This window comes from Amphiura filiformis, chromosome 10 (genome assembly GCF_039555335.1).
Source record: "Amphiura filiformis chromosome 10, Afil_fr2py, whole genome shotgun sequence".
NCBI classification, from domain to species: Eukaryota; Metazoa; Echinodermata; class Ophiuroidea; order Amphilepidida; family Amphiuridae; genus Amphiura; species Amphiura filiformis.
In genome coordinates, this window is record NC_092637.1 from 37,346,776 (window position 1) to 37,476,148 (window position 129,373).

Here is a 129,373-nt window from a genome sequence, read left to right on the forward strand (position 1 = left end):
TCATCATGTATTTAATAGATTCAGATAGCATTGCCTATGATCAAGCCTTGAAATAAGCGGGCGCAGGGAGCAAATTTACCCTCGTAAAGCCACCGAGTGCCCCTGGTCCTTGTCAAATTTACATTGAACCTATCATGAATTTGTGTATGAACCAGGAGCAATTTTCTGAAACAAATTGCTCCTGGTTCCAGTTTTGCACTTGATGCAGTAGTATTGGTATGCTGTATTGCATATCAGTGCAGAAAAGTATTTGAAATTGCCTGTTTCTTCAGAAATTGCTTCAGGTTCTTGTAAAATCCCAGTGAACCAGGAGCAATGTTCAAAACCAAATTGCTCCTGGGTTTTAATAGCCTGCTTATTTCAAGGCTTGCCTATATGATGCAAACCAATTTGTACAAACCAACTGATACAAACTAACCAAGTCTTGGTCTCGGAATTTGCAACTTCTTTTATTGGCCTGGCTTGATACATAAACTTTTGATTTAGCTTGTGTCAGCTCAGGTCATGTCCTGGATCATCATTATCAATCACAGTGATTGGGATGCACAATCCAATTGCACAAACATTAGGCCTACTTTTATCCACTTCACTAAAGACAGCTAAACTGCTCCTACTTTGCACAGCTAACTCAAGAACCACAGTACCAATACTAGGCATATTAGGAGTTGAACAATAATTGTAATGATAGTCATTCAAAAAATAAGGTTCTGGAAATGTTCATTGATCTATTTTTTCCTCCAAATTTTGCACCTCTGACCTGCAAGGTTGTATACATGGCATATAAAATGCGCATGTATTGGGTTAAGGGAGGATCCTGGGACTTTGCATCTATCACCAACTGGGGTTTTATACATGTGTCCTTGCCCGGTATCACCCCTAGGGTCAAACCAGGGTTAAATGCAACACTAGTGGACTCATACCAAGATCTTGATGCAGAAAAAAATACTGGATGTGCATTGGCGAAACTTGGTGTGCAGATGAAGGCAGTGAGAGATTGGGATGCCAAGTTCAAATAGGGTAGATCATGAGGGTTACATAGGAATTATGAAGGCTGCAATGTAGTCTTTAGAATGGATTGAAATGTCTTTAATGTAACTTTTTCAAATGAAGCATAGTTCTGTCACTGCATGATGAAAATTTAATGCAGTCGATGTCAAAATGCGCGGTAATAATGAGGATAATTTTGGTCCGAAACAATCCAACAGAAAAGTACATGATACCGATGCATATTGTGGATTTTGGTCAAATATTTGAGTTGGGAGGGGAAACTTTGGAGCCACAAAGCTAAGCCATGAGCAAAGAAATTACTTAACTGTTTTTAGAGTTTTAGGAAAAAGCATAGGCCTAGGCCTATATTGATCAATTCATGGGGCAGATACAGAAATAATTTTTTATCATGCAAAATGTACTTGCCACTTGGCGCTGCGTTGCTGATGTTAGAAGACTTGCTTATTGCTTGTTAAACAAAGTTTAGCATAGACGTAAGATTTTATAATAATGTCATGAATATGCGCATATCCAGGGGTGTAGCATCCAGGGTCTCTTCAATTTTAAGGTTGCATAATGTTGATGCCCTGCAATCTTGGCACATCACAGTGCAGAGCTCAGACTGACCAGTGCAGTAGTAGCATGGACAGGATTTTTTCAGAGGGAGGGGCCAGGGGGGGCAAAGGGCAAGGCAATTTTCAGTGGGAGGGATTAAAATTTGACTAATCAAAATTTTGATGCAAACACAAATTTATGGGTAAAATATGAACAAAAGTACATGATGATGTAGCATGTAGTATTGTTGCCGAGGTTGAGTGGTGATATGTGTGTTAGCAATGGTAGCAGGAAGCTGCAAACACGCCACCAAGAACGTTTTTGTGTGTGGAAAATAGGTAGTGTAGGTATTTATGCATATTTTGGTGAAATGCAGTTACATTTAGGCCTAGCTATGTGTAACACATCTAATTCATTGTGACTTTAAGACATTGTTGGGCTCTCGGATATTGAAAACAATGACATGTATTTAAGAAACCTTAAAAAGCAAGTATAAGAAAGGCCTATAAGAAACCTTAAAAAGCAAGTACCACTATGGACCACAATGGCCTCATCTCAATGGCATAGTTCAATAACTTCAATCATACACTCATAGTGCAAAATTTGACCTCAAGTTGCAGAGTATGAGTTTTTGTACCCACATTTTCAAAGGTCATTCAATGAATGTACAAATGTATTGGGGTTAAAGACTGTACCCTGATAGGTGAGCATGTTCTGGATCCTAGTGTACAGGCTCAAGGAAATTAAAAGCTGAGCTATATCATGTAGATCTGATACTACAATGTACATGAAAAGAACTTGAACCACCTGATGAACTTTAGGTTTGGAGAAGAATTCAAGAATGACAGTTCAGCAGCTCTACAATGATTATAAATAAACAAACCGGCCGAGGTAAATATTTCTGGCTCTTTCCAAAAGGTACTCGATATGTATAAATAAAACCCGTACCAAATTTCTGAGAAAGAAATCGCATAAAGCTTAAAACCGGAGTGGCTCAGCATGCATTTGTAAAGCATCAAACATAATAACTAGAATAGAGTAGCTGAAATCCATGCATATGGACACATGGCATGGGGTATACATATGAACTTGATCTCACAGCTAGTATTATACCTCACCAAAAGTGCCCCGAGCAAATTATCTGGTTGCAATCAAAGTTTCCAACCAGGACTTGGGACAAGTCTAAATGCCTGCTAGTATACCCTGACATGAGTGACACCAGAGAAGCAATTGCCAAGTCTTTTGGTGTACAAGTGAATTTTGGTAGGGAGTTGAACTACAGGATCCAGTGAGCTCACACATGTGTGTAGTGAGCTCTGGGTGTATGCGACCTTATTCTGTGCGTGTTACTACGTTGACTCTAAAACCAACCTGCGCTTCAAACGCCTGTAGTGATACATTGTAAAGCATCTCCCATTGAAGCACATGCATGGATATAGCTTTCTTTTACACCATCCAATTTGTGAAAACATAATTTTTGCCGCATTTGACCTCCAGTGATCGAGTTTTTAGCTGTTTGTCTGTTGTGTTCTTTTTTGGAATTATACCTGGAAATATTTGTGGATTTATACCGGTACCACTGACAGTATGATATAGAAGAGCAGGGACACATTTGGGTATCATGTAAGTAAGTATGCCACATGCATGACATGGAGAGTGTGTGTCTTTTAATCACTAGTGTCAGTAGTGACTATACAAAATTTCATTTTGTAGCATTGGGCCCCCGGCCGGGGCCCCCGGGATTAGGCCTTGAAGAAAAGTCAAAATTGAGTCCTCCCCCATCTCATTATATTGGTGAGATGAGGTGACTATTTCATCATTCGTTATTCAAAAATGAGATGAATTTTCATCTTGCTCATTTTTGAGGTAGTGTGCATTTAGGCTTTATCGTGGAATATATTTAAATACGAAGTGAGAATTCTGCATGCTTTGAACATATGTTTTATTATCATGAAACAGATCAAGAAATACCAGATAATTATGATTGTTTTATTCATGAATATTAATTATAAACCCTAGCTAACCATATAATAATAGTGGTGGATATTATTGCTGGTGGATACTCATGTATAACAACATTGGTGTGTATTTTCTGAGCTACATTTATTTTTGCGTTTTCCTCATTCCCAACAGCTACCGTGAAAATAGCAACAAGTGCGAATATATTTCTTGAGGCTTTTTGTGTATAGTTCAATCATGGAATCTTAGAATCATGAATTTAAAGGAGGATTTTGTGATCCTAGCATCCACTTTTTATGACATTTGTCAGTAGATATTCACGAAAAAAGCTTATTTCCAAAATTTCTTTTGATTTTGCATTTGCGAGTTATGCTTGATTATGTGTATTACAGTGCTCCATAGGCCACTGTTGTAATTTCGTTTTGGTATACCAGAACGAAATTCAAATTTGATGATATTTTTTCTAAACAAATTAATCTGCAAGAAATTTTTGGTACATAGGCCTAAACATTTAGTAGCCAGAGGCTTCCAGTGGTATAAAAATCTCAACTTTTTTTGAAAAAAGAGGGGGGGATGAGGCTGTGGATCACAAAATGCCCTTTTAAAGAAGTGAAACATTTCAAAATTGGCAAAGTATGGAAATTTCTACTTATACAATAGATTGAAACCAGGTGCAGAACAATAATGTTATGATGTTGGCAATGGTCTTGTCTAATGCATTCAATACATAGGTGACACTTACATGACTACTCTCTGTGGGCATCAACATGGGAAGAAACCAACTTGTGGTATATGGGTACATCCAAGTTTGCTGGAAGCAAAAATGGGATGGAAAAGTACAGGAAGTATCATCTTGATGAGTTTACCCTACCATTATGAACTTTGTTTACCATTTAATAGTAGTACATAGCTCAATGAGCTGCTACAGGAAGTTCATCACTGAAGACTGAAAAATACTAACATAGGCCCTACATTATGAATGTTAGCCTTCTAGCACATTTTGTAAAAGATCCCAAATAACTTATGTTCGTCGCTAATTGGCTAGTTAGTAAAATGCTAAATTGATTGAATGTGGATGGTTTCCGAAATTTGAATACCTCGCCACGTTGCCTGCATGAGAGTAAATTCAATGCATATACATGTATATATGAAATTTTTACACTGAAAATCACACTGATATCTGTAATGAACACTGAAAATTTAACACAAGTAATTACTTTCATGATTGCCTGTTGCTAGGTTGATTAAATTCAAAAAATGCCTAAATCTAGATCAATTTCAGGACATTCTCAGGGGCGGATCCAGGAATTTTCAATAGAGGGGGCGCCGAGCAACCGCCACTGCCGCCGTGACTCGGCGCCCACACAAAGTGCTTGGCGCCGCTCTGTAAAAATACATGAAGTCAGGCGCCGCTCTGCAAAAAATAGAGGGGGCTCGCGCCGGGTGCGCCTCTAAATCCGCCCCTGTTTCCAAAAATATTGAAATTGTGCTTTAAATTTCCACCATCCACTCACTCAAATTAGGAGCTAGCTTTCCCAGCCTCCACACAAGCAATTTATAGCTTGTCTTGAACTACTTTGATGAGGGCCTACATGTTCATGAACCCAATTCTTCAATTCTGTCCCATGTGTATATGTAGGCCTAGTAAATCATGGTTCAATTGTAGGCCTATATGCCCACCTCTATGACATACATGTGTGCTGTACGTGAGAAAGTTTGCGTATGTTTGAATTCATGCAAGTCTTCGGCTCTCGAAAGGAAAAAATATGTAGTATCTGTAATTTGTAAAAGAATAACATAGCATATGTAATTATATATTGTGTTTAACCAGGCCCGTGCGCAGGAGGGTGCAGGGGTGCAGCCTACCAGATCCTCCACCCCACAAATTTGCAGAAGTATAAAATAAATGTCCCAATCTTAGGTTTGTTATTTTTTGGTCAAAAAAGGTCCCAAATTTTGGGAAGAAGGTCTACTTTATGCAAAATTGCCCCCTTAGGGACGCACCATTAGATTCTCAGGGTGGGGGCGAAAAAAATATCTTCCCCCGACCCCAACTTCCTACCCCCCCTCTGAGTATCAAATGGTGCGTCCCTTAGTGTCCTGGAAAAAATACCCCCCCCCAAAAAAAAAAGAAGATTCAACAAGATGTTCATGCCATATATCATGCAGAGGGGCGGTGATATATCATGAAATAATGTCAAATTGAGAACTTTTGTATGCTTTGCCAAATTTGAACTGGATGTAGGACTACGTGTCTGCCAAAAAAATGTTGGTGCTGTAATATCTGTAATAAAAGTGGGAATGGTTGAAAGCTTTAAAAAAACTTAGAAATTTGCACAGATCCTGGAAAGGCTTGAAAATTAAAGCAGCAACATTATAGTTGAAATTGCTGCAGTGCAAAAAAATGCCAAATTGACCACGTTTACTAGTAGTAGTAGGCCTATACAGTTGTGAAGAAAGCCAGAAATCACTCAATACATACAATAGGCAAGACCTTTTATTTTTAAGTATTATTGACCTGAATTGTTTGGCTTTTCTTGCAAATTAATTGTCAATTAAATTAAATTCAATACAATCACCTTGAAATGACTTGATGACATGGTGAATTTGTTCATGTCACTTCAAATCATGTTCTGCATATTCAGGGTTTCAATTGAGGGGGTAATTTGACTTCACATTTTCATGTTTGTACAATTTAAGTATCATGATGGTTAAGAATATATAAAACACAGGCTCTGTACTGGGCTGCTGGTTCTTAGTGCAAATACTGGGCTGCTGGTTCTTAGTGCAAATGGGGGTACTCGGAACATATGATCATGTATACGGGTATGCAACACATGTTATCAATTTTGATATGGATGGGTCCTTTTTTCCCGAAATTTTCTGCTTTTTTGTTACGAAAATATCCCAATAATGCCTCAATCTTGACTTGATGGGTCCAAATTTCTGGAAAAATTGGTATTTAATGAGGGATGCACTTTCAACACATCTACAACCAAACAAACAGGGCTAGGTCTAGGCTTTAAAGAGAAGATCAGGCCCGTGCGCAGGGGTGTGAGACGACACCCCCCAAAAAAATCAGGTGTTTTCGCTTTTTTGGATAAAAAAGGTCCAAATTTTGGGAAAAAATTCCACTTTTCACAAAACTGCACCCCTCCCCCTTGGAAAAAAAGTCCACTTTTTCAAAATCATCACCCCGCAAATGAAATCCTGCGTACGGGCCTGGAGAAGATCAATATCAGCTCTTCTCCAACAACTCAATATTTTTGAAACATTTGGACAGAGTCCTCTTGTTTTTGATAAATGTTAAAAATTATCCGAAGTCAAAGTTGTGAGGAGTTTAATGTCCACTTTTGATATGCAAATGCCCGTGTTTTATAGGACGTCCTGCACCCAAAAAAGTGTATAAATTTACACTGACATGCCCATGCCATTGTGCAAAATGTGAATGCTTTTTCAGGCTAGAGTAACAAGATCCTGAGTAACAAGATATGGTCCAACACTAAGAGAGTGTTCAAGGAGAAAGTGCAAAGCTAACAAATGACTCCATTAATGATAAAATGCCACTAAGTGTGAACTATATAGGCCTAGGTGCTACCAGTATTGCACTGACCAGAACACAACTAATTCTTCTCAAGGGGTTCTAGCTATAGGGCGAGCCTTTTAAGACAAAAGTGCAGTGTGTTTTAAAGGTCATTTTTTGCTTCATCTACTGGAGAAAGAACATGCTGTTTTCAATGCCAATGTTCCAGGAATTAGCAGAGAAACTGGGGAAAACGTAGGAGGGATGCTGAACAGCACTTGGTATTTACAAACTTGAAGATTCCGTACTTTTTGTGGGTGGAAAAAAATATGCACTTTTGGAATTTAAGGAAGAAAAAATCCCTTTTGCCCATAGATTGAAAAACATGTAGGCCCTAAAGTCACAGATTTTGCATTTGAAGTGAGATTTTGCTTTCCCAAATAAAAAAATGTCCAATTTAAGAAATTGCAGCCAATGTCCCTCTTCGCGAGAAATTTGGTTTTAACTTCCTTGGAGATGAGATAGCGATGTCTCATACATAGTAAAACAGATCACATGAGTAATTTGTAAATTTTCAATTTGATCATGATATTGAAATAGACACCACCATGCAATTAATAATGCATTGCCATTAGTAAAATTGTGATACATCTTACATGGAGTAAAATTTCAATAAAGCGATGCAGTGATAGTATCATTAGATAAAGTTACCTAGTTCTAGGGGCTTCAGGCAGGAGGCCATTATCACCATTAGTCTTGCACCAGTAGCGGATCCAGGGTTTGAAAAATAGTAAAATTACGGAAGGAGGGGGGGGGGGGTTTCATTATTTGCTGAGGGGGCATTGCTGGTGCCCTCTCCTTCCTGGAGGCTCTGAAACAAAAGGTTCTTGATTTTTTTTCTTCAAGTTAAACGTTTCGAAGGGGAATCTCCTTCTTAAAAAGGTACTAAATGACTTTCAGAGAATCAAATAAGGTTCCTTTGCTCTCCTTTTACTTCAACATTTCTTCTGTGGACTATGGTTCCTTTTGGAAAGTTCTTTACTATAAAGAGTGCGGGGTGTTATGGATTGGGATTTCCTAGAGATAAAAAGGTACATCTGTGGGGTTAATGCATTCTGTTCTCACATCATCATAGTTTTGGCACAATCACCTCTCCAATAAATTCAACAGGTTGCTGTAGGGACTCTGCCAGTTTGTAGCCAAAAAATACATTGATGGCGTTAAAATAACCAAGTACAAATTGCATACTAGTTCAACTTTACCCTCAATCATTATTACCCAAATATTGTAGCAGTACACTTCCAAATCCATGACCCTTAACCTGTAATTCAACAGCACTCTAATCACTCAATTCTTGACACAGCTTTGCTAAATACACCAGAGTGCTGCTCTTGGGGGCACACCACTAAATAATCCTCCCATGAATTATGCCTACACATAAAAATACAATAAAGTAAGTTCATTTTTCTAACCCATGTGACAATGTTGTGAAAGTTTTGGTATCCTTCGTAAGAGAGCACGAAACAAATCCCAACTCTAATCCTAACCCTAACCCTAACCTTTATCCTAACCCTAACCATTACCCTAACCCTAAATCTTAACCTAAATCCCTAACCCTAACCTTAACTCTAATCCCATTAGTATTTTGTGCTCTCTTACACTAAGGATAAACCAAATTTTCGACTATATTTCCTTATATTATAAACGGTGAAATTTAATAAAAAAATTTATAGGGCCTACATATTTAGATTTTTAGATATTAGGCCAAGGAAAGTTGATTTTGAGTTTCCCGTCACCCGCCCTCACTTCATTTTCTGACCCTCACTTGAATTCATTATTGTGATTTTCCATAAAATACCAATGAAAACTGGTTATTATTTGCACAAAAAAAATTATGAATATCCCTTTATTTTTTGTGGAAAAATCAAAATCAAAACATACATTTTGCTGTCAACCTTGCAGACTCTTTGTAATATACTTTTGAATCTCATTTGGGCTAAACATCCATCTTCAAGTGAGTGAGCGGCAAATAACAACACATTTTACATGCGTGTTGGTCATATAATGAAAGGCAGACAAATAATGAATAATTCAATAATGAATATTGAAAAAGTTACCTCACTTGTTTTCAGAAATTATGTGACGGGAAACTCAAAATTGACTATTCAGGGTCCAAGTGCACCTTTTTAGATATGATCACCTTCGCATCAAGAGGTGTTATTTTTTTTTACCTGAGGACTCTTTATATTATAGATACAAGGTTAAACACCAAATGCAGTTCATGATTTAGTGTTGTGCTCCCTGCATGCCAACATCAAGGAGGACTATGTTTTATTTTAAGGTCAATGTTTGTATGTTTTTGGTTGCCAAAAATGCACCCTAGCTATGTGTAGAACTTTTCAATCATCAGCCGCAAGCCTAGTCTAACATGTGAGCCTAAATTTCACCCCTTAGGCGACAAAAAACCCAACCCTGTTCTTGGACTTGACCGACCCAGATTTTGCATTAATTTTTGTCAGCATCAGTGTGGTTTTTTTAAGGCATCTGTAGTATACATGGTATAGGCATATAAAAACCATTTTATTTATGGGAAAAGAGGAGCCTGATTTTGACTGAAAAAAAAACATAAAAGAGAGTAAAAAAAAAAATCTTATTTTGATTTCAGATTTTGTGGGTTTTTTGCCTAAAAATAAACAATAACAAAACACCTCATGTGTAGGCCTACTTGAAAGGTCCGTCCACATGTAAGGATAGGGATTTTGTTTTTCCTTTTTCATCACCTTATTATCCAAGTCTTGGAACTGAAAAGCGCAGAGGATACTAGCATAGACGCTGTGGAACTTACACCTGTAGATAAATGGAACATTGATTGAAATTAAGTCAAATTTAATTTTAACTTGACCATATTCTTTCTGCTTTTATTGCAAGTTGCATCATCTCCCTAGCCAGCTGCATGGCTGATACAGACATGATCTTGAACTCAAACCTTTGCCTGCCAGCCAACCATAGCTCCTTGAATCTATAGAGACCTGGAATTATTGATTACTTTTTCCAGGAAATTTAGTATCAGGGTACCATCCATTTCCATAATGATCTGAATATGTACACAGCTGAGTACTTTACATCAAATGCATTTTCTGAAGACCTTTTTTTTACAATGCAAGTTGCTCATGGCGGGAAGCAAAAAATTCACCCAAAATTTGGTATTCGTTTCCGAGTTCAAATAACTTTTTTTTTAAATGTGCTAGTATTCTATTGTAACATGCATTGCTTTAGGCTTAAAATTAATTATTGAGAACTAAATTTGTATATCTTTTTCACATTTTCACATTAATAATAGAAATGTTATACTTCCGCTGTGCGGAAGTTTATTGTTCACTGCTGCTGTAAATAGCATCCGCCAGGCACTTCCGCCCATAGAAAGCAGAGTATTCCTTGTAATTTGATTTCGGCGTCTAGTTGCAACTGAGAATAAAACGTTGCTGTATTGATGAATATTGATTACCAATATGCAGAAATTTGATTTAGTCTTTTAATTTAATGTGTAACATGGAGATGAAATAAATTGAAATTGAAGAAGTATGTGTAGTAGGATATGCTCTTTTTGAAATGTAAGCTATACCATACTACAATGGATGTAAACATCTCAAAAAAAGTAACTAACCCCCCTTAAATAATGACCATTATTCAAAAACGGGTGATTGTATTACTAATCTGTAAAATGCGTTGGAAGCAGAATTTATTTCTGCACATTTTGACACCTCATTTGTTGCAATTGACTAAATATTGACGTCACAGCATACATTTAAATCAATGTAGCCCTAGATTTGAAAGTTGCAGTAAATTTTATTGATTTTGTATTCAGTACAATGGAAGGAAATCTGTGTAATGATATCTGAGTGTTTTTGTATTGTATGCATGTGCTACATTATATTGACTGGTGTTTTATTGTTTTCTGGGCTATCGTATCAAATGAGGTGTCAAAATGTGCAGAAATAAATTCTGCTTCCAACGCATTTTACAGATTTGTAATACAATTGCCCGTTTTTGAATAATGGTCATTATTTAAGGGGGTTAGTTACTTTTTTTTGAGGTGTTTATCTTCTTCTCACAGGTTTCCCATATCCCTGTATACAGTAGAAGCATGTTCTTATATTATACGGAGGAGCACCTGGGCATGTTTCTAAATAAAAAACAATAGATAAATAAATAAATTTTGGATTTATATAGCACATTTTTCTAGAGGGTTCAAATTGCTGTAATATTGCTGCCATGGTGAATCATCACAATCAGATTGCATCAAAAAGGGTGGTTGCAGCCAAAACCCGGCACAAACCTATCCGCACTTAGATTGTAACATCCACCATTTATCTGTGCAGCTCCCCAAATTTCATTGGATGAAGGAAGTTTTTGATAACCAAACAACTAGTCACAGATTTTGAAAGTAGGAGGAAACACAAAATCCCAGAGAAAACCTGCGAGAGCAAGCATGGATCGGGATAACCAAGTGCACATACAGTCCTTGGGCACGGCTGGGGCTTGAACTGGGGACTCCTGTGGTGCAAGACGAGGGAACAACCGCCGCACCAACTCGCTTTCCCCAACACACCCCCAGTCACCCACATATGCCCCCCTATACAGTATAGTTTAGGCCTCACACACAGTTGAAGCTACAGTTATAACTGGGGTAAATCTCCTTCTGCTCACAACTGAAGATTTAATGTTAATAATCTTAATTTTTCTTTAAAAAAGCAGTGTCCATCACTGAAATTTTTTCATATATTTTAAGGTGGAACTTTTTTTGTCCAAATTTGCAGGCTTTTTGTGCTCACCAACTCAAAGCAAATACAACTGAGTTTTTAATAAAGTCAGACAAAACTGTTTGCTTACATATAGGACCCCAAGTCAGAAAAATGAGGGAAGTTAAAAATACCAAAAAAGAATTGGTGCAGCCAAATATGATGTGCAAAAATGATAAATTTTCAGTTTAAATGCATCCATTTGTTTCTTTTCGCCAGCCCATTCGGGCTGGTACCTGTTTCAGGTTTGGGGTCAGTTTACTCAAGAGATTATATTTTAGTGGTATTGGAATGATTTTTTTTTTTACTTTTGTGGTTAAATTTTTTTAAATATTTTAATTGATTTGTTAGGAAAAGTAAGTATGTTTTGCCGCTTTCAACGAATCTAAAACGATTGAGTATTACCAAAGTTATGTTTGAACTAATTAATTATGACTTTAAAAGTTTAAAGGCCTAAATGTAACAATAATAGTTAATATATATAGCATCATATGGTCAGCAGAAGAAAATCTGACATCACCTATGATGTCATATCAGTGTCCTTGACCGGGCGTCCTTACTCCTTGACCACTGAACAGAGTGATATCATGTTGATAACAGATCTATAGAATCAAAATCTTCATCATATCCTCGGATCATATCACAGATTCTCAACAATCTGTGATCATATGGACCATATTGATGTGAAAGTAGTTATCTATCATATCCTGTGTCGCTTTTATGGATAAAAATGACTCAAAATGTTATTGATGAAATGGTTGCTATCATAAACATCAGTTTTGTCTTTTCAACGGAAAAATCCGATGCAAAATAAAGTTTTTAGGGCCTAGCTATAATATGGGCATAATTTATGCATATAGTATTGAACAATGTACCCCATTTGACATGCACTTATAGATAAATAAATTGTCTTACTTTATTAATTTAATAACTTCTTTATTATAAATAAAATGACACATAACTATTTGATTCATAAAATTACATTCAACAAAAATGATTGAAGAGAAAAGACACAAGGCACTAGGCAGACTGTTATAGAATGGAGTATGTAAGATGCCATGTCCATAGCTTCGCAGGGAGTTTCCGACTAGCAATCAACATGATCAGCACATTCAGAAAAACACAGTTTAAGAGTGAAGATTGTAGTGAGTAACCAGTCCTTTATAAATGTGCTGGCCACTATCTATTATAATATAGTAGGCTTAAACTATACATTGCGAATTAATTAAGTTATTTTAAAATAAAATGTACATGTAAGTTAACTCAAACCGGCAGTGTATATATCGAAAGCAGTGAAATCGGACATTCCTAAGCGAAGATATTGAGTTCGTAAGTTCTGGTATTACAAAATTGGAAATTGAGATATCGTGGGTAAAAAGTTGAAAAGACAAAAAAAACCAACGACAACAACAACAACAACAACAACAAAACAAACAGACCAGAACAATTTGGAGTACATGTAATGAATTAAAAGAGTTGACATGAGATTAGGAATTAATGTTTTCTGCTGTTTCAGTGTGCATGTTCTCATCGTTGATGGTTTGGTGGACTGTCATGTAGATGTAAGCGTGATCCTAAAAATGCCTTTCACATTGACCAAAACTAATTACAAGACCTCTTCTACATTGAGGCTGGCTTTCCTTTTAAAGGGAATTTTTATCAAACAATAACCAAAAATAAAATCAATTTGTAAGAATAATGTGTCATTTATCATATGGTAAAGTCATTTAAAGCTAATAAGAGGGACCCATGGGAAATCACCAGGCAATCCCAGCCTCATCCCTCTGGGATCATTAGTGAGAAAATGGACCCTAGATTGCATGGCTGGCTTATTGTTGAATCAACAGTTTATGAGAAAATTAAAGGGACATTCAGGCCATATAAAATTAAATGTTTTGGTTCATGTCCCGTCCAGTCTCAATTTCTGAGATTTGTGAGTTGTTGTCCCCCCCCCCCAAAAAAAAAACCCCAAGACTTTGGAATGCTTTAGAAGATCTTATACAGGGAACAAGGAACACTTCCCAGCCCTTTTGTGGTATAATACTAATAGAGGATAAGAGGATTATCCATCAGAATCTCACATTTGGAAAAAAGGAAACAGACCTCCTCCTTTTCCTCAAGCACTTTTGAAAAACACCGAAAACTACTAACAATGGTAAATTGACATTGAAGGGAAAAAACACCTCTTTCCCTCATCAATTCATAAAAATTCTCCAGACAAGAACCAAAACAATAATTTTATATGGCCTAATGTTCATAGAGAATTAAATGCTTGTATAATGATGATGATGACTGATGATGAAGATGATGGCAATGATGATAACACATTTTGTAATGAAGGATGATGGTGATACTGAATTGTTGATGATGACAACAGGTTACTCATGTCAAACATTCTTTGCACTGAGTAAAATCCCTTTTTCATAAAGATAGGCTACATAACTTAAATTGTGGACTGCAATTTTGCTACATGTTAGAAAATCATTATTAATCTTGACTCATCACATTCTTTTCTAGAATTGATAAGTTGTGGTTTTAAATCTTCTTATACATTTATACATGCATGTAGTTTCATCAATACAAACACGTCAACGGATTTCATATGATGCATTTGCTCTTAAAAAGAGGTGGGACTTCATAAGCAAAATCAGATATATATCCAAAAAGGCTGCCTTATGTTATGTATGTATTTTTTGTATTGATTATTACTATTTCTATGCAATGAGGTACTTTAATTGTTAATTATAGGCTAATTGTTAATTAGGCTAATTACACTCTTAGAAAAAAGGCTTCCTCCAGGGGAAACCTTTAAAGCTCTCCTCCAGGAGGAACCTTTGAAGATTACCCAACGATAAACATTGGGCTAATTCTTAGAAAAAAAGGCTTCCTCCAGGGGAAACCTTTAAAGCTCTCCTCCAGGAGAAACCTAATTGAAGGTTGCCCAAAGCATAGCTCACCTAGGCTAAAGTCCGGTTCTTACTCCACATCGCAGCGTGATGCGATGCTATAAAAACTGAAATATGAGCCAGGTTTTTACGAGCTCGGCGGTAAAAAATCTCATCGCGCAGTGGAAATTTTGGTCCGCGATGGAGTTGGATTTTGTTCAACTTTATAGCATCGCGATGTGATATCGCAGCCGTGCACGCTTGTGATTGGCTGCTGGATAATCAAGGTCGGCAGAATGACCATAAAAGGAGATGCAGACCCACATGCTTTTAAAACCTCAGCAGCATCGCGATGAAATTAAAATGTATATTTTGATTTCATCGCTCGATGCTGCGAGGTTTTAAAAGCATCGCAACATCGCATCGCGCTGCGATGTGGAGTAAGAATCGGACTTAACACACTCTTAGATAACACACTCTTAGAAAAAAGGCTTCCTCCAGGGGAAACCTTTAAAGCTGTCCTCCAGGAGGGACCTTTGAAGGTTGCCCAAAGAACCCAAAGGTTGTTCCATTAATTTTTAATTAAAGGTTTTCCAACAGTGGTCAGATTTAGAACCCATAGAATGTGTGTGGGTGAACATAGAGAACTCTGATTTCCTGAGGGTACTCCCTTCCAGGACAATAAGGCTGAAGTTTCACCTCCTTTCCCCTAGAGCCTATGGGCCAATGATTATTGGGTGTGTGTATCCTTCGTGTGAGAGAATACCAAACAAATCCCAACTCTAATCCTAACCCTAATCCTACCCTAACCCTAATGCCCATACACGTTCAATTTTATTGATCAATATCAAAGACCCTAGATACAAGAGTGGACCCAAAATCTACCATTGAACATGCACAATGGTAGATTTTGTATCCACTCCTGCATCGAGGGTCCCCAGCAATATTGATAACCCTTACCCTAACCCTAATTTCTAACCCTAACCCTAACCCGACCTCGAATCCTATTAGTATTTCGTGCTCTCTTACACTAAGGATAAACTGATTATTATGTGATCATTATAAAAAAAATGGGGTCGAAATAAGATCGTCTGAAGTGTAAGGGGCAACTTTGTAAATTGCCCCTTGTTAATGTGTCTTTGTCTCCAGGTGCAATTTCACATCAACCTGAGGCAATTCGGCAAATGCAGACAAATGAATGTTTAATGTGCTGTTCTTTATGACCCTGTTCATATTAGAAAATTTTCTTTTTTAACGAACCTCGAACGAAGATTAAAAATCATTTTTTCCTAATGTATACACACTTTTCTTCCTTTGACGAAGATTAAAATTGCTTCGTTCAACGAAGCTAAAAAGGTTCTTTCTGTAACGTGTATGCTCGCTTTGTTAATTCGTTTGAGCTTTGTTAATTTTCATGAAATGTGTATAGTGCAATGTCTTTGTTTGATCTTCGTTCAGCGTAATGTGTACACATGCTTAATTAGTTAATCAAGATTAACTTATCTTCATCAAAAAATTTTCTAATGTGAACAGGGTCTATGATACCAATAAATGGTAACCTGTTTCAGCAGGACCAAAATTGCCCCTGGCTCCTGCTTATTTCGAACCCTGATAAAAAAAAGATTTAAACACTAAAATATAAACAAGGCAGCCATGGCAATATATCATGTTCTGCACTTTAATATAAACTAGTTAGGCCTATGTATTAGCTGTGAAAATGATGTGGTCAGGTCGTCATCACTGCTCATTTGTTGGGTTTATGGAGCGCAACCGGTTCTCTCTTTGCTATTGATTTTATTGTTAAAGTGTTTTTAATCAGAGTAATAAAAAGCAAAGTGATTGGAGCTCAATTATATCATTAAATATGCATGAGAAATCGATACTTATCGTCCCGGGTAAGTCAATTTTATTCAACAAAGTGGCTATTTTTAGCAATGTAAAGTAACATGATTTGAATGCCGTGTGTGTGCAGTTTTTAGAGGCTTTTCATTTCTAGGGTTAGATTGTTTTGCGTGTTTGTGTGTTTATCTGCGTGGTCTGCATGCAAGGGCTAAGGACACGCTTGCAGATGTTTGTGAATCTGTTGATGAGATGAACAAGGAAAGATGCATGAAATGAGGTGAAGGAATGGACAGCACTGTGGTTCATGATCGATTCTAAGCATTTTTTGTTAACTCTGAAGAAACTTGACTGAGAGAAAATACTTGTGAATGAATGTAAGTAACTCACTTGCTAAATTTTCTCAATTGATGTAGATTGGGGGGAAGATTGTTTCCCATATAGCACTTCCACGTTTCATCTTTGGACTTGATAGTTCCATCGCCTGCCTGCATCACCTTGTTTATGCCACATCAGAATGTCATTTTGCAAAAATAATTCAATATTATGCCATTTTATAGAAAATTTTAACAGTTTCCAATCAGAGCAATAAAAAGCTCAATTATATCATTAAATATGTATGAGAAATCGATACTTATCGTCCCGGGTAAGTCAATTTTATTCAACAAAGTGGCTATTTTTAGCAATCTAAATCAACATGATTTGAATGCCATGTTTGCGCAGGTTTTAGAGGCTTTTCATTTCTAGGGTTAGATTGTTTTGCGTGTTTGTGTGTTTATCTGCGTGGTCTGCATGCAAGGGCTAAGGACACACTTGCAGATGTTTGTGAATCTGTTGATGAGACAAACAAGGAAATATGCATGAAATGAGGTGAGCTAGGGAGTGGACTGCACGGATTAGTGATTCTAAGCATTTTTGGTATATTCTGAAGAAACTTGACTGGGAGTACTTGTGAATGAATGTAAGTAACTCACTTGCTAAAATTTTTGAATTGCTGTAAATTGGGAGAAAGAATTTTTATTGTAATTTTTTGTATGTCAAGCATATCTAGGCATTTAATCAAGGAGATAACACCAGACAAAACTTTGCAACATAGGGCTCGTATATTTTGCCTTGGTCTTTAGTAATAAATTAATAATATATTCATGCATAAATATTTCATCAAACTAGTTGTATTTTATTGAGGTGATTAAAATCAAATTTCATTTTTCTAAAAACCTAACTTTTGTGTATCTTTGCCATAAATGTTTTTCATGTTCATTTTCATTTGACAATGTAATTTTGCCTTTGGCTCAATATAGTCTTCAGATCTGTGCAAATCTCATTTTGTGAAAAGCACCAGTTAATTTCTTTTGAAAGGGCTGCAAATGTTTGAAAGACTGCATTTTATGCCCTTTAAAACTTTTATTTTCTGGTTCTCATCCGTTGCCCCCTCAATTTCTGGGATTAGTCAAGATTTTTCAAATTTTTTTAGATTTTTTAAAAATTTGAAGACTTTGGATCACTTCAAGTCTTTTTTTAGTACTCTAGGGGATTTATCCCTCAGAATCTCACACTTGAAGAAAAAACAGGCCTCCTGGTTTTCCTCAAGCACTGTTGCAAAAGACAAGAAACCTATATCAATGCTGATTTTACATTGAAGAAAAACAAAACAAGAAAAAAAGTTCCCTCTCTCATTAATTCTTAGGATGGAGAACCAAAATTTAATTTTATGTGGCCTTCAAAAATGAAAGTTAATAATGACTGGTCAATATGCAAACTGGATGTGTTTTTTTAATTTCAAAAGTTTTTAATTTCTTTGTGTGAAATCTTGTTAGGAATTCATGATGAAGCTGCTCATTGAGGGGTCATTGACCTTTATATAAAATCAATGGTCACTATTTCATGCATTTATAAAAGTTCCAGAAATTCCATTTGACCATAGGCCAGTCCTGGCAAAGCAAAGAATGCCATTGTCCATTCACTCCATTGCAGTAACTGGACACACACAATTTAGTTGTGTTAGGAGATCTCTAAATGGAAGATTGATGGGTCTTCCCTTCAGGCATATCAAGGTCTAGGATTGATGAAAACCCTTTCTTATGATACCTGTCAAATGGTATGTTCAGTACCATTTTTTGATTAAAAATGTTGAAACTTTAATGTTTAACATTTGTGTGGAAATTTGCCCTAAACTGAGCACAAATGGGTGTAATTTTGGTATGTGATACTTGGATAGGCTGTGTAATTCTCTGAACAAATCAAGTAAAGATGGTTACTTTGGAGTCACTGAAATCAGTAACCAGTGTGTTAATGCTGCCAGGGTACTTTGAAAGTGGTATTTTTTTGCATGATTAAATTTTCACGCTGCAACAAGTTTGAATATTTTTACTTTTTATCACTTTTCATTTTGCTGATTTAAAGTTTACTACTTTGGACTAATCCTACACCACCTAGTCCGACGAGTAGGACCTTTTTTTTCTAAGTTACCAGACTATGTAGCCTATACACATTTCACACTATGATCACTATCTCACATGGCGCAAGAAAGACGAATCGCGAAAGTCCAGTGACCGCGCCGCCCAAACCCTTCGGGAGGGGCGGTTAGTGGATTTTTGTGGTTAATCTTTCTTGATCGATCAGAGTTAGAGTATAGTTGGTATAAACTAAGAAAAATGGTACAGCTTTTCTCTAATTTTGAGCATGCCTTGAAGAGCACCAATGTGTGAAAATTAAAATAACACAAACATTTCCAGCTTATAGTATTTGGCTGTGAACTTGTAAAGGCTTATGGAATGAAGGATATGAAGGTCAAGTTTACAAAGCTAAAGGCATGGCCAAAATGAACTAAGCAGAATTTGAAAACTAATACATGTAGGCTGTATGTAAGACATGAGTGAAACAAGGTTTGGAAGAAGATAGTACAATCTGTCAGTTTAATGAAATTTAAAGGTAACATATGTGATATCCCAAATCGTGAATGCCCAAGAAAGTTGTAGGCCCTATATTTTCCCATTTTCTTTAGATTAAGGAATAAAAATAGTATTTACTTGACCAGGATTTGAACCAGGACCTCTGGGATTCAAGGTAGTTCAAGTTTGAGCAAAGAAATTTTATTGGATCATGATTTTTGTCAAAAAATTTCTGTCAACAAAAGTTTTCACTAGTTTGCATTAACAGTTAATAGCATTCTTTATTAAAAGCAGCAGAACTGTAAGATTATGAGAAATTTTTGTCCAAAAGCTTGACATTTTTATCAAAAAACATGAGATTTTGATGGCTAAGGGAAGACATGAGATTCACAGTTAATGTTTTTATACTCTGAGGTCGGTATGCACAAAAGAGTTAGACCAGGTCTAAAGTTAGACCTGGTCTATTAAAGTGGCATTTAGTACCAGGAGAAAGGACATTTTCCTTACATTTTCTTAAGTTAATTTGTATTATTTTTTTACTTTGCATCTAAATCTTTAGAATTTACTAGCTACTCTAGGAAGGAAATAAGAGTTAAGGACCATTCTTGATGGAATTAAAATCCACTTAGACCAGGTCTAACTCTTTTGTGCATGCGGACCTGAGTCTTTCGACTTGTGCTCGTCGTTTACCTGTTGGGCTAACAAGGGAGCTATTGCAAAGGTATCATGTAAAGATAAGGTGCAAGTTTAGTACATGTAGGCCTAAGATTCCAAAATATTGTGAAGCCTAACCTAGAAATTTGTGAACCGATAACCTAGACCTATATGCTCTAAAAGGTTTTGTCATACTATCATACATCAACACCCATGTAGCTTAACTATTATAATATTATAGAGTCAAAGGTGTTGGATCATCTGAAAGATGATATTTCACAAATTAGCTGCTGATGTATTACTTGTGTCACTTATGCGTTCCATCATCATTGTTCTGTGGGAAGGGGCACAGGAACTATGACTTCCTATAAAGGAGCCGTCTTGTTGTGCGTTATTATTATTTTCTATGACGGAAAAATGTGATACCATCATTGCAAGGAGTCATTTTAATGTGCATTATAAATTTTAAATTTTAATCTTATCTATACCACTTAAAGCAATAATGTGTGATTTGCATAAAGAATAGATTCCTATTTAAATTTTTGTTTTCACTGATCACATTATCCTCTTTTAATTTCAGTCCAAACAAATTAGGTATAACGAAGAAAATTGCGATTTCATTCCAGCGCCTACAATGCGTGTACTACGCTCGCCGATCGTAACATGTAATACTGCACGGAGCATCACGTTCGACGCGTGTACACATAAAAGCGGACATCCACGCGAGATGTTAGCAAGCAGTCGATCGATGAACTCTGAATAAAACCAGGTCGACCCAGTTTTAATATAAAATGTTAAACTTTACTGTTATTAAAGCACTTCAGGCTTAGTCTTTTTACACCACTGGGCATTATAATTATGCAAAAAGTAGAAATCTGAGTAAAATTGAGGGCGTCGCTGTGAAGCAAATCACACATTATGGCTTTAAAGAGGCAAATATATGCTAAAACTTACATCCTAAGATGTAAACAACAAAGGAATACATTTTCTCAACCAAATCTAAAAATGAATACAAAGGACTCATCTTGATTGTCACAAATGTAGGCAGCACTACTAAAAATGACTATAAATGAAAAGAACATTTTTTCTAGCAATAAACTTTGTAGTGTAGATTAAGACTGAAACTAGAGAGCCTGGGAAAATAATCTAGTCAATATTGATATTAAATAGTAATAGTAGAAATATGAGGCGCACAATACTATTTTGAGTTGAAAGTTTAAAAAACTGGCAAGTTGCTTGAAATCGAAATACTTAAAGATAAAATGTTTTATTTTTGTTTTTATTTTGATTTGGGGTTAACTTACCCGTATGTCACTGATAGTTCTAAAAGTGATACATATTTGATCTTAATGTTGTGATTTTTGATCAAGATGGATGAGTTGGTGTCATCGTGATGACACTTTGGCAACTAATAGAGCTAAAGATGATAAGAGAAATATCTTAAAAACTCCAAATTGGGGATGTCTTTTTTAAAGGTAGTTCTTGTTGTAGGCTATACTCATGGCACCATTTGTTCTATAGTGATACATACTTGACCCTAATGAGGTGATTTGTGATCAAGACAGATGAGTTGATGTCATCTTGATGAAACTTTGCCAAGCTAATAGAGCTTAGGATGATAAGAACTTTGAATATCTTAAAAACTACAATTGGATATGTCTTTTTAAAGACAATTCTTGTTTGTAGGCTACACTCATGTCAGCATTTGTTCTATAGTGATACATACTTGACCCTAATGAGGCGATTTGTGATCAAGACAGATGAGTTGATGTCATCTTGATGAAACTTTGCCAAGCTAATAGAGCTTAGGATGATAAGAACTTTGAATATCTTAAAAACTTCAAATTGGATATGTCTTTTTTTAAAGGTAGTTCTTGTTGTAGGCTATACTCATGTCAACATTTGTTCTATAGTGATACATACTTGACCCTAATGAGGCGATTTGTGATCAAGACAGATGAGTTGATGTCATCTTGATGAAACTTTGCCAAGCTAGAGCTTAGGATGATAAGAACTTTGAATATCTTAAAAACTACAAATTGGATATGTCTTTTTTAAAGACAATTCTTGTTTGTAGGCTACACTCATGTCAGCATTTGTTCTATAGTGATACATACTTGACCCTAATGAGGCGATTTGTGATCAAGACAGATGAGTTGATGTCATCGTGATGAAACTTTGCCAAGCTAATAGAACTAAGGATGATAAGAGCTTTGAATATCTTAAAAACTACAAATTGGATGTCTTTTTTAAAGACAGTTCTTGTTTGTAGGCTATACTCATGTCAGCATTTGTTCTATAGTGATACATACTTGACCCTAATGAGGTGATTCGTGATCAAGACAGATGAGTTGATGTCATCGTGATGAAAATTTGCCAAGCTAATAGAGCTTAGGATGATAAGAGCTTTGAATATCTTAAAAACTACAAATTGGGGATGTCTTTTTTAAAGGTAGTTCTTGTTGTAGGCTATACTCATGTCAGCATTTGTTCTATAGTGATATATACTTGACCCTAATGAGGTGATTCGTGATCAAGACAGATGAGTTGGTGTCATCGTGATGAAAATTTGCCAAGCTAATAGAGCTTAGGATGATAAGAGCTTTGAATATCTTAAAAACTACAAATTGGGGATGTCTTTTTTAAAGGTAGTTCTTGTTGTAGGCTATACTCATGTCAGCATTTGTTCTATAGTGATACATATTTGACCCTAATGAGGTGATTCGTGATCAAGACAGATGAGTTGATGTCATCTTGATGAAACTTTGCCAAGCTAATAGAGCTTAGGATGATAAGAGCTTTGAATATCTTAAAAACTACAAATTGGGGATGTCTTTTTTAAAGACAATTCTTGTTTGTAGGCTACACTCATGTCAGCATTTGTTCTATAGTGATACATACTTGACCCTAATGAGGCGATTTGTGATCAAGACAGATGAGTTGATGTCATGTGATGAAACTTTGCCAAGCTAATAGAGCTAAAGATGATAACAGAAATATCTTAAAAACTCAAAATTGGGGATGTTTTTTTTCAAGACAGTTCTTGTTTGTAGGCTATACTCATGTCAGCATTTGTTCTATAGTGATATATACTTGACCCTAATGAGGTGATTCGTGATCAAGACAGATGAGTTGATGTAAACTTGATGAAACTTTGCCAAGCTAATAGAGCTTAGGATGATAAGAGCTTTGAATATCTTAAAAACTACAAATTGGATATGTCTTTTTTAAAGACAATTCTTATTTGTAGGCTACACTCATGTCAGCATTTGTTCTATAGTGATACATACTTGACCCTAATGAGGTGATTCGTGATCAAGACAGATGAGTTGGTGTCATCGTGATGAAACTTTGCCAACTAATAGAGCTAAAGAAGATAAGAGAAATATCTTAAAAACTCCAAATGGGGGATGTCTTTTTAAAGACAATTCTTGTTTGTAGACTACACTCATGTCACCATTTGTTCTATAGTGATACGTACTTGACCCAAATGAGGTGATTCGTGATCAAGACAGATGAGTTGATGTCATCTTGATGAAACTTTGCCAAGCCAATAGAACTAAAAATGATAAGAGCTTTGAATATCTTAAAAACTCCAAATTGGGGATGTCTTTTTTAAAGGTAGTTCTTGTTGTAGGCTATACTCATGTCAGCATTTGTTCTATAGTGATACATATTTGACCCTAATGAGGTGATTGGTGATCAAGACAGATGAGTTGGTGTCATCTTGATGAAACTTTGCCAAGCTAATAGAGCTAAGGGTTTATGCTGACAGGATGTTAAAGAAGTTTTTCTTTTAAAGGCCCACAAAGGTTATTTGCTTCCATGAAAATGAATTCACCTTATTCCCGGTTCAGTTGTAAGAAGATACAAGGTCCTATAGGCCTACATGCGGATGCGGATAACCTAGCCTAATTCTCTGTGTCTATATAATCTAAATAGATTGCCTTCTTGATGAAACCATTTATTAATGGGTTCCATTATGCAACTCAGATTTGGAAATGTAATGGTGTTTGGGCAGCTGCAATTCGAGTCCAAGTTTCCACACACGTTGGAGTTTTTCCTCCCACATATTCAATATTTCACATTGATCCGCCAATCTGTGCCGAGTGCTAACACGTCGTCTGTAATGACTTGAATCTATCAAGTGGATAAAGGGCAAAGACATTTTGCTGTGTTCAATTTCATTGAAGACATACAATGGCTGCCCTGTGAAATATAACATATTTCTGGGCATATAACAGAAAATATTCAAAAAGTAGTAAAATTACCAATAGTGTGAGGGAGAGGGATGAATTTATGCCTTGGCTGCAAAATACCAGGACTAATTACCCTCCAATAGCTCCCTGTTATACCTGGGTGGAATGAGGCAAGCAAGGTAAAGCATCATGCCCAAGTGTACAATGCATTGCTGCTGCTGCGGGGATTGGAACCCATGACTACAAGCTACAATGTACATGAGTCGAACCATTGCCAGTTATGCCACCCTGCCTGCCCTTTAATTGCCAAGTTTTGCCAAATTGTTCAGCCAAATTAAAACACAATTGATCTGCAATGGAGTAACAATCATCAGTCCAATATCATTGGACCCCTATATCATTGGACCCCTCCCCCCCCCCCATCGGAACTCTTGCTGCCCCCTATTAAAAACTTGCGCAAAACTTGATATCCCCACCCAAAAAAAGTTCCCGACACTCCCACTGATCATTGGCTAATTCTGAACATTGCCATGAATAATTTTGCACTTTGCACTGGCAATTTGTAGCTTTGTGATCCGAGGGAACTGGGTCGGTTCCAGCAAAATCTTTGATTACATCTATAGATGATACAAGTCATCATGTTAAGTGCATAGATGCACGTCATCTAAACCCAGATAAAAAGTATGTTTTCAGGTGTTTGGTCACATACTGCATGTGTTTCAGGTTATTTTGTAATATTAGATGCATGATAAGCATAGTATCAAATTCACTGGCATAAGGGCTCATATTGAAATACCCTACCACGTTTTCACACAGAAAGAAGGCAGGATTCCCCTCGCTAAGCGCACGCCTCAGGAAAGCTCGGTCATAAAACGGATGGATTATATGCATCAGTGATACACCCTGCCCAGGATTTTAACAAAGAAGGCTAGCACAGGAAAGCTGCAGGATGGCGCACACCTTCCTGTGTAAGGGAATTTCAATATGAGCCCTAAGATAATATGCCTAGATTTATAAGGCCTACCATTTGTAAACCATTCATTCATGTTTGTGGAAATGTTCTATCAACCACAAAGTATAGCTATATACCTAATTGAAGACGGAATTAAAAAGACTAGTTGGCGAATGACGTCCAGACCAAAAATGCCATACTGCACAGGCTAGCAACCAATCACGCCACGCCTTTGTCCTGACGTGACGCAAACTAGTCTTTTTTATTTGGTCTTCAATTATAAAGACTAAATACACTGAACATACAGGAGTCGGAACCAGGAGCCATTGCAGATTTCAGATGAACCAGGAGCTACTTGCATTCATTTTTCTTCTGTGAGCTGTTCCTGCTCACATTAATATTAGCTCTAGTGAATCTACAAGCAATCAACTGTCTATGCTGAGGGTCTATGCTGAGGTAGTGTCGGCCGAAGGCAACGATGTTGGCGCTATGCGCCTCTTTATTTTGAATCTGATCAATCCAATAAAAGAGTGCAAAGACAGAGCGCACAAATGTAGTGCGAAAATGTCCACTTTTTGAGTATGTTTGAAACTTGACTTAACCTATAGGTCATTGTGAGGGTTCCCTTCAAGGGAATCCCCAATATCGTTCATGTATCCTGCTGGTGTACATGGAAAACCTGAAATTCTTGAAACGTGTAGTGCATGGATTACTCAGCGTGGGATATGCTGATATAAACATATGGTGTGTAAGGTAGGCCTTCTGGTATCAAAAAGGAATTTAATTTTTCAACCTTGTCAACAATAAGCACATTTTTGAGGCAAAATTGTTGAGATTGTTCATCATCATGCAGTGGCATTTTACATAGAAGTAGACATTGCTTTATCCTAGGCATAATGTGTTGCATTAAAATCACAACTTTGGCAGCTCATTCGTCGCTGGTCTAGTGATAAGGAGACTTGCTTTTTAATGTGATGGCGGTATTGTGTTCGATTCCTTGTCTCATCCCATTCTGCATGTTCTGTAAACTAGTCTAATTTGCTTTTTTTTAGAATGACTATTAAAAATAAATAAATGTTGGTGATTTAACGTGCGCTTCAGCAAGACATGACCTAATTATCAGCACACTTCAACAATTATTCCACTGCCATTAGGATACATCAGAATCATTTCCACTTCACCAAGTCCGCAACTGACGCTCAGGTATTCTCAGCGACTTAGATTGTAATTTAACCCCCAGCAGCTCCCCATTTTACACCTAGGTGGAGTGAAGCAATTGGGAATTAAGCTATCTTGCTCAAGGACGTAACGCAACACACTGTCCGTGGTGGGGTTTGAACCCGCAACCTTTCGATTATGAAGCTCACACCATAATCATTGAGCCACTGTCCTTTCGGTGGTATTTCGAGCTATTGGCAAATATGATAGAATATTATTTTCATAGTGACAAATCAGGACTGGAACATGGAAGTGGGTACTTTAGCATTGTTGATTCATACCTAGTATCAAGACTAGTATTTCATTTGAAAGTGAATTAACTGTTAGCATTGTACTCGGATGAATGTTTTTGCCAGGTTTATTCTATGTCCTTTTTTTTGGTCCTTTTCTATACTGTCATTCTTGTACAGAATAATTGATCATGGGAAGTTCAAGGTCTGTTGTCACTCTTATCATGTATAGTGTTTAATTTCCATATCTAAAGTATGTTATGAAAAAAGATTGAGGAAATGTGCATTCTGGGTCAAAATTTCAGTGGGGAGAAGCAAAATTCCAAAGATATCACAGTACACATCCTGTCTAAAAGCTTCTAAATTTATGATTTGTTTGTTGTAGATGATACAAAATAGATGATAAATGTGGTTTATTTTGGGCATAGACTCCCCAGAAACTGCAATTTATTTTATTTTTATACATATGTAATTTAGTTACACCAGCTTTTTCGGCATGGACCTGTTCAACCAAAATAAACCACATTTTGACCCATTTTTTCATAAAACTGTCAACATTTAGAGCCAAATTTTTGGAAGGTCATTTTGGGGTTACCATCATATGGGCATGAAACTTGGTGAGTACAGTCAACATTTAGAGCCACATTTTTGGGAGGTCATCCGGTGTCACCCAGGAGTCATTGGAAGGTTGTTTTGGGGTCATCCAGTTGTCATCTAAGGTCATATTCAGTCTCCTCTTTTAGGCTTGAAGCTTTGTATCAACTTGTGAGTGCCACATCGCTCCCTTGACATCGAACCGTGACATCCAAGAACCGCAGTCCATCTAGTTGTTACTGCGCTCGTCAATAAAGTCCAAACTCACGCTTACATAAATTCACATACGCATGCGCCATGTCATGCATTGCCCAACTGTGTGCACGCCATTTCTATATCAATACACAGATGTTATGAGTCTAATTTTGCCGAAGAAACTTTACCTCTCACTTTCTTTCTTCAGGATTTAGGGCCTACATGTTATCCTTTGTGTATTAAGGTGGTATTGGATGCATTTTCTAGAAATAAGGAAATGCTTTGAGCATGTTTTAAACAGATTAATTGAGTAGGTTTAAGTACACTGATCAATATGCCTTTTGTTTGAAGCAAATCGGACATACGGTTTCTATACTACATCAAATTATATTTTCTTTGTATCTTATTGTTTTTATCAATAATCAATATAGTTAATGAGCTAAAAGGACTGTAAAGGCTCATTAATATGTAATTTTTGCCAATATTTTGCTAAAAATCAATGCATAAATGTTCATGGTACTTTTATTTTGCATACTTTTGCCCTGAAACTTGGTCAAAGTGTTTCTAATATGTTCTAATGTATTATATAGTGAAGCCGCCCCCTCATTGCATATTTGCATAATTAATGAGCTAATTTGCATAAATGCTAATTAATTATGCAAATGAGGGCGGCTAGCTCATTAATTATGCGTAAATTATCTGGAAGTCATTAGGAACACTTTGACCAAGTTTGAAACCAATATTCTGTTAAATAAAAATGTTATGAACATTTATGCATTGGATTTTAGCAAAATATTAACAAAATTACATATTAATGAGCACTTTCAAGTCATATTAGCTCATTAACTGTATTGATTATTGATAAAAACAATACAATACAAAGACATTTAAAATGTATGTATTATGAAAACCGTATGTCCGATTAGCTTCAAACAAAAGGCATATGGATCAGTGTTCTCTGCCCTACTCAATTAATATGTTTAAAACATAAATAGAGCACTTCCAAAATGGGTCCAGAACCACCTTAATCATGGACTGAAAATGCATAGAATTTTATACAACTTACGAAAAAAAAGTACTGCAAACATTTAGGATTGAAAGTTGCTATCAATTGCCTGTTGGTAGCAATTTGTAACTTTGCATTATTATTCAACTTTTCCATCAGCTATAGGGCAATAGGGTCATGTCCATTGCTCCTGCTTCATAGTTCATTTCAAGTTCAACCAAATTGGTCTACATTTTACTGACATTGTGTGTGCCAAAATGGACTCCGTTGCAATGGCACAGTTCCATAAACCTCTATTTTAATAATAAAATACTTAACATTTGACCCCAAAATGTTAAGTATGAGTTTTTGTACCCAGCACATTCAGAGGTCATTTTATGAATGTACAAACATAATTGGGGTCAAATAACTGTGTATGTTGGATGAGCATGTTAAAGATACTCGTGTGACTGCGGTGGAATAATTAATATCAAATCTAAACCTCTTTTGTAGTCATCATCTAGATGAATATGAATCATATTGTAGCACAGATTTATAGCATGCTATGTTTCAGAGAATTGAAAGCAGGAATTTCTTGCCATCTGTCAGGAGTAGTCAAACTTCAAAGGAGAGCAGCAATCATTTTGTGTTTTCTCTGCCTGAAGTATCTAAGACTCTGTTCACATTAGAAAATTTTCTTCTTTCGACGAACCTCGAACGAAGACTAAAAATGTTTCGACGAAGGAATACTTCGTTTGACGAAGCTAATTTTATAATGTGTACGCTCGCTTCGTTCGACGAAGGAAAGTGATCATGTGACAAGTGACCTTCGCCAGCTTAATTAAATAATAGCCGGGCGTTAATAGCTTCGTTCGAGCTTCGTTAATTTTCATGAAATGTGTACAGTGCAATGTCTTTGTTCGATCTTCATCCAGCGCAATATGTACACATGCTTAATTAGTTAATGCAAGATTAACTTATCTTCGTAGAATGAAGAAATCTTCTAATGTGAACAGGGTCATAGAGATGTATTTGAAGATTTTTAATTAATATTTTCTCCTCAACTTTCCTACCAAAATGAGCTCAGACCATGCGCAATCTGTTATAAGCATGATATAAATGGGAGGGTGAAATTGGAGTAGGGATAGACTTTTGTAGCAGGCCAAAAAAGCAGACAATTTTTGGCACTATTTTAGTAATAGTTTTAACAAGCAACATTAAAGCATCTATGTCATGTCTAAAACTATAAAAAGAGCGTATTTAATGTGGGTCTTCAGGTACATGTACAGATGTCCTTAATGCATCAAGACCAATTTTAAAATGCAATTGACCAACCATCATAAGTTTCTTGCAATATTTTTGACAATCCATTAACTAGCTTTATTTTGAGCAAATTTATTTGCGCTCATCCGTCTACTTGGGGAGATGAAAGCCTGTAAGACAAACTTGTACAGAAAATTGAATATGGACTTGTGCTCAAAGTCATCATCCCTGGCTTCATCCAAGCTGACTTGCCAGGGAACAAAGTAGGTCATGCTACATGTAATATAGTGCAACAAGTACAGGTTCATTGACTGCCCTCAAAAATAAAATAGCAGTATCTAAATAAAGTTACCATATAGATACTGTCTATTTACTGAGAAAACAGATGTGATCTGCTCAGTGGCAGTGCCAGGAAATTTTTTGGAGGGGGCATTGAATTTCGGGGGGCAAAATAAATAACATGTGTAAATTGCTACAAAAAGTGGACATTTTTATAATTTTGGATTTTGCTATTGGGGCAAAAGTTATGACTGGGGGCATTTGCCCCCCCCCCTTCCCGCACTGGTGCAGGGGAGCGTTTCAAAATGCTGTATCGGCAAGTGACAGCACATAGCAGATACTGTGTGGTTATCTGGTAGGCAGATATGGTGTATCAATAGGGTATATTGCTGATCCATTAATTATCCTTTTCTGGTGCATTGTGGGATAGAAAAGGGAGCAAATTAGCGATCGATTTGCCCCCTTTTCAATCCCACAATGCACCAGAAAAGGATAATTAATGGATCAGCAATATACCCTATAGGGGTGTTCAGATGGTCAAATTTGGGACAGACTTAGGGTTAAGAATCCCCAAGACAGTTCACAGGGCAGATTTCCACAAGCTTTGCTCGGGAAATGCATTGCTTAAGCATAAAGCCCTCCATATGAGCATTATGCTTTCACCAGGGAAGTGCCACTAGCACAGTGATACATGTAAGAATTTTCTGCTATTAGGCCAAAAAAAAAGAAAAGGTTTGTCTCAAAGCTTGCGCGTGCATTTGTAAAATCACATGATTTGACAAAAAAGAAATGCGGAAATTATTTTTATTTAAAAAAAAATGTTTTTTTAGTTTTTTCCATAAAAAATCAGCGAAAATCAGACTTTTTTCCTCAAAATACCATGAAAAAAGTCGGGAATAAAAAAGAAAAGAAAAGAAAATCGCATTTCGCATTTGTTTTTAAATTTCTTGTGAGCTTTGAGACAAACCCTTTTTTTTTTGCCTTATTAAAACAATTGATAGGAGCAGATGTTGCATTTGACTAGAGAGGTGCAAATTGTGGTTCAGTGTATAAAAGGTGATCATGATTAGAGGAAAAAATAGGTCATATGAAGTAGGACTAAAGTAACTGTCAAATAGGGTATAAGCAGTAAATCACATCTGACATGGCCCCTGACTTGGCATCTATTACTCTGCCTACTGTATGCTGTAGATTCTACTGGGGCAACAATGCAGATATCATCGCTATCCCATGGTGCATTGCAATAAATGGCTATATAGCAGTCAAGCTAGCTCAACCAATTAGCATTCGACTCCCGGGATTCGACTATGGTGCGAGAGGTTGCGGGTACAAACCCTGGCAGGGGTTAGTATGCTCTTGTGGAAAAATTGAGTTAGCTTGAAATTACCCTGGACAAGGCTTCCTGCTAATTGTCTTGTTGTAACCTGTACAAAACTCAGGGAGCTGATCCTGGTTGCGATGGTCAATTGTGGTATATCTAGGGTGACACCTCATTTGATACGATAGCCCAGAAAACAATAAAACACCGGTCAATTTAATGTAGTGAGGTCCAGATTTGAAAGTTGCACTTACATACAAATTTTTACAATACAAAAAACACTCAGGCAAAGATATCATTACACAGATTTCCTTCCATTTAATACACTGAATACAAAATAAATACAATTTTCTGCAACTTTCAAATCTTGGGTTACATTGATTTAAATGTATGCTGTGACGTCAATATTTAGTCAATTGCTGCAAATGAGGTGTCAAAATGTACAGAAATAAATTCTGCTTCCAACGCATTTTACAGATTTGTAATACAATCACCCGCTTTTTGAATAATGGTCATTATTTAAGGGGGTTAGTTACATTTTTGAGATGTTTATTATATTATATATATATTATATTTTTTTAATATATATTATATTTTTTATATTAAAATATATAATAGTAGTAATAGATCCTGTGGTAGACTTCATACTTACTTTAGTAACTACAGAATCAAATTTGTGGGTATTTTGAAATCGATAAAGAGGGATCTTTCAATGTATAAGATACCCCCATCCCCCTATAAACTGCTATCTTCACAACTTTGATATAGACCATAGAGCTCATACACGTAGATGACCTACAATGAACATCATCAACATCCATACATGCACAAAGCATCCTGGGTACAGATAAAATCATCATGTAGGAGAGATGTTTCAACTGCAAAGACATATGGGGCCAACTTCATAGCAGGCATAGTGGTGGGTTGCCAAATTCTTCTCCAATAGACATGACATTGACAGCTATGATAGACATCAATCAGAAGTAGGGAGCTGTCACCATTGCACATCAGCAGGGAAAACATCAGGCATCATCTATAGCTAGGTGATGCATGGCAATATTTTGAAGACTGTCAACCTCTTAAAGGCCCATAAAATTATTTTTTCCGTTCGTGTCAGGCTGGAGGATGTTCATGAATTGATGAGGGAGGAAGGGTTTTCCCCCTGCAATAAGTTTATAGCACATTCTACGTTTAGAATGGCACATTTTCACTTGCATCGCATATAATGACTTGCATACTCAGTGGCAGCACCAGGTAATTTTTTTTTCGGGGGCATTAGGGGGGGCAAAATCAACAAATTTTGCACAAAATTACCGCATAAAGTGGGAATTTTTCGTAATTCGGGTTTTTTTTTCGGGGGCACAGGGGGGCAAGAGTTCTGACTGGGGTCATTTCCCCCATGGCACCGCCACTGTGCATTCTTACGAAGGCAGTAGAACAGGTTTGCAGGTTTGTCATTTTGTCCACATTGTAAATTGCATGGTACACCACTGATCATATAATAATGCTATATTGATGTATGCTGTGTACTGATTGCAGAGGTCTAGGCAGATACCAGTTGATTTGACAAGGCGAGGGACTGATACAGAGCTACACAGCTGGTAAAATTGAGATGGGCTATTTTAGGCTCATCATAATAACCTTTACCATACTATCACTAACTTTTGCTAATGTGGAACTATTTTTGTGGTTATAATGTTTATTTTTATGCTTCAAGTGAGGCATGCCGAGTGCAGAGCAATGACGTAGATACACGTATAATGACAATATGCCCGGATAATCAACCCTGATGCGTTGGACTTGAGGTCTCTGCTTTGCAACATTTCTCAAACTTTCGGCTTGGCCATCACAACCATACACTTTTGACCAAAATCTCGCCAAAATGCCACAAACTGTCATGTTGTGACCAAAGATACTGTGACTGTACAAATTTACAGCAATGGTTATTAACCTACAGGCAACTTTATTGGTCAGGTTCTTATTCCAGGTATTGCTGAAGCAAGATTGCAGATCACATGATTATCTTCATAGGTATTTTCATTTCTTTATTAAGGGTGTATGGTGCAGTATATAGGCCTACTCCAGTTTTCTTCCCCCATTCTATAATCAGAATCGGACTTCTTCCCATTTATCCTGAATCTGAATAATCATCTGGGGAATAATTCTGGTACACCCTGCGCACAAGTATAACCCTAATCCTAACCCTAAACCTAACCCTAACCCTAAAAAATAGGGTGCGCAGGGTAAACAAGAATTGTATTGAAAACACAGGGTGTGCAGGGGAAACCATTGTAAGGTGGAAGTATGGCAATTGGTAGCCAAGATTGTTTTTGTGGGGGGGGGGGTAGATTTTCCAAATGCAGACTTTTCAGAGAAATCTTCATTCTGGTCAAAAGCAAACCTTTACCTCCTTTACAAATGGTTTTTGAAGCCTAGATAAACAGCGGCGTAGCTAGGGCTTGTGGCACCCATGGCTAAGGATACATAATGATGCCCCCCCATTCTTGAAACAGTTGAAACGGAGCGCGTGAAAATTTGCACAAATAGGGCCTACCATTAATTAATTTTGGTTATAATGAAGTTGAATATCGGTCTTAAATTGATTTTTCAAATGATTTTGTGCTGAAATGCGCATGAAAATTTTGACTTTCATCGCTTGGAGGGGTGCAGAATCGATGCTGAATTGGTCAATTTGGCCCCCCCAAGAATGGCGCCCAGGGCATGTGCCTGCCCCCCCTGCTAGTCGCCACTGTAGATAAATTTAACAGAAAGTTCAGGATTTCAAAACTGTTGACATTTTTGGCCCAACTGTGCTATTTTTTACAGACAAAACAGACCTTCGCCGATTTATGGGGAGTGCAATGCATCCCACGGTTGGTCTGTTGAGTTGCCAGTTTATCTACGGGTCCGATTTAGGGTTAGGGTTTAGAATTGAGGTTAAGGTTATGGCTGTAAGTAAGGTTATGATCAGTGTTAGAATGCAGAATAAGGTTTCAGGCAGGGCTTGGGGAGTAAAAACCTTTGGGAGAAGATAAAGTGGCCATTGCAGGTTGAATTGAGTGTGATTTGTCGTCATCGGTACATGATTGACAGACTGCCACAAGTGGAGTCTGGCACCCCTTGCAGCGTTCCCGCGGTCATGTCTTGGCCCACGCGGCCAATTATACTCGCTCCTGCCATTGCCAGCTCGCATTATAGGACATCGATGTGACATTCGTCAAGCCATGGGACTCTTGTTTAACTCTTACGATTACGAAACCAAAACTCACGCCTACAAGGCTGACATGGACGAATCGGTGACTTGATGTACATATTTTACGATCGACTAATTGATTGGTAACATATTTTGCGGTTGGAATATGGTAAACATTATCATACAAATATCAACGTAGAGATATCACTTTTGATGTTAACATGAGTGTAGAGTTATGTCTATCAAGATGTTGCGGTTAGATGCATCTATCGTTTGCCTCGTTTGCGTGTGTAAAGGGTTTGTAGTTCAGCAGGGTTCCCATTAAGTTAGTTAGCAAGCATTGTTGGAGATGTATCTGGCCTGTGAACTCTGGTTGTGATGTACTGTATACACTATGGACCACAATGGCCTCATCCCGATGGCATAGTTCAATAACCTCAATCAAACAATCATAGCACAAAATTTGACCTCAAGTTGCAGAGTATGAGTTTTTGTACCCAAATTTTCAACGGTCATGCAATGAATGTGCAAATGTATTGGGGTTAAAGAACTGTGCCCATGATAGATGAGCATGTTGTGGATCCTAGGCTAGTGATACATCGGAGGAAATATTCGCAAGGTTATTATTTTTGCGTGTTTCACAGTTTATTTCAGAACTGGGAATTTAAAAGCCTTCAAAAATATCTTTAATCCATAATCTTTAATATGTAGCTGTCTGAAATGGATAAATGAAACCGCAAACCGTTCAGAATGTCAGTTAAAATTGTAAAAAATTAAACCCAGAAATGAAAGTACTACAGGCCTTTGACAGCTTGCAATGATACTATTGATAGCTATGTTGCTAATAATATTATATACTCTGATGGACGTGACAGCAAAAGTTTCATATTTAGCATGATTCAATGAAATTATAATGGAATTTGCTATCAATAATAATTTAACGTGATAATCAAATCTTTGTTCTTCGTATAACATAATGAAGGGATACAATGAGAGAAAATTTTTGAAAAAATATAGTAAATGTGTTGTATTTTTTCACAACTTTGTTTGAAATTTTGATGAGTTATACCAGTCCTTGAAATTTCGGAATGAAAACTTTTTTTATATAAAAACAATTCAACCAACATTTTATACTCGGATATGTAACCACATATATTGAAGTTGTTTAAAAATATAAACTAAAGGACAATTGAAAAACAAAACATATGCCATTGATTAACTTAAAGAGTCGACCGACTTCATGGGTAGCACGCGACCATTGGGTTTTCTTGCTAAATTTACATTGTCCATTGTGTTGGTTGGAGAAGTAAGGGTTACAGAAATTAATTAGGCTCTTTTTTGATCAAGGTTTTATTTTGGCCGAGTAATTGGTGCCCTGTAGTGGTCATTTCCATGAAAAATCACAGCAAAACATGGATTGTCATTTCCATTTAAATATTTGTACTGTGAAACACTGGTCTGTACAGGGTGTCACAAATTAAAGCTGTTCTAACATTATTGTTCTTTTTGCTGAACATGACATTAGATGTGTGATTCAAAACCACACCCAAGAAAAAAAGTTTTCTCTTCATCTTTCTTTCTTCTTTCCTTCCCCTCACTAAAGCCCTGGTTGGGTTAGGGTTAAGTACATATAGTACTTTTTTCAAGCTTTCTTGTTAGATTGCTTGCAGAGTCAATGGCACTGAATGTCCCTTTCAGAATGGTGACTGCAGATCCGTCGGATAACACTGTTTCAATGGGAAATGAACTTTGCTGCTTGGATGATGTCACGATGAGGTTAGCATTTATTCCATATTGAAAAGCTTGTTCTAACGGATCTGCACTCGACCGCCTCCTTTTAATGTACTTGTCAAATTCTCACATTTAATGCATTTGTCTACCGTCTGTACAACTCACTTCAATGTGTGTGAAGAAGAAATTGTAGAAATTCACTGTAAGTTGAAGTGGCTTCAGAAGTACCAATTTTCCAGCGGAACCATGGTGGACTGCAATCAATATGAAGAAAAGAACTTGCTGAAAACACCTTGACATTTTATTGCAGTTTGTGCACAATTTAAAGGAAGATTGTGTTTAGTTTTTAACTTGATTATCAACTTCCATGGGATTTTTTATTATCTTTTTGAAATGTCACAGTAGCAGTATAAAAACATAATGAATATTGCACATTTTTAAGCTCAACAGGTGTTATAGGTCTTGAAGTATACAGAATTTTTGAGACTTTTTATATAAAATGTTTACAAAAATGGTTAACATAATTATTAAAAGACTTGTTTCAAAATATCTTCTTAACCAATTTGTTGTTGTTGTCATCAGTGGCAATAAAAACCTGTTGAATTGTGATTTGTATTTTATATTCCTAGATGTAACCAGCGGCGTAGCTGGGATTTTTTCCAGGGGGGCAAGCCTGTATGGGCGGGGGCCCAAATCCACCAAATTTCCCTGTACTTGTGGGGGGGAGGCCCAAATAGACAATTTTTGCCAGGCTTATTGATAATAATCGTATGGTATTGCATATCGTATATGGATTCTCCATCTGACCTCTCTCCTCTCTTTTTTCCTCTTTCTCCCTCTTTTTTCCTTGCGCTAGGGGGCGGGGGCCCAAATAGGCAATTTTTGCCAGGGGGCAATTGCCCCCCTACCCCCCGGCAGCTACGCCACTGGATGTAACTGCAACCTCTCAGCATAACTAAAAGTAATCTTTGTTTTCAAGTTTGTCTCTGGGATAAAATTGCAAGTCCAGTGGTGTACAATACACCCGATGTAGCTTGAACTTGAAGTAAAGTGCGCTTTGCAATCTGCAGGGTTATTTTGGCAATTGATTTTTCCTTAACAATACATTTTTCAAACAATATACTTGTAACTGTATTAAAATTGTACAAGTTCATATGGTGTAATTATCACAAAAATGTCAAGATCTTCAGTGTTATGTACGAGACTGTGATTGAGGAGAATTGGGAAGCCCCTATGGCATAAAATATTAAGAAAATCCGATTAAGGGATTCTGCAAAGGTGGGCAATGTATTGGGGTTATCGGAAGTAGCACAGATTAGGCAATTCTAGTTGAAATCCACACAGCCTCTATGGAAGACATGACCTTAATGAGGACTTTTCAAGTGGTTACATGAATGGGTGACTCTATTTAAAATCTACACACCCTCATTGGGAGATTAAGGGCATAATTTTCCAAAGGGGTATGTGGAATTCAACTGGAATAGCCCAAGAAGTGAAAAGCGTGGGCAGTGAGTAAAGGGTTTAGAGTTCTTGGACTGAAGAGAAGAAGGACCTAAGCTTGGGATTGCAGAATAGTCCAAATCCGATTAGGCGATTCTACAAAGGTGGGCGAAGTATAAGGGTTTAATATCGGAAGTAAAACAGGATTTTAGGAATGACATCTTTAAGGTGTTAGGGTTCTTGGACTAAGGAGAAGAAGTACCAAAGCTTGGATGGCAATATATAGCACAAAATACATTAATCCGATTAGGGGATTATGTGAACTTGTGGAAGGTTACGGTATAAGGGTTATCAGAAGTTACACAGACTTAGCACTCGGGCCGGTGTCATTTCTAGTAAAAAAGGTCTTAGGGCTTCTGGACTAAAGAGAAAAAGTACCTAAGCTTGGTTGCATGGTGATATAATTATCAGAGTAACCAATCAGAATAGAGCTTTTAGAACTTTCCCTTCAGCCGTACCTGACTATATTTAACCATATCTCTGATTGGTTCAATACATGATGTGGCTCTCTATGTAACCAATCAAAATAGGTTTAGATGCTGAATTTGCTGATAAATCGTTTGGTAGTGCCCACGGGGTTTTAAACGTATCCGCTGATGTCAATAGCTTAGTTTTGATCCTCGGGATTTCTATAAATATCGTAAATATATATCAATAATCCTGATTGTGAATTTCATCTAAAGTTTATAATTGCCCAGCGGCTTATAGCCCCAATAGTCTGTAGGCGTATAGCACAAAGCAGGATCATCATCATCTCAGACATATCACCCACATAAAAATATGTTTGTGACTTTCACAAGCTTTAATTAAGGACTACAATAATTGCACTAAAAATAGTGGAAATCTTGGCCTTTTTAATTAAAAACTACAATTGTTTGGTATGATTACCAAGGAAGCCTGAGCATGAAGCCTCATCTGCACTGATTCACTATACAGCAACCTTGCCATTTGTATAATAATGTGGGTGTTCCAGCCATATGACAGTGGCAAGGTTTCATGGCTGTGACAGCGCACTGCCGCACCCTAGCAAAGATATTGGTAAATGGCTGGGTCAGTCACCTTGCTGGCTGTATAATAAAGTGTTTGTATTGGTTAGTGTGTCAAGGTCACCTGAGGTCATCCAGGGGTCATCTGAGGTCAAATTAGCAAAAACTGTTGTATGACCATGAAACTTGGTGGGTACAGTCAATTAGAGCCAAATTTTTGGAAGGTCATTTTCGGGTCATCTGGGGTCACCAGGGGTCATCTGAGGTCAAATTATTAAAAAAATAGTGGAAATCTTGGCCTTTTTAATTAAAAACTATAATTGTTTGGTATAATGATTACCAAGGAAGCCTGAAGCCTCACCTGCAGTGATTCACTATACAGCCACCTTGCCATTAGTATAATAATGTGGGCGTTCTCCCCAGCCATATGACAGTGGCAAGGTTTCATGGCTGTGACAGCGCCGCCACACCCTAGCAAGGATATTGGTAAATGGCTAGGCCAGTCACCTTGCTGGCTGTATAATAAAGTGTTTGTATTGGTTAGTGTGTCAAGGTCACCTGAGGTCATCCAGGGGTCATCTGAGGTCAAATCAGCAAAAACTGTTGTATGGCCATGAAACTTGGTGGGTACAGTCAATTGGAGCCAAATTTTTGGAAGGTCATTTTCGGGTCATCTGGGGTCACCAGGGGTCATCTGAGGTCAAATTATTTAAAAAAATAGTGGAAATCTTGGCCTTTTTAATTAAAAACTATAATTGTTTGGTATAATGATTACCAAGGAAGCCTGAAGCCTCACCTGCACTGATTCACTATATACAGCCACCTTGCCATTTGTATAATAATGTGGGCGTTCTCCCCAGCCATATGACAGTGGCAAGGTTTCATGGCTGTGACAGCGCACGCCACACCCCAGCAAGGATATTGGTAAATGGCTGGGTCAGTCACCTTGCTGGCTGTATAAGAAAGTGGGTGTGAATCGTGTGATCCCCGGCTGTACTGCAGCAAGGTGCCATGGCTGTAACCAGCGCACCCTAATAAAGATAGTGTTTGCTCGGGTAATTTTTTTTATGTCTCTGAACTATGCAAGGCATTAACAGCTGCTATCAGTATGATAGCGCTGATGGGTTGGCGCCAAGATAGTTGTTAACCTCCCGTTTGAAGCTCAGCCGTTTCTGGTTAGAGGTAATTAGACCAGGTAGAGCATTCCATAGGTGAGCTGAGGATGGAAGGAATGACCTCTGGTGGCTGACCAGGTTGGATCTTGAGATTTTGACAGTTTGGTCGTGGGATCTGACAGAGCGCCGCAGACGAGGATCAATAATCATACGATCTGGTAACAGATGTTGAAGAAGTTCTGGAGCTTCACCATAGAACATCCGATGAAATAGAGTTATTGTTAGTAACTATTGAAGATATTGCATAACAGCAACATTACGGTCGACAACAACAGCACATTTAATTTTTGGCCCCCACACATGTGTGGCATGTTATCATCCAGATGGTTGCCTCATAATGTTTACCTGCCTGGTTGTTTGTTTGGGTGGCTAGCTGTCCGGGCGGAAGCAAATTCATTAATCCACTGTGCAGCTCCAATGCAATACCCAATCAACTTCAAACTTGGTACAGTGATTGGATATGGTGCCTGGATGTGCTGTATAGTTTTGTGTTGTGTTATTAGCATATTTCTGAATATTAATGGGCTTTTTTGCATATTTTGCCTACATTTTTACTCAACTTATCCTAGCAAAAATCATAATAATATGATAAGAGCACTGTGCTCACAAAGCAGAGGTCACTGGTACTAATCTCATTTCAGCCAACTGTCTGTGCCTTTTTTTTAGGTTTGTAAAACAATCAGCCTACATTGGACTGAAAATTTGCTTTGAACACTTTTATGCTGAAGACAAAATACCACACGTATTGCAAAACTTGTCCTAGCAACAGGTGACTCGATTTTCTTGATCACGTAAGACACGCAAATGTGACTAGGCGTCATCCTCTAAATCTCTGTTTAATTGAGATGGTGTCCTCTAGAGAATCTTGGTGCAATTACTAAGGATTCAGATTACATCAGTGATATCGTCAAAGTCGGCCCACTCGCCCGGGCCCACTCGATACCGATGATTAACTGTATTACACTTCACACGTGTTGTACAGCCTTTCTAAGGTCTCGTTTATGACGCAAATGAAGCCAGGTTTGATTAAAGGTAGGATTCTCTCTACGTAAAATGTTGTATGCAGAGGACAAGCTTCATCGTTTTTTGAAAATTTCAGAATTGCACATTTTTATGACCATATTTGGAATCAGGGCAAAAAAAAAAATGTTTGCTTTTCCTCAACTGACCGACCCTAATTTTGGAAATTTGAAAAAGTTTTTTTTCTATTTACTGTACAAAAGAATACCGACCCTATTTTTGGAAATTCCTGAAAATTCTTTTTTTTCTTTTCAAATTTTTGCATTCTGAAAATGTAAATAAAAATGTATTTTAGAGCTTGTGTTCAACATTTTAGTTATTTTGTAATGTTAGTTGATCATTTTGACACCAAAATTGTCTGATTTTTCATATTTTGAGCTTTAATTAATACAAACAATAGAGTTTGCTAGTATTAAAAAAGAAAAAGAAAAAAAATAGAAAAAAGAAATCCCGACCGACCGACCCAATTGTTAAAATTCATTTGAGGGCAAGCAAACAATTTTTTTTCTTGGCCTCAGCATGATGCATTAAATTGAGTACAGACAAGCCTAGTATTGGTTCATTGGTTCTTAAGATAGCTTTTGAATTTTTGAGAAAATATATCAAAATTTGGACTTTTTATGTTGAAGCCTATGGCTAACACGCAGAGCATTAAAGGAGATTAGTGAATGTGTGGTAAACTTAAATTGCTTGATTGTTTTGTTGCATGGGTTCGGGAGCTTAGGAGGGGACTTATTAAATAAGCGCTGTGAGTATGTGCATGTATTAAGGGGCATCAACCCGAATGTAACCAGGCAAAGATGGGGGGGGGGGGCTACATTTTTGGAAGTGAATATTGATCACCAATTAGGATTTCGACATGACACAATACAAGGCAGCCATTGTATTCTTTGCAACCAAGTTGCTTTCATTTGACGAAATATAGCACCTTTGATGTTATCACTCACGCAAAAAAAAGTAAAAAATAGGGAAAAAAGATGCAGGTATACCACCTGATTGTCAAGGATGTGATGGATCCATTCTGAGTGGGAGTCATCCTTGCCATCACCTTTCAGTAATTTTTGATTGGAAGATTTCACTGCCACCTAAATAAGCCCAATCGCCATTCTAACTTCCGGTTTTTGAGAGCAGTTTTGGGACACTTTGACCTCTGACATATCAGGGAAATTGACGTATTTATTATTAATGTGCTAATTTGAATAATTTGGCTATTTCTTGGCAGTGGTAAGGTGTATTATAGTGATGGGACTTGGTGAAAAGGTGTATTTGGGGCCAGGAGATTGTATGCTTTTTGAAAGGCCATTTTGGAGTCATCCAGGGGTCATCTGAGGTCAAATTCATAATATTTGTCCTATGGGAATGAAACTTGGTGGCTATATTGTCACCATTTACAGCCAATATTTTTGAAGGTCATTCTGGGGTCATCCAGGGGTCATTTGAGGTCAAATTTGTAATATTTGTTCTATGGGCAAGAAACTTAGTGGGTATTGTTACCATGTATAGGCAAATTCTTTAAAGGTCATTCTTGGGTCATCCAGGGTCATCCAGGAGTCATTGGAAAGGTTTTGGGGTCATCCAGGGGTCATCTGAGGTCAAATTCAGTCTGCCCTTGAGGCTTGAAACTTTGTACCAACCTTTGTGTGCCACATCACTCCCTTTTTGGTGGAGGCATCATGATCGACGCTGTGCGTCGAAAACCGCGACATCCGAGAACCGCCGTCCATCTTGTTGGCCTTGTTTCAAAAACCAAAAAACCAAGTTATAACTTATGTTATAGAAATGTCTATTTTAAGCCATGCTGATTTTCCTGTAAAATAGAAAGCTCAAATTCTCATTTTGTTCACCTCAACTAAGTGGTTTTATTTTAGATGCTAAGTGCTGGGCAAGGGACTCCCTCACAGAAATAGAAACAGATTCCTGCAATCACTATGGACCACAATGGCCTCATCCCAATGGCATAGTTCAATAACCTCAATTAAACAATCATAGTGCAAAATTTGACCTCAAGTTTCAGAGTATGAGTTTTTGTACCCAAAGTTTCAAAAGTCATTCAATGCAAAGATTTAAAAACGAACATTTTCCGTTCAATACGGGTATTTGCAGCATTGTCGTCAGGGCATTTCTGTTTTGCTTTCAATATTGGCTATTGCCATTATGCCATAATTTATACACAAAAATCTATCATGAACGATATAAAGACGAACATGAAAAAACTGGTTGTGGGGATTGGTATATGAAAACTAATGTCAGAACTTTATAGTATCGGAACATGCACATGGTGGAGCTTGGTTGTCAGTGCAACCACGCACGCATGCACGGCACATGACAAACGGGAATTACTGCACATGTTGGTACTTGCCTGCCCAGAATGCAGTTCACGCATACCAAGGTATTGGATTGCAAATTTTGCTATTTGTTCACATTTACGCCGAAAATGCTCTCGTGTTTTCACAAAGCTGCATAAAGACGATATTTGATATTATATGTAATTTTAAAGACAATCCATATCCAAAACCAATAGGGTTACCCCCTTTAAGTGATTCTATTTTAGATGCTATTAGTGCTTCTCAAGCAACATCCTCTGAAGGACTTCGTCACAGAAATAGTTAAATTGGCATTAAAATAGAAACAAATTCTTGCAGTAACCCTAACAGTTTCATTGTCAAACGTCTTCTGTTTTCAGCTCTAGCAACATTTATGGATATCAAACAATGAGTTTAGAAGCCCGACTGGTTCCTCCCAATTCTAATTTTATTCATCCCAAATAAGTGATTCTATTTAAGATGCTATTAGTAAAAACAAGTAAAAAGGTCTTTTTTTATTAGGCAAGGCAAGTTACGCACGTGACGCATTTAGGGTCTAAAAAACACTTATTTTGAAGAATAAGGGTAGTTTTCTGAAACAGAACAACTTGTTTAGGGTACCTTTTCAAATTTGTCGTAAATTACCAGTCCACAAAGGGTACATTTGTTGCATTTTTACTAGCCAAAAACTCATTAGGGGGTAAATTCTATATTTTATCTCGTAACTTTGTTCGAGATTCTGAGAGATCCTGTTTGCGCATGTGTGATCAGAACGTTTGTGCAACGTGTGTGTGTGAAGCTGGTAGGGTAAAACTCGTTTAGGGGGTGTTTGAAAACAATTTGGTCACGCATGCGTACAATGTCATATTTGAGTGATCCCCCCGGGATGTCATTCTGAATGCTTCAGTGCAAGAGATAAAGTTGTCAAAGCAATAGAAACATGTTTTTTTTTTGTAGAATTCACACATCCGAATAACAGAAAGATCCAGATAAACGAGGTCCAGATAAGGGAGGTTGGACTGTGTGAATAGTGTATGCGGGGGGACAGGGTGGACGAAGTCCATGGGCCCCGAGCACAAAAGCGAGAATTAAATAAGGGCTGATAATGGAGAGCAGGGCCGGATTTTTATACCATTGGGCCAGATGGGCCCGGGTCCAGGGGCCCCAAAATTGCCCTATGCATCTTTCTTTTTACCCCAATAACAACATGTTTTTTTTGTCAAAATAGGGCAAAATTGTAAAATTTTCCGCGCTTCGCGTAAATTCAAGTACCAGTGTTCATGTTGATCTGCGGCCAAAATAGTCTGAAATTGAATTGAACAAAGTATGTTAGTCTCCCTTAGTCCCACTTTAGTTAAACCAAAACTTGGCCACTGACATGAGTGCATGTGCCTTCTTCAGCACGTGAGTTCGAGGCCTCCAAATTTTGGCCTGTCCTGGTTAAAAGGGCCCGTACTGCTCCTTGTCCATGGGCCCCTGATGCTCTTGCTACGCCCCTGAGTGTATGAATTAGTTGTAAAATCTTTGCACTTCAACAGGTAAACCATCTACCCTTTCTCTAGTTCCTTCTTCATAATCAGCTGATTATAGTATTACACACACCAGCAGGCTGTACATGTAGGTTCTTTGGTAGGTTGTACAGGAGTAGTAAATTACTTGGAATAACCTTCATTCTTGGTTATTAATCACTGGCATTGAACTTTGTGAAAGTGATCAATGCCATAGTTATGAAGTGACCTTTAGACAAAGTGCATTCCAGAGGGTTGATGGGTATGATGAGTGGCCAGAAGATGAATCTCTGTCACCATTGAAGCCTGCAGGTTAATTCCATCATCATCATCTCAAAATATGCTCATCTATTTAGCCACAGTTCTTTAACCCCTATATGTTTGTACATTCACAGATTGACCTTTGGATTTATTAGGTACTAAAACTCACACTCCACAACTTTAGGTCAAATTTTCAGCTATGGGTGTTCGGTGAAGGCTATTGAACTGAGCCATGGAATGAGACTAATTTGACATAATTTTATAAGAGATGTACCAAGAATGCTGATAAAAGATGGTACCGTACTAGTATTTCTTCTGGATTCTGTTCTCATGGTTCCCCCATCTGCATCATTGGTCTTCAAAATTATCACAAAAATTATTTCTTCCCTTCTTTCATTCTTTTTATTTGATCTATTTTCTTCCTCTTTTTTGTGTGTGCTCCTCACTTGATTTATCTTTAGGCCAATTACAATTGATTCTTAGTTTCCTGTTTCCCGCCCGCGTCCAAAGTAGAGAATTGCAAAATATTTAATTATTTTATTTATATTTTGGATTTTCTCTTTAAAAATAACTTTTAATGACTACCATTTGCTACTTTCTGACTTTGATCATATCTTACTATAAATAGGGGAATGTTGTATCTATGTGAGTCCATTAAAGGCTCCGTCATTTTCGATCCAAATGTCGCCGTATTCATACGGGATATCGAGGAATATACCGAGACTCAAGGGAAGTTTATTTGGTTGAAAACGGTCAAGAATTGGCCTCAAAATTGGTAAAAAAGTGAGTTTTTTGGGGCAAATAATAGCCCCCCCCCCCCCGCAACCGACGCATCTAGAAAGCGAGCCGTCTTTAGCGCGTCGGCGCACACGCCACTTGACACGCACGCACAGGCGCATAGGCAAAGTTAGCGTACCAGTGGACGCATATATCACGGGGAAAAATAAAAGGATAAGGAAAGGGAAAACAAAAAATATATAGATGAGGATTTTAATACGGGTAAGGGGCCTGGCCGGGTTATGGTTTAAGGTACGGGATGGGATTAAGGCATAACGAAGACTATGAGAACAGAATTAAATAAATAACATGGACACAGGAAATCAAAAAGCAGGAAATATAAAACGGGGTAAAATAAATAAATAACATGGAAACGGGAAATAAAATAAATGGGAACGAATTATGCAGAGGAAAAAAGAACTTGAAGAAAGAAGCATTTAAAATTAAGAAGGGACGTGACATATTTAGATAAATAAAACCTTTTCAATGATTCTACCTTTTCAGAAATTCATCCTGTTTTAGTGAACGCTCCCATTTACTCATCTAGCGGGGACCCGCGCGAAGCGCGGGTGTCCCGCTAGTCATCTATAATGATGAATAAACATAGAACCTAATTGTACCATTACTTATGTATAAAATGAAACATAGTAGTAAAATAATTAAATGCATGCTCCTTGTCAAAATGGCTTGATGTAGGTTGTGACCACTTATTTTAAAATAAAGAAAATAAAAGATAATTAATAATTAATAATTAAAAGTCGCCTCATCCCTGGTTTTCAACCATGAAACAGGAAACTAAGAATTAATTGTGAAGGGCCTTATCTCGCTAGTAATTTCCCTTTTTTTCGCTTTATTTTCATTCTTTCTCTCCTTTTTTCCCTTATTTCTCTCCTTCCTTTTGTACTTTTTTATCATTCTTTCTTTCCCTTTTTCTTTCTCTATCATTTTTTTTTCCTTTTCCTTTTTTGGTTTTTTTGTGTAGCTGTAGGCTTTCATGCGGCATGTTACCTAAAGTACTGATCATTGTAATTGACAATTTATTTCCTGCATTTTTTGTTTTAAAACATGTAGTACATATCCAAATTGTCAGTGACCATTGACCAAGCATTAGTATTATCAATCTTAATACATCATTTGAAGTGTTGTTACACTAAAATGATGGCTCAGCGGAACAAAGACGTATCTCCATAAGCTGCTGTATGTGATTTTGACATGTGTGATTTCACTTGAAGCACTGTGCATGTTGGAGCACACTTATGCATGTGAGGTGCAGACACTTGTAGTACATAGAGCAGCTAATGCTGTCTCTGCCACTTACTGACAGAAATATGGCATCTGGCCTCTGACCAGCTCTGGCCTGTGATAATATTTGCACTGGATGGAATGACATCCAGATGAAATACTTCAAAATATCATTTGTTGCTAAATTAATTTCAATAAATTAAACACCTGAGAAAGTTCCTGCAATCTTAATGGTTCTTAATCTTAGTCATGTGATATGACATGATATAATCACACACTTTAGCATGTGCGTGTATACTTGTATGCGCTATTTGAATCAATCGGAGATGCATAGCAACATCGATTCTAAGTCTAGAGGTAATTCCTTGTCAAATGTAGGATTTAATTGGATTAAAATTTGGTATAGGCCTACTTACGGTTAATATTTTTATTTGAAAGTGTTTAAGAATGAGAATAAAGGTAATTTTGTGCCTTTTAGACTAAAAAACATGTAACAATTGGGAAAATAAAGGGAAATTATCATGGAATGATGGCAGCAGCTATACATTGATGATAGTCCATTGCAAGGCATTGGAACTTATTACAGACAAGCTAATTGAAAATATGACACAACCCTGGTAGTAATATTTGCACTGGAATGACAAAGAATTGCCAAAAACTTTCATCCCAAATTGCGGACTAAGTCATCAAGAAATCACCAAATAATTGTAACCATTGGGTCTATGCAGAATAGGAATCGAAAGTGTAAAAAAAGGTTGCCTCAATATTTTGTAAAATGTTGGTTTTTCTGAAGTGAAAGTCTTCAAAAATGGCACAATTGGACTACCAAATTCAGGGCTTGGCAACATTTGAATGACAATTGTCTATTTATTCCAGTCTCATTTTATTACCAAGCAATCAAATAATCTGTTTCTAACCTCAATCAATATCAACATCACTAGAAAACACAGTTCATATGTATATTGACAAGTTTACCTCATAGTAGTCACTGGGTGTTATGTTTGGTCCCCAAGATGCAAAGTCCCATGTTATAGGATGATGTGTAGTGCTTGGACTTAGGGTTCTACAGTGATAAAGATGAGTTTAGTAATGCAGAGTTAGTGGGATCATAACTGGTGGGATGGAGTCTGTATATCCAGGGTCCTGACTTTGTATACTTAAAAATAATATTTTCATGGACAATTATTTTCATGAAAAATAAAATTGAAATATAGAAAGTCTCATTTTTAGTGTAAGATACATTTTGCATATTTTTAATTTTTTTTTGTGTAAATTTTTTTTAAGTAGGTATTCTCTATGAAGAAAAAAAAACAATATGAAATTTAAAATATACAAATGTAAAATTTAAAAATTAAAATTGGTAGCAAAAATGATTGATCTACAGCAAATGCTGCACACACATAAGATTTTATCTATTATGAATATCATTTAGGTCTAAGCAGTTTTTAGCAGGTTGCCAAATTATCCAAATCATTTAATTGGGCTACTTAGAACTTTCCTACAGTTTTTTTAAAATAAATCACATACATTTCCATGAAAGGGGAGGGGGGGTAACTTAATCGGGGGTTAAAGCCCTAACCCTATCAGAAACTCTAGCTCTTTATAATAAACCAAATTCTAATCCTAACCATATTACCCCAAATCCTAACCCTAAAAAGATAAATGACTTCACTCAGCACTCAGCAGTTGCATAAAAGCTTACAAAGCAATAAGGCCAAGTAAAATAAAAAACATGTTTCACGTCCGGGTTTTTGAAAAAAAGGAGGAAGAGGGGGCTTTTTATTTTTTATCGCAAAATCAGTGTAAATGCCCATAATTAGAGCTGTTTTAGCGTATACAATAATGTCTGGAAAAAGGAGGAGGCCTCTTTTTATTTGTTGTTCTGAGAGATAGGCCCCCTCTAACTATCACAAAACCTTATAAAAGTGTTTCTTGTATATTAGCAAGGCTATATAGAAAGCATCTCTACTTCTTAGACATATTTTTTAAAAGTTATAACTGAATTTCAAAAAATAAAATAAAATTGAAGAAACTTCAAAAAAGGAAGCGGGAGGGGACGTGAAACATGTTTTATTTTTTATTCGGCCTAAACATTCAATGCATATTAAAATGTACCATAGTTCTGTGTGGAACATAGAAAATTGGGCTGTTTGCAAGTCATTTGCTGCACTTGTTACCAGGTGGTAGCTGTACTTTGGGCTGAAAAGATTGTGGCAACTTTGATGACAAAGTCCAGAGATGGTTAATTTTGCAGGTATCAGGAAAAGAGCAGTCTTGAAAGAGTGCTCATGCATAATAATTGATTGAACATGGTACTCACTGATAACAGTATATTGTTTGAATAGTTATGAGTTGAAATGAGCAATTCCATTGGTCTTCCGCTCTGGACGCGGCAGTTGTATTTATGTTGTAATTCTGCCACAAGGTAAGAGAAATTGCATAGGCCTAGGATTTTAGCAAATAACCACAGTCTGTGGCCCCCAGGCTGTGACCCTTCATGGACCAGGACCCAGTGCAAAACATGAGGCCGGCCCAGATAGATGGTGCATGGAGCAAGTGCAGGGTCTTCCTTCCCTAGATCAGTACACTACTGAGCATTAGATAGACCTAATTTAGCAACTACCAAATCTGCTGTTTCTATCCTTACACAGTCTTATATATAGCTTTATAATTTATACCCAGAGAGGTGGATCTTCCACCAATGTGAGTGAATCGACTACTTGTCTCTTGTCTTGGACTGAGTGACTGAAATGGTTTTGTGAAATGAATGTCTTTTTACACATCAGTCCGTTTTTGAGAACAGTTATTTTTACCACATCAACCCTTCCCTAGCACAGAGCCGTGCTGATGATCTAAAGATATAACACTTCGCTCGCTAAAGGTATGTCACAGTTAGCGAAAAGGGCTAGTTCTACCCTTTCTCAGTAAACAGATACACAGAAGGCCTTACAACTTGTAGATGTTGACTATTACAATTAACCATGACATTTTCTTTTCTTCTCTTATTTTGCACAGAACGATGATGTATGTGTTAAAAGATAACCACACCTGAAACATCACCACCCAAGAGCCTGGAGATCAACCAGCAGAGTGCAAAGTTCAATTTTTCAACCTCTTCTGTTGTTGCCGTGTACCAGAGCGTATTTTTCTATAAAGCGCCAACAACCCACCATTCTTGATGCCACAAGTGGCCATGGAATTACCGACCAATCCCATGCACAATGGCTATCATCACCAAGCCATGATTGGTCACCTCAATATGTCCCCGACAGGGTCAAAGGTCAATGGTCATCATCCAGAGTCTCCATCAGGTATGAGATTTTTTGGTAGATGTTTGAAATGTATTGTAATTGCTGCTGTTTTTGTTGTTGTTGTTATTGTTATTGTTGTCGTCATAGTAACTGTCATCGTTGAAGATGAAATAGTTAATAGAACTAACTTGAGTACAAACTTGGAGAATGCATGCAACATCCCAAGTTGTTTACAACCAATTGTGCCCATGGGATATAGGCTATATATTTAACTCTAATGCTAAAAGTGTTTTTGGGAAAGGGAAAAAGAAACAAAATAGTAGAAAGAAGATGTGGTTCTCCCCCAGATTTTGACCCCACAACTCCTCTTGCACCAAGCACTCTATGGGCGACCGGTAGCCATGGATGTTTCACTGGGTCAGCCAATGAAAACTAAGGCCGGCGTCGACAGGTCCTCTGTCGGAATCCTGTCGACAAAGTGAATTATGTCAACATATCGACAGAACTTTGTCCATGGCGACATAGTGCTCAGGCAATGGCCCAGTAAAACTTCGTCAGGGAAGCTCATTTTCACTCTTATCTTTTACCTACTATTTTGCCAACTTTTCATGTTATTTGCCTTCAGGGGTCATACTTTTGGCAGTATTTACCTAGCTGGGGGGTTTACACCCCCCAGCTAGGTACTGTAATGCTCTCCGATTCTTCTTTCTTCTTCTTCTGGCAACAAACTTGAAATGCTTCTCCTCCTACATGTTACACCCTACAATTCACGTAACTTGCACATATGTACCGCCTATATCCAGTGCCCATATGGTGCAAACAGAATTGGGATCAAAGGTCATTAAAGGGGCATTTTCGGTATATAACCAAATATCTTCAAAATGCTTCTTCTGCCACATATTACATAGCAAAATGATGTCACTTACACATGTGCATCGGCTTTACCCAGTGCCCATACCTTGCACACAGAATTGGGGTCAAAGGTCATTAAGGGGGTAAAATCTTACAATTGCATTATCTGAACATCTGCAAGGAGTATGGGGCTCAAACTCGATACCATGAATCTCATGACCAGGGGAACATTTTGCGGGGGTCAGGTCAAAGGTCATGCAGAGGTCAAATTTTAGAAACGCATTTCCTGGACATCTGTATGGGGTACGGGGCTCAAACTTGGTGACAACAAACGTAATGATCAGGGGAACATGTTGGAACACTTTGCAGGGGTCAGGTCAAAGGTTATCTGGGGTCAAATCTTTATAACTTCATTTTCTGGATATCTGCAAGGGGTATGGGGCTCAAACTCAGTGACAACAAATCTCACGACCAGGGGAACATTTTGCAGGGGTCAGGTCAAAGGTCATGTAGAGGTCAAATTTTCTAAATGCATTTTCTGGACATCTGTTAGGGGTACGGGGCTCAAACTCCACAACAACAAACTTACTGACCTGGGGAACATTTTGGAACACGGTGCAAGGGTCATGTCAAAGGTCATCTGGGGTCAAATCGTAGAATTTCATTTTCTGGATATCTGTAAGAGGTACGGGGCTCAAACATGGTGACAACAAACCTCAAGACCAGGGGAACATTATGGAACATCATGCATAGGTCAGGTCAAAGGTCATCTGGGGTCAAATCTTAGAATTGAATTTTTTGGACATCTGTTAGGAGTATGGGACTCAAACTCGGTGAAAACAAACCCCATGACCAGGGGAGCATTTTTGGAACATTTTGTAGGGGTCAGATACCTCCACAACACCAACATGCCCCAGCTAGGTTTGTGGTCTATGACCACCATTTGCCACTAGTTTGCCTTGTTTTCCGGTGTAAATTGTACACTTTATCGCTATGTGCTCCCTATGAAGCCGGCCATCTTGAATTATGCTGAAATTGCCGATGGTGTTTCTAGATATTTTTAGGTTACAATTTTTAAAATATTCCTAAAATCATTAAAGAAAAAAAAAGTCCTAGTATTTTTTCGGAACCCAAATGTATGTCGACACACTGTCTACGTCCAGATACTATGTTGACAATAAAAAATGGTGCCGACGGCGGCCCTAACGAAAACATACATAAATATGAGTTATGGTGATTCCGTCACGTGGGAAGCATGTGGGCAATGCTTTGCTTTGTAAGATTTTGTAAGATTTTTTAGAATTAAATGTGAACAAACAAGATGCATGTTATTATCTTGATGCAGCAGTGAAAGAAAACGCATAATTGTGGTGATGTTGTCCAATCTTGTCCATAAAAAGTTAATTTAATGTAGTAAATTTATGATGATTTTGCATAAAACGCTTAGATCTCTATGTGACCTCACGGCTAATTCTTGAATGTTTTGGTTTGTTTAAGTAATCAAGCCAACTCCGTGAAATTATTGACTCTTGTTCGATTGAAAGCCCACAATTGAAAGATACGAAAACACTTCAAAAAACCATGTTGTGACATCGTTTGAAATCTGTAAACAAGCTCACCGCTATGTTACGATCATTGACTAAATTTAAAATAACCCTTGAAAGCTAGTTTGCGGACATCAACAACGATGATGTCAAAATAAATGTGATCGTTGTTATGGTGACAAATATATATATGTACTGAATCTTTGTTTTTTTATGACGAATATAGGGCTATTATTATTATTTTTCGACAAAACTAACTAAAATTAGCTTAGAAAGTACTTGTCTTTAATTATGTTGTTTGGATATTTGCTGTGGAGGTAGGTTGTTCTTAGGAAGATAAAAAGTATTTGGATGTACATGTACTTGGTGTACTGGCTTAGTACTGCACTTTGTGAGGAAGTTGAACTACTGCATGTTGGTTGAACAAACCAAAAGATCGATGACGTCCTATAAACGTAACTAGTTTTGTTTCTCAGCCGACCCCCTCCCTCCCTGCCAGAAACGTAATAATGAAATGTTGAAAATTTTGACATAATAATAATAATGACACATTCTTCAGACCGATGTTTTTGTACAAACGTAATCGAGTATTTTTACGCCCAACCCCCCTAAACGAAACTAGTTTCGTTTATAGGACGTCATCGATCTTTTGGTTTGTTCCCTTAGTACCTGTTCTGCACCTGAAGTTTGCTCATAGTTATGAAGAATTGTGTTACATAACATTAAGGACTGTTTCATTGATTCTACTAAAGAATGATTTTGCTGTTTGGATGGAGAATGTGTAATATATTATTCAAGATTGTTCAATCTGTTGTTTTAAGTGGAAATGCGTCTTTGGTAATAATCACTCAGGAACACTTATTACATGTAGTTCCTTTCAGATATCTTGATAACTCTAGTGTTTCTAGAATGTTAGAATTAAAATATTTGGTAATACACCTTTTCGGCTTATCCCAAAATCCTTTGTAAATAAAACCGAGAGTTTGTCATCACCGATGTGCACTTCATCACCCTTGACCATTCAAATGTGCGCACTAACAATGATAATCGACAATGACATATTCTCAGGTTTTTTCCCTTTTATTGAGTTTAAAAGGCTGTTGTGAATTATCAAAATGTTTTATCTATGATATATGATGACATACTCATTTTTCATAACACACAACCACAATTTCATCAAACTATAGTGAATTGATCAAATCAAGTTCTCAGAAATACTACATCAGAGTGGCCAAGATTTGGAAAGGGAGGTGAATTTTGTTTTAACCCCATGAGAACTACCTGCCGATTGGTCAAAAAGAAGTTTTCATTATCAATGCGACCAATCAGCAACATTGTTAGAATAATTTCATCGCACAAACAAATTGGGGTGAACTATTTGCAAAGCTCCATTTTGATTGGTGATTAAAGTTCAGATATCATGTAACTGACCAATCAGAGGCAATGTTACATCGGCAGGTAGTGCTCAGGGGGTTAAAGTGGAACTGTGGAAGACAAGATAAGAACTGATCCGGTTCAATGTAGTTGTTTCCAGTGCTTTGACAACAATGATGAGTTCATTGATAAAGTGTGACTTGATAGAACTTCTCAACAGTTTTGGATAAATGCCATCACAGCATTCATAGTAATCAAGAGCATCAAGAAAGAAAGCAAAGATGACGTACGTCTACTATCCAACTGACACACTTTGTCGAAATTGCTCATTATCGGAAACAAGCTCAACTTGAAATATGCCAGGATAAGAGGCTGGAGAGATTTTTTGAAAAGCTATAAGTATTTCCAAAGTGGATATCAGGATGTAGAGCAAGATTTGGCCTGAGTGTGCCCTGAATATGAAAGCTTGATTTGTTTGATTTGTTGTCAAAACTCTACTGAAAAAGTTTTGAATAAGATTCAACAGGTTTGGTAAGTTTAGGCTATTTTGACGGGAAGTTATCAAACCAATCGAAAACTTTTTTTGCTGACAGTTTTCTCAGTGTACCAATGATTTTCTCAAATCTTTGAAGTTATTATTCCACCACTCAGTTGATGGATGAGCACAGCAATATCAGTAAGATTTATTTAAAGGGGGTACTACACCCCTGGCCGATGTTGTGCCTATTTTTGCATTTTTCTCAAAAATTATAGCACATTGGTGACAAGTAAGATATGTATATTATAGGGGCAAGGACTATAACTGCTGCACTGAAAATTCAGCAACTCAAGGCAAGTAGTTATTGATTTATTGATCAAATATTGGTTTTCCCTCATTTTTGACTGTAACTCCACAACTGTTGTCATTGCTGAAATAAAATTTCCAGTACAGTAGTTGTAGTCCTTGCCCCTATAATATACATATCTTACTTGTCCTCAATGCGCTATAATTTTGAGTAAAAGGCAAAAACGGGCACAAAATTGGGCAGGGGTGTAGTAACCCCTTAACAAACAGCATTCAAATATTCTGCCGGTAAAGCTTGAATTTCTCAACCAACTATAACCAGTAATTTGTTTTTTATTTGATTTCAGATGATGTTGACCTGGATGCATTAGTGAATGGGATGAGTTCGTTTCCCTCGTATAACGATGAGCGCCCTCTATTAGAGAGCATGGAGAATCTTTCCAACATGCCCTCTCTGACAGACATTAAGAACACTTCAACGTGCAACTGCGGCACTGGGAAACGAACCAGTGACGGTAGCCATATTGGAAGAATGATACCAAAACCAAGACTAGATTGGGCGTGGCGGAGTAAATCGCTCTCTGTTGAGAAATCAGAGGATGATTCATCAAACTCTTCTTCTAGTGATTTAACGTTAAGTTCATCGTATCCTGAAAGGGGTTTTGGTGATAAATCAGTGGAAGACGTACCAGATCCGTTTCCAGACCTCGGTGGGAGCCCACCTGGTATTAAATGCGTAAGTTGACCTGTGAAAATTGTCTGTATTTGTGTGACCCATTCTGATCCACTTAGGCCAAAGTCGGAAATTTTGGAAATTGAGTTACTGCCATTACTAACTTGCTCAGTACCTACTTATGTTAATGTTTAATCCCCAGGTCTTTTGAATACTTGGTTGCAAAGTTATGAACCTTTTATATTTCCATATTCTTATGTTTTTTATTGTTTTTACTTCTCCCTTTTGCCCATATATCAGTTTATTGCTGACTTTAGCCTGATTGGATCAGATCTGGTCACTTTCTCTGTCTTTACTCTAGTCTCTTGTGCTGTTAAGTTGTGAAAGTCAATTTCACTTTTCTTTTGAAGTCGACTACCGCTCTCATCTTGGTAGTGTATATGATGTAAAAACCGTCAAAAATGTGCTAATCCTTAGTCGCAATCTGCATTTGATGTTGCAATTGAAGTTGACTTCTCTCCGTGTAAACAAGGTCTAATTTACACAAGTTTTGATTGGCAGGTTAGCTGTTGTGCTTTTTAAGGTACAAGTGTGAGTAAACTTGTAGAACCTATGCGTAAAGAATTGATCACGAATACCTGTCCAGTAAAGCGGCATTTTATGATTAAATCTTCACATACTTGAGTATCACACCCGGGGGGGGGGCACTCACATGTTCAGGTGGTACGGGTATGTGCGGCGGTCAAGGGTTCCTGTTTCAGGCTCTCCAGCAGTTCCTTAAGCCCCACATTTGGATCTGCTCCAGTTCTTTAAGCCTCAAACTCTGACAATTGTAGCCCTTTAAGCTCAAATTTGGAATTAATTTAGAAATTTTTAGCTCAACAGCCTATAATTTGGCCTTAATTTCAGTTCTTCAAGCCCCTATTTTGCCCGAAAATCAGTTCTTAGTTCCCAAGTTGAGTGCCCCCGGGTATCACACTCAATATGCAAGTTTAACAGATCTACATAATTACATCGACTGCTCAGTGGCAGAAGTGGGTAAGTGCAATAGCTGACATGTGTAGCTGCCACTGCCATGTGTAGATGAGTACAATATACTGTGTGTAAGTTCACAGGGCAGCTATTGTACTTACCCACTTACTTGCTCATCAAAACCAAAGTTGATTCCACTTGCAATTTTGATATTCTAAAGTGAATTGTAAAAATGAACCAGTTGGTTTTGACTAAAAAATATTTTAGAATTGTATATGATTAGCAAACTGATGTGGGTAAGTGCAATAGCTGACATGTGTAGCTGCCACTGCCATGTGTAGATGAGTACAATATACTGTGTGTAAGTTCACAGGGCAGCTATTGTACTTACCCACTTACTTGCTCATCAAAACCAAAGTTGATTCCACTTGCAATTTTGATATTCTAAAGTGAATTGTAAAAATGAACCAGTTGGTTTTGACTAAAAAATATTTTAGAATTGTATATGATTAGCAAACTGATGGAACTATTCACCCATGTATTTTGTCTTTTTAGGAGGATTCTTTCATTCGGCAGAAATTCAGAGATTTCAAGAAATTACATTTTGAAATTAATAGTAGTGATCATGGGGACATGAATTTAAAGCAGGTAAGCGAAGAAGATTATATACAATATAAGCAAGCCTTGAAATAAGCAGGCGCTGGGAGCAAATTTGCTCTTGTAAAGCTACCAAATGCTCCTGGTCTTTGTAAAATTTACATGAACCAGGAGCAATTTTCTAAAACAAATTGCTCCTGGTTTCAGTATTGCACTTGATGCAGCTGTGATGCTGTATTGTATTTGCAGAAAATGATTTACTTTTTGAAAATTGCTCCTGTTTTTTCAGAAATTGCTCCTGGTTCTTGTAAAAAACAGTGAACCAGGAGCAATGTTCAAAAGCAAATTGCTCCTGGTTCCAGTCCGCTTATTTCAAGGCTTGAATAGAAGAAATAAAAATTGCTGAAGTAAAATGTAGTATGTGCTAAATTTTATGCCAAATATATGAAAATTCAATTATGAAAAAAAAAAAAAAGCAACCCAATTATTTCAAATTTTTCGGTTTGTCGGAAAGGGCAATACAATATTTATAGGCCTACGATAGCAGATACTGATATGTTACTTTGGAGGGCAGAATGAAGCACCCACATTGGATTGGATTGGATTTGGGGAATTTCCGCCTATTATACAGGCGCACCACTGCTCAACAGTGTACTTTGAACATCTATCTATATCACCATTGAACATCTATCTATATCACCATTTCACAACATTACATTAACACAACTAATATACTACCAACACTGTATACACAACTACTACTGGTACTGCCCTGGGACCTAGGGAGGTGCAGGTAACAAGCCCGGGTTAAATCGAGCTGGGATGGAAAAGAACATGGGGGATCAGCGAAATTTACTGTCAGGGGCCTGAAATTACCAACTGTACTTTGAGTTCTTTGGGAGTGCCTAAAAGTAAAAGGCAGTAGCCGCTAACACTAAGCAAAGCAGGTACTGTCATTTCACTTTGGATGGCAGAAATACAGACTTTTGTTTTGCAATGTGGGGTGTATTATGCATTCTTGCTAACAAGACGTTCATTTAGATTTCAATGCGTGTGCAGGGGAAGGGCAGGAAGTTGTTTTAATTTCTTGCCCTTCGATGTAATTAGGCCTATGGCTTCAGCTTCAATAAGGATTCTGTGCGTAATCAAAAAACTAATTGAATAAATGTTTTCGGCAAAAACTAATGCCACAAAATGCTGTGTCATCGAGATGGGTACAAAATTCATCTAAGACAACATAATTTTGTCTTCACGGTAGGGACCCAGTTCTTAGCAACAACTATATGGTCAGAATCAGATTTTTGCCTGATCTTTCTGACTAGGAAAAACAATAGATTGACCATTAGCTCCAATTGGGCTCGAAATGTGGGGGGGGGGCAATCAACCTAAATTGTCAAAAAGTGACTGAAAATAACAAGAACCATGAGGTTAGCTCGAGATACTCTAGCTAAAATACAGGTTTACATTTACTATCTTACATTATCTTGCTGTATTTCAGCTAGAGCTCCAAACGACAAGCTTCCGGGTTTTTTGGAGAACAATACTGTTACGTAAGATGAAGAAGAAACCCGCCTCGAGCCCGCCCTACTCATTATTTCATTGTACTTATTGCAATTTGCCTCCACACATTACGTAATCAACACAAAGCTTTTGTGAGGATTAGTGATAAGAAATTGACAGTGGAGGATACGAAGGACACGCCGATTGTTAGTTGTCAATCATGAATTGCCGCAACGTATTAATATTTTACTGCATGGCATTCCGCAAAACACCAAGACAAATTATGCCGTATTTTTCCAAAGATCATCTCATATGAAGTAAGCTGAATGCGATCTGTACTTTTGTAACATTCCGATCGCTTTTGATCACCTATTATCGGCGAATTTGCTTGAAAACACGTGAGTTCATGTTGTGTAAACATAATTAGCATAGACACAAATGAAATTACGATGCAATACAATGCAATTTGAATGCGCAGCAGATCTATAGAAATAACGTTGCCCGGTTTTATGCAGAATTAGACCCTGTCTGCATGAGGTTGACAGATACTTTTGTACAACTAGAGATCAAAGTCTAAAATGTCTCAGCCTCAGATAGTGTCAGAGCCCTTTATGCTTGTGTGTAGCACACTGTGAATCACTATATGTTTTTTTTTTTTTACCTCTTTGTTTACTGGAAGAAAACAGAAGAAAAGGGGTCTGTTGGTCTGATCTTTCCATAAAGCAAACACTCATTTCTTCAGACAAGGCTTGACCAGATTTCTATTTTATGGTGTGAGATATGATGGGCAGATTTAATAAAGTTCTGAAATATTAACACCCTATGCCAGGTAGCGGTTCCCAACTTTTTTACAAGCATCCCAATTTGTGCCTGACTAATTTGTCACCTGAACTTTCTGCAGATATTCAGGTGTGGAGGATGGGTTAGACCAAAGTTAGCTACAAATGCAAGCAAATCACACACACTATGCATTGTTGCCTTATAAAATAAGATTAAACAGTATCTATAACAGTATCTATCTATAGTATTTATAATTGTATGAGGGCCTGCTTGGAAAGCAGTGCTTGACACTGAAGTGGAATTACCCTCAATAAAGAAAGATTATTATTATTATTATATAATAACTTGACCTGAAATTACTTCAACATGTTCAAAAGGTTTTACTGCTAAATTGCGCTTAGTCTGAGAAAATCTTGAATTCAGGTACACAATGCAGCTTTAGAAAATGTGATTCTTAGTTTGGGTTGTTAAATTTTCGTTAACCCTAACCCTACCTATGGTTTTTTTGCTATCGGAAGAAGAAACAAAAAAGTAGGGAAGGTGAAGAAAGAAGTCACTTGGTACCCCCGGGATTCGAACCCGGGACCCCTCGCATGCCACGCACATGATCACCGACATGTAGCTACCGAGGTTTGGCTGCCCCGGGCAGCAATTCCCTGGGTATATATGACTTAGGCTGATTGCGTCATCAAGTCACGTGGAATGCATGCACGCAGAGTGGTTTTAATAGTGTGCTTTAGTGAGACTCATTTGGGTTAGGGTTAATATCTACTATTATAATACTAGAGCATGATTTCATTGGTAAGTGTGTTTGCTCACGGAGCCTCACAACTCGTTTTCAAATGGCACATGACCCCCAAAAGGGTCACCACCCATAGTTTGGGAATCACTGTCTTTGGCCAAAGGAAAAAACAAGGGTCTGCACTTGATACCATCAAAGTCTCGCCCAAAACTCAGTATTTCGGTTGGTAAAATACGACAGCAAGTATATACTCAGTTCAATTCGATAGTCATGACAATTTGTTACTATATTTTTTTTTTTACAGGCTTCTATTAAAGTATACAGTGATGATGGCACTTGTAAACTATGTCCTATAGATCTGAGTCACACTGTACAAAATGTATGTAGTATGATGGTCAACAAAAACCACACCACGGACGATAAAAGCTGGGCTCTTGTCGAACAACTTCCAGATTTAGAATTAGGTAAGTGTAGACCGCTTCCTGATAGACGGTCTGTTTATCGCATTAAAAGAACTAGCTCACGCCAGAATCATGGGAGCTATATAGCTTCCGGCACGGGGGGACTCAAGTTTGGTTTTGGTAGGGACGTGCCGCTGAGAATTTGAAAGTGGACCCATAAATATACCAATTTTTCAAGAAATTTGGACCCATATAGCAAAAGTCAAAATTTTTGGCCGAATTTAACCCAAATTGTCTTAGTTTTTACAAATTTTCCCAAAATTTTGGGAAAATTTTGACAATTTTGGCTAGATTAAAGAAAAATTGGGCTATTTTCCGAAAAAATTGAGAAAATTTTGAAAAAAGGACCCATTCATATACCAAAATAGGCTTTGAAAAAGGAGTCATTGATATACCAAAAGGCTGAAAATGCTACCCATATTTTCGGCACGTCCCCGTATGGTCATTTGTACTGAGTACCCCCCCGGACCGCTTCCTGTATAGACGGTCTGTTTATCGCACTAAAAGAACTAGCTCACACCAGAATCATGGGAGCTTCCGGCAGGTGGGGGGACTCAAGTTTGGTTTGGGTAAGGATCGATGTGCCGCTGAGAATATGCCAATTTGCCAAGAAATTTTGACCCATCGCTATACCAAAAGTCGAAATTTTGGGCCAAATTTAATGCAAATTGCCAAAAGTTTTCACAACTTTTTCACAAATGTTTGGCAATATTTCTACAAATTTGGTTACAGTGAGGCAAAACTGGGCTATTTTTTGAAGGATAAAAAAAGACCTATCCATATACCAAAATTGGTCTAGAAGAAGAGTCATTGATAAGTCAAATGGCCGAAAATGCAACCAATGTTTGCGGCACATTCCCAAAATTCTAGGCACATGTATTTTCATGTGCATTGTTTTGTAACTGTAAGACAATCGTCTTACAGTTACACATTAAAAAATTTTAAAATATGATTCTCCAAGAAAACTAGTTTAAATGAAGTGAAACCTGTTTAAGAGTCTATTTTAAGGTTTCCTCTGTAATGAAGCAATTTACTACATATGTAGTCACCAACATAAAATCCACAGCCATGGAAATTATATTGTTTGTTTGCCGTAACATACATAAAAATATGATTGTCCGCCAACTGCAGCGGTAAAGGCTTAAACTCGTAATCTAGCTTGTAGTCATGGGTTCGAGTACTTGCAGCGTCATAGTATTATCATTAAAGATTATGCACTTAGCTAAGATTGCTTGTCTCACCCTACCCAGATGTAATGAGGAGCTGATGGGGATAATTACAATCTAAAGGTCCATTCATATTATGCTACAATTACTTTGCGGTGCATTGCGTTGCTGCACTGCATCGTACTGCATTGCGGTATCGCAATAAAGTTGAATACATTTTAATAAATAAATGCAACCAAGTTGCTTTGAGTTGCGGGAAAAGTAATTGATATATCGGGAATGCAATGCATCGCAACGCAAAGTGCAGCGTAGTACAAACGGACCTTAAGTGCTAAGAGGAGCTGCACTACGGTTGTGAGGCAAACATAAATCTAATGCAGGGCTGTGTTAACTCTCACAAATTTAGGCACTTTCTCACGCCAAGGTAGTAAAAGGTAGTAAAAACTCATGCATCTTCAAAATATTCTTGTTAGTCGTGTTTTTTGTCCCTATCCCCCTTTAACTTTGTCTCGCCAAGGAAGTAAAATATCACACATCATCTAAATATTATTGGTTGTGGTATTTTGTAGTCCCCATCTCCCCCCCCCCCACCCCCAGGCAGATCAACGATTAAAAGCTTTAGTTATTTCCATCTTGGTATGTTCGACAATATCTCACTCCAACCAATTCTAAAAAATTGATAGCCCTGTTCTAATGTATCACAGTGGCGGAGGAATACATCATTGAAGTGTGCTGGTACTGGGGGACTCTATTTGAAATCTACACCCCCTGTGTGGGAGATTAAGGCCATGTTTTCCACAGGGGGTGTATAGATTTCAACTGGAATAACCCATTACAATCGGGTAGAGGAAGTCCCGCTTTACCAGTTCGCCACAGAAGAACTGACGTACACCTATTACTTTGATGTCAGACAGAACAGAATTTACATGGATAAATTTTAACATTGACTAAACTTGAAGCAAAAGCAGGGCTTCCTCTTTAACATTGGAAAAATGAGTGGGTTTGTAGGCCTTTTAGTTGAGTTGACCAGGTTACAGCAAACAAGACCTTTTTATGACATAAGCAGGACGTCAGGTTGACCAAGAACCGATGCTATAAAGCAAGTCAAGTAGAAGCTCCCGTACACATTACATCTCGCAGACTCACACTGCTTATGGTCATTATTGTAATTGTCTGTTAAATATTGAACTTTTTACAGAACGGAGTATGGAGGATCATGAAGGAATACTGGGGGTGTTCAAGAGATGGCCCCTGTCGACCAGTAACAGATTTCATTTTAGGAAAGATTTTCGAAAGTATGAAATCTTTCAAAATCCAGGGGTGAGTAGAATTGTTTCAGCTTTTATCGACTTGAACAACAAACTGTTATACACACATTTTTTAGTATTTGTTGTTTAATGCTGTATGTGCTCAAAAACCACTGAACCAATACTAGGCTTCTTTGTACTCATTTTAATACATTTTTCATGCTGATTCCATGTTATTGAAAGTGTACAATTCTGAATTTTTTTGAATTTTAAAAGAAAATTCAAATTTATCGTCTGCAGTCGACACCTGCATGGAGGGTGTTAATCATGAAATGTTTTGTTTCATATTAAGTAAGGTGATGTACATGTACCAATAGATTCAAAATTGGATATTTTGTTTTGGTCAGTTTTTCAATTTGGGAAACACCTGTTTGAGAGACAACCTGAATTCAGGTTTTGATTTTTCTTCATATTTTGAGTACATCTGTCTGGTCTCTATTCTGGTTATAAGTGTACTTTTAACATCATTTCTAAATTCAATGCATGTATTTTAGTGAGATTGCCTCTTATAGTACCAAGGGTATGAAGGGACATATCATAATAATGTAAATAATAGATGTTAATTTGTGCTTCATCATTATAACACTACCACTATATCATGGGTAGTATTTCAGTATGGTGTGTTTTGGATTCCCCCGACCACTTGCATATTGTTATTTTAAATTGCTCAACACTAATCCTGAGTGAACAGACAACCACCTTTTGAATGCTAGCTTTGTTTTAATTTTGTTTTTTGTAATTTTGCAAGTTTTATTGCATATGCTATGGTATATTACAAAGACTAGGCAGCATCTTGGAATAAGTTGCCTGTTCTGTCTGCAAGCAAAAGAAATGAAATTCATGTTATGCATCTAAGCAAGCTGCTCATGAAATTGCCCTTTTGTTGAATGCTTGTTTTACATGTATACAATTTGTACTTGACATTTAAATCTTATCTTTGGCTAAATGAAGTAAAATCTTCCTGGAATTGAACGGTACGATAATATGTATCTCTTTCTGTTTGTGTATGCCACGAGAGAAATGGGCTAGTCATTCTAAAATCCATACAACCCCTATGGAAGACACAACCTTAATCCTCCATGCAGGGAGTGTGAATTTCAAACAGGGTTACCTGAATGGGTGACTCCATTTGAAATCTACACCCGTCTGTGTTGGAGATTAAGGTCATGTCTTCCATAGGGGGGTGATGGATCTCAACGGAATACCCAAATATAATAAAATTCATGTGATTCATCTCATGCGATTGCCCTTTTGTTTTGTGCTTGTGTAAGAAATATACATTTATGGAAGCGATACTTGACATTTATCACATCTTTGACAAGGGAAGTGAAGTCTTACTTGTACTGTTTTTATATTTGCGAGAAATGAATGAAATTCATGTTATTCATCTCGGCAAGCGGATGGTGAAATTGCCGTTTTATGCTGTGCTTGTTTTATGTAATCTATCTATGCTCGACATTTAAATCACAAATTTGGAAAACGGAAGGTTGGATTTTGTTTAATGCAAAGGTACAATATTGCATTTTTATAACTCTAGGCCTGCATCTTTTATTTGTCATCTGAGAGACAAAACTAAATGATCAATGTAAATTTATATTTGTCATCTGATCTGAGGGACAAAACTAAATGATCAAAGTCCTATGAATAAAACTTAGATTTGTTAGGGAAGGAGAGGTTAAAAATGCTGATTACGCTTCTGCTAAAGTGTGCTCTTAAAAAACAAGCAATTTTTGACAGGCTGAGAGGAGGATTCAATGTTTGACTTGCTGTTTGGAAATTATAATTATTGCACAGCCCCTAACCCTAAAACCTAAAATTTATATTCAATAACCCGAAAACCTACCCCACATCGTGACATATTGGGGTTGGTGACAGTTCACAAATCTTGCCAATTTCAGGTTTATCTCATATTTCTTCTCTTTCAGGTTGGATTTCACACTGATATTTCATACTGTGGCACCGCTCTTTCAATTCACTAATGAAAGTATTGCATTTTTTGCCTCATTCATTTCAGCAATTTTTTCCAGCCAGTATGACGGGAGATCAAGTGATGATGAAGGAGATAGCACAGCTAAGAAACCAAAACCACCATCATTAGTAAGTTGTTGGGGTGTGTGTGTGTAGGGGGTGGGGGTGGGGGAGTGTGTTTGTTTTCAACCTAGACATTTCACTCATAAAGTGCAGGTATGGGTTCCCTGTTGTAGGTGTAATACCAGGTTCACAATTTGGCTGTTATATATCGTATCTTATCACAATTTGTCAGTTAACAATTTTGAAAATGCGGAAGGGTTCAAAATTGGTAAATCGCAATAATGTGTGCAAAATGTGCAGGTTTTCAGTAGCTCTTTAACATAGATTCAGATCCAGATTGCCTTATTTAGGTTTATGGTTGTTTGCATTGTTAGTTATATTTTCTTTCTCTTGTTTATACTTCTTGCAGAACTTATTAGCCTCAACAGAAAGAATACCAGAGATTCAAGGATACCTGTATGCCAAAGAAGGACACAAACGCTCATGGAAGAAAATGTACTTTATATTACGAGAATCAGGCCTTTATTATTCAACTAAGGGCACTTCTAAGGTACGTGTTTCTGTGTGTCATCAGTTTTTGAAATGGCCAGTAAAAATTTGAAAGTGGACCGATAAATATACCACTTTTTCAAGAAATTTGGACCCATTGATATACCAAAATTCAAAATTTTCAGCCGAATTTAACCATTATTATGTTTTGATGGATCCAAGTTGTGATAATATTGGATCCAAAACATAATAATGATAAAATTGATGCTTTTACGCTAATATTTATTGGTCTCGCTATGAGTTTTAAAATATTGGACTCGACTACGCCTCGTCCAATATTTTAAAACTCATAGCTTCAACTTCAATAAATATGGGCTCAACCGATCCAATTTTATATCAAAATTGTCTTAGTTTTTACAAATTTTCCCCCAAATTAGGCAAAATTGGGCTATTTTCCGAAAAAATTTTGAAAAAAAGGACCCATTCATATACCAAAATTGGCGTAGAAAAAGGGGTCATTGATATACCAAAAGGCTGAAAATGATACCCATATTTGCGGCACGTCCCCGTATGGTCATTTGTACTAAGTACCCCCCTGGGGTGGCGATGGAAGTTCAAAACAATCCTGGATTGTGATTCTGTAGAATTGTAGATAGGGGAGGCTATTTACCTTTGATGGATACTTGTGTAATACCAGCATGGCACTTATGAAACAGGGGCTTAGAGAGCTGCCAACTAGCATTGATTTTTAAAAATGTGAAAATACCGTAAAAATGTTTTAGAAGGTATCTACTCGTTTTCTATATACTCAAACCTTTGCATCACATAATGGACCAGTGTTCTGTGTCGAAATGTGATGTGATCAAGCAAAATCAGTCGGAAGTCGGAAATATTGATTTTGAAATATAGCCAAATATAGGAAGTATTTCCTTTGGTTTCCTATTGTTTTGGAAACTCTTTAACTGCTCATATCTTTTAAATTGGATGTCCAAATTCAATGGGGTTTCCTGCAAAATGTAGCTTTGCAAATACGCTTTACAATCATTTAAGAAACTCAAAATTGAATATGTCTGACTTCAGACTGATTTGGTTTGATCACAGCTTACTTGATCATGTTTAACCCCCTGGACATCTAACAGCATTTCTGATTGGTGATAACTGGAAATGCTAATTCCAATTGCCAATGACTAGACTTGTAACTATTTATGGTCAAACTTGCATTTACAGATGATCTTATTAAGACCCTCCTTGATTGGTTCAAAATTGGACACAATATTCATTTTGACCAATCGGCAGGTAGTTCTCATTAATGACATTTATTTTTGTATTTGATGTGTCCATTAGGATCCCAGACATCTCCAGTTTTATGTGCAATTTAGTGACGTAAATATCTACCAAGCAACAAATGGAAAGAAAAAATATCACTCACCAACGGACTTCACATTCTGTACAAAGGTAAGATATATCATGCACCATTCACTAGGATACTCAATATGCTCATCTATCAAGGCACAGTTCTTTAACCCCAATACATTTGTACATTCATTGAATGACCTTTGAAAAGTTGTAATTTCGTAATTGACCACTTTGTTGCAGTTGGCGTCATTTGGCTCTGCTAACTCCAATTAAGCCGAAGTTAGCAAAGCGGAAAACTGAAAGCGAGGCTAAAAATGTTAATTACATACACACAATATGTTTCCATATTTTGAGTTGTATTGCTCCAGCAGTTTTGATATGAGAAGCAAAAACATGTATAACAATATCTCCTATGGTAGTACACACTTTCTGTTGTGGTTACTACAAATTGCCACATTTTTGTTAACACCATCTAAATGAAACATATCTTGGGTATCAACTGGGGGTATGAGAAAAATATAAGCTTTCTTTTGATACCAAAATCTTAGTTTTGATGCTAAAAATGGGGGATGAGGCTGTCGAACGGACACACCCCATAATCCTGGATAAATTATTTGAGTGTTGAAACAATGCTCTGCCATCATGCCCAGGGACCAGGGTGAACAAAAAGCCAGGTATGAATACCCTGATTGAAACAGTCACAAAATATGCTACAAAAATCTAAATTGATCTGGACCAGAAGTACAATATTCTACATTGATGTGGATTCAGTATCCTGTATGGACTGCCCAGTAATGCATAAACCCTATTAGCAAAACAAGGAAATGATATGATATTTTATTAGTGAGAAATGGACAAATTAAATCTACATAAATCTGGACCAGAAGTACAATATTCTACATTGATGTGGATTCAGTATCCTGTATGGACTGCCCAGTAATGCATAAACCCTATTAGCAAGACAAGGAAATGATATATTTTATTAGTGACAAATGGACAAATTAAATCTACATTAATCTGGACCAGAAGTACAATATTCCACATTGATGTGGATTCAGTATCTCGTATAGACTGGCCCATAGTAATGCATAAAACCTATTAGTAAGACAAGGAAATGATTTAGATTCTATTATTGAGAAATGGACAAATAAAATGAATGCGACATGATCTGATACACGAGAGCAATGCACTCAGGCCAGGTCAGAATTTTGAATTTTAAATGAAAACAAACAAGTTTATGGATTTCATTGTTTTTACTAAATAATAATTGATGGTAAAATTTTCCCACAGAGGCCACTTTTGTGATGTGCGCTCCAGATGGGATCGAGAATTAGATATTTTGGGCTTAGATGATCTAGAATTGGATATTTTGATTATAATAGTGTTATTGGTAGTTTTATGGTATATTTGTATATTTGTACTTTACTGGGCGTATTTCTTTTTTTATTGGCTATCAGCTTTTAATACAGGGTGGTCCAAAAAGAACTTTACCTTTACCCAATTTCAAAGGTTAATTTCATGGAGTTTAGAACAGCAATTAACAGCAATATTCTAAGTGTATGTCCAAAGTCACTCCCTAGTATGACACCAGTTTAATTTAGCTGGCTTTTTTCCCCTTTTTTTCACCACATTATTAAAAAATATATATTTGGAATATGGAACAATAATGGTAATAGCTGTTCTAAACTCTGAGAAATAAACCTTTGAAATTGGGTAAAGTTCTTTTTGGACCATACTGTACAGCATTTACTGTAGTTGGTACCCTTAGCCATTGCAAAGAAATTACACACGGCAGCCATTTGATATATCTTGCTTGAATGGATATGATTTAATACAGCATATACTGTACTTGGTGCTCTCCCTAATTAGCCATTACAAACCAAATACACACGGGAGCTATTAGAGATTTGCATTTTACATCGAAAATATCCTCCATGACATGACAGCTGAGAATATTAATTACAGTCCGTGAAAACTATTAATTAATTACACACGGGTCAATAGTCTTATGTATGTAAGACTAATAGGGCATTATTGATTGATTTTGAATGGCATATACCTAGCTGACCACAGTACCTGTATGGCGAGTGTGTGACTGGTGCGTGTCAATGTAACTGAGCAAAAGCTGGGACTTTACGCACAATTTAGTCAAAACTGAAATAATGTTTTGCGCATTATTAGTTGAACAAACTGAAACTGCCGTTGCATGGATCACAGATCCTGAAAAAATGGATTCAGCCGTAAGTAGTAATTTTTGTTTTATTTTGATATTTTCTCGTACTAGCCAAGTGAAGGTAAATCAGACCTAAAGGATATGAAGTGCTTCTGTGCGGAAGACGAGAAGTCGCGACAATGTTGGCTCATGACGATGAGACTTGTTAAATCGGGAAACAGCTTCAACAGAACTACCAAACGGCCATGGAAAGGACACTCAGGAGTAAGGAAGCTTATAGTCAGATAGCACTTAATGTAAGTTATATCTTTCCTTCCAAGAAAAAATGCAATATCAGTAAATAAGTCCTGGGGGATACTCAGTACCCCGGGGGTTCTTTAAAAAAAAAAAATTACGGGATGTGCCATGCAGACTTTCGGATGCTGACTTTCTCTATACCTACTTTTTGCTGTTTTTGCTACCCATCAATATACCAATTTTCAACAAAAAGCACCAAAAAATCATCCAAATTTGCCTTAATTGGGCGCTTTTAAGTACACTTTTACCAAAATGCGCCGCATTGGTCTCCACTGAAAACCCACCCATCGATATACCAAAATCGCTGAAAAGGTACCCCCAAACCGTGGCACATCCCCGTATACCTTCAACCAGGGAGAACCCCCTCCGGGCTCAGTACAAATGACCGTACGGGAATGCGTCGCAAACATGGGCCTTCTGGTATATTATCAATGACCACTTTTTCTGGGCCAATTTTGGTATATGGATGGGGCCTTTTTCAAAATTTGTTTGGAAAATTGTCTCACTGTAGCCAAAATTTGGGAAAAACTAAGACAATTTGTATTAAATTTGACAGAATATTTTGACTTTTGGTATATCAATGGGTGCAAATTTCTTGAAAGATTGGTGTATTTATTTATTATTTATTTAATTAATATTTCTTTAACCAGGGTAGCTCCTTCAGTAATTATTCATACCACCGGAAACCATGGCTATGTAATGTTTGTGTGCGAAATATTTCTTGCAGATTGTTTTTCTTGGGAAATATCATCAAATTTGTATTTATGTCTTGTTAACAGAGCAAAATTACAGCACAGTGGCCTATGGAGCAATGTAAATACACATAGTAATCGCACATAACTTGCAAACGCAAAATTGGAATCAACTGAAATTTTGGGAATACGTGAAATATATCATAAAAAAGTATTCTAGGATCACGAAATACTCTTTTAAATTTATTTATTTATTTGAGCTTTCATTATACAGGGTAGCCCTTTCAGTGCAAGAGGCATTGTTATCATTTATATAATTTACATAACAAAAAGTTTTGAGTTCATACTTTTTATCCATCAAATGAAGTGGAGTATATAAATTTTAACATTTTGTCAAATTTTCTCTCTTTTTTTCTAGAATGTTAAGAATTGTACAGAGAGAGCAGCCATTGATTTCTCAGGCAACCAAGGCCGAGTCATAGAGAACCCCTCAGAAGCATTGTCAATAGCAAGGCAAGAGGGATACACATGGAGGGTAAGTTGCATAATACCACCAGACACTGGACCACAATGGCCTCATCCCAATGACATAGTTCAATAACCTCAATTAAACAATCATAGAGCAAAATTTGACCTCAAGTTACAGAGTATGAGTTTTTGTACCCAAATTTTCAAATGTCATTCAATGAATGTACAAATGTATGGGGGTTAAAGAACTGTGCCCTGTGGATCCTAGTGAGGGATATACTCTGAAGAGAGCTTGATGATTTGATAAACCAGAATAATTTACAATCCAGATTTGCTATTTTGGAACAAAATAAAATGAGTATTAAATCCGTTCATCTGGACTTACTATTTTAGATAGCGACAGTAAATAGTAAGTCCAGATGAGCAGATTTAATACTTATTTTATTATGTTTATCTTCTTGGATGACTTACTATACTGGATATTTGCAGGGGTAGCGCTAACTTGCGCCTTGGGGTCATAGGCGCATTGTTTTAGCTTTTGGCGCACAAAATTACCATTTTGAGGTTGCTAAAGGGTCATTTTCACCCTTTATTTCTATTGTTTTGGATCCATAGCTTCACAAAATTCAAAATTGTTGACCCCTTGTTTGAAAATCTAGCGCTACGCCTGGATATTTGGTCTAGCATTTCAGCGGCTTCTATTCAATTAACCTATGATGAAAGTTAATTACAAATTCAATTATAGGGATTGTAATTTAAAAGTTTCAATGACATCAAGAATCCTTTAAAATTACTTTACATTTCCTATTCACCCCCGGTTCACCCTATGTTAATTTATACATGAAACACTATTTATTTTGGAACAAGCATGTGCAAATGATACACGTGCAGACATTTTGCGTTTGTGTGGGGGATGAAAACATATTGACGGGGTGCCCTGGTTTCAAAATCATTCTTCATTTCTAGGGGTAATTTGTAGTGAAAACAAAATAATAATAAATATTTCAAATAATTATTTTGATGAGAATAGTTCATTTATCCAGCGATGTGGCAAATACAAGTAACAAAATGATGTAATAATCTCATAAAGCTATATGTGACCCACTCTAACAAAACCCGAACAAGTCGATAGACATGTTTTTTGAATTATAGGTTTCTAAAGATGACATTCCCATAAAAAAATTATTTTGAAAATCTTAATTTCATGGTTCTTGACTGTGGGACTAAGTGGACTTTCAAATCCTTGAAAGTACCAATTAAAAAAGGTATATTTAATCTGTAAAACATGCAAACATGAAGAGCCCCATCCACAAAAGTGTTAAGGGTTTTGAGCAAATCATCGATACACATAGTTATATACGAACAAGTAAACCTGCAAAAGTGTGTCTCAGCCCCATTAGCTCAGTTGGTAAAGCGCCGGACTTTGGTACAATTTCATGTTTTCAAAAGCGCTCGATAGTAAGCACATCTGCTAACTAACGGGTTTTAACGGTAGTAAATAGTAAGTCCAGATGAACAGATTTAATATTCATTTTATTATGTTTATCTACCTGGATGACTGAGAATATTCACAATTTACTATAATGGATATCTGGTCTAGCATTTTAGAGGCTTCTTTTCAATTAGTCTATCATAACAAATTAAATCATACTTACCTTGGAATTGGAATTTAAAGGTTTCAATGACATCAAGAAACCTTTAAAATTACTTTTCATTTCCCTAATCACCCTACCATAATTAATTTATACATGAAACACTATTTGTTTGGAACAAGCATGTGCAAATGATACACGTGCAGACGTTTCATGTTTGTGCGGGTGTTGAAAACATATTGACGGGGTGTTCTGCCCTTGTTTCAAAAATCATACCTCATTTCTAGGGGCAATTTTTACTGAAAATAAAATAATAATAAATATTTGAAATAACTATCTTGATGAAAATAGTCAATTTGTCCAGGGATGGGGCAAATAAATGATGTAAAATTTTCAGAAAGCTTTTATAGAACAAGAGATCAATAACCACCTACCACTTACCATATTTTTTACAGAAACGAGGAGGCCAGAGGTCATTCGACTCAGCCCTTAGTAGTCCCAGAGCTCAGCAGACTAGCAGTCCACGGTTTATTTTCAATTCACATAGCTCGGGTCACCATGGCAGCAGTGGCAATGTGCACAGCTCAAGTGGCCACAGTAGTCCAAGGAGCACTGGTGGCCACAGTAGTCCAAGGAGCACTGGCGGCCACGGTAGTCCAAGACATAGCGGTGGTAGTCCAAGGCATAGCCCACGGAGTGGTGGTTGTAGAATGGGAGGCTTCAGTTCAGGTATGGATGCATCTTATAACATTAGGCAAAAAAAAGTTGTTTGCTTGTCCTCGTCCAACCGTCCGTTTCGGCAGTCCCGACCATAAAAGTTTTTTTGTTGTTGAAAAAAGTTGGGTTTTTTTTACAATTTTCCAAAAAAAGTGAACTTTTCATCTGAAAAAATGAAGATATAAAAGAAATGTTGTAATATACTATTTCCTGCATGTATCCCTCTGTCCGGTTGCCCCTGGATAGGGTTCCGATATTTCATATTATCATCCTTAGCGTCTACACAAGTAAAATATTGCTGAGCTTAAAAATGCAGTATTTTAAGTCTGCCAGGCATGTACAATGTACATATCAAATAAAGTATGGTTTCCCTTGAATTTGTCTTTGGTGGAAATTCTGTGGTCAGTGAATGTTTTACACACAAACAAGTATTTCACATTATACTTTTGGTACTGGGGAAAAAATATTTTAAAAAAAATCTTTTCCCGAACGACCGACCCAATTTCTGAAGTGATCTATGGACAAACAAACAATTTTTTGGCCTTATTATCACACTTTCAGTGAGGGTGTGACAAAGTAAATTTAAAAAAATGACTCAATGGAAAACAAAGCAGAAGACAGTGTAATTAATTCACAAAGTACAGTGACCTTGCAATCAGGTTGATTTTAAAACATGTGTGACAAAAACATACGGTTTTCAGCCAAAATAGTGATCACGCCTGAGCAAGTTAATGGAGAAATTTCCAGTGTTGCATTCTATTCATAACATAATAAAAAGCCCATTTTAAGCCTTCTCATTTTTAGTCATTAATTTATTTGAAAGAAGACTTCCAGCATGACAGTAATCAGAATTCAATGGGGAACCAAAGAAGATATCTTCCCATGATGCATTTCTTCTATTTTCAATTTTCTGTACTGATTTGTTATGTAATGCATCATGGGTTGATATCACAAAAAGTACTTCAATAAACAGAGCACATCCAGATCTTGCAATTATATCTTGACTATCAACCCATGTTTATCTAGTCTATTGTCAACATGAAAACAATGGGAACCTATCACAGAATTAAAACCAGAGAACCAGGACTCGACCGCCATCTTGATACAGGCATGGAGCAAAAATTGGGGTATTCGGTTTCCCTCGGAATGCGCTTCGAGGCATTCGTTGTCATGCAAGCGACATGGATGATGGACGATTTGAGAGACGCACTTGATGCGACCAGCACGCGCAGTACGACAACGCTTCAGATGAGAGGCGATATTAAACCATTTTTCAAACTCTTCAACCAATATCTCGAAAAAAGTACTAATTTTCATTGTTTTGAACCACAGCAGCTGATAGGTGTATCCCATCATGCTCTGCGGTACCATAGTAGAACTACACATGCCATAGAAAGTGTACACAAAATCCCTCACTTCAACGTTCAATACTCATTTATATCAGAGGAGCTTAGACTTTTGTTTGAAAAAATATGATCTCTAAAGTATTGTGAAACTATCCATGATAGCTCTCAATATTTAAGCGGCTCTTACTTGTATTTTGTATGTAATTTGCTATGGAGCAAGCAGATAGACTGCAATGCATGATGGGATACTCCCTCCAGCTGCTGTGGTTTTGAACAGAGAGCATGAGCTGGAGTATCTTTTTTTCTCAAATTTGGTACATATTTCAGGGACAGTTTTCAGAATACCAGCCCCCCAGGTTTGACCTGGTATTGCTCATTTGCATATTATGACCTTTAACCTCTGATTTAATTCCTTGCAGGTATTCATATGACACAGCCGTGGTTTTATAGCGGTCTTACCCGAGAAGAAACACACGAGTTGGTAGGGAAACAAGGCCTGGTAGATGGCTTGTTTCTGGTGCGGGAAAGTCAACGTATACCGGGAGCTTACGTACTGTCTTTCTGTCACAACAAGAAAGTGAGACATTATCAAATTAACACGGTAAGTGTGATTGCATTTACTCTTATAACACTATGGACCACAATGACCTCATCTTAACTCCATAGTTCAATAACCCCAATTAAACAATCATAGAGCAAAATTTGACCTCAAGTTGCAGAGTATGAGTTTGTGTACCCAAATTTTCAAAGGGCATTCAATGAATGTGCAACCAGTGTTCGAAATAAGCACTTATCCTCTTGTCCGCTTGTCCAAATATCACTGGGGACAACCATATTGAGCTATGTACTTATCCCCTGGACAACCACTATATTTTACCTCCAAAAGTATGACACATTTTGGGGACAACCAAAATGTTGTGAAGACAAGCAGAATTTATGCTTTAGTTATCCTCGGGATAACCTCCATATTTTCCTTATTTCGGACACTGTGTGCAACTGTATTGGGGTTAAAGAAATGTGCCCTCATAGATGAGCATGTTGTGGATCCTAGTGTAATCAGAGCCAGATATAAAAAGACTAGTTAGCGTCTGACATTCAACTCCCCACAGCCCATGATTGGTTAGTAGTATGTAAAAGGAAGGTTGTTCTGGTGCCTTCATCAGAAAAAAGGAATCACAGAAAATAACGAAAATAACGAAAAATGTCAATCCTTTTCTATGCATTCTTGACATGGTGGCATCAGCAAAGAAAATTTGCTATTACAAAGACCTAACTTTTGAGATGGTTTGTATGGTTGAAGGTGCAAAATCAACGGCATGCTGTTTACCACTACCTTCAAAAATAATCACAACAAATCGTACGCATATCGTTTCCGATTTCACAGATTACGTCTTTTTAATTCAGTCTCGGATTATAAAGTCGGAATCATGCTAGATCATATTTAGCCTTAATACGCTCTTGGAGCGGGGGGGCACATCATAAATTTTTGGTGGGTATGTTCCCCCCGGAATTTTGAGGTGGTGGGTCTTTGGGAGCTGACGTCATGCCAGTAAAAGGGGGTCTATTGGAGCTGCAAACAGGTAAAAGGGGCTGTTTTGGAGCTGCAAATAGTCAAAATAAAGGGTCTTTCTTGGCTTTTTGGTTGAAAATCACCTGAAAAAGAACCAGAAATGTGAGGAATCAACAATTTATGGTCTTTACGAGCTGGAACTTTTGGAGCTCTATTTTGGTCAATTTTAGATGGTCTTTCAGAGCTGTGAAATCCAAAAAGGGGGGTCTTTCCAGGGGAACATACCCATATGGTCATTTGTGTTAAGTTCCCCATACCACCCCCACCCCAACCACCCCCACCCATGGGTTTTGGAACCTTGTTCAAAGTGATATGTGTGGAAACATTAAACATTTATATACATTGACCTGAACTATTCTGTCAGGCCTTTTACTCCGTCTATTATTTTTTAGGTTTCCCTATGATTGAAATGTATCTTGATAAATTTTTAATTAAAAAGACCTATATTATTTGATAGGTTTCTTGACGTATATTGTGTTTAACGTATGAATTGACATTTAGGGTAGGGTGATTAGGGAAATGAAAAGTTTTAAAGGTTTCTTGAAACCTTTAAATTCAATCCTAATTAGGAAACTGTAATTGAATTTGTAATTAAGTTTCATTGTAGCTACTAATTGAATAGAAGCCTGACGAGAGGATACGTCCGCAATGTTGACAAGTACGGTTAGGGTTAAACTTTTCAAAAAACAATAGAAAACAAAGGAATTTTGAATTCTTTTACTGATTTATTGTAAGGGAACAACCCAAAAGTTTGATGAAGCCCTATAAATGAAAGTCCTTTCATTAAAAGGCTAACCCCCTCCCCTCTAACGTAAGTGTCAAATATAGAAAATTCCAACCCGTATTCATTGGGCACAGGCCCGTTGCTATGGTCGATGGGGTTGTGGAGGGGTGCGACATTGCTAAGATATTGATCACGTTTAAGAAACAATAATTCTATTTCATTTTGAAATATTTTTCTTCATACAAAATTAGGACTTGATGGATTTTCAAATAAAAAAGAATCAAAGTGCGGTACAGCTGCTTTAAAAAATGAACTTACAAGTTGCAGGTTGCGAGTACTGCACTCTATAATTAATTTTGAAGCAACCACTGTAAAATGAATTATCGTACTTCAGAAAACTAAAATTTTACAATTATATTAAATCCTGAAAAAAAGATCAACTTTGACCGATGTTTTAAGTACTTCTTTACAAACGTAATCGGACTTTTTGACACCCGTTCGTTTATAGGACTTCATCGAACTTTTGGTTTGTTCCCTAAAGCTTAGTTTGAGGAGAGTTTTTCAAAAAATGAAAATGACGATATACAGTTCATTTGTGGTGGATGGTCACATTATGTTTAACAATGTTCTTAATGTTTGTCTACAATGTTCTTTATGTTTGTTTGCAGGTTTATGAAAGTAGTCAAACATTCTACACATTGGATGAAGGAAACACAAAGTTCAACGACCTCGTACAGCTGGTGGAATTTTATCAAGTCAATGCAGGAGGCTTGCCGACTCGGCTCTTACATGTCTGCAGTAGTGTATAAAGGTGGTGGGAATAGACATTAGTGTTGCCAGTTCTGCCATGTGTTTGGGCTCTGTTCTTTACTGTGCTATATGGTGCATCTCGCTAGTTGTGGGCACAATTGCAGGCTATTGAATGACTTTTAGCTGCTCCAGTGGATAATTATCATTCTGTGTTGGTGATCCAAATTGATTGGGCTTGTTGTCTGCAACATGGAAACATTGTTGGTAGTCACCTCAACTAGCAACTTTGCTTGAGAGCTAAATGCACTGAAAGTAGATGAATTCTGCTCAGACCACAGTCGTCAGCAGTGTTGCTATACTTCATACACAATAGCCCCATTTTCAAACTGCCTGCTGCACCTTGGGGGTGTTGGGGAAGTTGTAGTGCTAAAAAAAAGCCTGCTGCTAATTGCTTGGTACATGCTGCATCTTTGCGGTGAACAATTGTGTCAGCTCAGGTTGTGAGAATTATCAAAGAAATTGTTAGAAAGAAAAATTAATAATTTGAATTTAACAATGAGCCTCAGTGTTGTTGATGCTCTGATGTCTAACTTATGGGTGACTGGTGTAGAAATAGATGTTGGGTTTTGACAAAACAAGAAAGCTTGCTGGATGGAGAGCTTCAGCGTTGTTGATGCTCTAATGATTAGCTAATGGGTACCTGGTGTAGTAATAGATGTTGGGTTTTGACAAAACAGGAAAGCTTGCTGGATGGAGAGTGGTGTGTAAAGTGATTGTTGTGAGCAGTGTTAGCTATCCACCTGTCAGCATTTGGACAGAAAGATTGCTCCTGAGGTGGTCAAAATTAATGCCCTTGACAGATGCTATTTAAATTAACTTTGAAGTTGATCAGGTTTACCAAACTATCATATCAACACATATTTGAATGCCAAATTAGATTGAGCAACTTTGTTCATAATGGACAAACATAAATTTCTAGTTCAGACACTGGTTGTGAAGTAGATATCATCATATCAGACATCCCAGTTATAGGTGGGTTGATAACCTGTGCAGGTTTAGGTGGGTTGATAATCTTGTTTTAGGTTGGTTGATAATCCAGTTTTAAGTGGGTTGATAATCCAGTTTTAGGTGGGTTGATAATCCAGTTTTAGGTGGGTTGATAATCCAGTTTTAGGTGGGTTGATAATCCAGTTTTTGGTGGGTTGATAACCCGGTCCCCGCACTCCGTGCATCCGCGGGTATTCATGCTTGTCGGTGAACTTTAAAAACACCCCCTTTTGCATCTCATTTCACGAAGTTTTTAGGGGGAAAAGACCCCTTTTTTTAGCGATTTCGCGAATTATTTGCCCTTCGACAATACCCCTATTTTTGCTAAAACGCGAAATATATTTCTAATATAGGGCCCCTACCTTTTTCTGGCAGAAACGAGTAGGCTGCTCGATGAAAATACCCTTTTTTTTCAATTTCGCGAACACGTGGTTTGAAAAAACACCCCTTTTTTGTGTGTTTCGCGGATCGCGTTTCTTCATCTGAAGACACCCCTTATTTCGCGAAATTTTCGACGAGCATGAATACCCGCGGATGCACGGAGTGCGGGGACTGGGGTTGATAATCCAGTTTTAGGTGGGTTGATAATCAAGTTTTAGGTGGGTTGATAATCTAGTTTTAGGTGAGTTGATAATTTCATACTTGACAGTTCACTTACATACCACCTATCAGATTGGTATTATTAAAGATCCCTTGCAATGAAAAAAGCTTCTAATGTCAGGTTGATAAATGTGCTGTGTTGTTTGACCTTTGACCTGTCACATTTTGATGACAGTAATTAGTGATGAAATTGATAAGATTGTGACAAGGATAAACGATATATACCAACTGGTATAATTTATCAGTCCCTTAATGATGGGAAATGCTTCTTAAATCAGGTAGATCTATAATATAAAAAAAAGTATCCAGTGCAGTGTTATTTGACCTTTGACCTGTCACATCTGTATTACAATGATGGTGATGTATGATTGGATTGTGACAATGATAAGAGAAATATAGCTAGAGGTGAACAATGTCAATGTCAAGATCCATCTGATTCAGATTCAGTCCAAGTCCAATGCAGATCCAGTTTTAATTTCACCTGGTGCCAAAACTTTTTTGAGTACATGATATTCTGCCATTTTGGGTGGAGGGGAAATTGATCAATAATACTATGCCATTTTCTTGTATCTTTGTGAAGATTCTATCCTGAATCTTAATTTACATGAAAATAACAAGAATTGATTGGTTCGGTTTCTCTCTAAAATGTGACACAAAAATGATTCTGGACTGGTTTTGACTTGATATTCTTTATCACGCTTTCTTTTCATCCCGTCAGAGAATTATTAATTGGTTTTGTGACAAACATGCCATAATGTTGTACGGGTAGTGGTCAGTTAACTGATGTTTTTCACTCTTGGAAAACAAATTGAACTTTGTAGTACATAAGAATTTTGATTGAAATATCTAGAAAATTGGTATAAATTCTTTTCTAGAAAATTGGTACAACTGCTTTTCTAGGAAATTTGTAATTTTCTTCATGGTACATGTAATGTATTGATGTGATTGTCAACATCAATTCAATTAGATTGATAGAGAGTTGATTTTGTGACAACATTCACTCCAATGTTGAATGAGATGTACAATGTTAATAATGGGTCATTCCAGTTAGGGAACAAACCAAAAGATCGATGACATCCTTTAAACGTAACTGGTTTCGTTTCTCAGCCGACCCCATCCCTCCCTGCCAGAAACGTAATAATAAAATGTTGAAAATTTTGACATAATAATAATAATAATGACACATTTTTTCAAACCGATGTTTTTGTGCAAACGTAATCGAGTATTTTTACTCCCTCCCCCTAAACGAAACCAGTTACGTTTATAGGACGTCATCGATCTTTTGTTTTGTTTCCTTATAACTCATAACATATACACTCAAGATATGACCTTTTTTTCCACACAGGGAGTGTGAAATTCAAATGGGGTTACCTGAATGGGTGACTCCATTTGAAATCTACAACCCCTGTGTGGGAGATTAAGGTCATGTCTTGCATACAGGGTATATGGATATGAACTGGAATAGCCCAGTGATATCCAGCTAGTGGCCTAGTTTGTTATATGGGGGGATCACATCTAATTGACAGGCTGTATCAAAATTGTCATTTTTCATCTCTTCCCCTTCTCTTTGTGGTGTTTTTGAAATGCATGCCTCTTCTTTAGTGGGAATTACAATTGAATGAACGCAGCTTTCAATAGCATGACGATTTTTTGCGTACACTGCGCAATGTACGCCAGCGTGTGCGACTGTGCGTGAGTCATGCGGAAGTGAATCCAACCATGCTAACGCACTCGTGATTGGTTAGCATTCAAGGTCGTGCGTTCGTGTTGTAATTTGAAATATACGATCGCGGTTGGATCGAGTACAGCTGCTGAAAGCTGCGTTCATTCAATTGGAATTCTTACTATAAATGCATGGATCCACTTCAAGTGACCAGACATTTTAAGTCTGGTCATTTCAAGTAGATCCAGTGGTTCCTTCGGAAGAGGCAGGCTTTTCAAAAACACAAAACGGATGGAGAACAATCTTTTTGATACAGCCTGTATGAAATTTGGCATGTGATATGTTCACATTAGACAATACCTTTGTTAAGCAGGTTATTTAAGCATTATGGGATAATTAAACCCTGTTTAAAGTTAAATAAGAGGTCGAGATGTTTTCTAGAACTAATGAGTATCAGCATGTTTCTACTGGGCTCTTTTGTATCACTTCATTAACCTTGCTTACCAATTTTATTTAATATTGTAACTAAAATTTGCAAGTCACTTTGCTATGTTGCAAAGTGAATGGCAAAATTCCAGTATTGGAGTAATTAAAAAAATATTGTTCTTACTTACTAGATGAATAATCCACACCAAGATACAATATACAATCTGTTTAACTATAAAACTAGCAGGTTTTTTGGCGAAGCTCAAAGCATGCCATACTCCTTACTCATATGTCGGAAACATTGAAATTTCTGTCAACACCTGCTAGCTATTTTTAACAGGTACCTTGTAAGAGTTCAACTTCTGGTTAAATTAAAGCCACGATTTCTCCGCGATACGGAAAAACAGAAAAATTAACGGAATTCGGGGTTTGCTCACGGAAATTTGAAAATGCCACAAAATATTGAAAAGTTGTGTAAAATGTCTTAACTGGTGTGTTGATTTGCAAAATAAGACAAAAAAAAGTGATTATTTAGCAGTAACCAACCATTAAACAATCCATTCTAGCATTCTAGGCCTACGAGGCCATACTACAGTAAAAGGTAAGGCAGAATACACTTTTAAAACATTTTTGTTTTAACTTTTCAGTGCTTTATAGTGGAAAACAGAAAATCACGGAAATCGTCCAATTTGTAACAGGGAATTTAAATTTTGTAACACAGAGAAATCGTGGCTTTTAGGTTAAATGGTATACAAGGTGTGTCTTTGGCCACAATGGTCAGTAAAAATTTGTAAAGTGTGCAGAGGCCTGTGAATTGGCATGTTGCACTATAAATCCCTAAATTTATTAGTATTATTAAACTACATATCCTGGCAACCTTTCCCCTGTGGAAACATGCTATGCTCTATCAAAGAATACTCTTTAGATGGAGTAGTTGTGTCTATGGAAGGTTAGTAGCATTTTATGTGAAAACCTATCGTCATGGATAAACAGTAAGTGTTGAAAGATTTAATATTGAAGTCTTTGGGTATTACGTCTCTAAAATACTTTTTTATATAATCAAAGTTTTGTGAAAGAACAATTTGATATTGTGATTCCGTAACACATGTTTGAGATACTTTTTTATACAAATGTTAAATTGACAAACTTGTGTAAATGTGTTAACTGTAATGAATACTGTGGCTTTGAAATTGACTGTTATCATTGTGTCTACATCAATCAATGTATTGCTCAATGGGAATTTACAAAATTCAGTTCTGGGTGGCTGTGAAAAGAGCTGTTTGATTTGATGGTGCTGAATGTATTGCTCAATGGGAATTTACAAAATTAATACCTCAATTAATTCAAGGTAAACTAAGGTGTTATGTCTTGAACAGCACATGTAAATTGTTGTGATATGCTATTGAAAGATACATGGCTTACGCAGCACAACAAATGCGCAATAAATGCTTTACACTGCTATATGATGACAGTCTGTACAATCTCTGCCATGAAAATATCTCGGTACAATGAATTTCTGGTAATTGCAAAGTTCAAATTTACAAAAATAAGCAAAAATGTACAAAGAAGAGGTTTTATTGTTGATGTTATATGCCAGCGATACACAAGAATATGGATTGTATTGTTGACTTTTACTTGCCACGCAAGCAAGTAGATTTTGAAATTGTAACTGCTTAATGACACAATTATGCATTGCTGCTCTTCCAGTCCTGGGTGGCTCTGAAAAGAGCTGTTTGATTTGATGGTGCTGATAATGATTTGTTGATTAAGATGACTGGATGGGAGAACGTTTTAATTATATCACATGTGGCAGCAAGTAGGGGGATTTTAAGTGGTCACACCATATGGTGTCTTTTTATTGAGCCTAAATTATGACATAAGCTAAGCTTGAGTCTATGCTCATTAAGGGTTAGTAAGCATAATGAATATTTTGGATGCACTAGGATCCACAACATGCTCATCTATCAGGGGCACAGTTCTTTAACCACAATGCATTTGTACATTTATTGAATGACCTTTGAAAATTTGGGTACAAAAACTCATACTCTGCAACTTGAGGTCAAATTTTGCACTATGATTGTTTAATTGAGGTTAAAGAACTATGCCATTGTGATGAGGCCATTGTGGACTAGCCATGTGAATAGAGAGTACATTATCTTGGCTCTGAACAGGGACAGGCTTTTTATGTGAATCAATACTGTCCCGGTCCATCCCTTTTTAAAGGGATTTTTATTATGTGCTTCATCCTCCTATGATGTTGATTTGTTTATGATGGAACAGTTTGATTTAAAAAAATGTTGACAGAAATTCTTTCCTAGTTCTTGAATGGAGCTTGTTAAGTACAAGTGCATGTTGATATTTATGGTGATATGTTTCTTAAGCGGCTTCAGACTCCGAGTATTATGACGTACAATATTGTATGTACAATATATACGTTATTTAATCTATTGCCATTCTATTTCCAGTAATGTTTAAGTTCTAACGAATGTTTGATGCGAAAAATCGATAATATGTTACATACAATATCTAGCAGAAATATATTATCGATTTTACGTCATCAAACATTCGTTAGAACTTAAATATTACTGGAAATAGAATGGCAATAGATTAAATAACGTACATATTGTACATACAATATTGTATGTACAATAAAAAGTCTGTATACTGCTTAATGATTATTAGTAATGATTTGCATATTTATATACTAAAAAGTGGTATATGACATACATAATCTGATGTTATTGTAAAATCAATGTATATTTATATTTGAAAACAACAGATGATATGGATGATATTAAAAACGGGAGTACTTTAGCATGTTAATTATAATCTTTTAACTTTGTACATGTGATGAATTACTGCGGATTTGAATTGTTGATGATAATTATGGGGTTCTATTGTTTTGTATTGTAACATAATTGTCCTAATCATTGTGTCAAATGATGAGAAAATATTATACAACATGTTTGCATATATCAAATAGTATTTATTCAAATTAAAACTTACAATAATTGATTGTACAGAAGTTCCTGTGTATACGCATCTCTTACTCCTTTTGTTTTATTTTGTTTTGCTGTTTTTTTTATATATATAGAACTTTTTTAATGCAAATTGTATTCATTTTGTTATTTAATCAAGTAGTGCTGTTATTAGTAATGTTTCTTGCGTTGTCTACAAATTAAGACCTGCTCCCACGTAGCCCACATAAAGTCAGGAAATTATGATTTAGAGATATGTCCAAATTTAAAATGCCCAGATGGCAGATTGTCAGCTTTAAAATGATATACCACATGTGACATGATCAAGGAGAATGAGATATTGCCATAAAACAGTATTCAAATTCTTTTGTTCTATATTGTTTTCAGCCGTTGATAAATTGCTCATAACTCGGTAACCAGATGTCCAATTTTGATGGGGTTTGCATCAAATTGTAGCATTCATAAACTGCCAGAAAATGATGTAAAAATTTGTAATTGAAAATTGCAGACATGCGACTCATTTCCCTTGTCATGTCACATAATATTATGATCACAATTTATGTGGTCCTTCAAAAATACTGGCTTCAAAATTTCTTTTTGATTTTTGGCACATTTATTTTTTATTGGAATGCATCTCAAATAAAGCCTTGGCGACTTTGTCTGGCTTTTGTGGGAGCAAGTCTCAAAAGTTAAAGAAAGGGGGACAAATATCTGTCAATAAAATATATATTTAACCTAAAAGTGGCAAGACGCATAACATGATTGATATTTTAATGGTGTGCACATACAGGCTTGTTGCCAGAATTTATGCACACAGTTGGGCACAAATAACACGTATATGCGTTCACACACTTTGCGTACCCCTTCAAAGTCCCAAGTCCAATACGTACAAAATCATAAAAACGTACACGTTCAAATATGTCATGATATAGAAAGAGCAGATATTTAAGAAAAAAAGATGAATTGCCAGAGGGGGTAAGACAGTAGTTACTAATAGCTAATGAAAAAAAAAAGGACAAAGAAAATTTATGGTCCCTGACAGCCACCCACACACACTCTTCAGATTCTTGAGGGCCTTGGCAGAAAAAAAAAATGAGTCTACAATTCAGTGATAAATTAAGACACACAGTGTTAAAAAAGTCTTCCAAAATAAAATATTACCCCCTGGATATAATGTGTTATACCCCTTCAGAGGAGAAAAATTCACAATTTTAAGGGTATAAAAAATTGAATATACCCCTTCAGCAAAATGCTTAAAGAAATCCCTGTGCATTACAGCCATTTTATGGACAATAGTTACGCAGAAGTGCTATGTTCACCATTAAGCATGTTCAGAAAGCCACCAATAGGGCCGTAGACATTAAGGTCTGATTTCTCGAAACTTGGTCAGTGGTCAGGGTTCCTAAGCCCTACCAATGTGGATCCATTTTATTGATTTAACTTTTTAGGTGATGTACGATGCGAAATGGTAAGCACTGGTATAGGACTAATTGGGCTTTAGCCTGATGGCTTAGGAAGTCTGACCACTAGCCATGCTTCGAGAAACTGGTCCGAAAGGTTTATTTGTAGGCAATTGCATAGAAATGCTTACTAATAACAACACTAATTGCAAAATGTTGATTCACCAGATTTGGTATTCATGTAATTTTTTTTTTTTTTTCGCATTAATGCACCATCTTATTACAAAGGACTTCAATTTTGCACTATTTAATTTTGTGAATCCAAGTTGTTTGTAACATTGAAATGCATTTGAAATAGTTGTGTTCACCAATACGAGGTTCTTTTGGGTCTTGTTCCCATGACCAGTGTTGCAAAAAATTTCAGCCCAAATCGCTGGTCAAATAATCAAAAAGTCGCCCAAGTTTTCTCTTAACCATTGGTTTCTATGGGACAGGATACGTAATAGTTATTCCACGAATGGCCTTCAGGCCACGAGTGGAATAAGTTACTTGTACCAGCCCAGAGTGATACATGGCAAAAGAGACCACTGTCTGGCCAACACATGTTATTTATTACACTAAATGCTGTATGTTGACAGTCTATGTTTACAAACATGCTGAGGTCATGGTTGTGTCCTAAAAGTATACACTGACATGGAACCCTTGTTGTGAGGTTACATAATGTTGTCTGGAATATTTTAATTGAAAAAAGGACCACTCTATGGGCACACCTGTTATGAGGATGGTACAAGTAGTCTACCATGTCATGTGTTATGTCTGGAGCAGGTCATCTCTTTGGGTGGGTCTGTTTACTTTTTGAAGTATATACTAGAGGGTGGGACAAGTAATCTCCCATGTGACTAGTTATGTCTGGAGGGGGACATGGGAGTGGTACATGGGTTTTGACTCCACTCCAGACAGAGTGGTACTAGGCAGTAAAATCACCAAGTATGGTACAATACCTGAAGTCGTGGGAACCAATGTTGAAAAATTGCCTTCAATTTTTCCTTAACCATTGGTTTCTGTGGAAAAAATACCACACCCAGTCACATGCTGGCTACACACAAAATTTGATACCCTTTTCAATCTTAAATCTCTTCACGCGGGTGTCAACTGCAGATGACATGTTCCAATTTATTTTAATTTGAAAATTTCAGAATTGTAAATTTTCATGACCATATTTGGAATCAGCATGAAAAATGCATTAAAATGAGTACAAACAAGCCTTGTAGTCGTTCAGAAAATATCACACAACTGGGGTATTTTTATGTTGAAGCCTATGGCTAGCACACAGAGCATTAAGTTGCTGTTTTAATATTCTATCAGGTATGGTTTTTTTTTCTGAAACGCCAGCTTTAGTCCCACATGAAAATGGGAACCTGACTAAAAGATGTAACAATTGTATTGCAATTTTTGCCTAGTTTTATCAGGGTCAAAGTTCACCTTCTGTCGATAACTTGATGCAGTTAAATATTTGACAACATTCAACTACAGGTAAGGACTATCGATGTCAGGATTTAAAAAAAATTGATGCATTGGTGACTCGATATCGATAAAAATCAATAAATCAATTTTCCTCCCAATTTTAGTCATATCTTCTACATGCCTATGTAACAGGATGCATCATGCCATTTGGACTCACAAATGCACCAGCCACCTTCCAACGACTTATGGAGCTCAATGTCAGTTTTTTCCCCGATTTTTCGAATTGTGTTTCATTATCAGCAACTTGGATATGTTGATTTTCTTCAAATGTGATATCAGTAATATTAATATTATTGGATAGTTGATTTATTGATTATTATCGATATATATCGATGGTCATTAACTACAGGTATATTGTGCTTTTGTGTATAAACCCTGTTGGTTGTAACAGATCCCTATCACATCAAAATAACCTATTGTTGTTCTATCTCCATTTATACATTGTAACAGTTTTGTGATAAGAAAAAAACAACTGCATTTTATGTTAAGTGAAATAATTAACCAGTCAGAGACAGGCAATTTATAAATTTCAATTTACAAATTTAAGTGTCAATCGGTCGAATGCTATTTCACATGTGTGGAAGTTGATTGTATGATGCTGTGAAAGTCTGTTATGGGAAAAAATTTGAAGGGGTTCAAGTACTTGCCGATGGTACGAGGAAATGATCGAATGAAAACAATTCTGTGTAATAATCGCTAATGTTTTGCGTCGCCATGATGCGTGTTTAGTATCCAACAAGCACCACTTAGTTTTTTGGCTGCATTTTGAGCAAAACACAAATATCTCAATTTGGGTGCATGTTTTAACTATTTTAAATAGTTGGGTCAAGAAAATCAAGACAAAATTTGATCCTTTTACCAACTGTTTGGTTGTGGGTTACAGAGAGCAACACAAGTTTGTGTTATTGGTCTATTCCAGTTGAAATCCATACACCCCCTGTGGAAAACATGACTTTAATCTTCAACACAGGGAGTGTGAATTTCAAATGAGGATACTTGAATAGGTGACTCCATTTGAAAGTCACACACTCCCTGTGTGGATATAGATTTCATCATTTGTCCTAAATTGTTAGTTATCAATCAAGTATTTTGTAACCTGCTTCCATGAAATGAGCGTGAAGTCGTAAGTTGGTAGTTTCAAGACCTCATGGCTGCTGAATTGATGTTCTTTGTTTGACGCGCACCTGTACATGCCAGAAGTATGTCTTTTTTTCAGTGGGGATGTGCATTTCAATTGGATTAGCCTATTGTGATAAATCATCTAAAATGAAAGAATTGTTAATGGATTTCAAACAATAAAATACTTAAATTGATGTTAAATCATGAAACAATGAAAGAAAATCAATAAATATATACCTGCTTGTTGTATGTTCCTGTCCATGGAACTGCTAATGAAAAGAAATGAGTTATGTGTATGTTATTTTAATCTGTCTTAAATTGGTGTGGATAAAAAAGTAAAATGCAAATATTGTGTAACTTTCCCCCAGAACTTTTCCAAGAAAGCAATTGTTTATTTTATGGCTAATTCCTGTTTCTTTCCATCATAAATTTTAAATTTTGATAACTTTTAATTGTCCAATACCACCTCTATATCTCTTAATGTTATTACTACAACCCTATTATTGAAAATCGGCACTCTACTACTCGTACAGAATGATCAATGCGTTCCGTATATTCTCTAATAACCCCCCCCCCCATAAATTCCCCCATGGTTTTTGTGATGAAAAGAACCCTAAACCACCCTGACCAGTTTTATAGAAATTTCCATGCCATAGTATGAATGGTTAAAGCTTAGAACTGGCATGTCATGATCACAAAATTGCATGGACAAACCCTATTCTCAAAATGTCCATGCAATCCATGCCACGTTATAGTAAAATCTTCATATATTTAACTAAAGAAATCACATTCTTGCATATAAATGCACTTACAGATCTAATTTTGTATAGTAGCCTATTTTTTATCGATAACGTGGCACTGCGTGTGCACCACCATATGGTATTTGAAATTGGAAGTCATATTTTGCTGCAATTTTGCCTGAGGTGTTTTCATCGAATATTCCTGGAAAATTCACTTGTAATATAGGTTTTCCCGTCCAATTTCAAACTTTGGTCGTTCAGTTTAATAAAACTGTCATTCGTTTTCGCGCAAGATTGAATGATCGCAACGAATCCCGATGTATGTTTCGCGTTGTGAGCAATCGATTTCATTTTAGTTCAATCAAATTAATGTATGATCAGAACAATTCATTATTGTGAGTTCAATTTCGTTCTCGAATGTTTCAATTTCACCATTAGACGTCTAATTTAAAGAAATAGGCAATCAATTTCGCCAAAGATGCACGGGGATTGCGAAACGTTGTTAATCCTATTTTCAATTTCATGCATTGACAATCTAATTAGCGAAAAGGAATTCAATTTGAAATTATGTGCATTTTCAAGTATACTGACATAGGCCTATAGGCCCTACGTCTACGTTGCAACAGAAAAAAAAGTGAGTAGCCCTATGTAACACAGAATAATAATGGGTAATGCTTGTAATGAGAAGTTTACTTTAGGTACAGTGTTCATTTATAAACACATTAATGCTTGCAAATATACGAATACGAATGTAACATGTTAATATTGTTTTAAACACACGAACGCATTAAAATATATTTAAAACGTCGTTTAACACGTTCGGGTGTTAGCAATATTAACACTTTAACATGTCAGTTAATCCAGTGGCGTAGCGTCATAGGGGCACGGGGGGCACGTTCCCCCAATCGATCTGAAAATCGAAAATCCCACAGGAAAATGGCCGAAAACGGCTTGTGCCCCAATCAATCATGGTCGGTTCCCCCACCCCCGAATCAAAAATTTATAAAATGTTATACTATAGGCCTATATATAGTTCAGATTTTCACACAATGAAATGGACACGAAATGGGTCTAATTAAAAAGGTTGTGATGTAAAGGATATGTTAATAAGTCGACTGCAAAATGTGCTAAGCTATTTAATTTCTGGATGTTGTTTTGACTGTGTTCATTCAGTTTTTATTCTTATACTATACATATATTATAAAATTAAAAATACGAAGATTTAAAAAAGACCTATCGTAAGAAGAAGTAGCATTAACTTAAAGGAAGAGTTTCATTATATTTTTATAATTTATATGATTAACCAGACTGAGCTTGATTGAACTATGGAACATATACATCACTTTATGGTTTCTGAACTAAACCGGGAAAAATATTATAATTAGTTATAATTCATTTTCTTTTTTACTATAGGTCTATGCATACGGCAATTTTAAACATGACTTAAAATGTTTTCCCTTCACATTTAATATAGCAACGTGCTTGTTTGAACAATGTTGACGATACATGTATCTAATGTGTAATATAAATAGCATTTTTAGATTTAAAACATTGTAAAAAATTTAAGAACTTCTGGATTTGATTCTGCACTTTGCGAATTCGATTGAACATTTTTCCATTTTGTTTCCGCATATATGAATTTGTATTTCTAAATAGGCTCTGAATTCAAGGCCACGTGAATTTGGCTGCACAATTTGCGAAATTTGCTGCACAATGTGCGAAATTGGGTGCACTGTTTAGAATTTTGAATGCGTATTAAACGAAATAGATTGCACATTCGCTAAATTGAAATCGAGAATGTAAGCGTTCATTCAATTTCGCGCGAAAAGGAATGACACTTATACTAAACTGAACGACCAAAGTTTGAAATTGGACGGGAAAACCTATAAATGCCCCCTTTTAGAAAATGTTACACCCTGGGGGTCTTTATTAGAGAATAGTATGGTACTCTACAACACAATGCATTGAGGTACAAATGCTCTCAGGGGTCGATAGTAAAACACACTTGACTTGACCATGTATAGGCTGCCTGAGCTGCCACACTGTACCATGCATATTATGTATGCTATCAGGAGTAGATAGCAGCACACACTACCATGCATACTTTTCTGGCATCCTGTGCTATCAGGTGTGTCAGGTAGCTAGCAACGCACTATACCATGCATTCTGTGCTATCAGGGGTAGATAGCAACACACTGTACCATGCATTCTGTGCTATCAGGGGTAGATAGCAACACACTGTACCATGCATTCTGTGCTATCAGGGGTAGATAGCAACACACTGTACCATTCATTCTGTGCTATCAGGGGTAGACAGCAACACACTGTACCATTCATTCTGTGCTATCAGGGGTAGATAGCAACACACTATACCATGCATTCTGTGCTATCAGGGGTAGAGAGCAACACACTGTACCATTCATTCTGTGCTATCAGGGGTAGACAGCAACACACTGTACCATTCATTTGTATCCATGATATTGTTATTTCATTTCATTTCATTCATTTCATATTTATTGAAAATAACATCTTTGCAAATAGCCAAATTGCGTTACTTTTTACAATATTAAAACATCAACAAATTATTTACTATTATTACACATAAAAGTTATTAAAATACATATTACAAGAAATAAGCATAAGAAAAACATATAATATTTAGAATTATATTGCACATAATTATAAAAGCTTATAACCCCATCACACCACACTCACCCCCCCCCCCCCCCCCGACACCTAAGCACACCTCTTACTCCCAAACACAGTGACCACAAATAATCGCACACACCAAATCAAATAAGCATCAAAAAGCATAAGAGAAACACAAAATCATATTGCACATAATTATGAAAGCAAACCCCTTAACTAATCTTATCTCCACACTTATCCTCACAAACACTTTCATTCTGTGCTATCAGGGGTAGATAGCAACACACTGTACCAGGCATTCTGTGCTATCAGGAGTAGACAGCAACACACTGTACCATGCATTCTGTGCTATCAGGGGTAGACAGCAACACACTGTACCATGCATTCTGTGCTATCAGGGGTAGATAGCAACACACTGTTAGTGTCATGCATTCTGTGCTATCAGGGTAGATAGCAACACACTGTACCATTCATTCTGTGCTATCAGGGGTAGACAGCAACACACTGTACCATGCATACTGTGCTATCAGGGGTAGACACTAACACACTGTACCATACATTCTGTGCTATCAGGGGTAAGCAACACACTATGTACCATGCATACTGTGCTATCAGGGGTAGATAGCAACACACTGTTCCATGCATGCTGTGCTATCATGGGTAAGCAACACACTATGTACTATGCATTCTGTGCTATCAGGGGTAGACAGCAACACACACTGTACCATGCATTCTGTGCTATCAGGGGTAGATAGCAACACACTGTACCAGGCATTCTGTGCTATCAGGGTAGATAGCAACACACTGTACCATGCATTCTGTGCTATCAGGGTAGACAGCAACACACTGTACCATTCATTCTGTGCTATCAGGGGTAGACAGCAACACACTGTACCAGGCATTCTGTGCTATCAGGGGTAGACAGCAACACACTGTACCATGCATACTGTGCTATCAGGGGTAGACAGCAACACACTGTACCATTCATTCTGTGCTATCAGGGGTAGACAGCAACACACTGTACCATTCATTCTGTGCTATCAGGGGTAGACAGCAACACACTGTACCAGGCATTGTGTGCTATCTGGGGTAAGATAGCAACACACTCTACCATGCATTCTGTGCTATCAGGGGTAGACAGCAACACACTGTACCATTCAGTCTGTGCTATCAGGGGTAGACAGCAACACAGTGTACCATTTACCAGCAACACACTGTACCATGCATACTGTGCTATCTGGGGTAGACAGCAACACACTGTACCATGCATACTGTGCTATCAGGGGTAGACAGCAACACACTGTACCATTCATTCTGCGCTATCAGGGGTAGACAGCAACACACTGTACCATGCATACTGTGCTATCAGGTGTAGACAGCAACACACTGTACCATGCATACTGTGCTATCAGGGGTAGACAGCAACACACTGTACCATTCATTCTGTGCTATCAGGGGTAGACAGCAACACACTGTACCATGCATTCTGTGCTATCAGGGGTAGACAGCAACACACTGTACCATTCATTCTGTACCAGCAACACACTGCCATGCATACTGTGCTATCAGGGGTAGACAGCAACACACTGTACCATTCATTCTGTGCTATCAGGGGTAGACAGCAACACACTGTACCATTCATTCTGTGCTATCAGGGGTAGATAGCAACACACTGTACCATGCATTCTGTGCTATCAGGGGTAGACAGCAACACACTGTACCATGCATTCTGTGATATCAGGGGTAGACAGCAACACACTGTACCATGCATTCTGTGCTATCAGGGGTAGACAGCAACACACTGTACCATTCATTCTGTGCTATCAGGGGTAGACAGCAACACACTGTACCGTTCATTCTGTGCTATCAGGGGTAGACAGCAACACACTGTACCATGCATACTGTGCTATCAGGGGTAGACAGCAACACACTGTACCATGCATTCTGTGCTATCAGGGGTAGACAGCAACACACTGTACCATGCATTCTGTGCTATCAGGGGTAGACAGCAACACACTGTACCATGCATACTGTGCTATCATGGGTAGACAGCAACACACTGTACCATTCATTCTGTGCTATCAGGGGTAGAAAGCAACACACTGTACCATGCATACTGTGCTATCAGGGGTAGACAGCAACACACTGTACCAGGCATTCCGTGCTATCAGGGGAAGACAGCAACACACTGTACCATGCATACTGTGCTATCAGGGGTAGACAGCAACACACTGTACCACACATACTGTGCTATCAGGGGTAGACAGCAACACACTGTACCATGCATACTGTGCTATCAGGGGTAGACAGCAACACACTGTACCAGGCATTCTGTGCTATCAGGGGAAGACAGCAACACACTGTACCATGCATACTGTGCTATCAGGGGTAGACAGCAACACACTGTACCACACATACTGTGCTATCAGGGGTAGATAGCAACACACTGTACCATTCATTCTGTGCTATCAGGGGTAGATAGCAACATACTACCATGCATACTGTGCTATCAGGGGTAGATAGCAACACACTACCATGCATACTGTGCTATCAGGGGTAGATAGCAACACACTGTACCATTCATTATGTGCTATCAGGGGTAGACAGCAACACACTGTACCATGCATTCTGTGCTATCAGGGGTAGACAGCAACACACTGTACCATGCATTCTGTGCTATCAGGGGAAGACAGCAACACACTGTACCATGCATTCTGTGCTATCAGGGGAAGACAGCAACACACTGTACCGTGCATTCTGTGCTATCACAGCAACACACTGTACCATGCATACTGTGCTATCAGGGGAAGACAGCAACACACTGTACCATGCATACTGTGCTATCAGGGGTAGATAGCAACACACTGTGCCATTCAAACCATGCTAGCAACACACTGTAAAATTTGACATATAGGCAGCAAACTTCATTTCCCATTTATAATATAACTTTGACATACTATGTTCAGAATGACTCATTGGTAACAAATTTAATCAGACAAAAGGCCAAAAATTATGAGAAGCAAATTTTTATTTATTAATCAAATTCTATAACAACTATATCCCTTTTCAGAAAACGTACAAAAATATAATTTCTAAGAATATATTTTTTGTACAGTTGCAGATATTGCACTTTAATATAATTCATCGCTGCAAACAAAATGTATTATCCTAATCGTATGTTACATAAATTATTATAATCCAATTACCATGATAGTAGAAACTGTTAAAAATAAGACATTCCTGTTTACCAAATGTCCAGTATCAACCAATATGATTGGTTAATAATATCCCATTATAGATGACAAGAGTGTATGGATGTTTAAAAACAACATGCACCCCTGTTTTTAAAATGTTCCACTCCTAATGTCCAATATCAAGCAATCTGATTGGTTAATGACAGTCTGGAAGGTACCATTTCAGACAACTAGAGGAGTGTTGAAAAACACCAATAACAAAATATCCCAATCAAAATTCCACTATAAAAGCAATTCAATTTATTGATAACAAATTATCTGGTAGATACCATAATTACAAGAATGTTCAAAAAAGCATATCCCCTTGATTATCAATGTTCAAACCCAAATTTACCCTATCAAACAATTTGATTGGTTGATGGTATCAGGTTGATACCATTATATCTGACTACTAGGGATGATCTGTGGGATTTTACGTTGCTGCAACCACTGAGAGAAATATTCTGGTGGCGCTAGGATGATGTTGTCCATGACAAACTGAATGGCCTGCTGCATGGGGATGGTAAGGAGTTGACTGGCTGGCATTGACATCATCAGTAAACAGAGCTTCTCCTAAAAGAAAGAAAGATACCAAAATAAGAAAAGGAGTTGTCAGAGAGAGGAGTTACAAAGATGTTAGAACAGATTACCAGCCTCTTCAGTAATTTGTCATCATATTTTGAAGTAGTGTTGCGAATAATATGACACCTTCATCTATTTCTTGATCATATCAAAGAAGAAAAAAGCTCATTAAAACCTCCCAGTCAGTGACATAGGTGCTTTTTCCAGAGGTAGAATTGACTCGTAAAAAAATATGCTTGCTCCAAATGCTGCAAATTTTAACTCATGCAATATAGTTGCAATGATAATAGTGTTGGGTCTCCCCGGCAGTCCGAAACAGTGTCAGTCCGAACCACCGTCAGTCCGAATTTTTAGGGTTAGGGTTAGGTTTAGGGTTAGTGTTAGGGTTAGCATTAGGGATACTAACCCTAACCCTAAAAATATGGACTGATGGTGTTTCGGACTAAAGGGGTGTACCCATAGTGTTGATATCACTCTCTGGAAAACTAAGCTGAAAAACTATAGGAATGTCTCAGTTTCTTGAATTGAATCAATTATCCAGTGTGCCTAATACTTGTGCTCAACAATCAACTTGAGATTTGACCACCCTCTGGTTTGAGATTTGACCACCCTTTGGTTTCGTTGTTTCAATCGCAAGAAGAATACCTTTGAATTTGGTATAGATCTAGAGTCCTCCAGGTAGAATCTAGCGACTTTCTGTAGCAATTCTGACACTTCTGGGTCGTCTTTACCCACAGCAGACTCGGCTTCTGCTTTCATGTCTACGTACCTGTTACAACATAAAATTAATATAAAAAGGCGCTGAATTTTTGTACTCATGAGCTGTAATTTTTTGTGGGGGATGGCTTCAGAACTCAACCAACAGTCGACTGCTGGCATTCTGGCAGAACCGGTGTTTGAATCTGTTTTCTATTTTTCACAACAATAGTTTCTATTGTTCTGAATTGTAGAGAGATACCATAAGTGGGGTAAATTCGGTTGGTAAAATCCTTTTTTTTTTTAACAGCAATATTGTTTTTAGTTATTGGTGTCAATTTGTCAAGAAATAATCAAAGTTATTATATTTGGAAGAAATAATAGTCTCCCAGGTCCAATTTCCTCAATAATTGACAAACTAATTGGGATTTTTGACCAAAAATTGGCATTTTTTACATTTTTTTTTAAGAAAAAATAAATCGATCTATGTGAACAAAGATGTGTGCTTGGTTAATTTTGCAAGGGGTCAAATATCGCAACAAAAAAAAAACTTGCCCATATGCAGCAAAGATCAATTAAAAAAGTTTTAACATAGGCTTCAATCTGGGAAAATATATGTTATCTAAATGATAAAGGAGATATTAAAAGGGCCATGCACTGCTCCTTGTCCATGGGCCCGCCGCTCTTGCTACACCACTGACATCATGGCTTATTTTCAAGAGATGAGTATTTAAAGCCATATTATAACATTTCTGTAAAAATAGATTAGTACTTATTTTCCATAAAATGTTAGCTTTTACTGTCAGATATGTCCCCTTTTCAATTTTGAGCCGAACAAGCGAGGTAAAGCATAGAAAATTGGAATTTACTACTAGCGCCCATGCATGTTACTCCCAGCGTTGTAATACTGGTGCGATCTTCAGGGTGTGTGTGTATGTGTATCCCGCAGTCCCGCACGCCGTGTACGTACTGTGCATACGTGTTCGACTAATATTTCCATCGTAATAATAAAACGCCTGTTCCATCGTTTTATTCAAAATCTCAGATTTTGACAAAACTACAGCACCTAAAGTCTTGAATTTTGCAGGGTATCTTTATTGACTAAAGTACATTACAATCGTCTGTTTTACTTACCATTTTGATGGTTTAATTTCAATATCAGTATCATCCGGTACAATACCAACTTGAGTGACAGGGGCCACATCCCTCATATGCTTCACTGTCTTCTCAAATAAAGGACTGCTATCGCATGAGTGAAACTTCTGACGAAATGTACGACATCGCTCTCTGAATAAAAAAATAAAAAATCTTCTCATATAGGTATAAAAAAGTTACATTCTTACACATAATGGCTTTTTGACACTGATTTCAAGTGTCAATCTTAGAATTCTTCCGACAAATGCCTTAAAAGTATGTTTATCTCTCTTCACGCGGGTGTCAACTGCAGACAACAAGTTTCAATTTTTTTTTTTTAATTCAAAAATTTCAGAAATGTAAATTTTCATGACCATATTTGGAATCAGCATGAAGAATGCATTAAAATGAGTACAAACAAACCTAGTATTGGTTCAGTAGTTCTTAAGATAGCTCTTGATATTTTGAGAAAATATTTAAACACTTGAACTTTTTCCGTTGAAGCGCATGGCTAGCATGCAGAGCATTAAGGCATATTGGTAAAATAAAATTGGGAAAATTTCTCTCTGGGACTGCAAAATGAATGTGTGCTGTAGTTCTGATATCGGTCTCCCCTACACATCAGTTAGACCTTCACTAGTCATAAAGTTGCTCATAAACATGAAACAACATACCGTCACATACCTTTCCATTCTCTCCAAGTCAGTCATGATTTCTCTGGTTAATTTTCTCTGTGTTTTTGTGAAATTTTCCTTCAAAGATTGCAGCGTCTTTTCAGGGTTGTGCTTATCCTTAGCTGTGCCATTGGCTGATACCTGGATGGGTCTCTTAGCTGTATTGAAGAGGAAAGATTTAACAAATCAGCATCATTTAATAGACCATTCCTATAATTGGTACCTTCCTGCCGTTGATGGAGTAAACAGAGCGATTACCGAAAAGGGTGCAACTCTACTAGTGTTATTACAAGACTGCTCCAACCCAAACCCTAATCCTAAACTCCGTAAATGAGGACTGGACTCAAGTCTAACAAGTTGCACCCTATTCGGTAATTGTACCATGTAAACATCAATATCACATCGATTATCATGTAATATAAAATAAAGCAAAGTTGATATGGGTATCATGTGATTATAAAATAATGAAATAATTATGTGATATCCTTCTTGACTACGCTTTTGCTACCCTAATATTGATGTGATATCGATGTTTACAGATTAAACCGTGGTTTTATTGGTGAGCTGAACAGCCCAATTTATTGTTCAATTCACTTGCTAAACTACTTTTCAAAATTTCAAATGCCTACTTTGTATCAATTGACTCAAGATGACAATAACCTATAAATATTAGTGTGCATTTCGGGTGCATTTGTAGAGTGCCGCACAAAGAAAGAGCTCATGGTGCTCAATGACCTCAGAATCAGATCACTTTTAAGTGAATTAAAATTCACTTCCTCCATCATGTAAATACCCACTGTCATGAGTACATAACATGTCAGTTAAGTGCCTTGATTGATGGAAAATGATATAAAATTAACGTCTCAATTTTGCTCCTACCCAGACAAGAGCCTCATTTACTTATGTTGGGTCACATAATGCTCTTCATGACATATTGGTCCAATTTGTTGTGACTATTTTGTTATTAAGAAATTGCAATCTATTCAGCTCAAAAAGGATAGATTAGGATAGCTCAGACTCCATTTCATAATCCTGGACTTTTTAATTATAACCAAATAGAAATCTGGCAGAGCGTAATTAGTATTAAGATATGGAAAGATTTCTATACAAAAACGATTCTCTTATAAACCATCTATGCACACCCAGCAAACACAAAACGTTTTCGACATAATTCGCAAAAGGTTAGAAAAGGTTGTCAGAAAACATTTAAATGTCGGGTTATATAAATGGTACATTAATGGTATAAAACGTTTTCATAACATTAAATAACATTTGTTGGTAATTTACTGCACAGCAAACACAAATGTTTTACAGAAAACATTTAAATGTTGGGTTATATAAAGGGTATAAAAACGTTTTAATAACATTCCAAAAACATTTTTGAAAACTTGGTACAAATCATTCTAAACGGAATGTTATTTTGGGGTTGAAAAAATATTTTGCAAAAAATGTTTGCCTAAAATATTTACAATAACATTTTTAAAATGTTTTCACGACCTTTATATAACCCGACATTTAAATGTTATTAAAACGTTTTGTAAAAAACATTTTAAGAACATTTCTGTGTTTGCTGGGTGCAAATATTTTAACATAATGTTATTTAAGTGTTGACAAAATATTTGGCCAAAAATGTTTGCAAAAATAGTTTACAATGACATTTCGAAAACATTTGTAAAATATTGTTGTAGTGTGTTTTCATACAAAACGTTTTAAAACGATTTCATGACCTTTATATAACCCGACATTTTAATGTTATTAAAACGTTTTACCTAAACCAAAACCCAAAATATAACTTATTTAAAACGTTTTAAAAACGTTTCTGTGTTTGCTGGGCAGTTTCCACCTCGTTACACCTGAGCACACAGTGAATTGTCTCTGCACAGTCTTTGATTACACTACATGGTTGAGTGCATAGCAATGTAAGAGATGTGGTGCTTCTAGCTGAAAAAATAGGCCTCTTTGATTGGTTTTTGTCGAAACCTCAAGTGTTCCCTTCATCCAATCAGAATTTTTTTTATATCAAACGAAAGCTAACACTTCCCCTAAAAACACTTTTCATCACTAGGTCTACCTATCCAAGCACATTTTTTTGACCAAAATACAGGTTTTAAAAGTCAAAACCTCAAGTGTTCCTTACAATATTTTTCAAATTTTATGTCATTAAATGAAAAAGCTCACTTATATTGTCCATATATACTAGCGTCACTAGAATTATCAATGGCCAATTCTCTTTAAATTGCAAATCTTGTGCAAAAAGTTACTATTTTCGCCTGTTTTGTCATACAGTTTTAATTCAACATGAACTATGACTTTGCTAAAGAGCGCTTACAAATTGATATATATCAATTTTGCTTCCCCAGACGAAACCCTCATTCATTTGTATTAGGCCTATGTCACATAATGCGCTTCATGTTAAATTGGTTCAATTTGTTGTGACAGTTTACACTGACCAACTCAGTGCCATATCCGCTATGTGTACAAAGAGGTTAATTTATGATAGGATAGCTCAAACTCCATTACATCACCCAGGACTCCATATAGCTCACTGTGCAAGACTAACATGGCTATAATCAGCATATTGAATTCTTATTTATGGGAATGTCGAACCAAAATAATGTACACCTGCCTTTCTTTTTGTTAAAGGTCCAAAATCAAACAATTTATCAAGGTTGGTAACATCATGGAACGTCATGATCAACAAAGATTTCAAGAATCTAAACCGCAACTGAAACTTGGAGCCGTAAATTTCAATGCTGATGACGCACTAAGCTTGAATAACACTGGTAGGCGGCACTATGCCAAACAATGCCGAAAAGCAGGCCCATATAATGCAGGGGTGCAACCCCTCCATTTGGAAAAAGTATTAAAAGTCCCAAAATAACAATCAAAAAATCAGGTTTTTACACTTTTTGGTCAAAAAAAGGTCCACATTTTGGGAAGAAAGTCCACTTTTCACAAAATTGCCCCCCCCCCCCCCCCTGGAAAAAAGCCCACTTTTTCAAAATCAGCACCCCCCCAAAAAAAAAAAATCCTGCATGTGGGCCTGGCGACAAGGTATAACAGAATATGAAGAAAGCATGGCATCCTTCAATCAGAAGTTGCTTCCTTCAGCAATAATTGACTGAAGATCTTGCAAAGGATGAACACTTTGATTCTTACCCTTTTCTGCACTTGATAAGCTTACAGAAAGCCAATATGGCTGCTTGTTGGGTTGGTGATGATCATGATGTCTGTGCAGATGAAGCCATTTCATACCATAACCTGGATTCTTTTCTGGAATATAATCATTCATTGAGACAATGGGTTATGTTTAATGTTGATTAATGAAGACATGTGTGTACATTCATATCAAAAGGATGCACTTGTCGGCTGCTGCATGTTTCTCATTTCACACAATAACTGGGAATAAATAACTGGGACTCATTTCAAGTGGGGATCACTTTATATCATCCCCAAATCACATGGCTTATTAATACCGAGAACATTCCATAACTATGTCACCTGGGGACGATTTGAAGTGACCTCCACTTGAGATGAGTATTTATTCCTAGCTATTGTGTCAAATGAGGTACATGCAGCAGCCGACAAGTGCATCGTTTTGATATGGATCATTACTCGTTGACTGCCGATAAACGTCCCAATAAATCGGACTTAGTCACCGGTCAGTTCTCATGATAGATCTCCATGGCTAACGATGGTTAACTATGAAAACATGTTAAAGGACATCAAGAAAATTTTCTAAGTTATTTATTTTGAGCTCTTTCGAGTATCGACGAGTAATGGATATATTCTGTAGATTTAGGTTTTGTCTGTGACTGCTAATGTGAGGCCGTCGTAGGTCGTACGGGGCTCAAACGCGGTGGATGGGTGTAGCTCTGTCCTGGCAAGAAGAAGTTTATGATTGTTAAGTCATCCGACCCCGGGGCCCCCCTCCCAGGGGTCATTTTAGGTCAAATAACTAAAGACTGTCATATGGGCATGAAACTAGGTCGTACGAGGCTCAAATTCGGTGGGTGGGTGTAGTTCTGTCCTGGCAAGAAGAAGTTTATGTTCGTTAAGTCATCCGACCCGGGGCCCCCTCCCAGGGGTCATTTGAGGTCAAATGACTAAAACTGTCATATGGGCATGAAACTAGGTCGTCACGGGGCTCAAACTCGGTGGGTGGGTGTAGTTCTGTCCTGGCAAGAAGATGTTTATGTTCGTTAAGTCATCCGACCCCGGATCCCCCTCCCAGGGGTCATTTGAGGTCAAATGACTAAAAACTGTCATATGGGCCTGAAACTAGGTCGTACGGGATTCAAACTCGGTGGGTGGGTGACGTTCTGTCCTGGCAAGAAGATGTTTATGTTAGTTAAGTCATCCGACCCGGAGCCCCCTCCCAGGGGTCATTTGAGGTCAAATGACTAAAAACTGTCATATGGGTATGAAACTAGGTCGTACGAGGCTCAAACTCGGTGGGTGGGTGTAGTTCTGTCCTGTCAAGAGGAAGTTTATGTTTGTTAAGTCACCCGACCCCGGACCCCCTCCCAGGGGTCATTTGAGGTCAAATGACTAAAACTGTCATATGGGCATGAAACTAGGTCGTCACGGGATTCAAACTCGGTGGGTGGGTGACGTTCTGTCCTGGCAAGAAGAAGTTTATGTTTGTTAAGTCATCCGACCCCGGGCCCCCTCCCAGGGGTCATTTGAGGTCAAATGACTAAAAACTGTCATATGGGCATGAAACTTGGTGGGTACAGTCAACATTTAGAGACAAATTTTTGGAAGGTCATTTTGGGGGTCGCCAGGGGTCATCTGAGGTCAAATTAGTAAAATTGTCATATGGGCATGTCACCATCAGCCTGGTAATCGCGCCCAGCCGAGAACCGCCAAATATGGGTAACCGCCCAGTCTATTTTAAAACTGATGCATCAATGACTATGTTCATCATGTCATATAGAGGCCTTGCATGCGACGTATCATCCCGTAAATATGGCGGACTACTCAAATGCATTCAACAAAAGCATGATTGCAATCTACCGTGACAGTTCGTCTCACACACATAATCCTGCACTACGATCAAATAGGTTGATGACAACATTTGATTGAATGGACTGCACTCCGCCATAACTACGGCGAAGGACACCGGTTGAAAACCTTTGTTTGGAGCCAATCAATAATTTCATGCAGGGCCTCTATTGTATCATTCTCACATAGATATAGAAAGACTAAATTCGTTCACTATCTATATTTTTACTTCTAGTAGAGCTCCAATCTAAGGGTTAAAGTTATGTTTTAGGTTAGGTTAGGATTTTTTAAAGTACCCAGTACAGTGAACCTTATGGTACAAATGCTGTGAAAATTTTAGCATAGGCCTATTGAAACTAAACTGGTGAAATATGGGACAAAAGTGGAATAAATTCGCATAAAGCGCTAAAATGGCATTTTGTGGCTATAAAATGGCCAAATATGAGGTTAATTTCGACACAAACCAATACACAGGCGTCAATATTGGGGGGTGATTATATTAATTGACCATCCCCCTGGCAAAATATTGTGGCATTTATCCCCCCAATCTCGCCTATGTAATTTAGAGCCCTGTGACTCCATCGTCTCCCTCTCCTCTCTCCTCCTCCCCCTCCTTCCTTTTTTCTTCCTCCCCTTGGCGGAAACTCTAACAGGCACAAAGGACCAATATGCGACACGTAATCTATTTCCTCTTCTTTCTATATCTAACCTCCTTGGGCCTACATATTAGTACTGATATATCATACGCTGGCGAAATTACGTAATTAATCGGATTAATTAACATACTGAGCAATAGGTGAAAACAATTTTGACAAAAGGAGTTGTCCTTGTCAATTTGTAGACATGTACTTTTGATTATTTACATATAGCTTCTTCTCCAATCACTGTGTAAAACATCCATCCAAAAATCTGATTGCTATTATTATATGGATGAATGGACATATCACAAAAGGATTGCTTATCTCAATAGGGCATCTGACCGGCGTTATTGGGCGTTTTATCGGAGGTCACCGAGTAATGCCGAAATCAAAATCGATTTTATGTATTGTGTATGTATATCATAGGACGCTCGTATTAATTGTCTCTATGCGCTTGAGAATTCAACAATATAAATAATGGTAGCTCTATTATAATACACATTAATGTTTTAAGCAGATAAAATTCCAAAATATAATACGTTTTCTGCCTTTGCTTGTCACGTGGTAGGCCTATGTTGAAGTTGCGATTATATTTTTAAATAAGTTTCAGATGAATAACAACAAGACCGAGTGGCCGAGTGGTCTAAGGCGCTAGGCTCATAGAGTACTAAGCGTTGCGCCGTGAGTTCGAACCCGCCTCTGCCAAACTTTATATTAAAAGAAGTGAATTAAAATTTGACTTTTTTAAATTTCATATTTGGGAAATGTGACTGGGAGAATTTATGTATGGTGTGGAGTGGTGTGATAGGGCATGTACTTTAACTGGCCGGCGCGGTCCGGTGACTTAGTCTTTATTGGGCGTTTTATCGGCAGTCAACGAGTAATGGTACACATATTTGAGTCAGGCATTTGGATGTAGGGTGGGGGGGGGGTGGGGGGAGGCTTTTGTTAACATAACACCAGCATACATGATATAGGCCTAACATTGGATGCACAGGAACTCCAGAAATCCAATAATTTGTAGTTTTTTATTTGATTTGTGTCAACAAAAATTTCGTAAAATGTTTGATATGAAATGGTGTAATATGGAGAACTATGTACTACAATAGCCTTATCCCAATGGCATACTCCAATGACCTCAAGTTTCAGAGTATGAGTTTTTGTACCCAAATATTCAAAGGTCATTCAATGAATGTGCAAATGTATTGGGGTTAAAATGTTGTGGATCCTAGTGGATGTCAATTAATAACTGAGATACACACCACACAGTGTCATCGCCCCGATATCTTCATGGTAGAAATCGCCATGGTAGGTTGAATCCACAGCCACGCATGGCCATTTTATTCCGACCTTATGAGACGCATAAATTAGCCAAGTGACCTGACTAAGGCTACTGACAATAGCCGGGTAATTGATTTCTCGCTGTGTGAGTAAGCTTGTATACGACATGCATTGCGGTCAATGGTCATACTGCCTCCACTGGAGTAGTGAGTGCAGCTATAGCCTGCGCGCTGTAGTCCATACAGGACCAACGCAATATAAAATTAGAATTTTGGTCAGTTCTTGACTCAAGACGCACAGCCTTTTCTCAAGACGCAAGCTAACGACTATCATATCTGTTCAACACATATTTTCAAGTTTATGAGACCAGATCTGGTTTACGGGAGAAATTCATCATTTTCTACACCGGTATCCGAAGATTTTCGTCTGATATCAAAATCGTGCATAGCAATTCACGTGTATCGATCCCGGTATTTATTTTAGTATCTCTGCTGCACCAAATAATTATTAGCCAGGTGATGTCGGTGTGCACCATTCACATTTGTAAAGTCTGCAACCATGCATGGTTTCCATCTACTCTAGAATTAAAATTAGGCGGAGGACACACGAGGTACGAGCTATGCTGACGAAACAACGGTGACAGCCCATTCAAAATAGACGGTTAGCATTTATGAATAAAAGCAACATACTTAGAGTGGGGTACTTTGCCAAACCTCAACGGTTTTTGAATAATATAATTTTGCTTTGATATCACATAACACATTATTTTTTGTGAAGATTTCATGATTATGTGTTTCAATGACAACGTCAAAAAGGGCAATATCGCATCCGCCACCACCTGATTAAAATTGTAAGCTATTTGTATATATTTGGGGCAGAAGCATACCCCTCAATGTGGTCAATCAAAGGGAAAATGGAAAATAGTAATTCCATCGGAAAAACATAATTAATTCTGACTTGGATTTGATTTGTCCGTAAATCTAGGATTGTCATGCATAAGGGCAAAAATAGTGTACCTCCTCCAGCATTGATTGGCAAATTCCAAAATCTAACAATAATTCAGACGATGGTGGACGACGTCATTTTAATGCGGTAACAGCCAATATCGTAAACAAAACAAACAATATGACGGCAACACTGCCTGGACGTTCGACGCAATTTAATATTATTTTTCCCCGAGCTCTATTGGCCCCGTTACAGAAAAAAAGCGCACAAAATATATTTCCTAGTGCAATATAAACATTTTCACATGAAAATAAATGATTTTGGATCCAAAATGAATGTGAAGAAAAAAAATTCTTGCGCTGGGGCGGGGATGGGGATCGAACTCGGACCGCGTGGGTGGCAGGTAATCCTGCACACCACTAGACCACGGAGGGCTATTGCGAAACATGGGTGAATTTTTAAATATTGTATCATAACATAGTGCGTTATTCATACAAAAAAATCAAAAAAATAGTACTTACAATGCGGTTCATTGTCGAACCTCAACGGATTTAGACTGATAAAATATTGCTTGAAAACATACATACACTTTTGGATTAGAGACATTTTCATGTTTACGTGTAAAACCAATGACGACGTCAAAATTCAGTCGATCTTGGCCGGCCCCCCCTGCAATAATTTGCATATTTAAGCTTGACATACTGCTGTTACTGTCCGTTTTCCTATACACAATACACAGTGCTCTTTCCCATTGACGCGTGACCTCTACAAATAGCCCTACATTATGGGGATATGACTAGTTAACGTCGCTGTGTGAAAAATAACCGGCCAATATTAAAAGTACTCTAGTTCTAGAAAGTTCTAGAAAATATAGTTTTTAACATGTCCTAAATTTTTAGCTAATTTAGATGTTTGGAAATATTCGTACTTTGGTGTTTTAGTTAATGTTATAGGTAATAGTACATTGCCTAGTTAACGTCGCTGTGTGAAAAATAACCGGCCAATATTAAAAGTACTCTTCTAAAATTCTAGACAATATAGTTTTGTAACATGTCCTAAATTTTTAGCTAATTTAGGTGTTTGGAGAGGGTCGCACTTTTGTGTTTTAGGAAGAATATGTAAACGACAGATAACACCAAAAATATGAAGAAATTATTTCCAAACCGTGTTAAGTCAACAATCATTATGTTGCTCATTTTCAAGAATGCTGGTTTACAAAAAGCAGGCCATTGTCTCATTTCGTGAACAAAGGTACACATACCATTGTTTCCTTTCGTTTCCTTTATAATCGGTTACCCAACTGAAGCTATAATACCAGCTTTATTGCAATATCGCACATGAAAACAGACACATGTGCACAACCAGAGAAGATCCGATTTAATCAGTTGAGCTGTTTCAATGAGTGTTATCTTGGTTTAATAGCTTTTAATGGGGTTATGTCCTGCAAAGGTCGAGATAAATTCTACTGTAGACATGACTGCATCATGAGTATTTCAAAAGTGTTAGCACATAGCACATAGTGTGTGTTCTTGGCACATAGCAAACAAGCGCATACCCCATTAGAACTATCTGCCAAATTGGCCAAAATGAATATTGTGTCCAATTTTGAACCAATCAAGCAGGGTATTATAATAAGATCATCTGCAAATGCAAGTTTGTCCATAAATAGTTTAAAGCCTAGTCATAATTGTCAATTGAAACGAGCATTTCAAGTTATCAACCAATCAGAAATGCTGTTAGATGAGGGGGTTAAATCAAAGTTTCCTGGTTGCATCGCAAAATACTGAATCCAGAGGTACATTATTTTACCCTCCATGAGTGACAAGCAAATATGGCAGAGTTGGTACTCCTTGGTACCAATCTCTTTGGTTGTTACACACATACCAGGATTAACACTAAGTCTATGTTGCTGTCCTCCAGTGTTATGGGTTTGTACTGCCAACAAGTCCTCCCATGTCTCTATCACTTTGCCTGCCATTTTGGGGTCTTTCTCTTGGGGTTGTGGCTTCATCTTGCTAATTATACCACCTACTCTACCAAACCTGCAACAAAAAGTGTACACAAAAGTCATTCTTGTGAAAGATTCAAGTGAAAAGTCCATGCTCCAGCTATGCACCACAATTTTTTTTCCGTGGGGATAATTGGGTGGTGGTGGGGGGCATAAAGTGAAATCAGGGGGAATTGTCAAATTGAAAAATTGTCAAATTGAAATTTTGGACAAATATACTATGCCCCGATTTTTTTTTTTTATTTGAGAGGGGGCAGTGGGAGTGGGGGCATGGGGTAAAACAGGGAGGGACCCGTGTTTGGGGGAAAATGCCGTGTCTTCCCAAGATGATTATAAGGTGGTCTTAGTAATGCCCATAAATAATGTATTCTACATTGAATTAGCCCGATGAGTACCTGATATTTTCTTAGTCATCTGAGTATAGATGGTCTGGTTACTAAGAAAAAGGACCCAGCAAACACAAAACGTTTTAAATAAGTTATATTTTGGCTTTTGGTTTAGGTAAAAACGTTTTAATAACATTAAAATGTCGGGTTATATAAAGATCATGAAAACGTTTTAAAACATTTTGTATGAAAACACACTACAACAATATTTTTAAAATGTTTTCAAAATTGTATTGTAAACTATTTTTGCCAAATATTTTGTCAACACTTAAATAACATTGTCCTATGGACGCAATAAGTAGATCAAACACAACTATTGCCGGAGCTGGATCTTTACCATCCGAATCTTTTATTTCCTTTCATTTACACAGTTGATCAAGTGTCAACTGTGTTCTTCATACTTAATTTAATATCACATACATTTTGTATCACCTCAGACAGCTATATCATCTGAGGTTCTTACATGTATATTACTTCAGATGTATCAGACAGCTACAACATCTGATACCTGTCCCATTCTCCAAACAGCATAATTTGGCTAGGATTTAAACAATTACTCATTTAATATCACCTCAGACGGCTGTATTTCTGAGAGTATACACAGTTGACAGGAAATCAACTGTCTATATTATCTTCATACTTTTAATATCACTTCAGACAGCTATATCATCTGAGCTTTATGTATTCAGACAGCAATCATATATGTATCCAGACAGCAATATCATCTGATACCTTTTTACGCAATCAGACAGCTATATCATCTGATGCCATTTACGGTCCTGAAGAAATCAACTGTCTATATTATCTTCATACTTTTAATATCACTTCAGACAGCTATATCATCTGAGCTTTATGTATTCAGACAGCAATCATATATGTATCCAGACAGCAATATCATCTGATACCTTTTTACGCAATCAGACAGCTATATCATCTGATGCCATTTACGGTCCTGAAGTGAGACGACCCAATTCAAATCCCAAACAGCATAATTTGGCTTGGACCTAATCATTACTCATTTCAGGAATAGGACAACCCCATTCAATTTCCAAACAGCCTAATTTGGAATTGACATTAAATATTAAGTATGTGAAAACATTCCCAATGACTTGCTCAAATGCAGCAATGTATCTCCATTTTGATTCATATATTGGACAAAATGGTAAAAAGCAAAAGAAACAATGCCATTTAATATCATATTTTTCATAAAGGGAGTGGTGGGTGGGTTTTAAAATTTTCCTGACCTCTTCGGATGGTATCGAAACAGCTTATGAATTTTCCCGGCAATATTTTCTGAGAAAACAGCCACGCCCCCAGAACCGCTGCCTATGATTGGCTACTGGCACGCGACTCGACACAGGGCATGGATGCACAACAGGTGTCGGCCTGATGTCACACACGCATGGCTCCACCTTTTATTGATCTACAGGACAATGAAACCCTTTTCAACAAAACCCAGGGCTTATTACGCCAATGACAATTTTGGTTTTGATTGAAGTTTGCTCAATCAAAACCCGATTATGTTGATATGAAGTTTGGAATTAAATGTGATTGCCTGATGAAGTGTGATGGTATCACACGCAACGTAGCTTTGCTAAAAATAGTAAGTCCAGTATTTTGATTTAATTCCAAACTTCATATACTACAACTGGATGACTGAAAACATTCATCAATTTATTATGTTGATATATTTGCACGCAGTAAACACAGAAATGTTCTTAAAATGTTTTTTTCAAAACGTTTTAATAACATTTAAATGTCGGGTTGTATAAAGGTCATGAAAATGTTTTTAAATGTTATAGCAAATATTTTGGGCAAACTATTTTTTCAACCCCAAAATAACATCCTGTTCAGAATGTTTTCAAAAATGTTTTTGGAATGTTATTAAAACGTTTCTATACCCTTTATGTAACCCGACATTTAAACGTTTTCTGTAAAACATTTTGTGTTTGCTGAGCAGTAGATTATCAAAAAATGTTTTTTAATGTTATGAAAACGTTTTATACCCTTAATATACCCTTTATATAACCCGACATTTACACGTTTTCTGACAACCTTTTTTAACCTTTTGCGAATGATGTCGAAAACGTTTTGTGTTTGCTGGGGACCTACCCGTTGGACTACTCTAAATTCACTTACTTTTTCCAAGCAATTTGTGTTGGTGAGAGATTTCCATCTTGTGTCCTGCCACCCTGTGCAAAACTGGGTCGTGTCAGATGGGATCGGGATGTTACTTTACCGCCGCCACCTGCATGCCTAGCGCCACCCTGAGTCTGGGCTGAACTCAAGTCACTGGACCCACCAAAGGTTGCTGATGATCGGATGGTTTCCATTGGAGCTGTGAGTGTACAGGGTCTTGTTGATGTCATGGTGCAGGCTGTAGTCATAGTTCCAGCTGGCCGACTTTATAAGAAAAAAAATAGTGATACAGATGAGAAATTAGATTAAAAATAAATGTTGGTCTTTAGTAGTATTTGAAAGTTGTGATCTATTTACTTTAGTAGTGAGTTTTAACTCACTTTAATTAAAATTAATCCTAAGGTGACAAAAAAAATCCACCGGTTTACGGGCCCGACCGGTCCAGATATTGCGTTTTGGGAGATTTTTTAAAAACTCTTTTGCTAAAACCATGTAAAATCAGCCATTTTTGGACCAAAATTAACTGATTTTGACTGGAAATTTTTGAAAAAAATTCAGAACATTTTCAAAATATGCTTGCAAGAAAATCTTTCAATTTTTGCCAAATTTTTAAGCCATTCAGTGATATTTTAGGGTCATTTTAGGCTCCAGACCGACCATCTGCCCATAAAAAAGGTTTCTTTTTGTAGCCTAAAGGGGATTTTAAAACTGTTGTCAGGTAACACGGAGGTGGTCACATGTGTATTTATAAATACACATTTATAAGTATAATGATATGGTGAAATAAATTTGTTAACATTTCTCAGTTATCCTCGAGACCTGTTTCCAAAACATGACATTCAAACACATCAACATTTTCTAGTTGAATGAACCACAATTTTGGTTTTACATATAAAAATATGTATGAAAATTGAAATAATTGATCCAATGAAGTTGTCTATGCAATTGAAAACATGGTCCAACAATAAAAGGTCAAATATATAATGTAATTACTATAGAATACTATTACTATTGAATTACTATACTGCAAAGTCTGCAAACAATAATTCGCCTAATGAAAAAAATAAATGAGAAAAATGAAAAAAAAAACCTCTGCTTGCAATAATATGTACCTTATGCCACCTCTCTCTGCAACTGGAACCTCTCTGTACAAGTATTTGACTGTTTCATGTGGGAGTGGAATCCTGGTCTTCAAGTCACGACTTTTCATGTTATGCAGAGCATTCATTACCTTGTAGATGGCATCAAGTTTCTGAATAACGGCTCTTCGGTTACGATTAAAAGAAAGCCTGAAGAAGAGCATAGTGAAAACAAAAAGATTCAACCTGAATCTTCCCCTGAGGGAGAGTGAGTATACATTCATACATACGTCCCCAATACTGAGCCAACATGATGTCTCCAAAACCAGGACGAAACTTTTATTCTACCCACCCTGACCAAGAAAGCTGACCATGCCCATGCTTGTCATCCAGCAAACCCCTTACCTATTTTAACAGTGGCGGTGCCACGGGGGGGATGAGGGACAAATGCCCCCAGTCAGAACTCTTACCCCCTCCCTGTTTCCCCCCAGCAAAACCCCAAAATTACAAGAATTTCCATATTTTGCTGCAATTTTGCACAAAATTTGGTGATTTTGTCCCCCCCCCAAATTTCACTTTGCCCCCTCAATGCTCCCCCGAAAAAATTCCTGGTGCCGCCACTGTCACCAAATGACCATGGTTTTCAATCTCAATGGTTCAAGCCAGCCCTTGTAAATATAGGTAAACACTGGATAAGGGCAATGGGAAGGAGGTTATGGTTATGGGCAGGGTTGGGGTTAGGGTTAGGGACCTCCTTCTCATTGTCCTTTTTGTAAATATACAGGAATAATATAGGAACATTTTGAATTAAAAATGTAGGACAATATGATCGCTTGAAGCCCCGCAATATGCTGTTGTTGCAAATCAGCTTTTCTCAAAAACAATTACAGCAAAATTGTCACATTAGGAAAATGGTCTCATTTTATAAAATTCACAAATCATACCTCATGCGTTCCATTTCTACTTCACTATCTACTGGTTTCGTTCTTGATGCCGTTGAGAGCGTACTTCTCATAGACTCAGTAGATAAAGCGGATGCAGCACGATCATACTGAAGCGGACTGTAATGAGATGATGGAAAGCCTGTCACGTCACGATGTGACATCTCCGGTGGTAGGAAGGTTATCGTGTTGTTACTTGTGTCAGCGTCTTCTGCGAGTTGACGTTTTCTTTCCTATAAAATAGAAATATAAACAGTGGTGGTGACTCAATTGTTGTTTTTTGGGGGGGTTTTTTTGGTGGGGGGGGGGAGGGGCACATGGGGGAAGTGAATGGGGTGCCAAAATTTGTTGGGCCTACAAAGGGGGCACTTTTGGAAATTATTGTACTTTATGGGACTTTATAGGCCCATTCAGTGATCCCAGAGATTCAGTGATCCTAGCAAAAGTGTAAAATAATTAAAATTGTAATATAAATTACCTAAACCTAAAAGTGAAGAATAGGAGTCATTAAAATTGTCATTAGGTATTTTAGAAATTAACAAATTTGACCAAAAATGTGGGCCTATTGACAAAGTTAAAGCCCCATTCAAATACATGAAGCTAATTTGAGAAATTACAGATTCATGTAAGACTATGTTAGCACATGACAATAACAAGGATATTAAAATCTAAATTTTATGATTTGTAATCCCATTCAGTGATCCCAGAGATTCAGTGATCCTAGCAAAAGTGTAAAACAATTAAAATTGTAATATAAATTGCCTAAAAGTGAAGAATAGGAGTCATTAAAATTGTCATTAGGTATTTTAGAAATGAACAAATTTGACAAAAAAACGTAGGCCTATTGACAAAGTTAAAGCCCCATTCAAATACATGAAGCTAATTTGAGAAATTACAGATTCATGTAAGACTATGTTAGCACATGACAATAACAAGGATATTAAAATCTAAATTTTATGATTTGTAATCCCATTCAGTGATCCCAGAGATTCAGTGATCCTAGCAAAAGTGTAAAACAATTAAAATTGTAATATAAATTGCCTAAAAGTGAAGAATAGGAGTCATTAAAATTGTCATTAGGTATTTTAGAAATGAACAAATTTGACAAAAAAACGTAGGCCTATTGACAAAGTTAAAGCCCCATTCAAATACATGAAGCTACTATGAGCTACTATGCTAGCACATGACAATAACAAAGATGTTAAAATCTAAATTTTATGATTTGTAAGATTCCCCGGATGAACAATCACTGAATACAGGCTGTATCAAAATGATTGGTACCCATCAGCTTTGTTGTCTAATGAAACATCTGCTTTTTAAACAATATTCAACATTAGTTTCTTTTAAGATGACTATTGTCAAGTTATTGTTTAATGACCTAAGACTGTACAAGACATAAATCTACAAAAACGGTGGATGTTATGCTCACAGCATTTTGATGTGGCAGTCTTGTCCATACTCACTGGATATGGATGGGTACTAATCATTTTGATACACCCTGTATACCTTAATCCTATGAAATTGTTAGTGTTTTTTTTGTAAACGAATAATATTGTTTTTGTTTTATTTGTAGTAGGTGGGATCTGAACCATCCCATCAGACATAAAAATGTTATAAACATGTTTTGGTTGTGATCAAAATGTTTCAATAACATTAAATGTCTAGATTTATATAGAGATCACAAAAAACATTTTTAAACATTTAATATGAAAACACTTCAGCAATATAAAACAACATTTTTTAAATGGTGTCGAAATGTTATTGTAAATTGTATTTTGGCACACCTTTTTGCAAACAAAAAACATTCAGTTTCAAAAATGCTATTTTAAGGGATCTGGAATGAGCGTTTTGAGCGTTTCGACAGTATTTTTTAGGGGACATGAGAGCACCTCAGACGTATCGAATTGCATTCTGAATACGAAGCATGTATATCTGATATCAAATAATTTTCATTTTTGAAAATCACGATATAATACAAATTTTATGACAAATTATAAAAATTGATATTTTTCAAATTTTTGATATATAACAGTCCTCGAAATAAATTTTATAAATCTAATGATATATTCTTAAAGTGTATGTAGCTGGGAGGAAAAGCCGACGATCAATTGAAAATTTTGACCTTTCATTGAAGATATGGATTTTTTTCCCAAAAAGCTCTAATTTATTTTGGTGTTTTGGGAAAAATCCATATCTTCAATATGAAAGGTCAAATTTTCAATTGATCGTCGGCTTTTCATCCCACCTACACACACTTTAAGTATTAATCATCAGATTTATAAAGTTTACTTTTGAGTACTGTTAAATATCAAAAATATCAATTTTAATGATTTGCCATAAAATGTGTATTACATTATGAGCTATTGCGAATTTCAAAAATCAAAATTATTTGATATCAGAAGGACATTCTTCATTATTCAGAATGTAATTCAATGTCTGATGTGCTCTAATGTCCCACAATAAATACTGTCCAAACGTTCATACCCCTTCCCTTAAGGTTTTATACCCTTTATATAACCCGGCATTTGAATTTTCTGTAAAACGTTTTGTGTTTGCCGGGATGTTTCAAAATCATGACTACTCACCTCAATTTCTTTGGCACACTTTTCAAATGCCTGTCCACCTTTACCGGTTACAAGCAACGCTCTTGTATCTTTAAGGTAGTCGCGTATGAATGTGAACCCTGCTGTTGCCATGTCAACCTCGCTTAGTTCACCACCCTTATCACCTGATGGGGATAATTGCTGAAAAAAGGGAAAAATTGTATTCATTATGGATAATAATTTCATTATTTATAGAGACTAGTTTTTTTTTTCTTCCACTTTCTACTTCAAGTTTCTCCTCTTTTGCTTGAACCCTTTATCATCATCATCATCATCATTATCGTTGTCACTGTTATGTCATCATTATCATCTACTAGATTTTGCGGTTCTCGAGTTGGGGCGGTTCTCGTGATAGGCCCATACGTAGTGCCCTGACCTTTTAAACTACTATGAAAACATCTCTCAATGATCAAGACCCAACTTGACACAACTTAATCAACTCTGGAGGATATGTGTTGAAAATAGGCCTATTGGTCCGATGAGGTGCACCTGTTAGTCACACTGTAATGCTTTCCGATGCGCGCACTGTACTCCGCGCACACTCCGCGATAGCGCACCGCGAGCACTTGATAGTGCCTATTTTCTCCAGAGTTGATTAAGTTGTGTCAAGTTGTGTCTTGATCATTGAGAGACACATTTCATAGTAGCTTAAAAGGTCAGGGCAGGTATATGGGTAACGGGTGTTGGGTAATTAGAAATAGGCCTATCACAAGAACCGCGAAATCTAGTCTAGTATATTGTTGTTATCGCCATCAACATTATCATCATCATCATTATCTTCTTCACCATCTTCATCACCATCATCATCATTATCATCGTCATCATCATCATCGTCGTCGTCATCATCTTCGTCATCATCATCACCATCATCATCATCATCATCAATATCATCATCATATCATCATCATCACCATATCATCATCATCATCATCATCATCATCACCATCATTGTCATCATCATCATCATCATCATCATCATCATCATCATCATCATCATCATCATCATCATCATCATCATCACCATCATTGTCATCATCATCATCATCATCGCCATCACCATCATCATCATCATCATCATCAGTATCATCGTCATCATCATCATCATCATCATCATCATCATCATCATCATCTTCATCATCATCATCATCATCATCATCATCATCATCATCATCGTCATCGTCATCGTCATCATCATCATCATCTTCATTGTCATCGTCATCGTCATCATCATCATCGTCTTCATCATCATCATCATCATCATCATCTCACCTTATGCCTGGCCTCATTCTCATTTGTTGGGGACACAGTGACATGATGTCCACCTCCAAATCCTATACCAGGAAGAGGTAGCTGAACACAAAGCAAATATAAAAAGACTTAGTTTTGTTTTGTTTTTAAAAAAGACATACATAATTTCCTTAGACAAACAGTTATTTCCAAAGAATATCATGAATATGAAGACATATTTTTACCAATTTATACCCAAAAAAATAAAAGAAGACCAGGTGGCTTACCATGAATACTGAGGCCAGGATTTAAAGCCATAATGTACATGATGTATGATTTCCTACAAATTTTGAATTTGTTATTCTATACTCAAAAGGCTGAAATAATACTAGTAATAACTGTTGGGAAGGGTTTCTGTCCATTTTAAGATGAAATACAAGGGAAAGTGAAAGAAACCCCACTGGTTTAACATGTAGTTCTATGGGAAGACATAAAGTCATAATATGACCTTTGTTGACCAACAAACGCAAGAAATTTGGCAGGTTCCAATTAAGTGCAAATTGGGACATGTGGAAGCATTGCAAATAGGCCTAAGCCAAAAAAAAAATCAAAACAATTTAACCGATTCCATATTACAAGATTGTACATTTAATGCTTTAATGCAAATTTGTTTAGCTCAGCTGGTTCAAAACAACTATGCATGCAAATAATTATTACTGAAAATATACGATACTCTAAGAGCTAAATTTTGGAAAACATGGGCAAAATGGAAGATGCATACTTTCACGGTCATGAGTCATAAACAGGATACAATTCACACCACAACTCCAAACGCTTCTTGCAGCCTTTCCTTAATTAGGAACAGTTGGGTAGCCTTTTACAGTGGCAGTGCCAAGGGAGGGCCTGTGGGAATTCCCAGGGGCATAGCAAGCAGGGGGGAACAGGGTGGACAAAGTCCATGGGCCCGAGGGTTCAGGGGCCCCGAGCACAAAAGTGAAAATTAAATAAGGGCTGATAATAGAGAGCAGGGCCGGATTTACCATTGGGCCAGATGGGCCCGGGTCCAGGGCCCCAAAAATTGCTCTATGCATTTTTCTTTTAATCCCAATAACATCATGTTTTATGGCCAAAATAGGGCAAATTTGTAAAATTTTCCGTTAATTCAAATAACAAAATTCATGTTGATCTGGGGCTAAAATAGTCTAGAATTGAATTTTTTGTGTGCTTTGCGCACAAATGTCCTAGTAACATCTGAACAAAATATATTAGCCCCCCTCTACGTAAACCAAAACTTAACTTGAGTGCACATGCCTTCCTCGGCACGTGAGTTTGGGCCTCCAAATTTTGGCCTAGCCCAGGGCCCCATAAGGTAAATCCCGCCTGGTTAAAAGGGCCTGTACTGCTCCTTGTCCATGGGCCCCCGATGCTCTTGCTATGCCCCTGGGAATTCCTAAACTTGCGCTTTGCCCTCCCCCCCTTGGTTAAACCAAAAATCATCAAAAATCCCACATTTTGGACAAATTTCTAGATTTTTGCCCCCTCCCACAATTTCACTCTCTTATTGACTTTCCCTCCCCAAGGAAAAATTCCCAGTGCCCTCAGAGTGGGCCCTTTCACAGCTCTCCACCAACATTTCAAAACTACATCTCTGTTTTAAAATGTAGCCTGTGGTGGTACCAGGTGGGAGGTGGGGGCAATAAGTGGGAAAAAGTGAAATTTTTTTCAGATTTTTTGTTGTTCTGACTGGGGGAAATAGGGGGAGGGGAGCCCAAGTTGTTGTTTTGGTTATTTTTTTTTTTTGGGGGGGGATCATTCATGCATCTCTTGTACCTGTCAGTCAATACAAACATTTGCGACTTGGCTTACCTTTTTCGGCAGACATTTAGCGAGGACATCAAGCACCATATGTTTAGATTCTAATTCAATATTGCCAATAGACTGGTAAGGTTCACACTGTGATGTAAAGAACCCTTCATTCAAATGGTCTTGTCTTCTGGCAAAATGCTTCCGCCATTTTTCTTTGTCGTATTCTCCTACACATGTTCTGCTTGTCCTTCGAGTTAATTTCTCGGCCTTGTATGGCTGTGCTGTTTGTTAAAAGAATAATTAAATGGTTTCATTTCAAATTACTAAGTGGAGGACACTCAACTTGAAGCCATAAAAAATAGATTAGGAGGCCTATTTATTTTCCATAAAATGTTAGCTTTTATTGTCAAATATGTCCATTTTTAATTTTAAGCCGAACAACTAGCAAAGAAAATGGGAATTTACTACCATTTTGACATAACTATAGAACCTATATTGATTTGATATCAGCTAAGCGGGCATTCTTACAACGGCGTAACGTGGGTCATCATATTGGGTGGCACAGACCATGATTGGGAGAGAACCGGGTCTGATTGGGGGTCACAAGCTGTTTTTCGGCCATTTTCCTATGGGATTTTTAAAAAATTCAGATCGATTGGGGGAGCATGTGCCCCTATGACACTAAGGCACTGCATTCTTAGAAGAGAATGTCATCATTGAGTGAGACTTGGAAACCTTCAGCATGTTCAGGGTATATGATACCATTGCCAAATATTTTCAGTAGATAGCACAACCTTTAAAGATGTTATCTTCAGTAGATAACACTGGTTTACAGATGATATCTTCAGTAGATAGCACTGGTTTACAGATGATATCTTCAGTAGATAGCACTGGTTTACAGATGTTATCTTCAGTAGATAGCACTGGTTTACAGATGTTATCTTCCGTAGATAGCACTGACTTTACAGATGTGATCTTCAGTAGATAGCACTGGTTCACAGATGTTATCTTCAGTAGATAGCACTGGTTTACAGATGATATCTTCAGTAGATAGCACTGGTTTACAGATGTTATCTTCAGTAGATAGCACTGGTTTACAGATGTTATCTTTATTAGATAGCACTGACTTTACAGATGTGATCTTCAGTAGATAGCACTGGTTCACAGATGTTATCTTCAGTAGATAGCACTGGTTTACAGATGATATCTTCAGTAGATAGCACTGGTTTACAGATGTTATCTTCAGTAGATAGCACTGGTTTACAGATGTTATCTTCAGTAGATAGCACTGGTTTACAGATGTTTTCTTCAGTAGATAGCACTGGTTTACATATATATCTTCAGTAGATAGCACTGGTTTACAGATGTTATCTTCAGTAGATAGCACTGGTTTACAGATGTTAGGCCTATCTTCCGTAGATAGCACTGGTTCACAGATGTTATTTTCAGTAGATAGCACTGGTTCACAGATGTTATCTTCAGTAGATAGCACTGGTTTACAGATGTTATCTTCAGTAGATAGCACTGGTTCACAGATGTTATCTTCAGTAGATAGCACTGGTTCACAGATGTTATCTTCAGTAGATAGCACTGGTTTACAGGTGTTATTTTCAGTAGATAGCACTGGCTTTGCAAATGTTATCTTCAGTAGATAGCACTGGCTTTACAGATGATATCATCAGTAGATAGCAGTACAAACAAAAACAGTGTGACATTAGGCTGAAAATGAAGCTCTATTGGTCCAAAATCGGGGTCTAAATAGCCAAATAAATTCCAAAACAATTTTAGAACAAGGGGTAGGACCCTTCCCCAGAATCCATCCTTGAACCTACCTGTGGGTACCTTGAAGTGTTGTTTTAAGAACTTTGTAAGTTCATGCGCATGCACAGCATGTTGGTTGACGATGGTGATAGGATGCCCCACATGTACACCTGTTTGTACCCCGCCACTCTGCTGATGGCTTTGTGTGCTTGGTGCCATGATCACTATAATATCATTATGTATGTATGCTGTGATATTTGGGAATGTAAACACAGAATATCAGAATCAACTTCATCATCATTATCGTCATTGTAAAATGTTATAGCATAATCAACATCATCCTCATCATTATGAACACCACCAACGCTACCACCACGATTATATCATAAAAGTGTCCACTCTCCATGTAATGCATCAAATTTAGTTAATTTACCATCATTCTGCGGACAACTTTCTGAGAAAATCACTTGCATCGTGCGACTAAAAACTAAAGCCGAAAATCCAACTTTGTTAAGCTTACCTCAGAGCTTACCTTGGTAACTTTGATGAACTTCAGGCAATGCAAATTTGCTGGACGAGAGACTTTCATAAAACACTGCTGCTTCGGCTCGGGCTGTTCAAGTTGCCAGAGCTGGTTGCTATTTATCAACATCATGCATGTGCGCGCGTGCATTGTGCGTGAACAAAGGCACACGCAATGGTATTACGCCGTGACGCGCTGACGTTTCTTCAAAATCCCCGCGGTTGCCGTGTAGACCCTCCCTCGGGTCCGTGGAGAACGACTGGTAATGTAGATTACATAGCATTAAAAATCAAGACCCTCCCTCGGGTCCGTGGAGAACGACTGGTAATGTAGATTACATAGCATTAAAAATCAACCCAATACACGGACCCTCCCAGTCTGTAGGCAATTTGACTTCCAGCTCCCACAAACTGCTGGAAGTTCACTTTTACGGATTTGGAGTCACGCAATCTTTCTATATACCACGTCCGTGTTCTCACTGCCTCACCGTTTGTGTAAGCAGTGGTGTAAGCGACTACAATTACCGACCAATCAATACAGCTTGGCGGCGTGGCGATATTCGAAGAAGCTTGAAGCTTCCCTTGATAAATAATGAGCAAACATTTGCAAACCGCACGCGCACATGTACGCATATGGACAATAGGACTAAATCAAGTCGAGTGGTTTATTTACATAACGCGTAATGTTGATCGAGTTTGACAGTGATACAGTGTCTTTACCATTTATTAGTGATTTGAAACTTTTAAGAATTGAGTAATTTTTTCCGAGTAATTGAAATGCAAGATATTTTATTTTAGGCTGGGTTTTAGGTATGTTTTTTACTGCTGAGAATTTTGTGCTGAATGTAATATGGGATCAGTTCCCGAAGGATTTGAAGGAAGTGGGATTGGAATTACATTTGACAAACAATATCAAAAACATTGAAAGAAAGTATATTCAAAATATCATGAATATTGATTTGTTTGTTTTTGTTTGTTTTTAATTCTTTTTTGGACGGTGAAGTTATAGTGTGTCTTCGGTGAAGGAAAATTATACCCCACCCCACCCCCAAAAGGGTACCCAACTATAAATCTAAAATCATTTTTGAATAAAATTTCAAGCAAATTATGCCCATAAATCAGAATATTCTTTTACTTCATTTATAACAAAGTGAATCTTGCTATACTTTTGGCTTTTCATGGGGACGTAGAAGAAGGAAATTTGCACCCAAAAAAGGAGTCAAGATTCTTCATTTTGTGGAGTTTCCTAAAATTCTATCTATGAATAAAAATTGTAAAAAAAAAAAATCAATTATGTTTTTATTCTATAGTAACTACAGAAGTATCGTGATAAAATAAAGCAGGGGTGGCAGAAGAAGGGACGGCAAAAGAATTATTAAAAATAGACATGATAGAAAAAAATACAAAAACATTTGTGCCCGCTGAGAGAAAAAAGTTAACATTGCACGTATAGTAGGCCTATGCCTAAAAAACATACAGTCGGGTCGATCGGAAGTAGCCTAGGTCTTATAATAGGCCTGCAATTACTTTAGGCATTGCTTGAAGGCGGGTCCTCGTCCTAAAAGCATGTGAAAATTACTGCCGGCCCGCCAATATTCAGGGCCCGTCGCGCGTCGTCACATTTTGTGACCAAGTCAGTATTATTAAGACGGACTCCGTGCTGACTTTAACACCAATTCATGCATGCTTTAATATTGTGAGTCTCAACTCTCAAGTCTTGTAAAGCAATGATTTAAATAGTGTAAAAATGATGCACCAAATGGCTTCAATTGAGCCTTCATTTTGAACAATTTCGCAACTTCTGAGGGGGGGGGGAACATCCCCCTCAAACACTCCCCTGCGTAGTGGATAAACAAGTAGCCATTTTCGCTTCTGCTTTCAATATTTGCCAGACTTCAAACTAAAATTTTACACAAAATAGTGCCAAAATGGTCCATCAAATCGCTTCAATTAGGTCTTCATTTTGCCAAAGTTTCTTACATCCCCCTCAGACACCCCCCTGTAGCTGTAGTACACAAACAAGTATATAGCCATTTTTTGCTTTCGACACTTTCCAATTTATGTTAAACACAATTTATGTAGGGAAAACTTGTCCATTAAATTAGCACGAAAGGCTTCATGGACCGCCCATTTCACAATTTTTTTCGGCTTTTCAAACTAAAATTGTACACTCTAGGCCTTTAGTGTCAAAATGGTCCACCAAATCGCTTCAATTAGGTCTTCATTATGCAAAAGTTTCTTACTTCTAGGGGAACATCCGCCCTCAGACACCCCTCTGCATTGTGGCCAAACATATTACCATTTCCGCTTCTGTTTGCAACATTTCCCAATTTTTGTTTAACACAATTCATAGGCCTACAATAATAGGAAAACTTGTCCACAAAATTCGCGCAAAAGGTTTCATGGACCGCTCATTTCACAATTGTTTGGGCTTTTTCAAACTAAAATTTTACACTCTATAGTGTCAAAATGGTCCATCAAATCGCTTCAATTAGGTCTTCATTTTGCACAAGTTTCTTACTCCTCAGGAGGAACATCCCCCCCCTCAGACACCCCCTGCGTTGTGGTCAAACAAATTACCATTTTTCGTTTCTGCTTTCGACATTTACCAATTTTTGTTAAACATGTTTAACACAATAAATTTATAGGAAAAACTTGTCCAAGAAATAAAAAAAAAAAAACCTGCGCGAAATGCCAAGAAGGTATGCCTACGATCCCCAAGGTGTCAAATGAAAACAAAGTCCCCCCCGGCTGATGCAACATGGTTCAGCTATATAGTGACAACCGCTCTAGTAGGCCTATTTGGTATGTCGGCACACAGACGGCTAGCGGCTCGTCGGCAATCATTGACTCTTATACACCCCCTAATGAAAAAGGTCTGGCGACGCCCTGTATCTATGAATAAAAATGTAAGAAATTATTAAATTTGGAGCTGGGGCAAACATTTTTTACTCAGTCGTCTCGAAGGGTGGGGCAAGCAATGTTACTTTTTCCAGCCGAGAAGGGGGAGCAAGCAATTTTGTCACATATTCATGGGACGTCTTCAGTGCCGCCGAGAGCCATTACGGGCCCGGGGGCCATGTGAACACACGGGACCCTTTGATCAGTGATGTGCAGGACTTCATAAACAGTGATAAGTGTGTGTGTGGGTGGGGGGGGGCAACAGTGGCGTGAGTGGTGAGGGACGGAGGTTGGTGTAAAATCCTTAAACAGAATGTTGCAGCGGAGCAAAAGTAGCATGTTTAGCTGCCAATAAATCAAATATGAACATTGAAGGAGACAAATGGCAAAGCGCGCACAAATTTGCAATTCTAAAGTGGCATTTTGCTCCCAAATAAAGTTTCTCTTAACAACTTACACACGAAGTGCAAAAAAAAATTGCCAATTTTAAGCCAATTTAAGCTAAAATGATCCAAGTATGAATCGTTAAGTTGGTCAAAATTTGAAATTTGAATTAGCGAGTTTTGCTCCCAGATTGGACTTATTGAAACCATAGGTATTGAAACAAACTCCGTGCGAAGCGCGGAAAAATTGCCAATTTTAAGGTAAATGATCAAATAGGCCTAATAAACTGATGGGCACAATGCGGGCAAAGCGCGCGAAAATGTGCAATTAGTGTTCCCACGATTAAGCTGCACTCTCCTGATTTCTCAAAGATTTCATTATATCGAGGATGATCAAACAGAAAATCAAGTGAAATATTTATTAGAAGGTGTGCTTCAAAAAGGCTATCTTGGTTTTTTTTAAATGCACGTCTCTTTTCTTTTCTTTTTTTTTTTTTTTACGGGCCCGCAATTTGTTTGATTTTTATGAGCCGTACGCGTAAGAAGAGCAAAGAAAACAGACCTTATATATGGACCCGTGCAAAGAAAAGATACCGTAGTGGGCCCGTAAAATTGCCAATTTTAAGGTAAATGATCAAATAGGCCTAATAAACTGATGGGCACAATGCGGGCAAAGCGCGCGAAAATGTGCAATAGTGTTCCCACGATTAAGCTGCACTCTCCTGATTTCTCAAAGATTTCATTATATCGAGGATGATCAAACAGAAAATCAAGTGAAATATTTATTAGAGGGTGTGCTTCAAAGGCTATCTTGTTTTTTTTTTTAAATGCACGTCTCTTTTCTTTTTCTTTTTTTTTTTTTTACGGGCCCGCAATTTGTTTGATTTTTATGAGCCGTACGCGTAAGAAGAGCAAAGAAAACAGACCTTATATATGGACCCGTGCAAAGAAAAGATACCGTAGTGGGCCCGTAAAAAGCAAAGAAAAGATACCATAGGCCCGTAAAGGAACGAAAAGAGACCTCAGTGAGTATGTAAGCAAAGAAAAGATACCTTAGTGCTCTGCGTGCTAGCTATGCGCTTCAATGGAAAAAGTTAAGTTTTGAAATATTTTCTCAAAATATCAAGAGCTATCTTAAGAACTACTGGATCAATACTAGGCGTGTTTGTACTCATTTTAATGCATTTTTCATGCTGATTCCAAGTATGGTCATGAAAATTTACATTTCTGAAATTTTGAATTAAAAAAATAATTGAAACTTGTCGTCTGTAGTCGACACCCGCGTGAAGAGAGTTAAGGGATCTAAAATGAACGTTTATTGCGTTTCGACAGTATTTTCTGTGGGACATGAGAGCACCTCAGACCTATCGAATTGCATTCTGAATACGAAGCATGTCTTTCTGATATCAAATAATTTTCATTTTTTGAAACTCACAATATAATACAAATTTTATGACAAATTATAAAAATTTGATATTTTTCAAATTTTGATATATAACAGTCCTCGAAGTAAATTATATAAATCTAATGATTTATTCTTAAAGTGTATGTAGCAGGAGGAAAAGCCGACGGTCAATTGAAAATTTTGACCTTTCATATTGAAGATATGGATTTTTTCCCAAAAAGACCTTATTTTTGTTTGGTGTTTTGGGAAAAAAATCCATATCTTCAATACGAAAGGTCAAAATTTTCAATTGATCGTCGGCTTTTTTATCCCACCTATACACTTTAAGTATAAATCATCAGATTTATAAAGTTTACTTCAAGTACTGTTAAATATCAAAAATATCAATTTTAATGATTTGCCATAAAATGTGTATTAAATTGCGAATTTCAAAAATCAAAATTATTTGATATCAGAATGACATTTTTCGTATTCAGAATGCAATTCGATATGTCTGATGTGCTCTAATGTCCCAAAATCAGTGGCGTAACCAGTGGGGCTGCCCCCCGGGCACAAAAAACTGGGAAGAAGAGCAAAAAATTGGGAAGGGGAAAAGGGGAGAAGAAGAAAAAAAGAGGGAAAAGAAAGAGAAAAGAAGAGAAAAAAGGGAAAGAAGAAAAGAAAAAAGAGGGAAGAAAAAAAGGAAGGGAGAAGAGAAAAGGGGAAGGGGGAAGGGAAAGAATGAGGGAAGAAGATCTATAGGGTCCTACTACTTTCATTGTGAAATTTGTTCTCTGAAACACTGATTTTTAGCTTCTAATATGCCAAAAACCAGGAGCTTCAGGGGGCTCCGCCCCCTTGACCCCCGCCGGGGCTTTGCCCCTGGACCCCACCAGGGGCCCTATGGCGGGCCCCTGGACCCCACCAGTTTAATGCTTCGCGGCAAGCCGCTCGCACATAAATACTACGATTTTTTTTTCAGAAATTGGGAAATTTGACAATCTTGCCCCCCCCCCGGAAGGTCAGGTCTGGTTACGCCCTGCCCAAAATAAATACTGTCCAAACGTTCATACCCCAGCCCTTAAGGGACCCATAAAAAGAAAAAAAGAGACCTCAGAGGGCACGTAAAAAGCAAAGAAGAGATACCTTGGGCCTAATGGACAAGAAAAGAGACCTTTGGTGGCCCGTATATAGTAAAGCAAAGAAAATATGCCTTAATTACAAGGTATCTTTTCTTTACCATTTACGGGCCCCTGAGGTCCCTTATCTTTTCTTTTACTGCCCCCCCCCCCTTGTCAGCGGCACTGGGCGTCTTTGAAACAAAATGCTATAAGACTTAGGAAAACAGCACGGAAATCCCCGCTTGCTGCATGCACTCGCAATATAGGTAGGTCCTATCTAGACCTTTTAAAATTTGCAAATTGGGATCCCACAAATTTGACATATGCAAACTGGAGGGGGGGAGGGGGCAAGTGATTTGTGGCAGGCCGGGAGGGGCAAGAGATTGTTGGTACGCTATTTGGAAATCCCCCATAGCCCAGCTCATAATTATTGCACAGCCCCTGAAGTGAGGGAGATTGTCCAAAAAAGGCCATAATACGACTGCATAAATCGTTTTAGTACTTTGAGTAAGAAAAAAATAATAAGAAATAAGAAATGCTGATCGACACATAGATAGGCCTAAAACTTTATCTTTTACCATACTTAGTGTATAAATTTATGCATAATGTTCATTAAACTTAGAGTAATTTTCTCGCATTTTTAACACTAGCTTACGGCCTTTTCATGACAGATAAAACACGTTAGTAGCCCTGAGAAACTGTAGAACTATGAGAAGAGAAAACGTGCAAACAAGACCTTCATGTTAACACTTTCTTTGCAGTCTTTTTTTTTAAATACATCCTTAAACATCATATTTTCAACTTGCTAAATAAAATCATCATGAATAGGATTTATTTATGCAGTGAACAGTGAACTAATATTGTTGCCTTGCGCATACCATGTCCCCAGACCGCGTACGCGTGCCAGATGAGCTCAATACCGTTCAGTTGTTTACAAGTGTCCCAAACTCGATCTCCAGCGCAGCGCATCACATCATTTGAATTGAAACTGGGGCGGGGCTATCATATAATTGACACCAGAATCACGGGCTTAGTTGAACGATTTTTTGGAAGTGAAATCTCTAACACTTTGGAACAGTCTCGGCGTGGGGAGCGGTCACTGAAATTTAGCGTTCAATATAGGAGGTGTGATTAGTGTAGTGGCATCAATTTGTGTAGAAAGAGGAATTGGTTTTGGGCGCTGTGAATTGGTTTTGGGCGCTGTGTATTTAGAATCGGGGGGGTGAAGGACTATGGCATATTTTGATAGGCTATTATGTTATTATGTAGGCCTATCGTTCCATTATCCAGGCCGGACCGAACCGAGACTGTGGGAGCGGTCACTGAAATAGCGTAATATAGGAGGTGTGATTAGTGTAGTGGCATCAATTTGTGTAGAAAGAGGAATTGGTTTTGGGCGCTGTGAATTGGTTTTGGGCGCTGTGTATTTAGAATCGGGGGGGTGAAGGACTATGGCATATTTTGATAGGCTATTATGTTATTATGTAGGCCTATCGTTCCATTATCCAGGCCGGACCGAACCGAGACTGTGGGAGCGGTCACTGAAATTTAGCGTTCAATATAGGAGGTGTGATTAGTGTAGTGGCATCAATTTGTGTAGAAAGAGGAATTGGTTTTGGGCGCTGTGAATTGGTTTTGGGCGCTGTGTATTTAGAATCGGGGGGGGGGTGAAGGACTATGGCATATTTTGATAGGCTATTATGTTATTATGTAGGCCTATCGTTCCATTATCCAGGCCGGACCGAACCGAGACTGTGGGACAGTCTAGTTGCCGTGCAGCCACTGAGCAACAACCGTTTTGTCTTCATTAGGCCACAAAAAGAAAATTGTTTGCTTGGCGTAACATTAAAAAAAATTAGGGTAGGTAGGTCGGATTTTTTTTAAGCGGTTAAAATTTCGTTTGATAAAGAATTCATGTCTTGGAACTTTTTTTCTTCAATTAATTAATTTGTTGCAAAAAACAAACAAAAAACAAACAAACAAAAACAAAAGAAAAAATAATTTTATGGTCGATCGGGCTATGCCACTCAAACATTTTTTGTGGCCTTATGGTGCATACAGTGGCGGCGGTTAGCATTAAAATTGCGGGGTGGGGTACGGTGGGGAGGGAGAGGGTGCGGGGACGATTGACTAGCATATTTTGGTCCGGTTTTCCTGGGACTTTTTCAATAATTTCATACCATTTTAGCCCCAAATCATGTGTTTTTTGCTATTCTGTTCATTGCACACGAAGCAGCCGCAGCCAATTGGGCCAAAATACGGTGTTTTACGTACTAAAAAGGCAAATGTAGGCTTACGTGAGGGCAATTATTCGTTCATTTTTTCTTCCGTGGTATGATTTTTTTTGGGGGGGGGGCGTGTCAGTCAGCCCGCTTCCACCATGGTAGCTGCCGGGGGGGGGGGGGCCCATTTCCCCCCTGGCAAAAAATTGCCTGTTTGGGCCCCCCCGCTAGTGCTATTTGGGCCCTTCCCCCTAGGGAGTGTTCATAAATACTTTGGTGGGGGGGGCTGGAAAATATTTTTTTCATGTCGAAATTATTTTTAACCCCCCCTCTTCGTGAACCCAAAACTTTTTTGACCCCCCCTCTTAATGGACCTAAAACTTTTTGACCCCCCCCTCATATTAGGTTCAAAACTATTTTGACCCCCCCCCTTCACTTTAATGTAGCCTACCATTAAAGGACAGAGGAAACATATTAATGATACTAAAATTTGTATTGATGTGCAATGAAATTGTATGTCCATGTCATTGATATAAAATATGTGAAATTGTGGAATTGTTTTATCATTTTGTAAAGTAGCTCATATAAAGTATGTTTTATGCAACCCAGTATTGAAAAACCATCCATTTATGATTGGAATCAGTGGCGATGGAAGCATTAAAATTGAGGGGGTCGGTGGATAAGTATATTTTGTTCTGGTTTTACTTGGGGGGGGGGCAAAATAAAATTTCGGGGCACAGTTGACAAAAAAATTGCAGTTGCAAATACATATACCTATTTTGTTTTTTAGAGAGACACTATTTGAGCATTTCATGTATTTGAGTTTCCAAAAAAGGGATGATGTGTGCACGTAGCGTGCAAACATTTTGTATTTTACACTATTTTGGCCCATAATCAGGGTGAATTTGTGTGGAAAGGGGGCTCCTTGCCCCTTTTCTTTTCCTTCGCCCTCCAGATTTTATCTTTCATTTTTTTGCCAGGGGATTTTTTTCTTTTATTGTTGTCATGGGGGCACTTTCCCCTCTGTCATGTCTGTCCCCCTGGCTATACGCTACTGCCGAAATGGTGTGTTTTCAATGTTTTGCTATTTTATGGACCAGTTCTCATGATCGCGAAGCGCAAAATTTTGTAATTTTACCCTATTTGGTCCCAAATCATGATGCTTTTCAATGTGCTAAAAAAGTTGCATAGGGCAATTATTGGGTTTTTTTTCTCCTATACTAGGATTTTTAGGGGGATGTCCCCCATGGAAAAATTAGAGGTTGAAATGTGTACCCCCAGTTCTCCAAGCTTCCTCCACCTATGATTGTAATGCAACATGATTT

At 37.4% G+C, this 129,373-nt stretch overlaps 2 protein-coding genes across 2 annotated transcripts; one reads left to right on the plus strand and one right to left on the minus strand.

Annotated features, from left to right (window-relative positions):
* The first annotated feature begins 2,826 nt into the window (after nt 1–2,826).
* LOC140162811 (growth factor receptor-bound protein 14-like) lies at nt 2,827–78,439 on the plus strand. Its single transcript, XM_072186115.1, is given in 16 exon segments — nt 2,827–3,169; nt 50,037–50,332; nt 55,174–55,562; nt 57,027–57,119; nt 60,395–60,554; nt 62,916–63,037; nt 65,039–65,068; nt 65,071–65,121; nt 65,465–65,605; nt 66,889–66,999; nt 69,185–69,290; nt 69,293–69,369; nt 70,481–70,597; nt 72,578–72,851; nt 74,605–74,786; nt 77,148–78,439. Coding segments are annotated over 15 exon segments (2,127 nt in total). The 5' UTR covers nt 2,827–3,169; nt 50,037–50,199; the 3' UTR covers nt 77,289–78,439.
* Nucleotides 78,440–94,937: 16,498 nt separating this feature from the next.
* On the minus strand, nt 94,938–119,734 carry LOC140163261 (uncharacterized). The gene is made up of 13 exons (XM_072186658.1): nt 119,587–119,734; nt 117,815–118,035; nt 115,991–116,071; nt 114,704–114,862; nt 112,122–112,351; nt 111,211–111,387; nt 110,099–110,362; nt 107,450–107,607; nt 100,854–100,967; nt 97,705–97,852; nt 97,021–97,173; nt 95,836–95,959; nt 94,938–95,181 (listed from the first exon to the last, which is right to left on the minus strand). Exons 1-13 carry the CDS (start codon nt 119,732–119,734, stop codon nt 95,008–95,010), a joined length of 2,151 nt encoding a protein of 716 aa, XP_072042759.1. The 3' UTR covers nt 94,938–95,007.
* Nucleotides 119,735–129,373: the final 9,639 nt, after the last annotated feature.

Bases quoted from the DNA above. Each gene is read 5' to 3' on its own strand.
- LOC140163261 (XM_072186658.1), bottom strand. From the start codon at position 119,734: ATGGCACCAAGCACACAAAGCCATCAGCAGAGTGGCGGGGTACAAACA. The intron at 111,388-112,121 runs GTATGATTTGTG...GCTCTTCTTCAG, and splicing joins GTAGAAATGGAACGCATGAG to GCTTTCTTTTAATCGTAACC. The intron at 97,174-97,704 runs GTATGTGACGGT...TTTTTTATTCAG, and splicing joins GACTTGGAGAGAATGGAAAG to AGAGCGATGTCGTACATTTC.